Raw genomic sequence first — 135,107 nt, 5'->3', positions numbered from 1 at the left:
TATGAATTATGAATGTGGAGCTCAGACAACGACCTCATTCTATGAAAAATAACAACAACAACAACAACAACAACAACAACAACAAAAAGAGAATGATTTGCAACAGATGATCTGCCCGCGTGTTTTTGGTAAGAAACTTCCTTTGTGAAAGAGTCAGGATTCTCGTAATGTCATCAGTAGTTGCACCCATCAATCAAGGGAAATCGTGAATCAGAAGAACTGAATCCAGATAAAAAATATATGCTGGAAACTTGTTGGATTTGCAAACCCTCAGAGAATGCCACGCCTTTAGCACATTTATTTACTACAAATATGTTTCACCGCATATATTGAATTCAGTAATTTTATCTATTCAGAACCTGCCGTTTATGATAAGTTACATGCCCAACTGGAACTCTTTCTTTATCTTCATCAATGAATATACCAGCTTAGCAAGAATCAAAAATTGGAAGAGAGGGGAGAACATTTTAGGCAAAATTTATGAGCAATATATTGTAAACTTTACCCTTTAATCTCGATTGTCTCATTGCTCATCATATGAAAGTGTCATCAAAATATATTGTTCTGTTTCATACTTACTCTTAAGTTTAGGAAAAAAAGAGAAGGAAAAGTGATTACTATGGGAAGTTGCCGAGCCAATCACTTGAACTCTTCGTCATCGCTCATCCAATCATCAAGTGCAGGTGCATTCATCCTTGCCGACGTTTGCTTTGCTTGTTTCACAATCTGGGCTGCCTCCTTCCTCACTCTCTCTTGCTCTTTCAATGCCTTCTTCAGCTTTTGCCGCTGCTGCTTTAGTTCAGAGAGAACCTTATCACTGTCGCCCCAATCACCAATATCCAAATCCAGCCCAAAGACTCCACCTTTCTTCGCTTTACTATTCTTCTGCGTCTTCTTCGGCGAGAATCCAAAGCAGCAAGCTTGCCGTGGTGGCGAAGGAGAATCTCTTCGCGAACAATGCGACTTAGAAGGTGATGGGGAAAACCCAGACCCTAATTTTCGTTCCAAACCCTTAAAGGCGTCTCTTTTTTCTTGCGAGAACCTCCCAGCCTCACCACTCTCTTGGCTCGGGATTGGGACTTCTGGTTTGTTCGCATCAATTGGTGACTTTGGTATGCTCTCGCTCGGATCCACAGTTCTGGGTACGTTCTCCTTCTCATGATCGAGGCGTTTCGGAGTGGGCTGGGAGTGGGGTTTGGCGACTGGAAAAGATTTGAGCTTTCGGAACCGGGCATCGAGGTCAGCAGGTAGAAGAGAGGAGTCGGAGAGGTGGGAGGTGTTAAGAGATGCGATGTGCTCGAGAGCGCAGAGATCGGTGGCTTCGGAGATTATGGCGTCGACGGCAGAGTCGTCGCTTTCCGGCGAGGAGAGGTAGGAAAAAGGCGAAGCCATGTGGGATACGTTGAGAGAGTCGGGACTCGGGATTGGAGCGGAATGTGTGATAAACGGCTAGTTTTGTTTGTTTGTGGGACGGATTCTCTGCAGACCCCTAGTGTAGGAATTTTGTGTAGCCGTTCTTACAGCTAATTATCTGCTGCCAAGTATACGATGTAATCGGAGATAGCAGATGATCTACTCTTGAGTTCTGATTAATATGTGTGAATGTGTATCCTTTCCCCTTAAAAAAATAAAAAAATAAAAAATATTATATATGTGTCTCCTTTATGTCATGCCTATGCAGATAATTAGCCGTTCTTACAGCTAATTATCTGCTGCCAAGTATACGATGTAATCGGAGATAGCAGATGATCTACTCTTGAGTTCTGATTAATATGTGTGAATGTGTATCCTTTCCCCTTAAAAAAATAAAAAAATAAAAAATATTATATATGTGTCTCCTTTATGTCATGCCTATGCAGATAATTAGCCGTTCTTACAGCTAATTATCTGCTGCCAAGTATACGATGTAATCGGAGATAGCAGATGATCTACTCTTGAGTTCTGATTAATATGTGTGAATGTGTATCCTTTCCCCTTAAAAAAATAAAAAATAAAAAATACTCTTGAGTTCAGCATAGGCATGACTAGACATGATCAAATGGCCCAGCCCGCCCGTGCCCGGCCCGGACCTGGTTTAGGCTCGGCCCGGCCCGAGCCCGAACTACCTATGGGCGGCACGGGCCAGCTCTTTGCCCGCCCAACCTGGCCCGAAAGCTCGCCCGTTTGGCCCGCAACTAAGCTCGCCCGTCTGTACTTTGCCCTTCTGCTATAGTAATTTACCACTGCTACAGTAAAAATATTTTGGTATTATACCGTTTTGCATTATTTTAAGCACACATTTAAAAAATTTTAATTTTTTTTAAATTTTTTTAAATGGAGGAATATAAATATATATTTTTTAAAATAAGCTAATAGTTAAAAAAATTCTAAAAATAGCTAAAATATGGGTTGGGCCGAGTGATTGGTGGGTCGGGCCGGCTCGGCCCGACCGGTTAGCCCGATCTCTCACGGGCCAACGGGCGGTAACGGGCTAGACTATTCTAGCCCGGCCCAAACCCGGCCCGGCCCGAGTGATTGGTGGGTCGGGCCATAAACAAATACTTAAGCCCGGTTGGCCCGAAAAGCCCGGCCCGAACTCGGCCCGGCCCGCTCGATGATCATGTCTACCTATGCAGTGAAAGATAAATGATGACAGGAAGAATGCTAAGCCAAATTCACTTGAGAAATAAAAATAATTTTTTAAAAAAATAAGTCTCTTTATTTATTATGGCTTAATAATTAAACAATTAACTTAACTCTTTTTTGGTATACTAATATATCATTTTCTCTTCTTATTTCATACAAATTTTAAAAATTAATTTAATAATAATCTAAAATTATAATTTTAATCCTAGATTAGATAATATCTAATTACTACTACTACTTTAATCTAATTAAGGGTATTTTCGTTATTTGATTTAAAATATTATCGATTCTCAATACAAATTTACTATTCTTTATTACTTTAATATTAATTTTATGTCACATTAAATATAATTATTTACTTCTTATATTATTAAGTATTCAACTAAATAATAAAATATATAATACTGGTGTTAGAAATTAGAACATTTTTTATAGAAGTGACCTTATTCTTGCTTGTTTTAAGTTCATAGACCTTCTGAATTGATTTAGAGATCCCAAACCTGATTCGGTAATTCAATATTTTTTTTATCTTTTTTTTAATATCTAACCAAGTTCGCTCTTCAAAAAATAAAGACTAAACATAAGACTAACTAATCAAATTTGGGGCTTAACCTCAAACCAAATAAGGCTAAGTGAATGATAGTAGGACTCTTATCCGGGAGGTTTAGGACGTATGTCCTAGTGACTTGGCATTCTTATCCGAGGTTTGGGAGATACTTATGGGCCTTCAACCGGCGAAGAAGACTTATTGAAAATGGAATAGTCAAAATTCTACGAGACAAGGCAGCTTGTATTTGGAGGAATGGAATGTTATAGACAAGTGCATATATGCTTAAAAGGCCGAGGGATTTTCAAAATTTGCGTGTTTAGAGAGTACAATTGCCTAGCCAATTGCTGGGCAACTAATTGGGGTCGAAAAGTGCTCATTTTTGTTGTCCTTCGATCGATTAATTGGGGGCAAATTTTTGTACTTCTCTTGAGACGAAGAGTTGTTATAGTAAGCTAGACACACTTACCCACTCGAAGTAGGGTAGGATATCAAAAATTAAGCCCCCATCCACTCTAAGAGTAATTATATTTTTTTTACTTCTAGAATAATAGTTGAATACTAGAATAACTTTATTCTAAGAATATAAATACTATTTATATAATTTATCTTTGATATCTATTTAACCTATGTAAAATCAAATAATATTTATGGTAACTTCCAAAAAAATAAAACATATATATTTTTTTCTATCTTTTCCTTTATTTTATATTAGATCAAAAGTAATTATTATACCCTTATTTTAAAATACAATTGAATATATGAATAGTTATATCTAGAATAAAGAACTTATTTTAGGAATAATAAAGAAAAAAAAAACCTATTATAGAATTGATCTTATTTTTAAAATAAACGAGGCCAAAATTTTATTAGTACGACTTTATCTCCTATGTGATCTAAACTAATATGAGAAATTCACTTGCCGTTAATAGAGCCATCAAATTACCATAACCTTCGTATTATATTAAGTATCATGTTGTTTGATCAACTATAGATTTCTTACCAATATTTTTAAGATGATTGAATTATTTCATTCGATAATCATGTACTAAAAGAGAGGTTTTTTAATTTTTAAAAAAAAAAGAGATAAGAGAAAGATATGACAAGGAGAAAATGCATTTTAGTGTAAGTTTGGAGGATGTGATATCATATGATCAGTAAATTCAATGAAAGAAGAAGGGCAATTCGAACATTTAATATCCATTATGAAAATTTCTACTATTAATTTTGGATATTTAATTTGTAATTACCCTTATTTTTATATTTACTTCCGTATTGGATTCGGATCTTACTCGCTCACCACCCGTTTCCGGTCTCGCAGCAAAGGATTTATCCTTCCCTCGTCGTCATCTCCCAATGCCCATAGCCCCGAGCTATTAGGGCTAGGGTTTCGAAGAAGAGTAGAAGCAGCAGCAGAAGACGGGATGGAGAAGCAAGGAAATGTTTATCCGGATTGCATCAACGCCTCTAATCCCTACCACGACTGCGTCGACTACTGCTTGAAAAAGATCGCCGAAGCAAAACAAAAATTAGGTTTCTCCCCATTCTCTTTCACTTCTTTCGATTTATTTGAGGGTTATACCAGGATCCTTGGTTTTTACTGGAGGGGAAAAAAAAAGAATTAGTCTTTGGTGCCTGATTGCATCCTACTGTTCGTACTTCATCAAAATTGTAGCGGAGAGCGAGGAGTTATCGAGGAAGGATCCACCGGAGGAGAGGACTGTGCATCCCGATTGCATCAACGCGTCCAATCCCTATCACGAGTGCAGCGAATTCTGCTTCAAAAGGATTGCGGATGCAAAGCATCAGATCCAGAAGGATATTTCAGGTTTCTTGCCGTTATTCTCTCTTCTTATTTATTTTTTTACTTATGAATCTTGTTTTTTTTTTAGTTTTCTCTTTGTAGCCGGGAGTTTATTTTCTACGTGCTTGCTAATTGCGATCACCGAGGTTGCGCAAATTCCTTTCTCTTCATGCATATAACACCTTCTTTTGTGTATTAAAAAAAGGCCGATTCGTTGGAAAAGTAGATTTGTCTTATGACAGACAGATCAGCAACAACTTATTTTGCAATTTGGGCATCCAATTTGTCTCGAGTTGTTTCCTTCTATCCGTAGAGTCAAGAGATTAAGCTAAGTGATACTGATAATTTGATCAAACATGAATCAATCTTCTAGGTGCACTCATTGTTTGGTTCCTCCATTTCCTAGAGTGAGAACAGGTGCTGGAACCACAATGGACCATAAAGAGATAGTTTAACACTAGATTGTAAATGGCTTGAAATATCTCCCATTAGGAACTGATCTGCCTCAATTTTGGCCAGAAAGAAGTTGCCTTTAAGCCTACCATCTTTCATTATTCTTCTTTGCTAGATATCATAAATAATTCAATCTTCCTGTTGTATCAATATTGTCCTCTTTGATTTTTTTGGACTTTGGTACATTTGATTTATTCTTGCTTTTCCATATCAGTCACATTGATTGTTTAGGGAATGTATTTGAGCCTTTTTTATGAATAGTTCTTGTGACTAAGTAGAAAGCTTTTTGATGGAACTTATACCCGCCTCATTTTTTAGGGAGAGGTTTCTTGAAACTCACCATCAATTTTCCCTTATTGATTTTCTGTGACCCTGAAGCTGATAAGAACTTCACATAATGTTGGCACAGTTAGGGGTGTAAACGAGCTGCCCAATTAGTAATTTTAAGTTTTATCAATTCAAGCTATTTTTGAGCCTAAGCAAGTTTGAATTGATTTAAGCTTGAATTAAACTTGAAAGAAAATCTAATTCAATTATAAAGGTAATTGTGTTAGAAAACTATAAGTAACCAAAATATAAATTACAAGCAACAAAGATAATTATATCAGAAAATTACAAGCAACCAAGAATATATATATATATATATATATATATATATATATATTTCGAGCCTTATATTGTGAAATATATATATATTCTTGATTATTTTGACAACCCTAGGCATATATTGTGAAATTTATAAAAAATTTCTTGTAAGATAGTTTTTCATCATACATAGTAATGCTTCCGATGATACAAATCATCTCAGGTGAGCAAAATGCCGATGGTTCTTCTTCTTTTCATGACTCTGATCATGTTGAACTCCCTCCTGAAGAAAGACAATGTCAAGCAGAAGAAGATGATAGTGCTAATGGACAGCATGTGCAGGACGATGCTGAAGCTGGCTATCCTCATCTAAATGAAAAGCAGAAAAAGCTATTTGAGCTGAGGCTTAAATTGGTTATTTCCCCACTCTCCACATGCATTCTCACTTTGAGTTAGTATATGTATGCTTTGGATATATAGTTCACTGACTTCACTCACTTCTATTTATGTGCAGAATGAAGCAAGAAAAGCCAATCAAATGGCTATGGTTGCAGAAAAAAAGAAGATGGAGGGTCCATCTGAATCAAGGGGCATTTCAAAACAGAAATGGCTAGAAGAACGGAAGAAGAAAATTGGTAAACTTCTTGATTCAAATGGTTTGGATATGTCAAAGGCCTATATGCTTGATACGCAAGAGTCGGCTGAAGTAAAGTATAAAAAGTGGGAAAAGGATCCTGCACCATATGGCTGGGATGGTAAGCACAAAAAGTTTTATTCTTCACTAATTTTAACTGCATTCACATGCAGAGCACACCAAGGTTTATTAGCTGTTAAATAGTATTGGTTCTATTGCTTCATTAGACTTTTCATTAGTGCGAAGTTTATGTTTATTCTAGAATTACTGAAATTCAATGTTCTAAAAAGCGATTTATGTGCTTGCATAGGTGGCTGCATATTCGTTTGTGGTATCTGTGCCACCCCATGTATGGTAACCCGCATTGGACACATAATGGACTTATTGGAGCCTTTGTGTGTCCATATATATTAACTACAACTATTTCTAAATGTACGTAACAAGTCATTGTGAAGTGTCTATGTTCCATATTTCTCTTCACTGTCTTTTACTTTTTCCGATTTTCAACTTGATTTATATATATTTGTCAATTTAGGTACTATTACATATCAAGGCATCGGCATTTGTATCCATATCTTGCATATGTGCTATGTAGTCCCTTGACTGCATGCACATTCTGGTCGCGTTTTAGAACATTGCTGAAAATTTTTGAGTGCTGTCTGATTAAATATATTATCTGATGTTTCCTATCTGATAAAAATGACTAGTAATAGATCATTGCTACTCTTTTGGACATTCAATTTGCTGAGCATAATATGCTCACTGTAATGAAGTGAGGAAGAATATAAATAAGAATTCAGGATTTTTTTGGATATCTATGTTCTAGCAAGACCTCAGTGAGGTAACATCTTAATATGATGGTGCGAGAGATGCCACTGTGGTTCTTAGTCAGGTAAAGCATGCAACCATAAAGGCAATGGTGCTACTTATCAACACTTAACAGTTGTCTGTTAGTTTTTTATGATAGGAGTTTTTTTTTCATCTGTCTTCTTTTCTTTCCTTTTCTTTTGGATTGGCCATTTTGTGCACATCTTTAGATGCAATTGAAATGGGAGCATGTACTGGTTGGAAATCTGATTAAATGTGAAGTAGCCAATTCCCCCTTTGCGAACCAGGTTGTAAGTAATTATACCTAAGGAATTAGATATCGATCATTGAATTACTTAATGTTTTTCCTTTTGCCAGTAGTGATTAGTTTGTTGTGCTACATGATTTTGAATGATGGCAGGTGCAGAATCTTTCCCAATGAACCTAATGATCTTTTAGATTTGATTCACAGCAAGCCAGGGAAACTCAACCTGACTTGAGATAATTTTAACTGGCTGTTTTTTTACCAGGGTTAGCAGATATTTCTGTCTAGTTGCATTCTCTTCTTCTGGATAATTTAGTCAGAAGTTGGTCAACCTGGTGAAAAGTTGGATCAGATTAAAAGAAAAAACTATGCTCCAAAGAGGGCTTTGGTTAAGTGTTGGTGAACTTAAAATTGTAACGTGAACTTTGAATAGACAAGAATAAATATAGCATTTCCTTTTTATTTTTTGCCGTATTTGAAATCACACCTTGCCTAAGTTCTTTTTGGTCTAGTAAGCTGGACTAAGCATTTGCTCTGATATTCAATCTATATTTAGGGATGTACTATGCAATTGCCTAAATTAATCTCTTTCATATGTTTTGCACTACAGTTATATCTGACCACTTTGTTTTTCTCTTTGGCAGTTTTCAATCAGAAAACACTTTATAATGCCTATAAAAAGCGTACTAAGAACATGGAGATTGACATGGAGGCATACAATAAAGCAAAGGAAGCTGATCCGGAGTTCTATCGTGATGCTTCTAGCCTTCAGTATGGGAAGGTACACATCTTCATACAGTTAAACTTGATCAACTTTTTGTTGGATCTTTAGAAATATAGGACAGAAATTTACACTACCATCTGTTGCTATGTAGGTATCAAAGGTCCCTGAGGAAAATATTGACAGAATGGTAAAGGAGCTTAAAGATAGGGAAGCAAATCGGAAATCGTTTAGCAGGAGGCGCAAGTTCCATGAGGAGAAGGACATCGATTCTATCAATGACAGGAATGAACACTTCAACAAGAAGATTGAGAGGGCCTTTGGCAAGTACACTCTGGAGATCAAGAACAATTTGGAAAGAGGAACTGCTTTACCTGATTAGTTCAGTACTCGGCAACTTTTGTGCTATTTGCTTTGTCTTACACCCTGTTGATCTTGCCAAGATGTTCAACAGGCGTCTGTTATCAGATTATCTCATGTAGGTTTATTTCCATGTATAGCACCTGTGTAGCCTATAACCATGGAGTTGTCTACCTCACTTCCTAATGAATCATACTATGTTGTTGCAACTCCTTTTTATCATTTCCATAGCAGCTGTGTTCAAGCTATGATGTTTGTTGAGCCTTATACTCGATTATAGGAAAGAGTATCTCTTCGTTTGAAGCCGTGACCTATTCTTTCCTCTTGGAAAAACGTGCAACATAACCTGTGGAGTGCAATTAATAAAAGAACCAAAGGAAACATTTTACTCTACGTGTCTCTAATCTTACATGCATTAAAAATAAATTTAAATAATAAAGATATAATAAATATATTAAATATGTGTGTTTTTATCATACTTTTGCTATTTAAAATTTAATTAATAATATCTTCTATAATATTTTATGGGTGATTTGCAGAAAAAAGTTTTAGTTTTTTAATTGGCAAAAATATGCTACTCTATTATTGAATTGTAAATTTTTTTATTTTTTTACTTAGACTAATTTATTTTTTTCTAATATAAGTTAACTATTTTATCTTGATGCGCATATTGTTAAAAACTAAAACGTACATTTATATAAGTGATGCTATTTTTTAAATCTCGATTATACATATTGTTAAAAATTATAGTATATATTTTGCACATGCGATGCATATATATTACATAGATGATGCGTGATATTTTTTTAAAAAAAATCTTAATACGTGTATTATTAAAAATTTAGAGTATATATTTTGCATAAGTAATGTGTATAAATTATATATGTGATACACGACGTTATTTTTACAACACAATAATTTTTTTAAGATCTGTTAAGACTAAATCAATAAAAAAAGACTCGAATTGTAATTTGATAATAGATAAGCTTTGACTATTAGAAAATTAAATGGTTTTTTTTCTGAAAATTGACATATATTTAGATAAATTAAAGAAAATAATTATTAATTATTCTAATATTATGATTAAAATTTTTTTAGAGGGGTAAGTATGGCAATAAGAAGCTTTAGAGGGGGGTATAAACGTCAAAAGAGAAACTCCTAAATCGCATTTATTCTAGCCTTACACGGAACGATTGTCCCACGGCAGACGACAAGAGGTAAAAAGTCGAGCGTGCGAACGAGCTCTCCTCCTGCGCCAGAAGCTAGCTATAGATTAGGGTTTCGCGTCTCGCTCGATTTGCCTGCCTCAATGATCCTGTCTTAATCCCTCCTAATACCCTCGCCTTCTATTCGCTTCCTTTGAGCTCCATTCCTACTCGATTTCCTCTTCTCCCTTTACCCTTTACCCTTCACCCCTCCGTCGCGATTTCTAGGGGTTCTTTCTTTCATTCTCAGATCAATTTGCGCCTTCCACTATGTACCTCTCTCCTTCTCCTATGCTCGCTTCTGTCGTTGGTAACCTCCGCGTCTTCGGCCCTGGATTGAATCCCTTCGCTCCCTTCGGCATGGGCAACTACACGGCCTCCCGCTAATTTGATTTCTCTGGGGGGTTTTTTTTTTTTCTTTGTTTTGGCGGAAGTTTGAGGTACTATGTAAAGATTACATCTTTTTCTTTACAGTTCGTGTGATCCTTTCTTTTGGCCGGTTTTCTATTTGGGAATTGTTGTTTTCGTGATCTTTATTCTTGATCTGGTGAGATATGCCGGAAGACCAGGAGGGTCAGCCGCAGCGCTATGTTCTTAACAGGCGATCGTTCAGGCGCCGGTCCAGCGATAGGGACGACAGAGGCTGGACCCTGCTTCACATTGGTGCTCGCAAGGGAGACCTCAAGGAGGTTGGTGTTCCTGCCTCTTGAAGTTCTAAAATTGTCTGCTTGACAGTGCTCTTTTAATTGGCTATTCAGTTTGATTCATGCATGCCATACTGCAACATGATGACCTCAAGGGTATCCCTGATGTTACAAGCATGTTTTGAGCGTAATTTCCCTAAGGTGAAAGATATAGGTTTTATGGAGCATAAGGTAATTAATGATTAGTTGAATATATGGGAGAGCTTACATCGTAAATAGCTAATTCTTTGTGTATTAGTTAATGAGGAAATATATTATGACAGTTGGTCTTAAATGTGGAAAGAGGAGTGTTATGTTAGGTAGCTTGGCATGCTCTTAGGCACCTGCCGAGACAATAGGCGCTATGCAGTTCCCTGTCCTCCTGTCTACTGCTAAGTTTAGTATATCATAGTTTCTGACAAGATTATTTATCCAACGCATTCCATTGAGGATATTATGAGGTTTAAAGTGTTTATGGTTCCAAAGTGTAAAAACTTTTAACCCCTATAGAGCTTTATCAGTTTGCCCAGCATTTAGTATTTGCTCGATGATGGATTTATCTTTTCAGGTGAAGAGACTTTTGGATGAAGGCATGGATGTTAATATGCCTGCCTGGGGACCAAAATCACATGGTGTTACCCCGCTCCATCTGGCTGCACAAGGTGGGCACCTCAAAATTATGGATGAACTTCTTGAGCGTGGTGCGAACATTGATGCTAGAACAAAAGGAGCATGTGGCTGTAAGTACTGCTTTCTAAAGTAGTTTGGGCGTTTACAATTGCCTTTTCCTGTGAAATGTTTCTTTTTAACCTTCAAATATAATCAACTCATTGGTACGTTCTGATAATCCAGGGACTCCTCTCCACACTGCAGCTAAGGAAAGAAACAGGGAAGCTATCAAGTTCCTTGTTGAGAATGGTGCATTCTTGCCCCCTGACATAAATGACAGTAGGTTCAATCCACCTCTCCATTACTGTGCAGGCCTGGAGTGGGCATATGAGATTAAGCACCTACTACAAGAAAGTCAATCTACCGGTGAAACTTCCTGCAGCTCTGAGAGCTAAGTGAGGATCAATGAGAGTTTCTGAAGGCATCCCTCTTACTAGTGTGAATGGCATCTGAGAAGACTGATGTATTATTGTACCTACAAATACTACACATCTTAAAACTCTGTGAAATTATGCTACTTGTTCCTAACTTTTAAATGGATATCATGCACGAGTATTCTATGACAGATTATACTTCCGCAATTTTGATAGAGCAACTCCTTAATTTGTTATTTCTGTACTTTTGAAGTACCTCTTTACCTTTGAAGATTAAACATGAATGTTTAAAGTGAAGGTATTATTTGAATGCGTAAATTTGTTTGCACCTTAAGCTGCTATTGCGGGTGAGCAATAGGTTTGGTTCATCCCTGTTTCTTTCCATCCATCTCTTTAAGTCATATGGGGCCCATGTTAGTAGCATAAAATTCTTGTATCATTATTGTAGCTTAAATTTTTCTGTCTGTTTTGATTGGAATTACCATGTAGGAAGCACTTAACGAATGCATGGGAAATGGGTTCTACTGGTAAGTTCTTTCTGGGTTTCAAAAAGGTTTTACCTATCATAGTTATGGCGATTCATTATGATTTATCCAAGGGGGAAAGAATTAGATCACGTAAAAGAGATTTTATTGACGGCAATGTGTGGCTTGGGTTCTTTTCTTTATTAGATGAGATTTGTGACTTTCTTCGCGATCTTTATGACAAAATGAGTCCAATGTTCTTGTTATCTAAAAAATGTGAATGTCATAGTATTGGCATGCAGATCTCATAGGATTGCTGATCAACTTACATCCTCGAGTCAGAGTGTGCCAGATGTTTCAAGCCATTATTAGATTCTATATCTCGTATCAAAATAAATAAAATACAAATTTAAGCCTTCTGAGGAATTGAGACATTTGTTAAAGCTGAGACTTTAACAGCTTATCAGTTTTGAATTGAAATGGACTCTCTTCTCCTCGTCAACATGCTGCGTGGAAATATAAAGCCCTCAAGGATGATAAGGACTATTATGAAGACATCACTCTTCTATTAAAAAGATACTAAGCATACAAAATTACTCGTGTTTTTTGCGAGGTCACCTAGGTAGGAACTTTTCCACCTAAGCTTTTATAATTCTGTGCCTCAGATCTTAACGAGGCTTTTTGTAATCGTGGAAGCTAAGCACCGCTGCTGCTATAAATTGTGATAAGAAAGACTGCATCCAAGCGGCAGGCATCAGGGTAAGAAGACATCTGGAGGACGAAAACCAAATGCATCAGGGTATAGCAAAGAAGACTCCATCCAAAAGTGATGCTCTGATTAACTTCTTAATTAAGTAGACAACAGCCTCTTGCCACTTAACCAATCATAAGTGTGCTTTATATCCTTTTAGCAAGCAAATAATTTGGTTTGGATGAAACGATAGTAGTGTAAATTGATGATGAATGAACTCAATCGAACTTGTGGGTATGGTCTCAATAAGTACAAATAGATATCTTCGCCAACAAAGAGGAAAATTTTACACAGCAGAGAGAGACAGAGAAGTGGAAGAGTGGAGATTTCGCAAACTATTAAGTGTTACATAGAAAAGTTACAGCACAGAAATCATTTAAAGAAGAAAAAGAAAAAAGAAAAAAACTAGCAATAATGATCCAGCAAAGCTAGTCAATAGATGAGATAGTGAAACACTTATTGAAGAAAATACGTGGATACAAAGATAGATATCCTTACACTGCAGTGAGCACCAGTTGAATGATGCATCTCCTGATGAAAGGCTCAACATCCTGCAATCGGAGTTTCATGCAGATCAGTAGGACAAAACAAGGTTCTCTCAAATGAAACATGTTTCGAACATAAATCAACTTCATGAGCAATATCCGACATATAAGCAGAAAAGTATTAAAAGTACTTCAGTCTATAGTCTCAAAGTATCTCAATATATTACTCACACTTACCCTCTTTTTTTTTCTGTCGAACCAAACTGCAAAGCATTTTGGAAACTTATTCTTTACACCAATTAACATCAATTAAAAAAGAGCTCTGTTAAAACTCAAATTCACTAATGTAACAACTCAACTAGCTATAATCAATCTAACAATCCACAACTAAGTGCGCGCGCATGTGCACTCTGAGATGATACAAAGTTGTTCTGTTGTGTCAAGGATATGAATAAACATATAAAAATAATAAAAAATCATAGTATATTAGCATGCAGGGGAATGTGCACTCTGAGATGATACAAAGTTGTTCTGTTGTGTCAAGGATATGAATAAACATATAAAAATAATAAAAAATCATAGTATATTAGCATGCAGGGGATATGATTATTTGCCTCTTGTTGCATATACTTTGGCTTCTACATAGGTCAAAAAGGTTACATCCTCTAAACAAAATAACAAGTCATATCAATCAAACTCCAAGTTGTGCAATATGATCCTTCAATGGAAACGAGTATCAATTAAACCTCCCTTCAGTGCTAACTTTTTTAAGAGCATATGCATTTTTCTAAGAACATCTCTTACAAAGTTACCCGACATGGGATCCACAAGATATTTTAAAAAATCAGCAGAAATAAGAATCTGCTAAATACATGCAGCAGACAGCCTTGATAGTTACCTTTATGTAACTTACTGTTCTTTTTGGCATGCCACTTCTCTATAGTGTTGAACCAATTCCATTGGAAACATAGAGCAACGAAGCGCATTAAACCAGCACTAAACACCTCAACAAATGCCATGAGGTAGGATCTCTGAGGAGACAGTCCACAAGTCGCTATAGACAACATGGTTCCCTCAAAGTTACAAGGTATAAAAAAGGATCCATGTTTAATTCCATTAAGAGCAATTTTAGCAACATCGTCAGCCTTCATTCCACCAGAAGATTCTGCTATTAAATTGGTAAGCTCAGGTCTTTTCTTCTTCTCTGCATTAATAAGTACGAAACTATCATGAATCTCCATGAATTACACACACAGGCACACACACGCGAACATATATATATATATATATATATATATTACAAATAGCTAGGTAAAGGCCTTGCAGCTCTTGCTTGGAATAATGTTTGTAGAAGCATCAAATTAAAGAAACTAAAAACCTTGTCTGTTTCTAAATGTGACTTCAAGCACACTATGCTGCTGACTACTCTTACTATGTAAAACATAAGCCAGAAAAACAATTCTGAGTAAGAGGGTAACTAAGCCTTTAAGCAAAGACAGTTATTTCTTTGCTTCTGGATTAATTTGGAAAATCTTACGCTTATTCTTATTTCTATAGTGTCAAGTCCAAGTAACTAGACTTTTATTACATCAGCCTTCCAACTTTTTAACCCATTTCTTGTTTTTCAGCTCTAAAACAACTTGTCACTACCTGATGTCAAATGTTATTAACTTTACAAACAAACTCAGAGCAGCACTTTCTTTTCTTTCTCCTCCTTTTCTCCACTCATATTCTTATTTTTACTTTGATTAAACATAACGAGAGTTAACCAAAATTTGATGCATCATAACAATATCCAAAGAAATGTTGATATGCCCTTTATTGCTGACAAAGTAACAACTATTCCACAGTTATGAGCTTATGCTGCTACCAAAGAGTTACTGATCACAACAATGGTTATTTTTGCAAAGCTGAGAATGCTTCAGCCATATTTTCAAATAAAAGCAAGATGCAAATGATTTTTACTAAAAGCCCATTATCAATGAAAACCATAGAAGCAAAAGGAACAATTTCAGACCTTCAGCAAAACCTGGTGTTTCTGTATCAGCAGGAAATATCAAAGACAAATGAATATTGTCGGCAATCACTTCATGCTGCAAGGCCTCTGCCAGACCACGCAGTGCAAATTTGCTAGCTGAGTAAGCTGTGTAACCATAGACACCTACCTACAATATAAAAGACATTGTTGCAAATCAGGGTCCCTGTAATATGTAGCAAATTACACAACATAGTGTGCTTTTCCGTTTTCACATATACTTGGAATGATGTGTTAAAAGAAGCCATTAATATTCTTAAGGTCACAAACACCATAACAGAATTTATGGCATCAACGCACATATTTTGAAGAAAACCAACTTTCGAAATCTAAGAGATTGAAACTTTTTATCTACCTAGAGCTGCATCACATCTGATCGTATAAGAGGAAAACCCCCAAACCACATGTATTCACAATATGAAACAGAAATGTAAAAGATTTGAACAATTTTACCGACCTACACTCCCAAAGACCTTCCACGAAGTGATGGAATATAGCAGAGCACATCAGTTCAAAACCCGACTTTGAAATTGCAAAAAATTGCAACTTTTTCACAGATTCGAAAGGAAAATTACCAAATGCTTGGTAGTAGTGAAACCAATAAACTGCACAAACCAACTCCTCCGAAACGTAAAGATCCAAAATTTCCATCTAACCCGTATTCCCAATCACAATTTAAAAGATAATCTATATCCACATTCAGATCGGCAGATTCTTCAAAGCCGAGGTTTAAGAAAAGAAAAAAAAAAATAAAGAGCGGATATTTGCTATACCTGGCCGGCCTGGGAAGACATTATTGCGATCGAGGCGGGCATTCCGGTCTCCCTCGTCCTCCTCTTCATGCCGGGGAGCGCAGCCTTGATGAGGTGGAAGGTCCCCATGAGGTTAACATCCACCATAAACTTTATCTCCTCCAAGTCCTGGGTTTCCAGCTCCTGGGGCACGAACACCCCCTGGTTGCAAACGAGGACGTCCACGGGTCCGGCGCTCGCGAGGGCATCGGCGACGGCGGCAGGGTCCCTGACGTCCGCGGAGAGGGCAACGGCCTCGACACCGGTAGCGAGGCGGATGGCGTCGACGGCGCCTGCGAGCCGCCCTGCGTCACGGGCGAGGATGGAGACGCGTGCGCCCTCTGCAGCGGCGGTAGTTGCGAGGGCGAGGCCGATGCCACTCGAACCTCCCGTGACGAGCACGTGACGGCCCTTGAGGGGGATACGGACGGGGCGCGGGCGGACGAGGAAGGCGAGGAGGAGGAGGAGGACAACGGGAGGAATAGCGAGGAATAAGAGGAAGAATAACTGGGAAGCCATGGAGAATAGATGCAGATCTACTCGGTATAAAAAAGGCTATATGGAGAATAGGAGATGCTCATTATAAACCATAAACCTCTTGGGTCGGATAAAAAAGGACGACAAAGAGAGGGAATGACGCAAGCCAGTCCAATTGAAATAAGCACGAATTTCAAAGTCCGCCGTCAAGTTCGGACGATTCAACTGCGCGTTTGTGGCCAGGACTATGGCTAGATGGCAATTTTATTGCAAAATTACAACCTATAATGATTATATTTAAATTAAAAATGTTATTATTTTTGTATTATATTTAATTAAATGTAGATTAAATTTAAAAATACTGATTAAAGATAAACTTGTAGCACATTAAATAAGTCTTTTAGTATATTAAAAATAATACTGATCAAATTTCAAATAGTGACTATCTGGGTACACTCGGTGGATGGAGATTTAGAAGGCCGACCATATCTATGAGATGAGTTTGCTGCCGCTATCCCTACTCATGTTTGTTAGACATATGACACCTATCGAGCATAGGTGAAATTAGCATGGAGGGATTGGCATTGCCCCAACTCCCATCAGCTGTGGTGGATCTTCCACCACCCTCACCCTAGCACACTACCGCCTTCAAGGCTGTGATTGACTCTGCCCTCACCCACATTGCCCCTGGCCAATCCTATTGGAGCCGCACCGTCCTCCTCGGTCGTCATAGGTGGAAGCTCTTACTCATTGCAAATAGATCTACCGACTATGGCCCTCGAGATCTGGGCAATTGCCGATGCTACCGACAATGAGGTCAGGGAAGGGGGAAGAAGGGAATGTGGAAGAAGTCTACGATGGTGAGTGACTATTAAAGTTAAGGAAAATTAAATTATATTAATATCTATTTTTATTCTAATTTAATTAAAGAGTCAAATGAAATTAAAGTTCTTTACAAAGGCATCTAGATCACTTCGGAGTTAATTAAAATTTCTTAAAAATTTAGGGGAGACATTGTAACATAAAAAATTTTAAAAGATCCCTTAAAAATTGGGTATAGTTCATGGTGTGTAAATGTAATTAACCCTAAACATAATTGTAAGAGTAGGATACACAATAATTATTCTATTTTTTTTCTCATGTTTCCTTTTGTAAAGGAAAGTTTATTCGCCAGTAATACATTAATAAGATTCAAGACAAGAGGCTGAGTTGTACAACCATGATAGGGTTTTCACTTTTCAGATATCTCTTTCTCGAGAGCAAAGATAAAATATAATAAATATTGACAGGCCAGGCCACTTGCAGGTGGTTCAACTCTTCCATAAGCATTTAACTTATGGGGTTCTCCCACCCACTAAGTAGGCTTGCATATTAATGGAGTCTAAAGATGCATCTCCTTGGGTTACAAAATTAAAGCCAAGATGCTTTAAAGATACAAGCAGCTAAAACAGCGAGTTAGTGCATGAGCAACTACAGGCAGCACACCTTTCAAAAAGTTCCAGCATACATATAAAACAGACAAGTAACAGCTAAATGCAAATATCCTACAGCATACAAATTTTACCTTTCTATCATAATTACCTGAGACAATTTTGTAAAATGGACTTATTACATTCTCTCTCTCTAAAATAAAGGACTAATTGCTGCTCAAACCATCCAATTTTTGAGCTCTTACAGCTTGTTCTCAAGCTTTGCCATTACCAGAAGAGTTCTTTGTCCTAGACCCCTCCGTTGAGTCTCCCTTCCGCACCAAGTACATTCTCTCGTCTTCTCTGTGGCACAGGCTAAAACCCTTCTATATCTCTGGTAATCATTCAACAATCTGCCTATTTACAACAAAAGAAAATGGCCTGCCTGCATGGAATAACATAAAAATTTATGAAGCAGACTAGCAATTAGCAGTAAACTTATGGCTTGCAGGATATATTGGAGCCTAGGCAATTTGACTTTTGAGAGAGATATTAGTACAGTCCTATAAAATCATTCCAAATATCGCAAGTACCAAGTTGAAGAAGAAAACCCAAGCTTCTCAACAAGTAACAGCATTCTAAAATCAGAATATTAATATCAATTTCCTAGATAATCACATGATTCTAACATATTAGTTAAATTCTTGCTAAGCTATGCGATTACTTCGGCCAATTTGACTATTCTTATCCTCAAAAGAAAGCAATATCATTGAAATGTCTCCACATAATGTGCATTCTAAGGCAGTAGTTGCAAAAGAGATAGGATCCTTCTTATAGAAAACAGCAAGCAGATAGAAAATAAAGTTACAATGTTATTGGCACTTTATTTAGAAAGTATTCCAACCAAGCCCCACTTTATATGATTGCTAGTCAGCATGACAAACTGTACTTTGCAAAGAAAAATTACAGACAGCATCTGTTTCAATATAGTGAGGAACAATTTAGTCTGAAGATACACAATTTGTTCCTAGTAAGGACTGATGATAGATTCTATAAGCTCCTGAAGTGGGGCAAGTTCTTTCTTGTCAATCAAGCCAAATTCCTGCATCAGAAATACATGAGAAACATCAGACATATGAAAATTTTCTCGATTGGGGCATGATAGCAAGTTTTCCTGTGTGTGTCAAGGCTGGTTTCCTTGAAAATCGCAGCTATAAGGTTTCACCAAAAAGACAATCAAGAGAGAAACTGAAATGATCTCAGATAGCAAGTTGGACTACTCAAAACTGAATTAATGCCACTATCAGAGGATCTACACATGAGAAAATCTCAAGCAGGGACGATCTAATTTATCTGATCTCTATGGAATAGACCACCCACAAAATCCTACAACAAAGCTAGGCACAATCATATCATATTGAAGAGCAAGTAAGATGAATGTCAGACTTCTCCACAAACAGCGCAAACCATTGATTAAATTCTGGAGATCAGCATTATTATAACACTAGTCAGCATCTTCTAAGCATCAAGATCTTCAGCTATTATCTGTATATGCCAAAAGCAAAAGCTGCAAGTATCCAATTAGAAGCTCCAATCAGATAATAGTAAAATTAGAGCCACTCAGTTCGACATGGATGAGGAACCAATGATAATGAGTCTAAAAGGTCATGATTGATGAACTAAGCTTAGGTAGGCAGCTCCAATGGCAGATGCAAAAGAATCCTCACCTCCTTTTCCTATACTCACTAATGGACATTCCGGTCATCCCCTTTTCAGCCACCTCTTTGGTCCCTCTCATGTTTGTGGCTTTCTGCTTGCTCACAGACTAAATTAATTTATTACTGGACCATCATTGCAGTTGCATTTGTAATTGACACATGATTTGTGTTCTGGGAAATTGAAAGGGAAACCCACCTAGATACCCTCATGGATTGCCGTGCACGGTTGGCGCGTTCAACACAGGTCGATATATATCCTGCCAATAAATTATCAACGCCAACACAGGGAGAGTATCCCCACTATTTCATGGTCATTCATCGATGTCTCTCATTCTAATTGAGCATAAGTATAATACAAAGAAATATAATTGCATTTCTTTCATCCCTTTTGATATCTTTTACATTCTTGTGCTTAATCTATATAATTTTAATTTTAATTTTAAAGGTCAAAGGGAATTTCGGTTTTCCCCTAGTTATTTGTCGCAACAAAGAGGATCCGAAAAAATCTAGACAAATCATGAGACTAAAATCTAATTGCATATGCTACACTATTTTATAGTGTTGAAGGACTCTAATGTAGCCCCTAAAACAAATTTTAAAGTCCTAGAAACGTTTAGACATATCAAGACTACATACATTAACAACACGCTGACTCGGCATAACGCGTGGTAATGACATGTATCATGCTGAGCCAAGGTCGGCATAACGTGTGCCAACAACATGTATTGTGCCTAGCCAAGGTCGGAACACCATGTGCCATTGGCAGGTAATCCTTTGGTACCCTATTTAGGTATTTGTCTGGAGGAAATGATTCGGTGAGCTGGGAACATTAGACTTATCAATTTGTTTGGTCAACTACTTATAGCTATGTAGTCCATGCCAGATTTATAATATTTGAGCCAGCAATCAATGTATTTGAAGCGGCTCATTTCATACCAGAGAAACACATGTATGAACAAAGATTAACTTGACTTTCAGACCTATCTACTCTAGGTATTCTCGAGTCTTGGCAAATGGTTTTGACTTTTGATTTCTGACTGATTGTTCCATTGTGTTATGAGAGTTTCTTTCTTTCTTTTTATTTGTCTTTTATCGTCTTTAATCTCTACTATTTTTATTGTCGTCTTGTAATATCTAAACTTCTGTTATTTAGTTTTTTCTCATATTTTCTATTAAAAAAGGGGAAGATATGAAAAGCACCCTGCCTTTTGCTTTTATTATTGTTCACACACTACATATGGATATCTATCATTTGATCATTGCATTTGCTTTTAAATTTTTGATGCCTTAAAAATACCTTGAATTAATTTTAGGTTTAATTATGGTTTGCTCCCTTAAACTTTTACTCAGTATTACTTTGCACCCTCAATTATGAAAGTGTACAATTTGCCCCTTGAATTATTTAAAATATTACGATATTCACCCTAACAAAAAGGAGTGTGATATTTTAAGATTATTATAAGGGGAAATTTATACACTTCCATAGTTTAAGGAGGAAGGAGAACCAATGTTTTCAAATTTGGCATCAAAATCAGGATTGGCCATTAGAAAAAATGATACGTATCAGTCGTATCAACTGTATTAGTCATATCGGCCGCCCGTATTAGCTCTAATTATTTTTAATTATGTATGAATCTAAATATTATTTAAAAATGTAGGAAAATTTCTAAAATTTAGAAAATAAAAAAAGAATATTAAGAAGACAAAAAATTAGTCATATATAAAGCATAAAAACTAAAGAAAAAACTCACTCAAAAACTATGATGCATTCTAATTTGAATTTTTATATTCGTAAATTACTATTGTTGAACAATAGTGAAGAGACACTGTTGTTTTATAGTGAAAAAAAGAAGTTAAAGAGTGGTGAGAAAGAGAAAAGAAAAATGAAAAAAGAAATACTCATCTGAATTCACCGAATTAGCCACCAGATAAGCTCGGTGAAGTATACAGAGTGAGAGGAGAGTGTGTGAGATATAGAGGGTAAAAAAACTAAAAATTGAAAACTTAAAAGAGAGGCAACTGAGGACCGAGACGGATTGATTGATCTGTCTGATACAGCCAAAACTGGTCGAACCCAAACTTAAACCAGTCATTAGACTGATTTCGGTTCCAGATCAGGATTGGCCAATTTTGGGATCCCTGAGGATAATCAGTCCTTATAAAAACCGCTCAAAACAGAAATCAAATACTGGGTAGTGATAGCGCATACAATATTAGCTTATGTTAACATCAAAGTAAGACTGATGTGTATCATTTACTTCCTCTCCAAAGATGACTTTGAGTTGCTTGTCAATCAATGAAAGATGAACATTCTCCAATCAATTTAACTAAACGCAAACATTCATCTTATGCATGTCAATTTGATCAATATTTTAGTATTTGCTGATTTGAAAGAGTTCTAAAAAGTAACTTAATCTAGGAAAATTGGTGCGAAAGAGCTTACATATGTAAATAGAATGAAATGCTTGAAGCAGGTGTTAAGATGTGCCTCTTCCTTGAGACTGACAATCTTCTGGAAATGTGAATGATATATGTGGGCATAAACACGGAACAATCGTTTGAATATTGTCTTGACGACTTCTTTAAAATTAGGAGGAAATGGTGTACCTGATAAAAATCAGACATTACTGGAGTTAATGTACTTCTAAAATAGGTAAGTATTCATCAGATCTATAGATGCCGAAGATTACCAAGCTTTTGAGGAAATATGGATTCATCATCAAGCTGAACTTCAATCCAGTCCATTAGATACTCTACATATTTTGGTGCAGAAACTTCTATGGGCTTCTTTATTTGTACACCATCAGCCCACCTATACTCATACCTGCATGAGTCATGTTCTGTTTAGTAATCACATATTTGACTTCAACCAAAAAGTTTTAAGAAACTGAAAGGAAATTGAAACTTAACTAGAAGTTAACACTTATTCTGACTGTAGTGGACTATACAATTCAAATGTTCAAATTTCTCATCGCAGAAAATTGCATAACTAGCAAAAGAAAAAGACAGAAGGAACTAAAGGGACCTTTTAATTCTTATGTGCAAAGATAATGAAGTGACAGCTGTGGTTGGGTTGTAAGCACAAATGCCTAGTCAGCTAATAAAATCTAACACAATGGTTGCTAGAACTGCAAACCTTAATCCACTAACAAAGCTTACAAACACCATGGGCATAGAGCAATTATGGTGGAACAGTTTTCCTTTCAAAGCCAGCAAACACCATGAGTATCTGTCACTTACAAACAAGTAATGTTTCAGTGGACAGTTAACTACAAATAACAGAAGAACACCAACTAACAAAGGCTTGTGTTGTACTTGTGGTTTCATATCAAAGAAGTCCTAAGTTCTAACTGAGAAATTGTGAGTACAAGGGGTAGTCTATCGTTAAGAGGCTTAATACAACAAACTAGCAATATTAAAGGTCAACAATGTACAATTTGATTGGCTTATTTTGGAATAAGTTTGTATTAGACCAGCATGAAGATGAAAGATGTGGGGGTAAAAGGAAGGGACAAAGAGGATAATCAGTGAAAGAATATAGGCCCTTAACTTATTGAGCTATGCAAGCTTAACTCTAAAGGCAAAGAAACCTCCCTTCAATGTACAGTTACTAGATAACATATGTACATTGGAACACATTATTCTACCTTGGAAAATATCAGTGTTGTAATATAATAAAACTTGTATTATCAGCAATTCAATAGCAGCAGGAAGAATGACAGACACAAAAAAATATTCTCATCTAATGGAGAACTAAAGGGTTAAGCAGTCACCCATGCACATCAAATTGCCTGATTCTAGTTCAAAATTTCAACATATAGTCGAACAAATCCTATTTTGGGATATTGAACTGCTTACTTATTGTATTGACACCCACTCCTCCTACAGCTTCTCATCTAATGGAGAACTAAAGGGTTAAGCAGTCACCCATGCACATCAAATTGCCTGATTCTAGTTCAAAAACTTCAACATATAGTCGAACAAATCTTATTTTGGGATATTGAACTGCTTACTTATTGTATTGACACCCACTCCTCCTACAGCTTCAGAAAATAAAGGTCTACCATAATAAGGGTTTACAGATGTCAGGCACATAAAAGCTTTCAAATATGAAAGTTGCTTCAAAGAGGTCATATAAATCATACTAAGGTAAAAATACCCGGTCCCATAGCAGACAAGACAATAGCAAATTTCTTGACATGCTTGAGTTTTTAACAAAGTAACGATGACTCCATGAAGAGAGATAATGTTATGTATCTTAATGAAACTGTTTCATGACTTAAATAAATTAACCTTGCATTGGAAGTGTTCTGCTAAGGAAAGTACTTCATAAATATGCTAATAAGTAATAATTATGTTTTTGTTAAGCAAATTAATGTTAAGAGATGATACAGAAACTTTTGCAGATATCCACAATTGCAGCATATAAATGTGATCAGGCATACTTTGATCCTGCAGTCATTGTAGGACAATTCTCAGGTGTGCAGAATTCTGTCAGCGTACCATACAGCAGATTAACCTGGTTGAAGAAATCTACAGCTGAAAGCAAAGAACATAAGAATTTAGCCCCGGACCCAGGTTAAGAACTTGGACAAGAAAAAGAACATAGGGCTAACTCCAATGCAAGTAGAGTAACTGAAATAGATCTGCTGACAAAGTGAAGGGCATGTAGCATGTGGTGAGGGACATCAATTTCAAGAAAAGAAAGAGTATTACTATTGACAGCAAGCCACTCATTAAGATCCTCTCCAGGAGGAAGTCTTACTGCTTCCCAAAGGTTTCCACTACCCAGAGTGGCATCGATATGTTTCCGGAGCTGCGCACCCTATAGTTTAGAAAGACAGTTTCACATAAGCACTATAGAGAGAAAAGCAAATAAGAACTTCCTCTTTTCTTTCTTTGTTTTTCATTTCTTTTCTTTTCTTTTTTTGTTTTGTGGGGTTGTTGTCTAATATTTTGTACATTAAGAGTAAATACAATGTTAGCAATAACAGACTAAATAACAGAGAGAAGTTTCCAGCTTTGAATATGATATGTCACAAGAGCCACAAAAGTTGTGAACTTCTTTACTTACATATTCTTCAAATTCTAAAGATACTGGAAAGCAATGACAAGAAAAAATGAGCTAGCTTTTCCAAAAATAAAATTACTGTACATAATCATGGTGATGCTTATCTTGTGGTTATGTACACCTACTTTATAAGTCTATATGCTTATGAGTTAAGGAACCTACCTTGCTACCGGATGGAGCACTCTTTTTTGGTCGGAACGTCCTTTGATTCCTGAGATAAAAGTTTATAAAAGCGTAAGAAAGGAAGAAACAAAAATCTAAGTAATATGATAGGAAAATCAAGTTGAATCATGGACAATTCGTCGGTACAGCTTTCTTAGCAATAGAAAACAATCAACAAGATTTAGTAAATAAGATTGTCACATTTGTAAACCAGTTGTATCCCAGTTGTTAGTCAAGCACAAATTTCTGCTATAACAAACTATTATTTAAATTACATAAATGATCATAAGATTACCCAAGAAAATATGCTTTTGGAAGATTAAGTATCCTGAATCAATATGTATCTATGTAGACAATTGCACGATTGTTGCAAACTTGCACCTTACAATAAGCAAACTGAGGTAAATGACTTTTAATAATGAGAGCATATATCATTTACTGAGAATCTACTTACATAATACTCTGGCCAATTAGCGATAATGCGCGTGAAACAAAAATACAGATGGTGACTTGTCATAAATGAATAAAATGATAGGAGCATAAATGCCATGTCTATGGAATACAAGAAATGCTGAAGTTATCCCATTCTTATTTTGCCAAAAATAAGTTGCAAACAGTGGCTCTAATTGAATTTATTCCCCATTAGGCATCCATTCTTAGTTTCCAACTGTATCATCTCTAATCTTAAGTCAATTATTTTTTTATATATATTTACTATTTATGGTGTTTAAGGTTATATTTCGCTTATTGTCATTTGTAAGGTCTATATATATGCTAGATTTTCACTCAATCGAAGTTAATGAAGAAATGAAAATAATTTAGATTTATCTCTAATGTGAGTTTTGTGTGTGAAACCCTAGTTGAAAATGAAGGTATAAAACCCCGTTCATTTTCTCTTTCTTTCACCATCATCGTTCCTAGAATCCTAATGATTCCATTGTTTCACATTGTTTTGGTATCAGAGCAATAGTTTTTTGAAATACAAATCTTCTCCAAACCACCTTTGCTTTCTCTATCGCCCATTAATTTACTCATGCTATTCATCTTCCCCAACTTGTATCACCAAGCATACCCGCCTTCCAGATTGTATGCCGCTCTACACTTGTCCTTTGTTCGACACTTGCATCACAAATGTTGGATCATCACAAACTCTAATGCATTTGCATGAGGAGATCATCATTATGGAGAAATGAGATCTAGTTATCATTATGAAATTTCGAAGCAAGATCTAGCCAAACATAGAGTGTTTGTATCATCCAATAGCCCATCATCACCTAAATTAACCTTCTCTGCCATATTTAAGCAAAAAGAAAAGAAAATCAAATTTCAAAGATTGAAAATTTCAAAAATTTTAATTTCGAATTTCGTGTATTTCAAAATTTTGGTTGAAATTTTAAAATTTTGAATTTTGTGAATTTCGAAATTTTGAATTTTTGAATTTCAAATTCTAATGGCTTATCCTTTCCTTGAGGTTTTAACGAATCTTTTTTTCCTAACCCTCCCAACAAATCATGATTATCCAAAAACTATCTAAGCCTATCCCAAAGTTCGAATTTTAAATTTGTCACTCAAAATATCAAAATTTCTTTTCTTTTCTTTCTTACCATATCTACCAAAATTTTAAATTTTAACTTCTTCCCAAAATACCAAAATTCTCTCAACTTTTCCAACTTATTAAACTCAAACTAACCTGAACTCAAACCAACATAAATCCAAACCAATTCAGGTCACCAACTCAATCCTCAAATCTATTAGCACCTAATCCAACCCGACCCATTAGCCTTAACCCCACCTGTTAGCCTTAAGTCATTTTCAACATCAGCATATCTAAACCTACCTTAACTCCAACCTAATCCCTTCATCAGACTCTCCATAACCAGCAACTTTTCTATTAATGTTGTTGTCGCCAGTAGTGCTCTCCAATACTGTCAAAGCCAGTGTCGCTCTCCACCACAGCCAACACCCTTCTCTGAACTTCACTACCGACCATCGCCTGCTTGTAGCTGCTAACCCGCATCCACCACTGCCGCTTCCTCATTGACTTCTTCTTTCGTCCCCATGTTCGGTGTCATTTCTAAAACTAAAGACAAGTCTTGACATCAGAAAAATTTGGGTGTGAAACCCTAGCTTGAGAGTGAAGATTTGAAACCTATCCCTAAGTATGATGATACTTGGTTTGACTGAAGTGACTTAGAAGGGTAAGAGCCCAACAGGCTAAAGCAGTACGAGGAAAATCTCAATTCATTGCTCGAAGTCATTAAGGATGTCTTATCATCAGAAAAACTTGGGTGCAAAATCTTTGTTTGAGAGTGGATGTGTGAAACATATTCCTGAATCTAATAATATTTGACTTGAACGAAGCAACTTGGAGTGTCAGGAAACTATGGAACTGGAGCAATATGAATGCTACAGAGGACACACTCAACATAGTCGAATTCTCTCCCACTCAATGAGAATGCTGCGGAGAATAATGATATATTACACGGACATATGTATCAATGTAGTTCCTTCTTTAGAAAATTAGTCTTAACTCTTAAGTCAATTATTTCTATTATATATTTGTTATTTATGGTGTTTAGAGTTATATTTGCTTATTGTCATTTATAAAGTCTATATATAAGCTAATTTTTTGCTCAATCGAAGTTAATGAAGAAATACAGTTTTTTGAGATTTATCTCCAATATGAATTTTGGATGTGAAACTATAACACCCCAAAATTAAAAAAAAAAAGGAAAAAGGGGCCCCAGCACCCTGCCACCCTGTCCTCTTCTCTTGCTGTGCACGCAGCATCCCCAGCCTCCCTTATTTCTTCTCCACCCCGCCACCTCTCTCTCTCTCTCTTCTCTCTCTCGGGTTGCCGACGCCGAAGACGAAGCCCCGAAGCCAACCGCGCGACCCCTCAGTAAATCTCCTTTTCTTTTGGTTGTTTCCTTCCTTTCGCCATGCCTTACCCCCTCTCGGCCGCGTGGCTGCGCCGCCGGTGCCGTCGACTGTTAAATTCATAATTGTAATATTTGTTATGCCCAAATTATTAAATATTAATATTTTATTTTAACTAATTAATGTATTTTAGTTATATGTAAACCTTTGATCAATTGAATCTCATTTAATCACTAAAAATGGTAAAATTTGGGCTCAAACCAGAATTAGGTTTAGTCACTACTAACCAACTGAATCTACCTCCCATCTTTCAAGCCATGCTTAAGTCAAACCATGATCTACTAATCACTTTCTTCCTTATCTAAATCAGAATGAGTCAAAATTCCTTCTTTTTTTTTATCAAGCAACAGATTTTCAGCAATCAAATCTCTATTAAATTACAGAAATTTAGCAAGAAATTTTCACCTAATGCATGCAGATTTTCATCTCCAATTTAGGCAAAATTTCAGCAATAATTGCAGCAGTAAACAAATTTCAAATTTCTATTTAAGCAGCAATTCCAGCCAAGCAAATTACCTACCTAATACAGCAGATTTTTAACATATTTCATGCAGAGACTTTTACCAGATTTCATGCACATATTTAGCAAATTTCAAACACAACCACAGCAGATTTCCAGCCGATTTGGAGCAGATTTTCATGCTCCAAGAAGTCTATAAATAGAGAGGTTGAGAGCTAGAGAAATATATCTTTTCTTGTGTATTTTCTATTAAGTTTTTCTTTTGAGGAGTTGTAGTTTAAAATTCACCATTCAAACTTGCAATTGTTTCAATTCAATTGGCAACAATAGAGCACATTCGAAGAAATTTCAATCTTTGTAAGTTAGCAAAATTTATATTCTGATTTTCTTTTAGCATAATCTCTTGTTTTTGGATTTAGATTTTGTTTTTGAAGAAGTATTCTGCAACTCTCTAGTGCTAAATCTCATGTTTATTTTTATTCAAGTGTGTTATTAACTACTAAAATGAATTTCTAATTTTCTTAAGATTGAGGATGAAGCTTGTTGAGAACATATTTCTTTTATTTTAAATCTCTTATGTGTTCTTAATTGCTAAATAGATTCTTCTTTCTTCTACTTTAAATTTGTTGTTTAGAATTTAGATATTAATTGTTTTTCTTAAAAAGGATACATCTAATGATTTAAAATTCTTACTCCATATTTTCTAAAAATGAAGGAAGAACGTAATTTTTATGAAAATTAAATTGTTCATTCAATGATAATCTTTCGATCCACTAGTGATTGATTTCTTGGTGAATCGAAGAAAAAGAAGAGATTTATATTATCTAATAGAAATGTATTATCTACAAGTGGATTTCAAGACCTTATTTCTCATACTTAATTAAAAGAAATTTGCAAGAAGGTTTTCTTTCTCTATAAATCTCCTAAACCTATTTTCCAACTAGGTTAAAATTATTTTTAAGATTTTTAAACACTTCAAGTTTTCAAACAAGTCCTCGTGGGATCGATACCTTGCTTGCCGATCTACTCCACAGATTCGTGCACTTGCAAGTGTTACTTAATTTGTCACAACATCGACCTTGATGGTGGCCACGCCTCTCTCTCTCCTTGTTTTCCTCCTATTTTTTTCCTCCCCTTCCCTCCGGCGAGCCACCCACCCCGGGTGAGGGCCGCAGGCCGCCGACATCAAGGGCGGGCTGCCGGCGGCATGGGCCACCGGCAGCACCGGTCCCTTCTCTCTTCCCCCTCTGTCTCCTTCCCTTGGAAGGAGATGGTGTGGGAAGGTGGGGTTAAACAAACCCCCACCTATCCCCTTAGTGGGTTGCACTGAACCGCAGCCCACCAATCCAACCCTTTGGGGGCTGCGGTTGGACTGCAGCCCCAGCTAGCCTTGGTGGGCTGTGGTTGGAACCCCAGCCCACCTCAAGCAACCTTGTGGGCTACAGCCCACCAAGGCCTCCCTTGCCCTATTGGGTTAGGTTTGAGCCCAACCCAACACCCCAGCCTAGCCCATTTGGGGCCTTTTGGACCCTATAGCCCCATTTCTCTATTTCACCTGATTAATTAACCTAACCACTCCCCTAATTTATTATCGGATAACATAGAACTCACCTAGGGGACCCTTGACTCATGTATACACCTAAACATAAACTCTCTAATAACGAAATCTATTTTATTAATTTGCTAATCTTACTTACTTGCGTGAATTAATAAAATTGACGAGAGGATTTTGGGATTCCGGAGGAGTCGGCTAGCTGAAGAACTGAGGAGATTTAGAGTACTGTGGAGAACCCCCAGGTGAATAGAGTTTATACAAGTCTAGAGTAATGTAGTTATAATTATTATACCTTCCATGACACTGTAGGAATGTTAGTATTAGTACATGCATCTAGTGTACTATAATGTATCTTGACATGTGCAGTTATTGATAGTTTACTCATCATAATATTATGAGAATGTTAGCATATGCATTAGTGTAACGATGCTCTATATGTATCTTGTATGATAAACTATTGCATAAATATCTGTTGTGAATATAGAATATAACGATCATGATGACTATGACATGCCATATACACTCACAGACACTGCACAACTTCCACCTATCATTAGTAGTCGGGTTCTGACTATGCCCCTACTCACTCAGCCCAGGGTTAAGAGTAGAGTGTATCTTATATGATTATACTATTAGCGGCCTACACCTAAGATCGAGAGCCTGTGTGGCATTCAGGTAATTATACTGCATAGTCAGAACTAAATTATGATGATAGAAAATATAATTGTGAGGCGAAGATATATCTCTAGATTCTCCCGTTGAAGGTGGTGATGATTTAGAGAGAGTGAAATATGGGCTCACGAGCGGGGTCCTTAATCTGATAGCCATAGACAACCGGTCACATGCAGTGCCGCCATGCATGTATGGGTGACATTACCGCTAGATGTGTATATATTTCCCATCGATGTATGAGATGATGGATGGTTATGTGATGGATGATTTTTTTGAGAATATCTACTCTGTGTAGTGAATGGCTTGGTTAGAATAAAACATGATTAATGCCTTGGTGAGCATGGAATGACTAAACTACTCTTTTATTGTTATGCATAACATGTGAACACTATAATTGAGGTTTGTATGAATAAAAGATTGTATCAAGCTTTATATCTATGTGGACTTATCCTGATATGATTAGGAGTTGGCATGTTCCAGGATAGTGACGTGTAGTCTTTATTGATTGCATTGGTTTAATAACTCATGGTAAGTCATTTAAACAAACGTATTTGTTATTGCTAGCAACTATAAGCATGCATTAGATATGCACCTGTGATTTCATTATTATAGATTGTATGAATTCTACATTTCAGTTATCTATTAGTTGTATTGAGCCCCTGCGAGGACGTTATGATTGACATTGTATTTTGGATGTGTATCTTGAAGGCTTGTTGTGGCCTGTGAAACTTGTATCTGGACTCTTATGGTTGAGTTTATTTATGGTATGAACTTATGCTGCTATGTGCCTTGTGAAATCCTATTACTGACAGGTCATGTGATGCACCGCATGGGGGGATTTACCCACACGGTTTACAATTGTATTTGGAGGTGTGGGTGTTTCAGAAACCCTAGTTGAGAATGAAAGTGTTAAACTCCATTTATTTTTTCTTTCACCATTATCTTTCCTAGAATCCTAACGATCTTGTTGTTTCACATCAATTGACAATTCTTGTAAGATGTTCGGTGTAGATAAGCAAAGACTTGATTCAAATAATGAAAGCCTCACAGATACTCAAGCCACCACTTACAAATTAAAGAAGGCAAATTTGAAGCCTATTGGCAAACTAAAGAGCTTGAAAAAAGAGATTGATGAGAGAAAGGAGTAACATGCAAAGTTGACCAATAAAGTGGAGCAATTCAAAGAAAAGAACTTAAAGCTCCAAGAGGAATTGGATAACACTCTATCAAACTCAAACTAATTAATTTTTAAAAATGCATCATTACTTGATAAAATTAAATTTTTGAAAGCTAATGTGCATAACCAGATCACTCATAGAGAATTTACTAGAAAAGGTCAAGTGCCTTGAATCTTATCTACATGATGTTAAGACTGCACTTCATAGATTCAATGTAGTTATGCAGGTTCAAAATCTTGAGTCAACTCCTTGGATCTCTAAGAAAAGGATGGGAGAAGAAGGCTTAGGATATGATGGTAAAGGTTTAAACAACTCTTCTCTAAAAGTATCGTGTAGACTGATCATCGGAAACAATATATTGTGGGTTCGAGCGAGTAATATCTTACATATATGACCATAGGGATCGGTGGGCAATCTATAAGTTCATCTTGCAACTACTACAATTATTTAGTAATTAATTCAATCTTGGAAAGGATATGTGGAGTTTTTATCCTAGGTTTAAAAAAATTTCAATATTAAAAATTAGTGTATTTGCAATTGCCTCTTTTAACGCTTTATAATTCGCATTTTATTATTACTATAGTGTTGGAACAATTCTGGTGAACAATACCCATGAATAGTGTCTGAACAATACTCGTGAACAGTGACAGTGACTAGAAATCATGAACAGTAACGAATAGTGTGTTCGATGTATATTATTTATTCTTCCGCTGTAATTTATGATAGAACAATCTCCTAGGGATTTATATATTTTTTTAAGCATGTTAACACAGCTGGACATGCCTATAGGGCTTGTGAGATCAATAAGAGAGGAGATTATAATATAAATATAAGAGAACGGAAGATGATCCTTAAGAGAACAGGAACTAACAAAAGGCTCTTTTTACAAACAGTTGTCTAGTTGCTCAAACAAATCCCAAGTGGAAAAGACATTACAATAATCAGTTGCAAATCTTCCCTTATTGACTTTGAAAAGATCTCTCCAAGGAGCCCGAGTTTAAAGAAGAAGAAAAAAAAATCGATATTTGAGTGATACGCATTGCTGAATCTTTCATTTTCTATCCAAGTTGAAAAGCAGATTTCAGTAATTTAGATCTCCGGTCTATGGGTAATCACATTTATATTTTCAAACTTATGATTGAGAATAGTAATGTCCTCGTATTTGTCCTTATCAAGCAACATAGGGCAACTTGAGCATATCTTTGTGACGAGAAAACTCTTGACTTTTGATGCCAAATTAGCAACAGAACTTGAATCCTTTAGTAAAGTCAAAGTACTAAAATCTTGAAATGGCAAATGTCGTTTCCGTTCACATTTTTCTCTCAAATCCACAGATATCAAGATCCATCTCTCATATATCTCTATCAGAATCCTAGTAATGCATCAAGCCAATCAATAAAATCAACCACTCATTACCGCTCGGATCATTGCACGGAATTAACCAAGCAGAACAATATTCTATAATACTGACGAGACGCATCCCAAACTGAGATTTCTAGTGTCGAACTACTCTTGACAGATCGAGTGACACCCAGTGAACAACACATTGTTAATGTTATAAACCCTAGCTGTGCTCGAAACTTGAACGGATCAAACTATCTCGATAGATTCTTCGCTCCTCACAAGATTCTTAAGCTAACATTATAATGTTTTGAGCTCGCAGATAGATCCAGGAGCAACGAAACGAATGAGATGAGGAGAAGTAGAGAGGTACCTCCCGAGACCAAAGAGGCTCATGGCCGATCGCAAGAAGCGAGATCGCGAGCAGGATCTTCTCTCGGTGCTCGCTCTCACTCTCCCTCTTCTCTCTTCTCTCTTCTCTACACCCGATCGATACTGCCGCATAAAACGCTACGGGGGCCCACGAGACCTCGAAGGTAGTAACTATGGTGCATGTGCATAAATTTATTTGTGCGGTAACATATTGGCCGTTGGATTGGCAAGATCAACGGTTAAACTATAGTCCCGCATAAAATAATATATACGAATTGGGATTAATGATCAGTATCTTGTGGTGGTCCCTCTGAGAATATCAATGAGAACTTAAACAAATAAATTAAAATATATATATATATATATATATATATAAATAAGAGCTACAAAATTTGAGAATACGTAATACATTAATGAAATATATGAATAATAAATATTTTATAGTAGAATATGGGTTAAATAATGGAAGATTAAAAGAGAAAATAAATTTTATAACTAAATCCGATTAGGAGATCTAAAAATACAGAAATCGGGTCGGATCCGGCAGCATCCGACCCGTTTTCACCCCCTACGATTACAAGTTTCTCTTCCCGAGACGCTTTCGCTCCCCCTCTTATTTTTATATATTTCTCTCCCCTCGTCCTCGCCATTATTAGCAGCTGCATCGATCCCCTCACCACCCCTCTCAAACTATCTTTCTCTAACAAACAAATCCACACCTTCCTTTGTCACTAAGCTTCCCCTCGTTTCTCCACCGACTCATCGCTTCTCTCTCTCTCTCTCTCTCTCTCTCTCTCTCTCTCTCTCTCCTTTCCTCGTCGGTTCCTCTCCTCCACCCTGCTCCGGAATGGCGAAGCTCCGTAGCTCTCGCGCACCGGAGGTGGACGCCACCGCTTTCCGTCGTGCCTGAGATCTTTTGTTCTCTTTTTCTCCTCGTTCGTCGTCCGTCTTCTTGCTTTCTTATTCGATCCTTCTCCTTCTTCTACCTCTTCTCCTCGAGGAGGAGATGAGCAGCTCGGTTGTGGGAGAGTGGCGCCGACCGTTCACGGCGGCGCAGTGGGCGGAGCTGGAGCAGCAAGCGCTTGTTTTTAAGTATCTCATGGCGGGGATTCCTGTTCCAGCCGATCTACTCGTCGCGATCCGGAGCAGCTTCGATGCCGTCCAAGCTCGATACTACCATCATCCCTCTCGTAAGTTTACTTTTGAGAAATTAATGAGACGAAAATTGATTTTTTTTTTCCCCCGAGAGTGTTTAGTTTTGGGTGCGTTTTGCTGTAATTTGGTGCGGTTCTTTGCCAGTATTAATGAAATTTCTGTTTCATGTGGAGGTCGAAAGGTGCTAGATTTCGATCTTCGCCCTTTCTTCTTCTTGCTCCTCTTTGATAGCTATATTTTATTGATAGGCGAACATTTTTAGTGGCGTTGTGAAAAGGGGATCTTCTTGGTTCCCTTACCCTATTTCATTTTGTTTGGGGTCTTCTGCTATTATAGGTTGTCGTTCTTTGCCGTTTTAAGTGGTTTTCATTTTCCTGCTGATTTTAATTGTGATATGAAGCTGGAAAGTTGTAACATTTTTGTTGCTTAGGTTGATTTGTGGTCCTCCCCAGTCCCCACCCATCTTTGGTTTCTTAATGTGATTGAAGTATTTTCTCTTAGAACCGTTCTGCTCATTGATCGATGGAATGATAAGGGTTTACTCTGACTCTGATGCATGAGACGAGTTTGTCGATTCTCATTACTAATGAGCATTTCTCACATGTTTCTTGTCCAATCTGGTTTACAGATTGAAGATGTTTTCATTATATATTTTTCTTAATCTCATGCTTGTAATTATCAGAGTCTCCTCGTTGAGTTATTCCTTTTCACTATGATAATTTTCCTCTTAGTAAATCTTGAAGGCCTTCTTTCATTTTATTTCTTGACAATGCCTGTGGACTTCCAAAATGGTTAGCCTCAGTTCCTTCCATCTTTTTGGTCTCAAATTTACGTCTCGGCAATATCAGTGCATGTTAACTATCAAAAAATTTAGTCTCATTCCCGTTCAAAATTTAGAGCGGATATGCACTCTATTTAGAGTTATTATTATAGAGTTCATTTCCATCTTCATTGCTTTATTTGCTTTTGTATTGCAAGTTTTGCTTATGTATAAATTGATGTTTGTTTGTCCTACCAGTGGCTTACTATTCCTATTATGGTAAGAAAATGGATCCGGAGCCAGGGCGTTGCCGTCGAACTGATGGGAAGAAGTGGCGGTGCTCCAAGGATGCTCACCCCGGATCAAGATACTGCGAGCGCCACATGCGCCGTGGCCGAAACCGTTCAAGAAAGCCTGTGGAATCACAAAACCTCTCTCAGTCACAGTCACCCTCGTCAACTGTGACAGCTCTCAGTCCATCTGGGAGCGGCACAAGTGGGAGTGATAGCAGAAGCTTCCCGACCATGTTCCTGCCCACTACTGCAGCTGGTAACAGTTCCCAGGATCTCTGTCTCGGCATGGTCGGGTCATCTCAGCTGCACATCAACCCTGGTTCCTATAGCAATAAGTATTTTCTTCTTATCCACTAGGATCTGCTCTGATGATTTTTCCTCTCCTAAGCTCTTCCTTTTCTGAATATATAGAGCAGTTCAAAGGTTATTCACTCTCATAGAATGTTGCTTGCAGCTTCATGCTATTGCCTATTCTTGCAAGTTCCTCTGAAACTTTGCTATGCTGAAATTTCTGTTTGGGAAGTTTGGGATATATCTGATATCTCAGTTATAGAGTTAAAATGAACAGCATTTTCATTTTATATTTTTATGCTTATCTACTTCTTGCTTTACATGGTCTAGTGCTATCTTAGATTTAAGTGCATTTGAAGGATTTACATTAGAAGGACAAGTGAAACCATCTTTTAATAACTGCAGGCAGTGGTGTTAGACTTTTGGGCTACATTGAAGACCTACATGTGAACTACATGAAGAAACTTATATGATTTACACTACTAATTGAGTCTTATGCTATCTTAGTTGAAATGGTAACATAATATATTGCGATTGTTTTTCTCTCTATTTTCTTCTTTTTGGCAAGACTATAGAGTCTGACTTACAGAAATGATTGGGAACTCTTCTCTTATACCACATTTCTGTTTGAGAAACAAAACTTAATTTTTCCAATTTGTACAGGAGATGAAGTTCTAAATCTTCTTTGCATGTTTTAAGACTTAGACACTAAGTGAAAAGGGGAAAGAAAAGTTATAGATAACTTGTATCTTGATTTTTTATTCTTGTGAATTGTATTATAACACTTGAAGTCCATTTGGTTTAGGAGTAAATTAGAGGGAGTAGGACGAGGTATTCTAACTAATGATGCTGAAAAATTGAGCTCTTTTGGTATGAAATAGAATAGGAAATTAGAGGTACATTCAGGGAAGCACCATAACAAAATGATAGAGGTAGAAATCACTTTCTAACTTTCTATTGAATTAGTAGTCCCATTGGCTGCTATTTTAATTGAAAGACTTTGCAGTACACCTGTTTTAGCAAGTGAAGCCTTTGGAGGAATTGGAAACTGATGGGCCCTAATTTGTTTTCTTAAGACATAATAAAATGTTCCTTAGTGTAAAGCAAGTTGCTGGAGTCTTTCTGCTAGACGGTGAAGGTTTTCAATCTTAAATAACATATTCCTTGATTTGGTGGCATTGTGCCTTTCTTTTGCTATGTGATAATTAAATTCTTCTAGTTTCTAGATTTGGTCATCTGACTTATATTCTCTATCGTCGGCTAATTTTTGCTTCTACTACTTTCACTTATTAGTGACTAAAATTGCTTATGTACATTTGAGTCTGCTGACAAGGTTTTGCAACTTCTGCATCCTAGTAGCATTGATGCTTGCTCGTTGCCTATAGGATTACCTGTTAGGATATTAAAATGGTAAGTTTTGCTACAGCAGTGTTTCCGTGCATAAAATGGGGTGACCGTGTACTAAGTATAGTTTTGGACTTCTGAAACATGATTGCATAGAAAATGGAGAGTGGAATGGGAGTGTATGGCCAACAACAGGAGATAAAATTGATGGAAAACACTCTTGAGGTTTGGAACAGATAACGATGGGGAACGAAGGCAGCTATTAATCTAATTGTCCATCTACTTTCTCCCAAATAGATCCAAGAGGCATCCTAATGCAAGAGGCTCCCATCTACATAAGGAGGTTGGTTCCAAAACTTATATCTTTGATGCTCTGGATGCAAGGGGCTAGTCTCACTATCATACCAAGTGATGCCTTTGCTTTCTTTCAAAACGGATGTAGGCTATATAATATTTATTTCTCTGGTTGCAACCAATTGTTCCCTAATGGTGGAATCTGGTTAAGCTTTATCAGAATAATCAAGCTGCTCTAGTTTGGCACAACATTAGGCTCAATCAAGCTCATCTCAGTATAAAGTATACATATACTACAAAGTTTGAATTAGGTTGCATATTTGGCCTGATACAATTCAAGACTGACATAATTCGAGCTTAAACTAAACCTTGTTCAGGTCAATTCAAGCGTGATAAAATGTTTGTGCTTGATTTGTATTCGTCTGGACTACTATTATCAGTTTTATCGCATGCGGCTTAATCAGGAAAGATTTGGAACCAAGCTTGATCATCAGTCCTAAGCTCGAAACTAATTTCAAGCGAAGCTTAATTGGAACTAAGCTCGACCTACACTCCCTAAATCATAGGATATTCATGAAGAAATAAGGCATTTCTACCATAGAGTGCACAGCCAGCTCTTCCTCTTCGTTTTTCACGCAGAATCCTATTCCCATGTTGTGCTGTTAAAAGTGAGATTTGAAATCAGAAACTAGAAACACAAATGAACTTTGTGAAGCTGGTCTTTTTTGCAAAATTTTGTACTTTGTTACATTGTGATGATGCCTTGTCTAGTCGCTTGATACTTGTTACAACTTACAACTTGAAGAAAAGTCTGTATTTCCTTATAAATCTTAGATGAATTGCCATGATGCTTATCTGTATTCGATGAGAAGTGGGTGAAGTATAACTTTTCTAGGAACCTAATAAATGAACTCAGTAAATGAAGTGCATCATATGATATGCAGCATCTTCACTCTAATGCTATAAGCGTAGCAAGCTACATATTCTTATCAGGGAATGGACAGTATGCTGGAGGAAATGCAGTTTGTTTATTGTAGTTTTCTGGATAATTTGTTATAATTTGCTTTAACCATGAACTTTTCTGCTCCAAAATACTGGCTTCTGTGTATATCAACTTATTTGTCCTAACATTCAGGTTTGGAATTAACACTGAGGTGGATGAGCGTAATTTCTTCTCAGAAGCTTCTAGAAGTGCAAGGGGCCTTGGCATGGATTCATCGACGGACAGCCAGTGGCATCTGATACCTTCGCATCCATCCTCTCTACCATTAATGAAAACTAGAGACTCTTCTTCTTTACAGAGCACTTACCCGCACCTTCAGCCAATGCAATATCTTGCACAGGCAACTATCAACTCAGTTTCAGAACTGCAGCACCAACACTCTTTCTCCAGCAGTGATTTTGCATCGGCAGAGCAAGCAAAGCATGAAAACCCATCTCCTATGTCTTTCTTTGATGAGTGGCCTTCGACGAGGGATTCATGGTTGGATATGGAGGAAGAGAGATCTAAAAGGACATCTTTCTCAACAACCCAGCTGTCGATTTCCACGCCGATGTCCTCTGACTTCTCTACCACATCCAAATGATCTCCCCTTGTCAGAGCGCTGCATTCGGAAGTTCTTCAACATCCAATGTTTCAGTTTAAGATGTGGTCAAGTTGCTTATTATCAAGGTCTTTTGCTTGTTCTTCAGTCTTAAGTTTGTTATCTGAATCCTGTTGATGTAGAATTGTTAACTATTTTGGCGTCTTCTTTCTTATTTCCTTGTTCTAAAACCTTTCTGGAATTACATGCTAGAAGCTTTGAAGTTAGCTGCCTGGAGAAATAAAAATTGCCACTTTAATATTGCCAGAACATGTGGAATACTGGATTTTTTTTTTATTCTTTTAGCTATACATCACCAGCCAATGCTGTGATTCTGGACCAGTATTATTAGTCTGATTAAAATATATTTGCCATCTTTTTTCTTAATTAAAAGGAAGCTTCATTAAACAGCCAGAGGCTCAAAATAACATCCTTGGAACACCGGATTTGGCTCATCCTAAGTGTGCTAAATAGAATCCCTTTGAGTTTCTACTATGGATTTGATAAGTGATGAAAATTTATTTGCCTTCTTAGAGGTGTTTAGAGGCTTTTTCATTTTTATTTTGTGGCTAGACATCTTTATGTTGACGTGGAAATGCTTGTTTTTTCCTATCAGAAATGATTTGACATTCTCAACATGGAAAAGTTCAAGATAAACTTTCTACAGAGGATTGCATGCGTTATGAAATGCAGACATTATACGGGTTATTTCTAAATGTATATATTTCAATACATTTTTTTTTTATAAATAAAATGTATATAATTCATATAAGAGATACGTAAAATGATCTATTTTTATTGTTTACAAAAAAAAAAAAATATATATATATATGGCAAATGCCCATTTATACGTGGAAAAGAAAGCGGTTAAACCATAGGATCCGAACCCGTTAGTGCGGTTATGCTTGATTAAAATTAAAGGATCCGAACCCTTTTGGAGGACCCGAATCCGAACGTAAATATTTCCCGTTCCCGCGACTTTCTCGCGCCTATTTTTTACCGCCTTTCATGGCGCCAAACCTTCCCGCCAATCCCTAATCCCTACCAAGTAAAAGTATAAAACCAGCCCACCTCTCCTTCTTCCTCTACCCCATCTTTGTTTCTTTGCTCTCCAGACCTCTTACGAGACAACAATGGTGGTCGCCTTGGGCCCTGGTCGGTTCTACGGGAGCAGCCTCCCTCGTCCCCGTTTCTACCCGGACGTGAAGCTCTCCGATTCCCGAGTCGACCCGCCGGTTTCCGTCTCCGATCCATTCCTCTCGTGGGCTCACGAGGCGCACTGGTCCATGGGCGGCCTCAGCTTCAAGCGCCACCGACTCCAGGGCCGCATCGAGGGCTCCATCAAGAAGCTCCGGGCCCACCAAGAGCAACGCACCAAAACCTCCCCCAAATCCGCCGTCATCAACAAGAAGCGGCCCCAAGATCTATCCTCTCTCGACGATGCGTCTTCCGAGGAGGACGAAGTAGAAGTAGGAGAGAAAGAGAAGGAGGTTACCGTTGCATCTTTTCGGAAGAGGGCGAGGAAGCTCGGAGACGAGTTCGATCGGATCGCGGCGAAGCAGGGAGAGGAGAAGAGGAGAGCGGTAGTGGATCGGAACGGGGCTCGAACTCGGAGTCGGAAGTTCGTTGTAGACGAAGCTACGATCGAGGAGGACGACGAGAAGAGGAAGAAGAAGAAGAAGAAGCAGAAAGCGGTGGTAGCTGGGGGACCGCGGAGGACTTCGCCGAGGAAGAAGAATGTAGTTTGATATCACAACCCCTCGGTTTTGACTACATCTTGTTTGTTTTAATGTCTCTGACATGATTGTAGATCTTTGGCTTACAGAGTAGAATCTTATAACTGTTTAGCATTTCTTGGCTTTCAATCTTCTGTTAGTAATTTGTGGGTCAATGGTATATATATTAAAGGGAGTTTTTGACCAAACTAGGAAGTTTTTTTATTTAGTCTAATTTTTTATAGCCTTAATAAAAGTATTAAACTAATTCGTGATTTTTAAAATGCTAATTAATTTAGTGTTTTTAAAAATGTTAATTAATTTAGCATTTATATTGTGGGATAATTTCTATTCTTACTCTTCAGTTAGTTTTAGGATTAAATAAAAATGTTGAAGCGATTAGTATTTTTTTAGAGATAAAATGTTAATTTTTTAGTACTTTTATTAGGGCTATAATAAATTAGAGGAATGATTTATTTTAGTAAAAATAAATTAAAATAAAACTATTTTGGTCAAAAACTGTATTCAAGACGCCCAAGTTCTAATCTCTAGTATAAGAAAACACAATATTATGTTGTTAAGATCCAAAGTGGTATTTCATTGTATTTATTTTCTATAATCAAAAGCTCTTATCTTTTCTCTTTTAAATAAGTTTTAAAATAGATTTTTGAAACTTTAACCTTCTTTGTAATAATAATAAGAAGTCTTTAATTCATATTAGATTTCTACTCAATAGAAGTTCTGTTTTAATTTTCAGTAATCGGCTTTTCCAGAGATTTATTTGTAATTAAATCCCTGAAGAGTGTTGTGATGCAGGGAGTATCTTGTTATCTGTTTGATGGATTCTGGCACATTACTGTTCTAAATATTGGAGTATTAGACTAATATTTGAGAACTCCCTTGAATGTGCTCAGGATGCAAAGCTCACTCCTGAGCTCTTTGAGCTCAAGCACCTGAAAAAGTCTCTTTCAACAATTGCTTCTCTGCCCATCAACCTACAATAATTCCATACAGCAACTGGGAGAAGATGTCATCTCAAAGCCTGGAAATACTAGGATTCAGATCAAATGCCAATCTCAGTCAGCTTACCATTCTCCAATCACTAGTACTAGTGGAAAATATGCTTGTGTTCTCAGGGAATCGGTTGGATACAGACTTCTTTGTTTTTTAAACAAGTTTAAGAGAGATAGAAGGTTTCATCAAAAGGGAAAATAAAAGAACAAAGAAATAGAAAGGAATTTGGATGTAATAAATAACCTATATCAACCATCTGAAAAGACTAAAAACTTTCATGCTATTGATTTGCTAGTTGGGTTTTGCTCTTTTTTCCCCCCTTTTCTGAAAGCTTCTACCATAACCTGGACATCGTTGTTCTTGTGCTGTCACTAATTTCGTAGTAAATATGATGGTAAAAGTTCAATGACAGAAAAGACTGAAAAATGCACCAACCTAACCTGTAAAATGAATAGTGACATTGATAGAGGAGAAAAGTCTAGAACAAAATTGTTTATAAAGAGTTAGTTCTTTTAACATAATGGTTTTTCTGAGTGAATAGGAATTCTCTTCAAGATTTATATCCATGAATTGTAGTATATGAGTGCTCATAGGAACTTTATCAGAGGTTTAGATAATCTACTTTGATTCTTATTTACTCATATACTTTGGGAGTTTGGTGTAGATGGATGCTTTACTATTAGATTACTTATTCATAAAACAAGATTATGAAGACAGAGAGTAGAGATCAACAGAACATCTCTTGCATTCCATTAGACGATTGAGAATAACAAAACTCCAACATAAATTGCTATGAACTCACTACATTTTAGCATGTCAGCAGAGAGCAATCTCACATCTTAATTTAAATGTAAACACAGGATTGCCTTGAATCCATCAGTGTATCACCTATGGTGGTGCCGCTGGTGATCATATCTGTCTCTCTGGTGATCATATCTGTCTTTCTGGTGATCATATCTGTCTCTCTGGTGATCATATCTGTCTCTCTGGTGATCATATCTGTCTCTCTGGTGATCATATCTGTCTCTCTGGTGATCATATCTGTCTCTCTGGTGATCGTATCTGTCTCTCCAGTGATCGTATCTGTCTCTCCCATGGGGCGTTGAAATGTCTGTGCTTGCACCATATGCACTTGTATGGTTCCAGTGCTCGTGGCTCGGACTGTCATTCTGAGGCGACCGCCGAGCAGACTGGTATGGATATGGGCTGTGGGGACTGCGAGGGCTGTGCGCTGCAGAACTATCGTAAGGCAAGGGACTTCTCCATCCCCTATCCGGGAGAGATCTCCCAAGGCTCGGGCTCCTCATGTGAGGATTGTAGTCATAAGGGTTGTATCGCGGAGAGTAGACAGGCATGGAGTGCCCATGCTTTGCACCAGGAGGGCAATCTTCATGCTGCTCCTCGGAACGCAACTGATCATGGTGTCTCTTCCTGTGTGAATCTGGTGAAAGTAGCCGAAGGTGTGAACGGCTCCAATAAGAACTTGGGCCTGACCTTGTCGATTGACTCTCCCAACGCTTGTGATCGGCATTCTCAGGGATTGGTGCATTTATCCCAGGGAACTCCACTGTCATTCTTCTCTCTGGTGGCTCTGGCTCATCTCTTTCTGGAAGCTCACCGTCCTCGTAATCTTCCTTTACCTCCTCATCAGCATATATTGTGATTCCAGAAGGCTCGTCTTTGTCTTCTACAACATCTGAAAAGGAGTAGCCACGAAACTTTAAGAGGAAGAAATAAATTGAAATCAAAACGGAACTGTCAAAGTTGACCTGAAATAATTTGTTATGGTGAGGGAATTATTCCACACAATTTCCTACCTGATCATATTATTCTTGACATTTGGCCTAACATTGTTGGTATGTTTTATCAGTTATATGAACCTAGTTCCAATTTTATCTGAAATGTACTTCAAGTTTTACATTCCATCTTTATGCTACCAACAGTAATAAGAAAAATATTGCTCTTCATATTACTAGTTCATCACACATTTGTTGGAAAATGAGTAAGAATAGTCCAAAGCAGCATCCAGAAATAGAAAAAACATGCTAAAGCAAAGGTTATCGTACCAAGATATCCAGGTGGGTATCCTATTTCTTGCATTCGATGAAACCAAGGGGGTGGATCATACTCCTGCATCAGAATGTCAGACAAATTTAGATGTAAAAGGGGAGGATGCAGAAATTATTACTTAAAAATCACAACAGACTCAATTTGGATGCTGATTTAGAGGGTTGGATTGCTTACTTACATTGGAGCCATATTAATACTGGTGCTAATCTTAGAAAATACTGTATAAAAGAGCATGTATTCTCTACCTTGTGGCATTATCACAATCCCTTGCCCATAAATTGACCAGAAGTAACAAAACGTAGTTAACCAACAAGAAAAAGAAACTCCTCTATATTCAAGAAGAATAAAGTCATAAGCAGTTAACCAATAATGAAAGAAAAACTCAATACTAAATAGTTCCTTTCATCCTCCTCCTCAACTAAGTTAAGTGAAAAATTGTTAAACTCAGAAAGCAGTAGTTCTCAAGAGAAGACTTATAGAATTACAGTGATGCTTCTGGCGCAGCTTACTATTGCTATTTTTTTTGCAAATCCTTGTTCCCCTATATATAGAAGTCAACATGATTGATGGATCTGTACCAGAGACATTACTTAAAACAAATTGAAATTCAAATAACTCTGTAGAAAATTTGTTTAGCTCATTAATCTTATTTAAGCATCACAAAACAATAAATCAGATGACTAAGCTATATGGTTGACTACATGAATCCTGCTCCATCAAATAAGAGCCCCCTCGAGCTCAATCAACCAACATGTTCAGTACAAACTTTCTTTTATATGAAAGTGTATGCAACATTGATTCATGTAGCGTGCAAACATATGAGCAGCCAAATTCAACTAGCACACATGCAATTGAGCTGCTGGTTAGGTAAATACTAAATAATTTCATAAGGCTTATGATTGTTAGTGCTTACTGATTATCTAGTTATGAGGTTAAGAAAACCAACTTCCAAACCTTTTTTTTTAATACTTCCATTTGAAAGGTCAAGTTGCTTACCCCAATCCCCAAACATTCTCTTGTTTCAGGCCCAAGAAATCCTGCTTTCAAATCATCAAACTTCCCAGGTGCTTTCTGATAATACCGGATTTGTCCTCGATTACCAGCCGATTGGTTTCGTTTTGACTTATGTTGCTTGCGAGCATTGTTGATTGCAACATTATCACGAGGTTTTGTGCACTCCTTCAAAGAGTGACTATATGAACCACAATTGAAACAACGAGAATCTTCCTTCTCTATCCTGGTATTAAAAGGAACACAAAGAAAATGATTTTTTTTGGTTGCGTGTTGGGGGGGGATGGATGGGAATGATGATAATGCCAAAGAATGAAAACAACATAAAGAATGCAAATTATAATCACCATTAAAGGAGTAAAGCAAATTATAGAACAAATGAAGATGTTTATTATTAAAATGTTCAAGAAAAAGGCAGAACATAGGGATGATATGCAAGCTGAAATATCATTAAACCATTGCTTTAGAAGATATTAGATACAGATTAGTTGCATCCTAGAGATCAAAATGCAAATAAAGGTTGACCGGTATATCCTCTGGTAGAAAAAATGCAATAGCTCTGAGAGATCATATACAACAATAATTATTATGGAGAAAGATTATAACATGATAAAGAAAGCATCATTCAATTTCAAACAAGACAGAATATCATAATTCATACGCAAAAAGATTTAGTGCAGGAGAAGTTACAAACTTACAATAATTACACAAGTAAAATCAAGCAAATTATCTTAAAACACATGATACATGCACAGACACAAGCACATGTAAATGCATACACACAAAGACACACACCCCAAGAAATGCCAATGCACCCTCACACGATAAATATACATTCATAAAAACATCTCATACTTAAGTTTGTACACAAACATGGAAACAGTCTTTAAACATGTGTGTGTGCATGCATTGTTCTGTTTTAAGAAAAGCAAAGCTTATACCTTTCAGGATTAGCTGAACCATCAAGTGATGTCAAATGCAATGAATACTCCCTATCATAAAGAGGAACTGAGTCATTGTTCTTAAGATCCTCTTTTCTTGCCTGGTTGTCTAGCCAAAATGACTATACAAAGAGAGGACAATAGATTGAAACTGTAAGTCCCAATACAGAAATCTCTATAATAACATACATGCATATATATATATATATAATAGATTAATAAATTTCCATGGAATCAATCTAGAAAAATTCTACTAGAGAAATCAACAGAAACACTTGCACATTTCATATGGAAGTGTCACATATAAGGATTCACCATTGAACAAATTCAAGTAGTATTTTGGCTTAAAGATATCAAGAAAAATATAGAGCTGATTATGTCTCATTAAACACAGCATAATAAAGAGATAAAATGTCATTATGTTCTGATACTTGAATTATTAGATCCAAATGCTGTCAATCCTTCTGCAAAAGAGTGTTCCACAACAAAGGTATCAACTTAAACTGTTACATAAGCTTGAAAGAGTCAATGGCAGGGATTTAAAGCCAGTAATCCACTAAAAGATGCCCAATGTTACAGTAGAAAAGAAAAGACAATGTAGGTAACAATCTCATACTGCTTATCATAAAGATGATCAATCAAAACAAAGATGCTATATATTATAAAATCTCATACCACGGAGGAAGATTTATCAGAGCCAACATGTAGTGCTGGAAAAGATGTCTCTTCACCACACTCCAAGGCCTCCTGAGCAGACACCTGCTGCACAACCACATAAGACTTCATTTATCAATGAAGGTACAGTATAATTCATTACTGCTACTAATTAAAATACACAAAGAAGATGACCCATTTTTTCTCTTTGTAGATCTTTCCAACTCTTAATCCCATTACTATTGTTGCTAAACCGTTGTTTGAAGTCAAAATAATTTAACCAAAGAGATATGATTCAACTCTTCCAAGCAAGTATATTTCTGGAATATAGGCTACAGAGTTGGTACCCTTTTAAATCCAAACACCGAAATAAATGTGACTAAGCTTGTCTAATATGACTAGGAGTAACAATTGATATAATCGTGATATTATGCTCAAACACCATTTCAGAAAACATGCCAGTTTACCACTTCTTTAAGAATCACCACAAGATGTAGGTAGTTGCATATATGTTAGATGGGTGCACATATGCGTTTCTCGTCATTGTATACGTAGTTTTACGAATTTATATGAACTAAATAGGAAAACATTACTAAGTGGGCTTATAAGGAATATGTAGAAGATAGATAGATATACATGTAGGCAAGGATGGTGTGTTGGTGGCATGACAAATAAATGGAGAGAGAGAGAGAGAAGAAAGGAAAGTAATCACATATCTACAGGCCTTCACCACCACAGTCCACCTCTATCACCATAGCTGCCGCCACTTTTTTGCAAACCTTCACCTTTGTTGTTATTAGGGTTTCAAATGAGAGTGTATGGAGAAGAGAAGATGATGATCATTTATATGATAGCTTATTAAATCCTAACTTAAATGATAGCAGATCATAAGTTTATGACTTATGAAATAGGTCCTATTTTAATTGATAATGGATCCTCACTTATCATGATGGATACTCTAAATTCTAAGTTTTCCTCTCATCTTCTTCACATAGCAACAATCACAAAAACACTAGAACAATGGCGCTTGTTCCTCTTCCCCTACTTCTTCACAAGTCTATTGAAGGCTTCAATGATGATTCCTCTCCACCAGCTTCTGCACGTGTTCACGAAAGGCATATGCAAGTGTTTCCCCCAAACTAGAATACTTTACAGGCCTTTTGAGGATGCCATCGACACTCCACATGCCACATTCCGACCTAGTGTCGGCACGGTAAATGTCAATCACAAAGCTATCCATGCATGTAGGTAAACTAAAAGTATTTGAGTACACTGAGAGATTTAGTAACACCAAAGCGGAAAAAAAAGCTTTAATCTCTCCGTAGACCAAGGATTGTCGTGAGCTATGCCAATATCTTGTCGATACTGACATGCCCCAATGTGTGAGCAACACATTGTCAGCCTACTAGCACACCCCTAATATATCTTTTAGAATTTATACATGTTTTTTGTTTTACTATTTGCATTAAAGCCTACATTTTACATATTAAATTTAATTATTTTGACATTTGGGGCAAAATTTTAGGAAAAATCAAATTAATTTTTTTATTCCTATACTTTTAAGAGTATTTTTCATAGGTCTAGTAAGCTCTTACAAATGATAGATTTGCTAGATCTATCATTTATACACCTAAAATTAGTTTTTAAAGTGTCAAACAAAGAAAATATTTAAGAGAATGAAAGAAATTTCCTTCTGATGTGATTTTTTTGTTTAAAAAAAAATTCTTAGATCCCTCCTAGATCTCCTCTATTTTTCCTTTCTCCTCTCTTTCTTTTTCTCTAGCTCCTACTTTCTATATGGGTAAGTGACTACAACCCATTTAACATATCTTAGTGCGTTTCGGGCGGCACCTAATACGAGCATGACACGGATCAACACGTAAGCGTGCCAATCAACACGACTCAGCATAGGGTGTGCCGACGGCACAGCCCTATGTCAGGTGCCGGAAACCTCATCAGCATGGCAAACCTTGATGCAAACTCTATAGGGGTTTGTTGGACTTTGCTCTATCTAGTGTAGTCAAGGAACCGTAAAAGGATAAGTGGCTAGCCAGCTGGTAGCTCGGATAATGATCTCGGTCCGCATCGGCGTGACACGGACCTCCACGCCGGAGTAACCGTCCTCAGCGAGTTCCCTCGTGAGAACCTCGCTGAGCTCCGCGAAGAACACTCTGTCATTCACGAACTAAATCAGGAAAAGGGAAAAAGAAAATTAAGATCAAATAATTCATCAAAATTAGGAATCAAGACCCCGATCGAGGATCTAGTTATCATTTGAACGGAACAAATAGGAAGTAAAAGAGGGAAGTGGTTAGGGTTTTCTGTGGACTTGCCTTCTTCTTCTTGCTCATCTGGGCTGCCATGGCTTGAGAATAAGAGAGAAGGAAGAGAGGAGAACGGAGATGGAGGAAACCCTAATCTGAGAGGAGAATGCGACGGGAAGAGGAAGACGGCGGCGGCAGTGTGGAGACTGGAGAGTTGAGGGCGAGGGAGATTTATATAGAAGAGGCGCGGTGAGGAAGAGGCGTAAGTGCGTTAATCGTTAGGGTATCAGGACATTTCGGTCTTTTTCCCATCCACTAACACTAGAGGGGACCTCTCTCACGTGTAGTGCACGTGCGAAATATTTGAGATCATATCTAATCCATCCAAAAAATTTGTCTAATAACGATCATTTTTAGCAAAAAAACCTATTATAGTAGCAACTCCAACCTTGCTCCAAAACACTTAATTTAGAGCCCTCCAACTGGTTTTCAAACTAAATTGGAGTCTCATCTCCAAATAACTATTAGACTTTTTAAATTTTCAATTTTATCCTGTAAAATTTTAATCCAAATTTTTAAATTTCATATGCATCTTTTATTAAATAATCTATTTTACTAATTATTTTTAAAATTAGTCTAACATTAAATTATTTTTAAGTTATTTTTTAATTATATAATAAATATTTTTTCTTATAAGAAAAAATACATCAAACATTAATAATTAGAAAATTATAAGAAAATGTTATAGCAACGAGTTATGCAATTAGAACGACGAGCTATGCAAATTAATATTGATCGTGATCATATGGATAGAGAAATTTGTTGATTGATTAAATAAGATTGAATATCCAGATGAACATACTTTCTTTCAAAACAATTAATAGAATAAACAATAGTCATTTTCAAGTCCAAGATTTGTGTAAAATCCGTAACAAACTTAAAGGCCTAAAGCATTATATAGGACAAATTAGCATGTAAATGTTACTAAGGAGAGTATGAACAATCCGGAATGTAGTGGTGAAGTTGAAGATGACCAATATGTGCAGGATATGCGAAGCTGAAGATATCTTAAATTCAACAGCTTTTCTCCTATCCATATCGGTATCTTTCTTGAGAAGTTGTTGTTTCCGAGTTCTAGAAGACGTAAATAATTGCAATGTTGCAACTCCGAGGGAAGCTCTCCGTAAAGGTTGTTACTATTGAAGTCTAAAGAGTAGAGCCAAGTTAGCGAACCCATGGATGGTGGAATTTCTCCTGTGATATTATTGTTAGACAAGTCCATCAGTCATAAACTTGAACCATGCAGCCAGCACCATGGGAGTTCTCCTGGCAAATGATTTGCTGATAAATCTATGACCTCTAGATTTGTTCCTTCACATATGGAAGATGGTATGTTGCCACTGATCGAATTATTTGAGAGCGACAAATAATTTATTGATGTCGACAACAACTTTGGTAGAGGTCCAGATATAAAATTATTGGAGAGATCCAAAAACTCGAGTCCATCTGGTAACGAGGGTAATGGACCTTCCAAATTGTTAGATTTCAAATATGCTAGCAATTTGCCTGTAATGTTATTGTAAGAGAGATCTAGCATGTCTATAAGTAAACTCCATAACCAATGTGGCAAAGTGCTTGTGATGCTTGTGTTGTATAGATCTACTTCATAAATTTGTCTCTACCATCTGAGCCATGCTGGAAATTAATGTTCCACTCGACAGGAGCCTAAAGCAAGGGTGGTAAGTTAAAATGGAGGAATCCAATTATGGCCCACTGATATTATTAGGGAATTGACGGATAAATACAAGTCGTTCAATTTTGTCAAGTTGGCAAAGTGAGCTTCAGATATGACACCATATAAAGAATTAGAAGAAAGATCCAAGAAATTAAGATTCTGAAGACTGCCAATCCCAAGAGGTACTGGCCCAACAAGGGTATTATTTCTGAGGTCAAGATATTTTAGATTCGTCATCTGCTTTAGCCAGTTTGATAAATTTCCTTGAAAATTGTTACTCGACAAAATGATCTCCTCCATATCTTTCCATTTGCAACTCAACATCCCACCGACTCTTGGATATCTCCACCGATGCTAAGATAACTCAAGTCTATAACTCTCAAATTACATAATTTTCCAAGCGGTTTAGGTAAAGGACCCTCCAAATCATTGCCTCCTAAATATAGGTAAGTGAGAGAAGTCAAGTTACCTAGAGTATTAGGAATCTTCCTGTGAAGTTGACAGGATTGAAGATTGAGATATGAGAGGTTGGTAAGATTCCACAACCAACTTGGTAAAGTACCCTCCAAATTATTGTATCCTAAGTCTAGGTAAGTGAGGGAAGGAAAGTTACCTAAAGCATTAGGAATCTTCCCGTGAAATTGACAGTCTTTAAGATTGAGATATGAGATGTTGGTAAGATTCTACAACCAATATGGTAAGGTAGTATTGAACTGCCAATTGTGTGAAAGATGGAGTTGTGATGTGGCGGTGGAGAGGAGAAAGGAGGTGAGAAGTAGACTTGGAATATAATACCATGGGAGGAGAGGAGGAGGGAGATCAATATCTTCTATGAGAAGCCCGAAGATCGCCAGCGCTGAGAGAGGAAGGCACGCGTCGTCGACAGAGGAATACTGGACAGGCGCGGCGACAGGGCATATTATCGAGAGGGGAATTCTCCTGTTTGCTTTGAGATATAACTATTCTGTACTCTTTCTTACTATTAAAAGACAAAAGTATATTCTAATATTTACTTCTAAATTAGAATAGTGATGTAATATAAAGTTTAAAATAAAATACAAATAAGAAGTAAATATTGGACTAAAATACTGATGAGACTTATACTGCATATAAATTTAAGAGCCAACAACACTTAGGCCCTACACTTATAAACTATCACTCTATCACCTCCCCTCTTTATGTACGGTAGGGGGTTAGCAATTTCAAGTCTTATCAATTCAAGCCATTTTTGAGCCTGAGCAAACTTGAATTGATTTTGGCTTGAATTAAGCTACTTACAACAATGTAGATCACTTTATCTTTTCATGTCATAAAAACTCAGTAATTTAAAATACTTCCTTCTGTGACTTACTTAATTTTAAACAAAGATTAATAAGAAATTTATTTATAATGGAAATAGATCCTCTTCTTCTCTTGGCTCATCATGCTCTTCGTCTTCGATTCTATGCTTGGAATTTTTGTGGGTTTCAAAATGTACTGATTGAACACTTATTACAGATGCACAAAAATAAATAAATATAATTTTTATTTGATATATATAATGTTCGGTGTATTTTAATATTTGGTGTTTACACTAGAAGATAATTTTGTGTTATTATCCAAATAATTTTAGGATACTCTAATTTTAAATAATAAATAAAAAAAATTTACTATATAATTTAAGAAAAATAAAAATAAAAAATGTATAAAACAAATTATTAATCTCATTTTAAATGTCTCAGCATGATCTTTTCAATTATACTAAAAGCATTACACTTCATTATTAAAAGCATCAAAATTATATTATACAAAATAAGCATAAATTAATATTTAATAATAAAAATAATAATTCTTTAATAGTCTAGTAAGTAATCTCTATAGTTAGATTGATCTTTCGACAAATCTTGGACTTGAAAATGACTATTGTTTATTCTATTAATTGTTTTGAAAGAAAGTATGTTCATCTGGATATTCAATCTTATTTAATCAATCAACAAATTTCTCTATCCATATGATCACGATCAATATTAATTTGCATAGCTCGTCGTTCTAATTGCATAACTCGTTGCTATAACATTTTCTTATAATTTTCTAATTATTAATGTTTGATGTATTTTTTCTTATAAGAAAAAATATTTATTATATAATTAAAAAATAACTTAAAAATAATTTAATGTTAGACTAATTTTAAAAATAATTAGTAAAATAGATTATTTAATAAAAGATGCATATGAAATTTAAAAATTTGGATTAAAATTTTACAGGATAAAATTGAAAATTTAAAAAGTCTAATAGTTATTTGGAGATGAGACTCCAATTTAGTTTGAAAACCAGTTGGAGGGCTCTAAATTAAGTGTTTTGGAGCAAGGTTGGAGTTGCTACTATAATAGGTTTTTTTGCTAAAAATGATCGTTATTAGACAAATTTTTGGATGGATTAGATATGATCTCAAATATTTCGCACGTGCACTACACGTGAGAGAGGTCCCCCTCTAGTGTTAGTGGATGGGAAAAAGACCGAAATGTCCTGATACCCTAACGATTAACGCACTTACGCCTCTTCCTCACCGCGCCTCTTCTATATAAATCTCCCTCGCCCTCAACTCTCCAGTCTCCACACTGCCGCCGCCGTCTTCCTCTTCCCGTCGCATTCTCCTCTCAGATTAGGGTTTCCTCCATCTCCGTTCTCCTCTCTTCCTTCTCTCTTATTCTCAAGCCATGGCAGCCCAGATGAGCAAGAAGAAGAAGGCAAGTCCACAGAAAACCCTAACCACTTCCCTCTTTTACTTCCTATTTGTTCCGTTCAAATGATAACTAGATCCTCGATCGGGGTCTTGATTCCTAATTTTGATGAATTATTTGATCTTAATTTTCTTTTTCCCTTTTCCTGATTTAGTTCGTGAATGACGGAGTGTTCTTCGCGGAGCTCAATGAGGTTCTCACGAGGGAACTCGCTGAGGACGGTTACTCCGGCGTGGAGGTCCGTGTCACGCCGATGCGGACCGAGATCATTATCCGAGCCACCAGAACCCAGAACGTCCTCGGTAGGAGGAACCTTCTTCATTGTTTCGTGATGAATAAAAACTATAAGTAATACGTATAGAATTACTACGTAGGCCTTGAAATGTCTGTTATTTGATATTTTAAGGTGAGAAGGGTAGAAGGATAAGGGAGCTAACCTCTGTGGTGCAGAAAAGATTCAACTTTCCGGAGAATGGAGTTGAGCTTTATGCCGAGAAGGTTATTAACAGAGGTTTGTGTGCTATTGCCCAGGCCGAGTCCCTCCGTTACAAGCTCCTTGGAGGTCTCGCAGTCCGAAGGTGAACTTTCTCGTGCTAGTTACTATAGTGCTTTTAATTCAGCTTTAGGTGATTCGCTATTTGCGCAGCTCATTGATAGCTGCATTTTCGCAAAATACCCCTAGAGATGGAAAATTTGAACATGTCTCATTACCAATTTATTTGATGTAAAACAGTAAATTTTTCTGCTTGCCTACTCATTAGGCATAACATCCTAATTGCCTTAATTATTTTCATTATATTTGTTTGTGTGCATAACTAACTATGTGCAGTCACCACTCAATTTGTTCTCTGCATGTGTGGGTGAATGGAGAATTCACACTTAGTTTACTTAGTATTGAGGTAACGGTACAAAGTATAAACTCTCTCAATTTGTTCTCTGCGTGTGTGGATGAATGGAGAATTCACACCTAGTTTACTTTAACGATTGAGGTAACGGTACAAAGTCTAAACTAGTATATGTAATCTATAAGGTCTAAAAATTCTAGATTGCAAAATCATAAGTTTTTTGCATTCTATTGGATATGTGAGAGTACTAACGCTGTGCATCATTCCAAAAGAATTACCTTTCACTTTAGAAGACTATGCCACACCAATATGATTATGATCTCAATCCTTGAATTCCAAGAAAGGTGTAAGTCTACTTTACACCCTATGTGCACTTTCTAGTGCTCCAGTTTCTGCATAACAATACATGGTTTTGGTTAGTTCTTGCTTGCATGGGAAGTTAGATCTTGTTTAGGATATGCTGTTTTACCTCAAGGTTTATGCTCCTTTTTAAACCTATATGTACTATACTTCTAATCTTCATACAAATTTATACATAATACACATTCAGGCCTATATTGCACCTGAAAATAAGTAAAAGTCCTACTTGCCCATTAGTGGGACTTTTTCAGCAATGGTGCATAAAGGCAAAGCTATTTTTCAGCAGCGGCCAGACAACCGTAGAGATAGATCCACAGATGAATGGTTTCAATTCCATTTGTCTACTAATTCTATCTCACATTTATGATTTGTTCACTGTAGGACAATTTTCTATCTCGCACTCAGGACTATATTGCACTTGAAAATAAGTAAAAGTCCCACTCACTCATTAGTGGGATCTTTTAGCAATGGTGCATAAAGGCAAAGCTGTTTTTCAGCAGCGGCCAGACAACCGTAGAGATAGATCCACAGATGAATGGTTTCAATTCCATTTGTCTACTAATTCTATCTCACATTTGTGATTTGTTCACCGTATGGAAATTTTCTATCTCACATTCAGGACTATATTGCACTTGAAAATATGTAAAAGTCGCACTCACTCATTAGTGGGATTTTTTAGCAATGGTGCATAAAGGAAAAGCTGTTTTTCAGCAGCGGCCAGACAACCGTAGAGATAGATCCACAGGTGAATGGTTTCAATTCCATTTGTCTACTAATTCTATCTCACATTTGTGATTTGCTCACTGTAGGATAATTTTCTATCTCACATTTGTGATTTTGTTCATCATAGGGTAATTTTTTGTGCATCTTATAATAATTGATTCTTGGAATGTTAAACCTTCCAATGATCTTTACTTTACCTAGCTTTTATAGTTGCAATACTAGGTTTTATTTGTGTCAGTTCATTGTTTTTAGTGTGCTGGAAGACCCAGACTATCTGCTAGTTTTTTATTTTTGTTGATGCTGGAAAGCCAAATTAGTATGGGTGGGCTTAGTAAGGAAGTTTGACAGGCTTTCGCTGCTTCTCCTAGGTGGCAAAAGAGATCTTTCAATACAACATCAATTGATTCATATGGTCATATGCGTCATTCATATTTCAGACTATGCATAAATCAGTTTTGTACTTTGTGAGCTATCACTCAGAGTTGGTACATTTATCTATGCTTGCAAATTATCTTCCTATGAATATAGTAATCTGAAAATCTGTCGATTCTATTATCCTGTTATCTATATGGGGAATTTGATGCATAGTTTATAAGGCTAAACAGGTTTGGTTTTTTCCTTCAACCAGGAAAGTAGATGTAGATTTTATTTGATGGTTTAAGATTTTTATTTTATGATGTTGATTCTTTACTTCAAGCAGTTGTGGATTTCTTTTACACCCTCTGTGTACCATTAAAATGTTCCTTGTACTACACTTTTTTAGTTAATGTAGTTAGTATGCATGACATGCATTGACCTGCACTGCACCTGCAAATACATACTTTCTCACATGCTCATTATAGTTGTGAGAGTTTTAGCATTGGTGCTTAAATGAAAAGCTGTTTTTCAGCAGCGGCCAGACAACCGTAGCGATGGATCCACAGGTGAATGGTTAAATATCATTTGTCTACTGATTCCACCTCACAATTCTTTAGTGGACTTGGATTTGTTACATCATATTAATGCATATGCTTGAAATGTCAACAGCACAATCATTTTTCTCTTGGGTACATTATCTTTTGAACTTTTACGTCGTGGGATTATTTTTCTTTTCCCTCTTTGGAATTAAGAGAGGGGATTGGAAATTCAAATTAGATATGCATTTTATTGGTCCGCTCGTACTTCTAGGTATTATAGAAAGAATTAATTTTTGGGTCTGAAATGCACATCTTAGAAGATCTCTCATTGAACATATTGCAATCTATTTACATTGTAAACTTTATTTATGTTGCAGAGCTTGTTATGGTGTACTCCGCTTTGTCATGGAAAGTGGCGCTAAAGGTTGTGAGGTGAGATACTCTTTATGTCTCTAAAAAATCCAAAGCATGAAAGTTATTGGTGCTAATATGTACTGCAAATTGTGATGCTCAATCCATAACAGAACATGTATCCATAAAAACCCTTGTGATGACTTCGACTAGCTACTAAGCAAGTAAGGTGCTTTCAGGTTATTGTGAGTGGCAAGCTCAGGGCACAACGTGCCAAGTCAATGAAGTTCAAAGACGGTTACATGATTTCCTCTGGTCAACCAGTTAATGAGTATATTGATTCTGCTGTCAGGCATGTACTTCTTAGACAGGTCAGCATCTTGGATAATTAAAGTTGTAATGCTTCTGCTGCATGTCATTATCTTTTTTAGACAAATTAGATGTGACTACCATTTTAGCTTTAAGCCTACATGCTATTATGGGAGTCCATTTCATGGGAATCACTTGTTTTATTCGGATCTAGGAATCAAAAGTGTGACCGAGCTTTTTTATTTTTCCTCAAACGGAAGGACTAAGGAATTCATTGAGAAGCCTATAAAATTTGAGCATTGGGCATTACAGAATTGTTTGTTTATCAGAATCTTAGTGCATTAGCCGAGCTCCTCAACCACTGTTGGAAGACCTTTCAAAGGAATCTAGGAATTGTTGAACTTTCTTAGGTTCATAAGGTTATATCATAGAGTAGTTGGGCATATATGTATGTTCAGCATTTCTCTTTTGCGTCTTCCTTTCTTCCTCCTGTCCGTTGGTTCAACTGCAGTTAAACTGGACTTCAACTTTGGGTGATTATTGCACCATTCTTATAACATCAGCATGCTCGTGCAGGGAGTTCTTGGTATTAAGGTGAAGATCATGCTGGCCTGGGATCCCAAAGGAAAGCAAGGTCCTACCACTCCATTGCCAGATCTTGTTACGATACACGCTGCCAAGGACGAAGATGAATATCTCACGCCACCTTCTACAGCCGTGGAAGTTTGAGCCCGTGTCATCAACCAAAATCTTGGAAAATTGAGTAGGGAATAGCACGGGACTCAAATCTTTTTGGAGTTCCATAATTTTTTAGGTCAACCTTTGGTTCTTACTACTCTGTTCTGCCTGTAACCCTACAGTAGGGCTGTCAAAATAACCAAGCGGGTTTGATCCCTGCTTGATAAGGCTTTGAATCAGGCTCGAAGTTCAGATTCAGACAAGTCTAAATTAATAGATACATATAAAAAGAATCATATAGTAAATAAGGTTTAATTATGTTACATATTTAACTTGATTTTATTTTGTAAAGTGATATTACTCTCTTGGGTCAAACGTAAATGCGACATCTGTTGTACTCTATGCTTCATGTTTTTATGCAATTTCTTCATGAAATCTATTTTAAGTACATCCCAGATAACAAAAAAGGAAGCATGCGAACAACAAAGGAGTAACGAGCAACACGCAGTCTCCCAGGTATTCCCTTTACTTAGAACAAAACCTCCCCTCTTATATAACTCGAATTCCCAGAGAAAGCCAGTACGAAAATAAAATAAAAACATTGATACCTATTTAGTTATATTTAACTGCGCCATGAACTATGCATCTTACAGATAGCAATGAAGAAATATGCAATTTACGAACCAACAGCTAAAACTGGATGATTTCAGAGAAATGAGAGAACTTGACCTTAAAAAAGGGAGATCCAACATGCACATAAAACCAAAACAGAGCATGCCAGAATGAATAAAGCGTGAACAGTCATAGCATAAGCAGAATTACACAATTGCACAAAGGTCCACTGCCTCACAGCAGAATGAAAATTATATGGGAAACAAATCATATGCTGACCTGAAATCAAGGAGCATTTACTATCCTCTACTAAGACAGCATTTTATTAAGATGATTACCTTCAGAAGAATTGGAGCCTCGTACAGAATATAAATATTTTAGAACAGGTACTCAATGTACTCAAAAGGACTAAAAAGAATCAACTTATGCCATTTGTATTCTAAGGATTACAAGAAAATCAACAATTACAGGCATTGTGTAACAGATGGAAATACAAAAATATGGAAGCTGTTGATAGCCATTGTCAACATTGCTGCAGCCAAGCAGCTGCTGCTACCCTTACATAGGGATAAAGTTATTGCACAAGAATGAAAGCTGGAACAAAATGATGACCTCATGTAGATTCAACAGAAAATAATTTAGCTTGAAAACCATTAAAAGCTAGTTTTTTTTTCCTCCCCAATCTTAAGTTTGAACAGTTATAAATATTGCATACAGAGGAGGATAACTTGCTTATCAGCAAGAGAGGATGCAGCACATTGTTCTTGTGCTGGATATTATAATCAATCTCCAAATATCAGCTTTGTTTCTCCAAATAAAGCAAGAATATATATATATATATATATATATATATATAAAATGATGCAGGAACTATGATGTCAACAGATGAAGCTACATGCGGAGATGAAAATATCTTCATTTTTATTTGCCTTTGTTCCTTGGAAAGAATTAAATGATGACCATAACAATATAATCTATTGAGGTCATTTTCTCTGTTTTCTTCATGCATATTAGCCTATTAGGGTACAACAATTCTTATGTTAAATTTCTATACTTGATTATAAATGTTGATTTATCACTGATGACTAATTGAAGATGCCTACTTATTTATTTATTATAGCAAGAAGCAGTTCCAATTTGTCAAACGACTACAGTTAAAACAATAAACATGCACACAGCACACATATCAACATCTCATACTACTGGAAGATTTGTTATCCACTATACCTGCATCATGTTGTTTAATAGGGAACTACAACTTGTTTCGATATCACATATCTGTCTCCCTGTATTCAGGCAGTATAGCCACACAACCATACTAAAACCCCAAAGAATGCAAGGTAGAAGGGACCCCTAGATCTAAGTAATTCTGGACTTGGACTACCATTGAGAACCAAGAAAACTTGAACATAACATTCCAAACTTTCCTAAAAATCTTAAGGGCTAAAGAATCATCATTTCAGATTTCTTCAAACTAACAGGCATAAGTGATACACACAAATGCAAAGCAGAAAAAGTATGGGAAACATTTGATCATAAAAATATCTTAAGATCTTATAGGTTAAAGCATCAGGACATCAACTTTTCAAACTAACAGGTAGGAACAAGGGCAACAAAAGAAAATGTGTATATCATGCAAACAAAAGGCCATTGTCATACCTACCACCAAGGCCAAAGAAAGATAAAAGAATAAAGGCATCTGTGATCTGACATTTGAAAAAGAAAAGAGTACATATGAATGTGATACAGAAAGCTGGCTAAGTGATGACAAATGATTCAGAAGCAAACTTCCCTTCTAGAGAACTTGGGTTCTAATGTATTTGCTCTAGGTACATTTCATGCTTGAAAACCCAAATCCAAAATGCTGGAATAAAGTTTCGCTTTTCCTTTCTAATGTTTAAATCTATACTTTATAGTCTACCAACCTTTTGAGGTAATGTAGAAGTCACTTTGAACATCTTCAGGGGTACCCTATAAAACAAATAATATTTAGATTAGTCATTTGGCTTCACCTTAATTGTACAGGAAAGGTGATACTTCGGATGGAAAATCATAATTGTAATCCACAATCCTGGGCAAGTCAGAGAACTTGCTTAGCCACTTGCATAATTTCATTGACAAAAGATAGCAATTGAGGTGTAGCACAACAGCTCAAAATAAACTAAAATCTAGACTATTGAAGAGCAAAATGTAGAAAGATATATAATAGAGTTCCTCCATACCTTCCTGAGATATTCATGATTCAAAATTTTCCAACTAGTATAATTGGTATGCTCTTATCCAGCCAGATTTCACATGCTATGAGAGCAGAACTAGAAAGTGAGACTTTCTGTTTCCACCCTATTATGGAGTTCATCAATGTAATTCTTAACTGACAGCATTGTTATAGATTGAAAGTTAAGATACACCACAGCATGGAAATCTAGATTTACAGTGCGAGATAGAGATGCTAAGGGAGCAGTACATTGAAAAGCAGATACCAAGATCGACTCAATGCATTTCAAGGAGAAGATACATAACAACGAAGAGACTCTGTACCGACCTCTCAGGAAAGATATAATTCCTTAAGAAATTTTTGCTGCAAAGATGAAGAAACAGGAGAACACAGAATAAATGTGTGGAAAAGGATATGCCCAGGTACATATGAATCCTTAAAGGTTGAAATAGAGATCATTACAGTAATCATAGCATCATTCCCCTTGGAGCCACATGCTATGTTTTCAGCTAATATTGATTCATCCAGACAACAAATAAGCACTTTCTTATTGAACTGAAATGAGTCAAGCGATTAGAGGATCAACTGTTTCAGTGTCTCTAAAATCTGGAAGATTTGAGCTTATTGAGAACTTCAACCACCGGGTCTTTTCCACATGCCTCAGACAAGGTTGCAGTATAAATCCAAAAAGCATTGCACTGAAGCTGACAAGCATTACTTTAAAAGAAGCAAAGGCCAGGACAACACAAATAAGAATAGTAGGCGGTATAACCATCAAGATGGCACCAACAGTCCCTATAGGAATCCTGTAAGGCCGAGGACCAGATGGGTGTTTTATCCTCAACATTATAAAAGCAAGAAATTCTAAAATCATTCCGAAACAATATAGAAAATTCTCTGCAGCAACAATCTCTTGAAAGCTCATCCAGGACAGCAGAACAACACCAGATGCAGAGAACAAGATGCCCACAAGTGGGGTACCATAGCGAGACCTCTTGCTAAAAAATTCTGGTAGCATCCCACGTTCTGCCATCCCTAGAAGCTGATAGGAATCACTGCTCATTTCAGCAACAAACATGCCCATGTTAGATAATGCTGAAGCCCCTTGCACCCACCATCTCAACCAAACCCCACCAATAACTTTTGCCAAGTCTGAGAAATAGCCATCAGACCACAACTCCCTGTCAAGAGGAACAGCTCCTGTACCGGTCAGGAGGGGATACAAGTACCCAGAAACAACCAAGATTAGTGCATAGAATAATGACTTTGGCAGAGTTCTCTTTGGGTTATCAACCTCTCCAGCCAAAGTACTGATCGAGTCCCAATAATTGAGATTCCAAAAAAGTGTATTCAGGTACAAGTTCCAATCTACATTCTGCAAGTCAACTGCTAACCATCTGGAAGGTTCAATTCTAGGAATGGCTATCAACCCCATGCAAATGAAAGGAAGGATTGAGAATACCCCAAGGAAAACAGCTACCCATCCAACTATAGTCAAGCCTCTATAATTCATATAAGTTAATGCTACCGTCAGTATTAACACTGCCAAAATCCTCGGCATGCCTCCCCCTAAAGCTGGAATACCAGACTTCAAATAGTCTAGAAAAAGAACCGGGTAGAGAGCATTATCAATGACCCCGCTAAGCCATTTCATCCAACCTTGCTGAAAACCCCAGAAAGGGCCCAAAGCAGAAGCAACCCAGACAACATAGCCTCCGTTCTCCGGAAACATCGTGCCCATTTCAGCAGTGATCAAAGCTTCTGGTATGCTCCAAATAATTGGGAACACTAGAAAACCAAGGATAGCTAGGAGAGGCCCAGCAGCCTTAACGCTGTCCTCTATCCCAAAAGGGCCGCCGGAGACCTCATAGAAGATCAGGAATACAAGGGGTATGACTGAAACCTTCCGAAAATTGTGCTCCCTATAAGCTCCTTCGTCAACGTCCTGGTGCTCAACACTATCATAATCCCCCATAGGAACACAGAATGCTTTACTGCTTGCTATGTTCCTAAATTTCTGCATGAAGAGACCCACAATTACCCTTCTTTCTTCAAGGACAAAAACGGTAGACACTGTCAAATAAAAGGGGTTATGAATAATTATACTTAAAAATTCGTCAGACCATGAGTTTTCATTCCCTCCCATATTATTTCTAAAAGTCTTCTCATTACAGAGTTACTATTAGCGTTAGGGGACCATGAAATGATGCAATCGGAGCACCAAATGACGGAGATTTTTCCACCATATCTTCAGAAAGAAGAAAATTTTGTTCATCACCCCAAGCAAAAGACGGTTCCTTTTCTCATGGGCGATGTAAAACATCACATTCAAGAGAAAGATTTAAAAAAAATATATTCCAATCAATACCGCCGAGAAAGAAACAAACTTAAAACAGACAGATCACAAAATAATTTTACGATACCCATCTAATGAATCCTTCCAATCGAGCGCAAACGCAATTAACAGTACTCACCATCTATTTGTAGAGCCTCCTCGGGCTTTAGCTCTCCATCAATCGCTCTCTCTCTCTCTCTCTCTCTCAGGGTAGAAGTAGAATGGCTTCCGGAGTACAGAATATAACAGAGAGAAGGAGATGTTCCATCATCGCCTCATCGGGTCGTTTTTCTGGGTCACTTTTCAGGTCCCGATACCAAATAGGCCTCAATTTCAAAACGTGTGAGACAAAGGCCACGTGTACGTTGGGAACGCCTTGGCGTTGGAAATATCGAGAAGGAAACGTTAAATCTAGACGTTTCCCCTTCGTCTTTTCGTTCCCAGTTGTCGGTGGGTCTGTAGTCCCGACCTCATCTTCTCCTACTAGGTTAATAATCCGTAGGTATAATTATGTTAACACTCCCTCCACTGTCAACCATAAACTAACTAACTATACCTCTAATTAATACATCATAATATTTTTAATTTTAAATAAAATAAATTAAAATATTAAATATCTTACTCTATTTTCTCTCCTATTCTCTCCCGTGGCCTCCCATCCCACACCAGTAGTGCGGCCTCCCCTCCCACGCGGCGTGACAGCGAGCTCGCCATGCCTCCTCATTAGACATGATCAAATGGCCTAGCCCGCCCATGCTCGGCCCGATCCGGCCCGGTTTGGACCGGGCTAAGCTCGGCCCGGACCCAGTTAGGCCCTGACTCGGCCCGAGCTCGAACTACCCATGGGCGGCCCGGGCCAGCCCTTTGCCCGCCCGACCCGGCCCGAAAGCCCGCCCGACCCAGCCCGAAAGCCCGCCCGTTTAGCCCGCAACTAAGCCCGCTCGTCTGCTACAGTGCTTTGCTCGTTTGCTACAGTATTTTACTATTGCTACAGTAAAAAATATTTTAGTATTATACCATTTTGCATTATTTTAAGCAGACTTTTAAATTTTTTTAATTTTTTTAAATAGAGGAATATAAATATTTTTTAAAAAAACTAATAGTTAAAAAAATTCTAAAAATAGCTGAAATATGGGTTGGGCCGAGTGATTTGTGGGTTGGGCTAGCCCGGCCCGGCCCGCTCGGTTATCATGTCTACTCCTCGTCCCACGCGCAACACAGCAAGAAGAAGAAGAAGAAGGGAGGTCTACCTAAAACAGGCCCTGTGTCATGACGTAAGCCAAGAAGGAGCAGTGGCAATGGTGGTAGAAACTGAAGAGACACGTCTGGCGATCGTCGAGATAGGTGACAGGCGTGTGGACAACCTTGAGGTGGCCATGGAAATGTGCCCTAGTGAAGGCAGACCAGGGGCCGCCAAGCGGGGGCGGCAGGCCTAGAAGCGCCCTCACATCCATCATCAAGATATGTTTAAGGCTTGAACTTGGAACTGTCGAGGTGCTCTGAAAAAAGATGCACTAGACAGATGTAGAGACTTGAATAGAGAACATAACCTGGATATGTTGATTCTGTTAGAGACCCATATCAGCTGGGGGGGAGCAAAGAAAGTCGCCAGAGCCTTGGGGCGATGTTGGAGTTGGTTTGCCAGTCCGGCGCTGGGGGCCTCAGGTGGCCTTATGGTGCTCTGGAAGACGGACTTAGGCTGGGTTGATGCAGTGGCGGTATCCCGCTATGCGATTCACCTGGTGATTACTGGTCGGAAGGTGGGAACCTGGATGTGGACAGCTGTGTACGCAAGTAATAACCAACGTGCGCAAACAGAATTATGGGAGGAGTTGGCCTCTCTAAGGTGCCTGGAGGTGCCATGGATCATTGGAGGAGACTTCAACGCATATACATCGGTGCAGGAGAAGAAGAAGAGAGGAGAAGTAGAACTGGGCCCGAAGTGTAAGGCCTTCAAAGCATTTGTCAAGAACACCGGGCTGTGTGACCTAGGATATGTCGGGAGTCCGTTCACTTGGTGTAATAACCAGGCTGGAGACAACCGTATCTGGGTTAGGCTTGACCGGATGATGGCTAATGCTAGATGGGTGGGGGAGAACCCACACTGCACGGTGTTCCACCTCGACAGATCGGCTTCTGACCATGCTCCACTGCTCACAACTGTGCAGATCAACCACGTGAGATCACCGCGTCCGTTCCGGTTCGAGCTGCTGTGGTTTGAGTATGAAGGATGCGGAGAAATTATAGAGCGTGTTTGGAGGCAGGGGGATGGTACCAACCCTATGCTTGCCTTCATGCAAAAGATCTCCCACTGTCATGGAGAGCTTAAGAGGTGGGCCAAACAAGGTGTGGGTAACCTGGACCAACGACTCAAGTGTACCATGGAGAAGATTCTGGAGATGGAGAGCAAAGATGCTGCAAGACCGTTAAGTGCAACGGAGATGGCTGGGTTGAGATGCTTATACAACCTGAAGGCGGCCATCATCAGGCAACTAAATCTGAAATGGCTACAGAGATCGAGGCTGCGCTGGGTTGAAGAAGGCGATAGAAATACCAAGTTCTTTCAGATTTCGGCGACAATCAGGCGCCACCGCAACCGGATCCCCGGCATATGGGATACAAACGACATCTGGATACATGAGCCGGAGGATGTCAGCAGGATGTTCGCAGAGTTTTATCAGTCCTTGTGGGGTAGGGAGGCAGCCACCTCTCAGTCAGACGAGGACTGGCCGGCGCTGCCGCAGCTGGCCAGGGAGGATGCTCAGAAGCTGGAGGCTACTGTGACCCAGGAAGAGATCAAGGCTGCACTGTGGAGCATGCCCCACGGGAAAGCGCCGGGGCCAGATGGCATGCAAGCCGAAGTGTACATCCAGTTCTGGGATATCATGGGTGCAAGCCTGATCCGGGCTGTGAATCATTTCTTCACGCACTCCTCTCTTCCGAGTGCATGGGGGCAAACCTATATCACTCTTATCCCTAAGAAAGACCACCCCACCCGGGTGCAAGATTACAGACCGATATCGCTATGTAATGTGGCGTATAAGGTCATTGCGCGAATCCTTGTGGGTCGGCTCAAGCCGGTGTTGCCATCCCTGGTTGGACCAGAACAGGCGGCGTTTGTAGCAGGGAGGAGCATAGTGGATAACACTCTGGTGGCGCAGGAGGTGGCGCACTCCATGACAGCCGACAAGAGCTCCCCTCCGGTGATGATGGCGAAGCTCGATATGGAAAAAGCTTATGATAGGGTGAGCTGGGAAGCCGTCGTTGGAACTCTGAAGAGGATGGGTTTCCCGGAAGCCTGGCTGAAGTGGATATGGGCCTGTATTGCCTCGCCGATGTACGCCATCATGATAAATGGGCGGCCGTCGGAGTGGATCAGACCTCACAGAGGGCTACGGCAAGGTGACCCACTTTCCCCGTACCTCTTCATCCTCGTGTCTCAGCTGCTATCTGGTCTACTCAACAGCAAGGTGGCGTCGGGAGAGCTGCTAGCCTTCAAGGTAGGGGAGGTGCAAATATCCCACTTACTGTATGCCGACGATCTCCTGATCACCGCGCAGGCGTCGCGGACCAATGCGACCTGCTTCATGGAATGCCTTCGCCGGTACGAGGACCTGTCAAACCAGAAAGTGAACCTCCAGAAATCTGCGCTCTACCTTCCGAACTGGTTACCCAGGGTGCAGCAGGATGAGATCAGCGACAGGCTTGGCCTGCCAATTGCGGGCCTTCCCTTCGTCTACCTTGGGGTCATCATATCAGGCTGTCGAGTGAAGATCAAGGAGCACCAAGCTTTGGTAGAGCGGGTTAGAGGGAAACTGGCGAACTGGAAAAGAGGCGTGCTGTCTACGGCGGGACGGTGCACTCTCATCAGCTCCACGCTCCTAGCAATCCCGGCCTACTGGCTTGGAAGCACTTGGATCCCGGACGCGGTGCTAGAGCAGATCAACAAAATTGCTAGATCTTTCCTCTGGGATAAGGCCTCTGGCCCGGGGTTGCACCTGATCAGCTGGGAGACGGTTTGCAGTCCGAAAGCTGTCGGCGGGCTGGCAATCAGAGATCTCAAGAAAGCACGAACCGCACACATAGGGAAGCTGGCATTACAGGTTCTGAATAAGGAGAGCGTACCATGGGTAAGCCTCCTTATTGCTAAGTATGGCCTTCTCGATCCTTGGTCCCGCATGGAAGGGAGGAAGGTATCGTGGCTTTGGAGAGCTGTCTGCGGGGTTGCTAGCAGCATGAAGCTCGGTCTTAGGAAACTGATAGGCAGTGGTAGCACGACCAGCGCGGTGGCAGAGCCTTGGCTATCTCCAATCCCATGGTGTAGACAGCCGAGAATTATGAATGGAGGCCTTTTGGATGAGCAGGTCACAATACGGGACTTGCTTTGGGCCAAAGATGGCTGTGGCAACGAGATAGTCGATGTGGTGGGAACGGGCGGCATTCGACATTCTCGTCGTATCAAGCCGGGGTCCGTCATCTCCAGACCATTGGATTTGGTGGCCGCACCCGCAAGGCACGCCAACGGTGAAGTCCATCTATACCTTCCTACGACACAGCAGGGGGGATATCTGGGACGAGATGGAAGCAAACTATGGAAACCTGCAGTGGCGCCGAGAGTTCGCTCCTTCGTGTGGAAACTTGCATGGAGGAGACGCCCCACCAAAGCCCGGGCTCGGTCATTTAGGCCCGAGACACGGGGGCGTGTGCTCTGTGTGAGGTGCATGAGGAAACCATAGACCATTTGTTCTTCTCATGCGAGATCTGCCTCGAGTCTTTGGGATGAACTGCAGGCCTGTACGGGGGGGCTGGTGGCAACGGTAGAGGAGAACTGGCTGACTACGACCTGGAGTGTAAGCCAAGCGGAAGATGGGAAAGTGAAGGCTTTCATCGCTTCATTGTTGTGGTTCATATGGAAACAAAGGAATGCGGCTACCTTCGGAGGTGGGAGAGAAAGACCTAGGATAATCGCGGGAAGGGCGATGTTAATGGCCAAAGAATATGCTAGGGAGGAGAAGGTAGCGAAGGCGGTCATGAGTAGGATGAAGGCCAAATGGCAAGCGCCGGGCCTACCAAGCTAAAGCTTAATACGAGATGGGTCGTTCGAGGCCGACGGTTATCAAGGGGGTGTTGGCATGGTCCTCAGGGATGAGACTGGCAAGGTTCTGCAGCTGGCATGGGAGCAGTGTCCGAATGTGAATGCTTTATATGCGGAAGCGTGGGCGGTCGGGTCGACCTCCTGGTCGGTGGGCAAGGTGAGTCGGTTAGCATTGGAAGTCGACTCACGGGAGCTCGTTGGAGTCCCGCGGAGAGAAAAAGCTCCTCCGTGGTGCATCGAAATATCATGGAAGAATGCCATGGCCTACTTAGTGAGTGTAGGGAGTGGAATGTCAGTAGCATTTTTAGAGAGGCTAATAGGGTGGCCGACGGGGCGCGAGGCGGGGGAAGGTGGCGGGGGCCCGGGTGGGGCGGACCCGAGCCAGCTCCTCCTCCTGATCTTTGTACCATCTTGAGCTCGGATAATCCGGGTTAGCCTGCTAACCCGGATCCGGCCTGCTGAATGAATATTATATTATTTCAACAAAAAAAAAGAGTGGAGAAAGAAGATTAAATATAATAATTAAAAAATTAATTTTTTATTATAATATTTTTTAATTTAATTTAATTTAATTAATGGGTTGCGTAAATATTACCAAGGCATTTAGGTTATTTTAAATTAATTATGTCTGATATAAGCTAAGTCGCCTAATTTTTTTGACAGTATTTTAATCGAAAGGTGACATTGAAATTTTTAGGGTGTTTAGGGGTGATATTGTAATTTAAAAAAGGTTTAGGAGTTCCTATAAAAATCGATTATATTTTAGGGGTGTTCACGTAATTAACCCTAATCCTTATCGTCTTCTTCTAGCTGATGTGTGGTACTAGGGGTTTCTCTCCCTCTCTCCACTTCAGTCCAGTTTCCACTACCTTCTCCCCTTCTTCCTCTCCATCGCAACGTCGAAGGAGATCTTCCATGGCAGCACGTTCTCCTTCCTCGTCGATTTCATCAGCGTTCTCTCCAAACTGTTCGCATTTCAGGTCTGGTCGCCAGGCTGCCTACGCCACGCCTCCGGCGTTTGGTTCCACGCCCTACGGTATGAGTAGATTCCAAACTTTTCCTTCTTCATCTACGAGAACTTGTTAAATTTTCTCTTCAACTTTTCTTTTTTCGATCATAACTTATTCAACGCTGTTGGAACGGTGAAATTCAATTGATTTCATTTGGAAAATGTAATTCCACAATATAATCCTAAGACATCCAATTACTAGAACAATTTGCTCTTATGAAGGATTGCAACTTTTTGTATCCTTCCGTAGCAATTAAGTTACCTTAAACTCTAGAGTCCTGAATTTATTCTTCAGGAGCTGTCACTCCAAAGTAATTCTCTTGCTAGATACGTACTTAAATTTCGCATCCTCCTAATAGGATTGAACTTTTCAAGTGCGACGCCAGTCCGCCACACTTTCCATTACATGAGTAGCAAGTTCCATTCATCCCATTCTGCTGTTCTGAATTCCTCTTTTTTTTTCTTTTTTCTTTTGATAGAAGCAGTGTACTCTTAGTAATATATTACGTCTTCCGATTTTCCATCATCAGTGCCTACAAATATTATAGTCAAAGAAGCTACACGTCCTTTAGGAGCTCGTGTAACCTGACACAGTTGTTGTTTTATGAAGCTCTCAATATTGCTGGCACTCACTTTCTAAGAGACCTCCCCAAACGAAGGTTCCTGAGGACAATCCAAAAAGTTAGTACTGCTGCAGTACCTTCAGTAGAGGAAATTAAAGAGTAAGGCTTCTTTTTTGCATCTGTACCTTATAAATGTTTGCGATTGATCAACATAGTTATGCAAATATAAGTGCTGTTATGTTCTTGTTAACTTTCATTTGTAACATGAGTTCTTCAATCAATAACAATCCTCATTCTGTGCCCAAGCTTTTTTATGTCTTCCACATTTTGCATGTTTTGTTCTATGACTAAGGCTTCTCAATCTTTTCTTTCTGTTAACCAAGAGCATATGAGGATATAATGAAAAATAAAGTTGCACATTCTGTGCGCCTTTTATATGGATATAGTATGGGATCCAAAGAGCATATGAGGGCATATTGAAAAAAAAAAAAAAAAAGAAGTTTGCATATTCTGTATGCCTTTCATATGGATATACTATGGGATCCAAAGTTTTTTGCATTGTGGGATAGCATGTTGTGCTCGTCATTTAGATATGTGTGTAGCTAACTGTTTGTACTCACACTGTTGATGAACATATTTGACGGACAGCCCAGTTAACTCATATGTGGTAATGGTGCAATGTATAACACTCTAAGTTTTGTCTACAAGAGAAAATTTTGACCCTTTCTTTTGCAAGTAGAATGCATTGAAGCTATTGATTCATATTATTTTAGGATAATGTCATAAAATTGATTTTTTATTGCCTCTAATAAGTTGTTCAAGGCTATGTGATTAGTATCTTCCTCTGAAGAGAAAGATAATTACTTCTTGAGGTTCACCTCTGGATTCTTTGTTACTAATTGTTTCAGGTTCTCTCTTCCTACTTGGGCTGATTTTGAACTAGGTGTTGCTCCTGTTTTCTGGAAAACAATGAACGGTCTTCCTCCTACTTCTGTAAGTCAGAAAACCAATCGTTTTAGGATATCTATAGCTATTCATCAATAAAGAATATGTCTATAGGTACTATAGTGTTGCTTATGATCCATCTAAATTTTGACAGGGAGAAAACTTAACAATTTTCTATAATCCTGCTGCAAACAGTTTGGCCTTAAATGATGAGTATGGTGTTGCATTCAATGGTATTTGCATCATTAGAAATTGATACTTCTAGACATACTATGGTTAAGTTCAAAGAAATTTCAAATGAAGATCCTAAAATTCCAGGTGGATTTAATCAGCCGATTATGTGTGGTGGTGAACCAAGAGTTATGACATGGAAAAGTAGAGGGAAAGCTGATCCCCCCATATTTACTATAAAGATACGTGTCCCAAAGCATGGTCTGTATTCATACTTCTGTTAGTTCCTTTGTAAGATGCTGCTATGTGACTGATGACTTCTTTGTCAAATTATTGCAGCTGTTAACCTTATTTTTTCATTCACCAATGGAGTTGAATGGGATGGTTCATACAAATTGCAATTCGAAGTTCCGAAGAATTGGAGAAACAAACCAATGAGCTTCTTTAATGAGGTAACTTCTCGAGTTATTAGTCCCGTATAATAACAAGTTTTTTGAGTAACTATCGTTATCCCGTGTCCAGTAGAGCACGGTTTCTTTTGACTAGATGCTCTCGAGTTATCTCATGTACCTCCTTTTCTTTTGAAATAATGGAAGTGAAGAAGTTGATGTAGACAAAGTAGTAGAAGTTTAGGCTCTCTAAACATGCTTCACATACTGTCTTCACTTAATCTTAAGCAGCTCTATTACCATCTTGCCATGAACAGTATGTTTGAGAATTGCTTGATCCTTGACTTGAACAACTTCTCCAGAAAGATTTGACATAGATCTAACCTGGCTTCATCAGATTTATATATGCGCTGAAATTAGCTAAATACCTTCCAGCCAGGTCTGTAATTCGTCCATCCAAACTCATTCTGATCCCATTGCAGCCTTGCTTTTCCTTTATCAAGTCCATCATCTGACACTGATGAGATTTAATAAAGCCGCAGGCAAATTAGGCAACATGGAAACTTGGCACGCTTGTTTTCCAAGAATATTATATGCTGCAAAGCTTTCCAAATCTATAACAAATTAGTTTAGTTTATTAAATTTTGGGGGCATATCTAAGAATTTGGTAATTTTAGGTAATACCACCAGCTATTGACTGTAAATCTGTAACTATGAAATTGAGAAATTCTTCTCAGAGATAGATGATATTGTCATGGTTCAGAATGTGCTTGTGTACTTTAGCATCATAAGAACCCACAAATGATATTGCCACAATCAATTCTTGTTGAGCTTTTACTTTGTTTTCCTTGTACTAGTAGTTGGTATTAAGATGTTCAATAAACCTTGCATTTAGGGTCTGGCAGAGGAATTGAGCGCAGAAGGTGCCTGTGACAGAGCAATCTTTCCGGATTCAAATAATGTAATTGCCAGTTGTGCAATCGGGAGCTTATACTCTGAGGGAGTAAGTTGCTATCTGTCTTCATTTCATCCTATTAAGAAACTGAAGAGAGCATGGTGTATTGGCCATTACATCTGCTCTCTCATAAGTTCTGAACTTTGACCATTTCCTCTCTCTTTTTTTTTTTCTTTTTTTTTTGGTCGAAAAAGGGTGACCGCTGCAAGCTGAACCTTTTGCCTGGATGCATGGATCCAAGTTCACCACTGTTCAATCCTTTAGCAGATGTTGATGATGGCTCTTGTCTGTTGGACTCTGATTCGGAAGAGGAATGAGATCCATCACAGTTTGATGGCTAAAACAGATAAAGCTATGTATATAATTCATATAGATAGGCAGCCATACCAGATTGTGCATTTTGTGAAGGAAGAGAATTATGTGCAGGAAAAGAAGAGTAGATCTGAAGATATTTGGTTAGTTATGTGAAGGAAACTCTGAACAGAGAGGAGGAAATTGCAGCACAACCTTAATGTTCACTTATGATCTGTGTTCATTGGTCGAGCAGATCTCTATGGCTATCCTCAAAGCAATTATTTTGTCTAAAATATCTTGTATTGGCAATTGATAAATGTATGATAAAAATACCATTTAAAATCTGACTAATGAGGTGTATACATAACTATATATATATATATATGGATGGTTATAGCTTGACTCTAACAACTGTTGTCAATTTTCATATAGATCCCCTCATTATTTTTTGTGATTCATTAACCCTTTAATTATAGAAGATCTTAGAAATGCCCATTTGATAATTATCTATTATATATTTTTTTTTGTTAATAAATAATGTGGGAGTATCATGTGAATTAATGTTAGTCTTGCAGGAATTATTTTATCCTTATTTCAAGAAAATAATTCAATTATTCGAGTTTGCTATCAATAAAAACAATAAATTTAAAATAAAAATGATCATTTATTTATTTACTTACGAAGCAAGCTTTTTTATTTTTTTATTTTTTTTACCTTCCCCTACTACTCATAGTCATAGATCGTATTCGTGGATCAAGATGGGAGGCGCATGATAGTACGAGTAATTGCTGCGTGCTATAATACGCCAGAGCGGTTGGGTGGTTACGTATCCTAGGAGGTACCTAAATGGGCCGGCCCTTTCTTAATCCCAATTTGGGCTCACTCACGTGCATCGCACTTGCAAACAAATGGGCCCCCGTATCTTCGTCATGACTCGCGAGAGCGAGTCGTGGCCCTCCATCGCCTTTCCAGAAGATCTAGGCCGTCCATGCTAGGGCTTCCGTCTCCGCCCACTCTCTTTTATTCCCGCTTCGTGAGGGCTCCCTTCTAAAACCCTCGAGAGCTCGAGCGTCTCCGTCCCTGTGATACTACTGCGGCGCAGTTAGGGTTCGCGGTAAAGATCTCCTCCCCTTCCACTTGGATCCTTCGTTTCCTTGATCCTCTTTGTACATCTATTCTTGCCTAATTTGGGCTTCTTTAGTGTTGAATCTACCCACTTTACCTCTTTTCGATGTTGCCGATGGCTTAGAGATTATGGATATGACGCTTTGATTTGATCGCAGATTTGTTCGCTTCTTTTGTTGTAATGATCTTTTAAAATGTCAAACTTCCTTTCCCTTTGTAATAACTTACTTCTTCAGTTGATCTAAGAGGATTTAGTACTATCGGGGTTTGTTTGTTGAGTTTGTATGTGGGCAGTGATTCATCTGGTTTGATGGAGTGCTTTTGTTCCATATTCACAAGGAGCAATTTACCAGTACGTTGATTCATGCGGTGGCGTGATGTACTTCCAATGTATCGCTGTCTTCAGTTACCTTATAAGACCGTGTCAAGAAAGAAATGCACTTGATTATGCCAAAGTTCAGAGCTTAAATCACGTCGTCTTTTTGGCTATGTAGCTGTTGAATTTTTATTGAAGGCATTAGGAAATTGAGTAATCAAAGCATGACAAGGAAGTGGGCGAATTTAGCCATATAAGATCTGGCTAGCATTGGTCGCTATTTTAGCATGATTTGTTTCAACTTAGAAGCATTGAGCTCTGCTATGAACAAGCACTTGATATATTTGTAGTAATATTTAACAGACTTACGTAGATAAATTTTCATAGGCATGTCTCTGATTGCATAATTTGGAAGGTTTGAATATTTGGCGTGATATATTTAGACTGTTATTTAGATGTAAACTGGTCATGTGAACTAGTCATTTCTTTCAAGAGTCTTATTAGCTCTAACACCATATAACAATGACGCCAAGGGTAATGATGAGGGCTATGCCATTGTTAGTTGATCTGAATTCGTAAGCCTAATTTTAAAACATTTTCTGTTTGATGCATTGCCAGAGAATCATTCTGCAATTAGTTGTTTTTTTGTCTAACTCTGAAAGTATCTTGTTGAGTATATAAATTTTTCAGTCCTTTATGTTAATTTTGAACTCATAGAAGAAAAAGAAGAATAAAGAATCTATATAGCATTATCTATTATCTACTTTTTTTGTTTTTTCCTATGTAGGTATAGAGTGAGTTCCTTTGATATTCTCTATTCTGACTGCATTTATTTATAATTGTTCAGGAATTGAGCAATGGTGAAGCATAACAATGTTGTGCCAAATGGGCACTTTAAGAAGCATTGGCAGAATTATGTCAGGACTTGGTTTAACCAACCAGCACGCAAAACTAGAAGAAGGATTGGTACAGTCATTTGATTCTTTGCTTACCCTCTCTCTTCTTATTCATGTGTGTGTGCAAAACAATCTATATGCTATATCTATGATTGCATTATTTCCTCATGCAACCACACAAAAGTTTCCAATGAGATATGGATACTGCATTTATTTTGTAATGCGGTCAATGCACTTGTATATGTCTTCATATGCTTTACTCTTTGCCACCTTGCACATGATCTAGGTTCATTCTTTTGTTGCATAGTGGGTACATGAGCTTAAGAAAATGCTGACATTACATAAGTTAATTCAAATTTTGAGCTTGCAGATGCAAGTTTTTGATGGTGTCATGTATGCCTTAAGCCGCTAAAGTTCTCTGATATTTGCACTTATATGCCTTCGGGTAATTCATGAGTTTTAATTCATATTACTCGAAATAGCCTCACCCATGTCCATACATGTCTGATCCTCTCCAAACATCACTGCAAAGACCCATTTACTTCATAAACTTGTCCTTTTATTTCTCATCTTTCTTCTCCTGACCCAGTTTTGGTGCCAATATAGGAGATTCTTCCACCACCAATATGCTTCCTTCTCAGTCTTCACCTTGCCACATGACTTTCCATCCCATTTCTGTCAGCCGCTGTTCCATAATTTAATCATCCTTCGTGTTCTACCCTTAACCATCCTTCAATTATTCATGTTCGCTCAAGCTGCTATTAGAGGTCTAACGTGAGGGAATAGAGTGTAAGTTGCTGAGATAGGATGGGGAAGAAGGGAAGATGGAGGTTGAACATGAGGCAACTTTTGGTACTTAAAACTGTAAAAAACTGAAAGTTAATCTCTATAGTTCAGACTAAAAATTCCAGATATTTCAATGCCATGCCTGATTGTCTTGAATAATCCTTACGGATGTAAAATTGGAACTGTTGACTTCTCTTGGATATGGAAGGCTTATATATGAATATATGCTTGTAGGTATAAGCAGATATCCTTATGTGTTCTAATGCTGATCTTGTTGTCTGTCTTTTGCTATGTGGGTGTTAGTTGTTGGTGTTTGATTTCAAGCGTGAATTTGAATTGTAAGCTTCTCTTATGTTTTTTTGTTCTTTTCTCTTTCATTCAGCTCGACAAAAGAAAGCTGTGAAAATTTTTCCACGTCCAACTGCTGGTCCTCTCCGCCCTGTTGTTCAGTGTCAAACTCTCAAGTACAATATGAAATCTAGAGCAGGGAGGGGTTTTACTCTTGAGGAACTGAAGGTAACTCTGTTAATTTTCTTTGATATGTTATCAGGGTTGTTTTTTCTTAACTACATATATTTATTATTGGATGCCATACTTTTATTGATGTTTAGAATTGTGTCATTCCATAGGTTCATGAATTATTTTGAAATGTATAAACACCCTCGAATAACCTAAAAAGCTATCTACTTTTAACATCTAATTGAGATGCCAATTTCTCAGATGATGGTAAATGGGATGAATGAGTAATCCTCACTAGCTGGTCAAATTTCTATTTACATTTCTATGAGCAAGAATTTTTTGCAGCTCCAGTGTTTTATTTGTCCAAGAGCTTTTGTCCTTTTGTAGATCCTATTTGTTTGAATTTCTACTTAAAATGCTTGTCACTGATGACACAAAATTAGGATGTATTTTTCTCGAACTTTGCTAGACTCAATTCTACAGACATTTTTGCTAATTTTCTTTTACTTGCTGGTTTTGTATTATATAATTGCAGGTGGCACTTATTTCAAACTTTGTTAACCTTAAGTTAAGACATTTTTGCTAATTTTGCTTTTACCTACTTTTTATTATTCCATAATTGCAGGCAGCAGGTATTTCAAAGAAGGTTGCCCCTACCATAGGTATTGCAGTGGATCATCGCAGGAAGAATCGATCCCTTGAGGGTCTCCAAGCTAATGTCCAGAGGCTGAAGACATACAAAGCCAAACTTGTTATCTTCCCAAGACGTGCTCGCAAGTTTAAGGCATGGCTACAAATTCTTTCTGATTAAGTTGTATACAGTAAGCTTTTTACATATCTGACAACAAATTCCGTTCTCAGGCTGGTGATTCTGCTCCGGAGGAACTTGCCACTGCCACTCAGGTCCAAGGCCAGTACATGCCCATTGTCCCCGAAAAGGCATCAGTTGAGCTTGTGAAGGTCACAGATGAGATGAAGGCGTTTAAGGCTTATGGTAAGCTTCGAGTTGAGAGGATGAACAAACGCCAGGTTGGTGCAAGGTTGAAGAAGGCCCAGGAGGCAGAAAAGGAAGACAAGAAGTGATAGGATCTAAACCATTCGGTGCTGTTATATTTATTACTTAGAAACTACCATCCAGGACTTGGCATTTTATTTTGGCATCCGAAATAGAGACTAGTAGGAAATTTTGATGCATCTGATTTGGCCCTCGCCTGCTCAATTATTCTGCGACGGAAAATACTATTTGATTGCAATTTGTTCGAATTTGTTGGTTCCTTTTCTCGATTCAACTCTTACGGAATTTACTGCTTGTAGATGCAGTTGCTTACGAAGTTATGCTGGTTCACTTAGAAATGATTGATTGATTCTCCTTTCCGACATTAATAATGCGATGCATTTATTATTATTATTATTATTGATGCTCCACTCTGTCATAAAGAATCAAATGTTTCTTTTGACCTGGAATCCTAGATAGCGCTGTCGGCATTAGATTTCATTGAAGTACTGTAACATATCTTTGCTTTATTTAAAATTCCGATGGTCATCGAAGTAGCCTCTTCTTGTTTGCAACTGGTTGTACATCTGTGGTGAATTCTATTAATTAGTTCGAGTTCCTCACAGCAATCTTCTTAGTTCACTTTAGCTTTTATTTTATTTTTCCCACAACGTTGCTGCTCCATGGAAATCCACATCCCTTACTCTTTGATTGCCATAAAGTTAGTCAGATTTGGAGCAGATATCTTCTATTGGTGGCCTATTCCTTGCGGAATATTCTTAAGCTGGTGGAGTATAAATTGTTTTCATAAAAAGTATGGAATAAGAGGAAGAATATAATATTTTTCATATATAAAAATAATGAAATAAGAGGAAGAAGAACACTATGATCTCTTTCTAAAATAAAACAATAAAATTAACAATACTGTGAGATATAATCGACCTCTAGAAGAAGGAAAAAAAAAACATTATGAAAATATCTCTAAAATAATTTAAAAAATACATTAAACCTTTTTTCTTTTTATTATCCATCCTCCTTTTTTTTATATATATTTTAATAACTAAATACCTTTTCATTTATAGTTATGATTATACCCTGTATGGTAATGAGCATACTACTAAACCTTTGAATTACTCTTACTCCGAGAACAAAATAAGTGGCTTCTGACTAATAATCACCCAACTCAAATAATTATTTTCTTTTCTCCAAATTAACTACTCACTTATCTCATATTAAAAAGAGACAGGGGAGAGAGATCTGATACAAGATAGTCAAAAGATGCTCTTTTTGTAGGCCACTTGTCAGATCTCCAAGTGGACATGCAAGTGACAATGACTGTTCTCTGTTACCCAAACTGATTGAAATGGGCTCCATTGTTGTTCACTAAGAGCCTAATGACTTATTAGATCTCAAGATTACGGGGAAAGAAGAATCTAAGCAGTGAGCAAAGTCTAATTCGAGAATTAATTTTATATGAAATAGACTAATTCACCATCCATATATTTATAATTACAATACTATAATAAGAGCATCTACATGGAAGTAAAAATTTATTAGTGTCCTATTCATTATCTTATCACAAGGATAATTAAGATAAAATCCATACTATATTGAGTAATTATTTTATTAACCTATTAAGCCACTCTCATTCAAATGCTATTATTAAAATGGATCCCTTTTACAACTTAAAATGAGAATTTAATTAAGCTGCTAATTCCGTAATTTATTTGGATTTCGATAGACTTTGGAAGTCAAAATTAACACGCGAAGAGGTTTGACTCTCAGCAAATATAATAGTTCTTAGAAAAAGAGTTGTAATCCATTTCGTTATGTAGTCAAATCAATCAAGTAACTAATTCGACTACGTGTCGGACTTTTATAGGTTTTTATTTGCTCTTTCCTGTTCTCTCTAGATCACACGATTGCTTGACAAAAAATAATCGCCGAGAGAGAGGTTCTAATGGACCTTCCGATTTGAATTATTCCCACCATTCCAACGGTGGATCTTGGTCCCGCATAGAGTCGTTTGTACAAACGCTCGTACGATAATGACGCCTCCCGTCTATATAAACGCAAGCTTATATCTTCTCCGTCTACATAGCCTTTTTAGAAGCAGAGGAAGAGAAGAAAACTAAGCAAAGAGATGGGTTTGAAGGTTTATCTTCTCCTCAGAATCTCTAATTACTTCTACGATCCGCTTCTCCTTTTCGTTGTTTTTATTCGAATCGTTCGTCTTGCTTGTGATTTTTTTGTTGTTTTCGGGCAAATTTTAGCGGGAGAGTTGGCGAGATGATCAGATCGGTGTGGTTTTTTGGCGAAAAGTTTAGTTCTTTTGGTTGGATTTGCTTAGATCGGAGTAGTTTGGGAGCGAAATGTTGTCCTCTGTGTGTATCCTGATGATCTGATCCGAATCTTTCCTGTGTTTGCATGTTTTTGATGTGGTAGATCAAACGCCCACCCTTTTGATGTAAATTAAAAGAGAAAGACTAGGAACTCTTGCAGATCTTGTCATATAAATTGAGTTTCTTTTATATTATTTTTTAGTGCATTTGATTTAGATTATTTTGGCCCTTTTTTTTTAAAGTTTACTTGCTTTGCTTTTGAAAGTCGCGTACTTTATCGTCTAAATTAGTTATCAGAGGAAGGTTGTGATATGTTGGCCATTTTTCTACCACACTTTGGTGTACTGGTTTTAGTAGATAACTGATAGTAGAGTCACTTGGATCTTGGTCTAAAGAAAACAAAACGACTATGTGGTCCCAAAATAGCTCCAAGATTGCTCTTTCATGCAGGTACCATTCATTAATTTAGGATAAATTAGAAGTAGTAAATTGGATTTACAAACATCTTTTAAGAATCTTGTCTATTTTCTTCCATAGTCCATACATGATTGTTTCCATTCAAATTGACATCCTAGAGTTAGAGTCGCATGTGAGAAAGACTGTTAGAGAAAGATAAAGTATGAGCGACGTCATGGAAGGATAGCGAGATTGTTCCTTTACATTGCCCATTTTTATTAGGAAGTTTCATTTGAAAGATTTTATATGCTTTAAATTTATTTTACATTCAGATGTTGCATGAGGGTTCCTGAAATTTACGGATCATCTTAGCGAATGTATCAGGCTTAGATTCTTGTAAAGTGGCTCAAAATGTACACTAGGTAGTGTTCCGTGATGTTGGACAGTAGTAGTGACTGTAATGGAAAGGAAAATATGTGATGCAAATCCATCATTTGGTTCACTCTTTTGCAATCTGGAATGGTCCTAATATGATCTTTCTTTATTTGACATGGAAGAGTTTTTAACTATTTATCTGCTTAACCTAGAAACACAACCACCATGCCTTTAGTGCGAACAGCTAAAAGTGTAATAGAAAATTACTGTTTCATGAAAGCTAGACATGAATAGATTATCACCTCATCATACACTTTAGGTCATGGTTCAAAGATTCGGATTCGATCAATGTTCTCCTCATGAAAGTATATAACAATTTGAGGTTTTGTTTCTGGTCTGTAAACTGCTTCCTTTTTGGTAGATCTTTCTACTCTACCAACTGGGGCCTACTTAGTTCTACTGTAAGCCTGGCTTTGGCTAAGTTGTTTTGGTTGGAATCTGATGTAACATCTAGATGACTGATGTCAGATGGGTTGTTAATCTTCCTTGGACCCTTCTTGACTGAGGTTGTGCCCTATAGTCATTCTATATTGGATTGGAAGGGGGGCTTGTGCAGTGATGGTAGGCATTTTTGTGCTTGGTTCTTGTTGATTAGTTATGGGGTTATAAATTGGAACATCTTTTCTCCAAGACATCTGATGTACTATATGGTTTTTGGCATATAACTAAAACTTGGGATTAACGTGCAACAGTGTAACATTTTGTTTATCGGATAGAAAATATTAATTCTGAGATTTTTATTTATTTATTTATTTATTTCTGCATTTGCAAATGATTATGCAATAATGATTGATCAATCCTTTTCTAACACTTCTTGCAGGAAGAGTTTGAAGAATATGCTGAGAAAGCCAAAACCCTACCTGAAAGTACTAGCAATGAGAACAAGTTGATCCTCTATGGACTTTTCAAGCAAGCAACTGTTGGACCAGTGAATACCAGTATGTATTGCACTTTCATTGATTTGGAAAATCACTTTATAATGTCTTACAGGTTTTGTGAATTCAAAAACATCTACACTTCTCATTTTCATATCAAGTTATTCTTTTATTGTGTCTGCCAGGACTCGAGACTATTCTTTGCAGTCTTCTCTGATTTCACTATTCAATGTGATAGGCAGTGCAACATATCTCTGATTCTATTCTATTATTCTTCCATATTGTGTTTCCTCCACCCTCATTTTAAAGATTTATAATAGTACTTCACCTTTTCTTTCTCCAAAGTTTTTCTTAGGCATCAGAATGTGATGATCACATAGTATTATCGCTAACTTATATTTTATTTTACTCCGCATATGGAATAGCTTGTCGTTCATTGGCTAAACATTTTTAGATTTTTGTTGTTGGAGGCGACTAGAATAGTCAGTGATGGTTTGGCATTCAGTTGTTATTTCTCTGATAGGATAATTTCTATTCTTAGACCATTAAATTGTATATCTTGTGCTTATCCTGGACCATCATTCAATCCTTGCTGTGCTACTATGCAGCATCTACTAACAATGTTATCATCTGGTTGCAAGAAAGAAGTTCCTTAGTTTAAAATTTTGCCTAACTCCTATTCTTTTCGCAGGCCGGCCTGGCATGTTCAACCTGAAGGACAGAGCTAAATGGGATGCTTGGAAGGCTGTTGAAGGTGCGAGCCAATTCTTATTTCTTGGGTTTCCTAATCTCTATCCAAATTTTAATATTTCGTTTACACCCAGGCATCATACATGATCTTCTTTTATTAAACTTTATAACATTTACAGGGAAATCAGAGGAGGAAGCCATGAATGACTACATCACCAAGGTGAAGCAGTTGCAGGAAGAGGCTGCTGCTTGAATCAGAGCTTTTAACAGCTTGTTCAAGTAATGGATTTAATATGTTCTGTGGCATCAAACGGATCAGTATTTATTTTATGGACTATGAACTATGTCATGGTTGTCTAATGTCTATGCTATCTATTTAATGTCACTCAGTGAATGACTTCTATCTTAGTCATCAAATCTCTTATGCTTGGAATTGAACTTTTAATAGGAGCTAAAGGAAGGAAGAGAGAGGGAGCCAAAAATAGAGAAAAGAAAAAGAAAAAAAATACACCTTTTTTTATATTTTTAATATGCTAAATATGCCTCTATTATATTATTTATTTGATCTTTTGAGATTCTATTAATGAATTTAAAAAGGAATGATTAAATATAATAGCTCTCTCTAGATCTTTGTTTTAATGCCAAGAATAAATCTACCACCTGATGCAACTAAACAGCTAGGCTATGTTTGCTTTGAGTTTAAGAACACTTTCTGAATTCGTTTAGGAACTCCTAAATTAGTTCAGTAACTAAATATTTTTTAATCTTTTTATTTTAAAATTAAAATTAAGAAATAAAATTAAGTTTTTTTCTTTCTTTCTTTTCTCAATCCTTATATGTTTGTCTTGCTTGATGCAAAAGAAACCAAGACCAAATAGCATTTTAACTAAATCATTCACTATTTTCAGCAAATAAGCACACAATACCAATTTAAATGGTATTTATATATACATATATATATATATATATATATAAATAGACGTCAACTTGTTCAAATTAAAGCACAACAGAGTTCATATGATGAGAGGTACTAAGATTCCAATGTTGAGCACTCAAATCTCTATATTTATAATCTGGCACATCTCTGCACTTCATTAAATGATAGGCAACACTCTTAAAGGATCGAATTAGGAATAAACGAAAAAGAATTAAAACCTCAATAATTCGAAACATAAGGCGAGTAGTAGCTTTTTGACTTTTTAAAAACAAATATTTTAAAAATTTTAACACGATTTTAAAAATAGAAGTTGACTTTTAACTACTGCTTACTGGTTAGTGGTTAAGTCTGTGGACTCTCCTTCTCTTCCAAAGAAAGAAGAAAGAGAGACCCAAAGCTGGGCCAGTCTTTGATTTGGCACGGGCCGGGCCACGTAATTGCGTCCACGTTGTAGTTAGTGAGCCACGGCGTACCGTCTTTTCCTACTCCATAGGTTTACACCCGATCCCTCACCACTCCCCGTTTCTCTCGTACTCCCTCTCCGCTATGCTTCTCCCTCTCCCTCTCTCCGCCGCTCCCGCTCCCCAGAAGAGAAGGAAACTCCTCAATCCAATTCGATCTCTCTTCTCCCAAATCCTTCCTCCGCTTAACCCTAACCCCTAATTCTCCCAAACTTTGAGATCCCAAGCTCCTCAATGGCCGTGAAGATCTAAGTCTCGAGGTTAGGAAAAACCCCTCTTGACCTCTCATACTAGCTTCATCCATGTCGGCCGCCTGTCTGCTTCTCCTCCTCCTCCTCTCCTTCTCCATGCCCTTCTTCGTCTCCTCCGTCGAATCCGATCCCCCTTCACCTTCACCTTCACCTTCACCTTCACCTTCACCTTCACCTTCACCTTCACCCTCACCTTCCCTCCTCGATCGTCAAGAATCCCAGCTCCGCCGCATGGAAACGCTGGTCGAATCCCTCTCCAAAACCGTATCCGCCCTCGAGACCTCCCTCTCCGCCTGCTCCTCCTTCCCCAGATCCGCCCCCGCCCAACACTTGCCAGTTCCCGATCCAATCTCCTCCGGCGACTCCTCCGGCTTGCCGGCCGGCATCGCCGTGACCAAGCACAAGACCTCCTGGTCGGAGCGGTTCCAGTTCGCCGCGGCCGCACGGCTCTCCTCCTCTGCCTCCGCCGCCGCTGCTGCCGTGCTTCCGTATGAAGACCTCGACGGTTTGAGCAAGTATTTCGCGGTGGGCGACTCCCGTGGCCGCGTGTATATCTTCTCCGCCGCCGGAGACGTCGTCCTCGAGCTCCCCGCCCTTTTCGACTCCCCTGTCACCGCCGTGATGTCCTACCTCTCCTCCCGCAGCAACGAGAGCTTCCTCTTCGCAGGCCACGCCGATGGCTCCATCGCCGCCCACCGCCTCTCGGAATCCGCCGCCAGCAACGACGACTGGCTCACCCTATCCCTCGCTGGTTCCCGGTCCTTCGTCCGCGGCGTCGACTCGTCCCCCATAGCGCTCCTCGAGGTCCACGTTGTAGGTCGCAACCGCTACATCCTCGCCTCGGATGGCGGTGGCAGGATCAGGGTGTTCACTGAGAATGGCACGCTCTATGGCACTGCCATTGTTTCCTCTGGCCCGCCCCTCGCTTTCATGAAGCAGCGGCTCCTCTTCTTGACAGAAGCCGGCGCCGCATCTCTTGACCTCCGCACGATGACCGTGAGGGAGACGGAGTGCGAGGGGCTCAATGGGTCCATTCCGAAAGCTTACACCTTTGATTCGTCGGAGCGGTCAAAAGCATATGGGTTCACTGCTGGAGGCGATTTGGTCCATGTTATCCTGCTTGGGGACATTGCCAATCTCAAGTGCCGTGTGAGGGCTGTGAGGAAAGGCGAGATCGATCGACCTGTTTCAATCCAAACCATGAAAGGGTATCTTTTGGTGGCCAGCCATGACAAGGTCTTTGTATACAACATCTCCTCGCACTATTACGGCAGGGTCGGAGTGCCACGACCGCTTTTCTCGGCAACCCTCAAAGAGATCAAGTCTTCTTTTGCGAATCCAGAAGTTGCTGCTGCTGATGGTTCCTTGATTGGGAAGCCTCTGATAGCCGCTGACCGTGAAAAACTTGTAGTTCTGGGGTTTGGCGATGGTTATATAGCGATATACCGATCAAATTTTCCAGTGTTCAAAGTGGAGAGCAGTGCCGTGGTTTGGAGCGGTCCTGCTCTACTGTTTCTTTTGTTTCTAATTGGGATATGGCAGTTCTATGTGAAGAAGAAGGACTCATTGGGGTGGATGCCTGAGGAGTCTTTTAATGCATCGGTAGCTGCTGCACCCGGGAGTCTTCTGAATCATGCAGCTAATGACAGAGCTTATGCAGATGGCTCGAGGACAGGTGATATGGGACTGAGAGGAAGTGCATTAAGAGTTCCTCCGAGGAGGTATGTTTCGCCACATCGCTATGGTGCAACATCAGGGATGCCATTTAGGCCTAGTTCTGCAGATCCTAGTTTTAGAGGATCTGCAGAGTTAAAATATAGAGGGCAGAATATAGAGCCCACGGGTTTTCCAAAAAGAAGAGAGCCAATGTTTCCAAGTGCCCAGTCTGTTGAAGACCATGTTGATTGAGAAAGGTCTCTTGGGCTGTAGAATTTTGTGCCTCTAAAGATTTGGCCTCTTTCGGGGTTTCCATGATCCTGATATGTGTTATTGCAGACACAGAAGTGTTGTAAGAATATCAGGGTGCGGCAAGGGACGCATAAGTAGGAGACATTAGCTTAGTTCATGCAATCTGTACCGCGCAATGGTTAAATTGGAACTCTACTTTCTGCAACATCTATTAACTATAATTATCATATTATAGCTTGTTGGTCCTGCAATAATCAAATCTGGTTATCTTTGTTGTCTATTTATGCAAGTTACTATTTTTCTTTATTATCAAGTGCAAATGCATTGTACCCTCTCAGAGCCACATTTAATATATAGGTAGACAGATTCCAAGTAAACATCAATGTACTATTTATTCTTTTCTAACTCTCTAGTTGCTCAACTTGGCTGCGGTGACTATTTTTTTATTGGATTCACTGCAATGATATTCCTGCAAGAACTTCTATCTTATTTATAATTGCCTACATTACATAGAGAAGATGCTTTTCAAGAAAGAGCTGCAATGTTTACCACTTGCACTGTAACATTTAGTGGCACTACTTGATTGGTGGAGTTATGCATGTGGTATGTTATTTGCCCCTGAAAACTTTGCCTGATGGTGTTCAGTTAATTTTAGTATCTCTATTTTAACCTTCTATTAGTTTTGGTTACCTAAGAGTTTTTTTTTTTTGATTAAGCCCTACTTTTCTTCACTTAAAGAGAGCAGGAATCAATTTTCTTCAGTGAATCAGCTTATGACTACTGTGTTCCTTTTTGGAGAACCACCCTGGTAAGGAAGGCTAAAACTGAATACTTGTGCTGCATTAGAAATTTTATGAGTAGGGTCACCCTGGTACAGAAAGGATCACAAATTGCATTCCAAGTTTCCACTCTCCTTCATGCTTACTTTGTTTTTTTAATGAGACTTCAGATATGCAGAAGTGGGTTGTTACTTGCATGCTTGAGATTTTCTTTTGACATAGGGAGTATCTCTAGTTGGAGAGGTACCTTATTTTAATCTTTATGAATTTTGAGAAACTCATGTACAGTAGGTCTCTTCATACTAATTGTTCTAGTCAGCAAATATACATTCATATCTTCAATCACCTTTCATCTATATGTTTGAAGCTAATAAATGCATTCTGAATCATGAAGGCAAAGAAAAATGACTTTCATTATATTATTGATAGCATGGAGTTGAGAAGCTACTTGATGTTGCTAACCTGCATTTGCACCTATATTTCTTGTTCCTGTTAAATTTCTTCATATGTTAATGTACTAAGACTTGCAACTAACTGTAGAGAATTATTATCTCTGTGTAAGTTGAAGATCTTTTTGTCATATTTCAGTAGATGATATGCATCCAACTCAAAAGCTGAGTTTTTCTTATATTTGAGTCCTGAATTGGAATGTCCAACTGACTAGGAACTGACTTACATGAAAAGTTGTACTCTGTTAGATGATAAACTGACAATCTTTTTCCTATCCCTACATCATAATATATGTTTATTGTATAGATGGTGCCATGTTGTAAGTAATTATTTCCATATTCGTATTTTTTATCATTCCTATCCGACATTATTTTATGATATATCAAGGTTGAAATAAGTCTGTTTTCAAATTCGTTGGAATTCCAACTCCTTTAACTATTATGTTATGATAGATTCATCGTGACATTTTATGTTATATAGGAATGATCTATTGCAGCATTTGGATTAAAGCTCGTAAGTTATCAAATTTCCTCTCTATATCCTCTCCAAGTACTTTTGTAGTAGGAGACTCAGTTATTTTGTAGTAGGATATATCAATTTGTCTTGGTTCCATTTGAAGATTATTTGTTATCTTTTGGTCTAAAAGTCTATGCATAATACAGACTACTCTTAATATCCTCATTCCTTATTCTGTATTTGGCTTGAGAATAGTTGGAATAGCCAGGTTTATGTCACAGCAAACATTGATAACTTTTTTCAAGGATACTAAGACTAGTTATCTGTAAATTTATCTGAGCTACTTTTATACCTGAACCAAACTGAGAACTGCTTATTGATTTATTATTATTATTATTATTATTATTATTATTATTAGTTTATTACCTAACCACCTTTTTTGCTCGGTAGAATACAGACAGTTCTCTGGCATTTTGTACACTGAACTATTTCATCATCCTTCTTTTCCTTCACCTTCACCCTGCAATCTTGCTATCAGATTCATGTGAGATTGATAAAGATCTTTATGGAATAGTGATGAATGGTAGATGGATGTATGAAGACTTAGTCTAAACTTGCTGCTGATTAAGAGAAAGTGCGATGCGAAGGAATGTATTGGATTCCACCTAGCCAGGTGTTCTGTTTTCTATGCCAGTTTTGCCACAATTCTATGTATAATTTTAGACGTATAATTCTTGAATTATGATTAGGTGTACGGATAACCTAATAAATAATATGTACAGTGTTATGTTGATCGGCTACCGATTCAATCAGTCAACTCTTTTTATGTTCTTTTATCAAGTCGGCAACTTAGTCAACTCCTTTTGCCTGAACAAGATGGTCAACCTTATCAGGAAGAAATTTTCTTATTCCATTCTTCCCAGATGCAAGCTTTATGTGTGATGTAATGTAATTGTCCAGCCTTTTTAGATCTGATGCTCCATCAAAAGCCTTTCTCTGTTCCTCGATTTCTATTTGAAACTTATGTATTTTAAACTTAATCACTTAAACTCCTCCTCCGTCTAGATCAAATTGTAATTGCGTTTTATGAGGTAATTAAATCTTTTCAAACCTCATTACCAGTTAGCTAATAATTACAACTTTGCATGGATTATATGAGTGTTGGAGTGCTTAAGTTTTGAAATTGAGGTTTAGGGATTGTAACTTACCCGAATAAATATCAAGTTGGAGCTACTGAATTGAAGTAATGGAAATTTTCCTTTTTAGCATCCATCCACTTGAATGGTCTTAAGCCTATTCCAAGGTTCTCTTTGCTCACCTTATGGAAAAGCCCAAATAAATTAAATACAGGGTTCAAACTGCAAAGCCTTTCAGATGAGGGTGCCCTATGGAAATTTCCAATGATATAAGTCTGCTATCATCTGTCAATGCTCTGTATCACTGTATGGTTAACAATATTGTATGATAGAAGAAAGTATAAGATTTCATGGGAATAGCTCTCTGACATTGTTTACAAAAAAGAAAGCATAGCAACTAGTAATTATGGGAAAATTAATATTCCTTGAAATAAGAATGACTTCCCATGATTCCTAAGTCTAAGTATGACCATTTCTTCACTGCATACAAATCCACCTGCCTTTAACCAGAGCCACTATATAGTCTACAATGGCCTCAAGACTCATAGTGGCATCCACCTTAGTTATTCCTTCAGCATCATCAATCTGAAGCAAATCCAACTGAGACTGCAGTAGGCTGGCAGGCATGAAATGTTTACCTTCCATTGATCTTCTCATCATCCTACCAGCTATTACATCCACTGCTGCTTCCAAGCAGACAAATTTCACCCTGCAGTTGGTGTACACCGCAGGTTTGTAATCAGAATCTGCTGCTCTGAGAATCTCTCTGTACTTCTTCTGAAGTGCTGAGCAACTGAGGGTTACATTGTCGCCATGGATTATTTTCTCATGGATAGCATCACGAAGTGCTTCGAGCCATGGAATACGGTCGATATCCGAAAGTGGAATACCTTTGCTCATCTTCACTGTGTCATCAAAAAGTTTGATGGTTAGAATTGTTCTCCTATAGGTAGGTGATATTAGTCTCCATAGATCACTCAATTTGCTACGCAAAAAATCATGCAGACAGAAAAGAAAAGCTTAACAAGTAATGATATGATTGTAGAGGTCTATAAAGCCTCAAATAATTATAGCTAGATATGTTTCATTGGTGAATATTAATATCCAAATAGGGTTGTCAAATGCTAGCTGTACTAGTTCCTATAGATCATACATTAACATGCTCTGCTGGATATCACATTCTTGAGGGGGGGCTTTTACAATTTGATTTTTTTAATTTGTAATAATATATTTTAATCCATATGTAAATTATGTGCACTCTATTATAACAAAATGTGTATTGATATATAAACTTAGTTTTATATACTAAATTGAAAAACTAAATGAAAGTAAATTGCAAAAGCCCCCCTTCTTGAGTATTTAAATGGAAACTGATATGTAGGAAGTCATAAATGAAAGTTTGATGCTTACTTTCTACTTCATTTACAAGAAGTGCATATTTACTCAAACCACATGCAGCTAGAAGCACATACCAGCTACTTTCCACAAGTAATTAATCATTTTTATTCTACAAAATTGGCCTGTAAAAGGATATATTGATTAGTATTTTTCCCTCATCATTCTCTTCTAACTACAATCTTGATGCACTCAAATGATCTTAGTAGAAGTACCATAAAAAGAGATTATGACCAATAGAACAATGAATGTGGTATCTTCTGATACACATTGTCCTTTTCTAACTTCTGAGCCCCAACTTCCAATGAAACCTCACTGTGAATCTTATGTGGATTTGCAGCAAGTTCTGTTGTAAGTACCTTTATTTTCTGGTGGGTGGATGTCATCTGCTTCAATGAAGGTAAATCCTAATGTATTTGCAAGCGATTCAGCAACCGTCCTGTAAATGCCATTAGCTTCTTGAGTACCATATTTCAACCATGAGAATGATGACTCTCAATGATAATTAGAAAATAAAAATTGCTTATATCAAAAGAAGGCCATTTTTTTATATATAAAAAAAAGGCGGGCTTCATCCAGTTATATTTTTGAATAATATGAAACAGAGGAGGAAAATAAGGCCAACTTGAACTCCATCTCAATACATTAAATCCATGAATTTGATAGATATGTTTTCCTTTGGTTGTGAAATTTTCTCTAGATCTTTTAAAATTCAGGTAAACCAAGTGTTTGTTCTCCAGATTTTTTCTAGTACAATTTTCTATTCTTTTTCAAAAGGAACACCTATGTCACCAACTACTGTAAAAGTCTAAGATGTTAAAGAAACGATGGTTTTATTCGTTTATGTTCCAAAACTGACAATGCCTGAGTCTTTTTCCGTAGTTCTTCATTGTTGCTTGACTCCAAATGTGACGAACTAACTGTATCTATAATCATGTTGCAGTTCTCCCAGCTATACCATTAATGTAATCTGGATTGGAAACAGGATCGCATTTAGATAACTCGAATAAAATTGACAAGGTATAGTAGGCTTGAAACTTCTTAAAATTCATTTGGAGTACAAACATTGTACAAACTACTGAACCTGGATGTGTCTGCTTTTATCTAACATTTGTGAATGGCTTCAAATATCTTCTCTTTCAGAGAATTGGCCTTGAGATTGATAATTGGAGTAAAGAATGGTGATGGGGTGCAGGTGAATCATAGCATTCTGCACACTGCAGTACATACTGCATATTAGATAGAGGTGGTAAGAGAACTGCATCACTATTCAGAAACTGTATTGCTGTTGAGGAAAGAGAGATATAACCTTGGAGAGTTGAAAGGATAGTTAACCCTCAACCTATGTTTGTTCAAAAATAACAACTCTGAGTGTGTGTGTGTGTGTAATATATATTGCATTTATTAAGTCAACTCGCCTTCTATTGAGATAGCAGAGACAATCAGACTTAACTAGAATTCAATAACATTTCAAGGAACTGAAAAATGTTTAATTTAGCATGTGAAGGTAGCAAATCTAACGATGAGGAGGAAAAGAAATGTTCTCCTTGCTCCTATGGATCATAGTGTGCAAACAAAAGAGGGTCATGGAGAAATAATCGAATTACTTATCACTAAACTCATTTGAAAAGCATCAAAGAGATGCAGTCTTTCATTAATTCAAAAGGAAGAGAAAAAAAAAGATCGTTGGGCATGAGCAAGTGGATATTAGGCAATGGATGTGGATAGTTCTCTAATCACAGAAATCCAAAATTAAAATTTTCTCAAAAAAGTATCCAATGGCTTCTATACATAGAATCTGGCCATGAGGGGGAAAAAGAAAGAGAGAAATGTGTTTATTCACCTAAAATCCAAACCTAATCAAAGCACCTCCTTTCCTTACTACCAAGGCAACATTGCTGGAAGTTATTCAACCTTAAAGGAGCCAAAAAGATTTAAACCTCACCATGACAATTGTAATCCAAAGAAGAAGTAGCAGCTATCATGATAAAATTGGGGGGAAATTAGGGTTTTACTCAAGAAGAGGTACTACCTTGATCATGCAAACTAAATTTATTATAAATTATTCGAGTAGAAATTAAATTTAGGATAAGTAAAACTTCTCTTACGATTTGCCCGCGCCACTGACTCCCATGATCACAATCGCTAATCCTGAAATCCCAATTCAGAGAGAGATTAGACCGAAAACAGAGGATAGAATTATCGAGTGTAGTATTAAAATTGGAGTAGAAAGTGAAGAGCCCAAGTGATAGAATTAACAAAGGAAAATAAAATGCTAAAGATGGATCGAGATGAGAATGAATTAGACCTGGGAGATGCGAAGAGGCCATGGAAGCGGCGGGGGGAACAGAGCTTATCAGTGTAGTTTAATCCTAGAATTAGAATAAGTTTTAGCTCTTATTATCACCGTTTGGTTGAGATGATGAGATGGTTCCTCTTTGTTATTCTAAAGAAAGGATCTTTATTTTAAAAATAATTATTCTTATATTCACATATATATTTTGAAATAAGGAGAAGAAAATTATAATTTTTTTTATTTTGTATAAAATTATTATAAATATTTTTTGATTTGATATTAAGTAGGTTAGTGTGTAGCCTAAGATATAATTTTTTTATTAATAATATTTATATTTTAAAATAAGATCATTAGGATGTTTAGATATTATTATGAAATAAAGATTTGCATTTCATAATAACAAAAAAAAAAAAAAAATTGTTCACGAAGTGAATGTGAGTTTAAGGCTTTAGAAGGTATGAATGAAATATCTGTCAACTTTGGATTGAAGTTGAAATAGACTCTTGGCTTCTCGTTGACCCAATGGGAACATCGAAGCAATTTTAGATAATATTCTTTTCGTTTTCTAAAAAAATTAGTCCTGTGATAAAATTACACATACTTAGAGTGAGGCTAATAATAGACCCCCTTGATTAACTAGTTATTCTTAGAGGAAATTAGAGTTATTGGTGTACTTGTGTTAGGAGTTTCCTCTTCACTCTTTCAACTCTTTTTTTCTCTTATCTCAGTGATGATTTTATAACCGTGGGAGTTAAATTATCTTGATTTTATTTGCTTCCTTTAGAGAGAGAAAAAAAAAACAAGGAATAGCTTTTTGTTACAGGTGTAAACGTGCCGAGCCTGAGCGAGCCGGCTTTGGCTCTCGCTCGGTTCGAAATTACTTTCGAGCCTCATAATTTTGCTCAGGCTCGGCTCAGCTCAACTCGAGCTCGAGCCCGAGCTCGGTGGCGACGTGGGCGGTGGCGACTTACCGAAGGAGTCGGAGACGGATGGAGGCAAGGAGATGGTGAATGAAGGAGGAGGAGGAAGCCGACAGAGTGGACGAGGAGAGGTCAATAGAGGAGGAGGAGGCGACGAAGAGGAGGACGTGGCGCCGTAGTGGTGGCTTGCCATAGAGGCCAACGGAGAGGAAGGAGGTGGCAGCGGATGAGGTGAGGCTATGAGTGGTGATCGATTAGATGAGTGAGGATGAGAGTGAGGGTGAAGGTGAGGGTGGGGTGAGTAAGGGGATTGAGGGTGATGGCCTAATGGGTGAGGATGGGAAAGGTGTCATGATGGGGGAGGGTGAAATGATGGGTGAAGGTGGGATAGATGAGAGTGATGAATATGTTATGTGTCAAGATGGGTTAGTGAGGGACACGTGGCAATATGAGGGACACGTGGCAATATGAGGGACACGTGGCAATATTATTTTATGCCACGTATCCTTACTTATAGCTAGTCAAGCTATCGAGTCTATCCGAGCCTGAGCAAGTCGGGCCGGCTCCGGCTCAAGCTCGACATTAATTTTGAGCCTGTTATAATGGCTCAGGCTCGGCTCAGCTCTGATCGAGCCGGACTCGAGCTTCACCCGAGCTGCTCGTCAAATCTGACAATCCTACTTTTTGTGGGTGTATAAATTGGACAATTAGATTGATTCATTCAAGCAAAATGGTCCATAATTATTCAAATCCAAGCATCATGCAAAGTCAACTCGCCACCTCCTGTGTGCTACAACGATCAGCCTAGCAAATAGAAAAGGTTAGCATATTTATTTTTTTCATATTTAGTGGAATAGGTGATTGCTGCGGTGAAAGTGATTTTGAAGCAACAAACTATCAATCACTTAATTCTTCTAAATAGTTTCACATATTCCTCAAAATAGCACTGGATTCTATATTTTTAGACATTCACAAATTCCCCATAAGATATCAAACATAGTTTTCTTACTTTCACTGACAATAAACCTCCAGATAATACAACTGTGCTTCAAAGTTGCGTAAGCAATGCTTATTCACTATCATTTGCACCATCTGATCCAAATAATGCTCTACATATACAAAAGATTGAGTAATGTAATAACTAACAAACAGAGATCCTAATTATGAATTGTGCTTCCAAGTTCTTGATAAGATATGATGGTAATAACAGAACTAATTTAATCCAAGTGTGAATCTTGCAAATAGTTTGTTCTGTCAAACATCATGAACCAATATTATCATACAAAAATGATTTCTCTATCTATCACATAATATCAAAACAACACATGTTCAGTGAGGAGTTAAACTCTATCGGCTACAATTATAACTTTCATATTCGGAGTTCCAGCTCCTAAGCTGCAAGATAAAAGAAAAACAAAAGAAGTTGAGCATGACAATATATATGATTTACAAGGATAATGACGATACCTTCTCAACAACATCGTTCCTAACTGTAGAGTCCTGCCTTGTCTTCGCGAGTTCAATGTGATTCTTCATCACTTTATTTCTTTCTTGAACCTGCATTCAAAATGATGACCAGTAAAAACCAAATGCCGCATATGAACTTTTGAACTGGAACAACTTTATCACTAAGAGATATATGCTTCAGTCGTATGCCAAGTTGCATGTCTGGGAGTGTAAAACAGGGTCAACTGTAAAACAGCAAAAGTATACCACCTTTAAATTCCACGAAGGTAAAACAGCAGAAACTAAATAATCAACGCAAATAAGTATTCAAATGGATAAAGAGTCGGTGTTAGCTTTAACCACTAAAAGGCAAGACACTTGGCTACCTTGGCAAGTACAACCATAAATGATCAGAAATAGAGTTATAAGAAATTCTTATAAAATGAGCCAACAGTCTGCAACTGCATAGTCTATAAGAAATTGGAGATGTAAAAATGCCACTCAGTTTGATAAAAACTGAGATTAAGCAAGAGAATTGCCTCAGGGCCATTTCCATCAAAGACGGGACAACAAAGTTCAATTAATACCGTCGAAGAAATTTATGCTTATTACGTAATGTTAGCAAAATTACATACATGAAAAGATATATTATATATAGAAACAAATTAGAGGAGAGTTCATATCAAAATTGGTTAATGTGGTTGTACTAAACAAGTATTATCACATCTCCGGTACTGAAGATTGAAAGTCTGCTTGGACTCCAGTACATATAAGGATGACTAATGCTCCCTAGGTGCATACTAGTTTTTAGTAATGGTGGATTCTATATTTTAAAATTAACCACACTAAGGTGATACTACGAGAACATGTGTGTGTGTATGTGAGAGAGAGAGAGAGAGAGAGAGAGAGAGAGAGAGAGAGAGAGAGATCCAGAGCTGACATATAAGAGTACCCAATGCAGAGGGGTGTGTAAAACTAAATTGTCAATATTCTCAAGTGAGATCTCTGAATCTTTAAACAGCACCTGCGATATCATTTGTAAAAGGAAACATAAACAAATATTTCCAACTTCAACATTTGATGGTATTTGTCATAGAAGCTCGCTGTTATCATGGTTCAAGCAACTTAGATTACTGTTATCAGCTTTATGGTAACTAAAAGCAATAGCTCTCTTCCATAATCTAGATGACTTTCAGTAACAAACTGCAAATCATTAGTGAGCTATGTTTTCGAGTGTTTGCAAGCCGTAATATGCATACCAGTAGAATTCAAGAATCCATTCCAACATTGTCTACAATTGTAATGCTCCTACATAGTTGCCAAAAGTTGGAATCTCTTAATGATTCCTACTTCGGAGAGCAAAATAACATTTGTCTAATAAGGAAGAAGACATTATGTTAAAACTTACCCTTTCAAGCAAACTTGTCAAGTACTGGATTTCATCCTTCTTAGCTCTTGATATCTGCTCTTGGGTCTCTACAATACTGGTCCTGCTTTTCAGCCATCCAATTATCAAAAACCTGGTTTTGAGCTACTAAGCATATATTTTTTAATACGCAGATAATTAGGACTCCTAAGTAGTAATATATCAAAACAAATGCATAAATGAAAGAGATTCGACATATAGAACAACTCACAAATGTACCAAGTGCCCTTTTGACTAAGCAAAGATGAACATGCACTCATGCATACGCACTGACAATTGCATAGCCACAAATAAAAAATGCCTAGGTACACAGGTAGTCTAATATATAACTCCAAAATCACATGATTGGAATAAATATATAATTGGGCAATATCCATGAGAATAGGGAGTAAAAATTACTGTCTTGACATCAGGCAAATTATTAAGTATTCTATTCTCTCGATGAAAATAAAATGTGCTTACTTATCTGTAGATAATACGTCAAGATTTTGCTCCTCAATAAGTTGATCAATAGTTCCAAGAGCAGTACAAACCTGTAAAAGAATTTGTTTGTATAATCTACTAAATTGTTTGCTGATAAGCAAGTACAGCTAAAAATCTTTAAAATTACTTGGATATCTAGTTACATATAGTCAACTTTTTTTTGTGAGAAGAATATATAGTCTACTTAAAAGATCATTCCTAATAGCATTATTACACAGCAATTGATTATGGTGGTGATCCGCTAGAATTTATTTGCTTGCACAAATGGTACAAAAGCTGAAGTTCCAAAGGCTATAAGTTGAAGACAAGACCTAAGAAGAAAGCAACAGTACAGTATCGAACAACGGCTACTCAAATGACTAACACCTTTCTCAAACATACAATGATTGTTTTGGAGATTGGTCTTGCTGATTGCTAGGAAATCAAGAGGATAGATGCTCCTTAATTGTGTGTACAAGGATGAGAATGCTGTTCAGCATAAAATGAGGACTATGAGAAACTTTTGCACAGAATAACATAGAATGATTGCCAATGCCTCAAATCCTGTAAATGTTATATGTTATATGTAGCACCATAAAGACTAACAAACATGTGCTCTTTTTTATGAAATACAAACATGTGCGGTGAACTGCAATTTTGTGATTCAATACTTTAAAACAGAAGGCACAGGATAACCTCTGTTTCTCGACAGAGAGTGTCAAATTGCTCCTGCAATATGAAATGGAAGAAGTTTTAAGAATTGGCCAGAGATCATAGTTCAATACTGTCAACAGAAAGCTGATTACAGATTTACGCAATCTTAGGTTAATGAAAAGACGTCACATATATGGAACTCTAAATTAAATTTGTTTCATGTTTTGCAACAAATTTGCTAACAGAAATCCAAAAAGCCCATGCAGCCATGTCAGCTAAAAATACCTCAGACAAAAAGAAGCTTTAGGGAACATATCTATAGTAGGAAATGCCACATATACCACTGGCTATCTTAACATTGAATGAGAACCAAAAATTCCCTCTTTTTTCAGGACAATACCAAATCCGTTGGAAGGAGAACCAAATACATAATCAGATCTGAGTAACAGAGATATAAATTTTGATAACTCATAAAGTTGGACATAAGCTGGATAAACATGCAGAAGATACAGAAATGACCATTTTAAATTTTAATCAATGCAAGACCTGTTCTCTAGTGAACAATGATTTAGCAATTCAAGGAGCATATTGCTGTAGAAGATTATTAGTTTTAGTTGTAAAAAGTTATCTGCACTCATATTGAATAACAGATCATATAACCAACAGAAGATTGTAATGGAAAATAAAGATATGTTGATCTCTTTCTACGATACTAAGGAGGCATTTAGAATATGGTCGGCAGTGACTCATACCTCTATATTCCCATGCAAAGATTTGATTACCTGAAAAATAAGATGAAAAGAGAATGTGAATTTGTCTTAGAGGCATTGTTATTACTTGCAAACACACAAATCCATGTCTATAGAAGAGCATATGCACAATAAGACCATTAAAATTTTAAAGCATATCCACAACACATGCCAGTTCTTCATCAACATTAACAAATTTACTAGGCCTTTTCACATATCATCTACTCAATGTATAAATTCATGAAATAATCATATTCTGGTTCAGAAAGTGAGGTTCAAAAGTCAACCCAGTATCCAACTATCTAAGGCCTTAGCTATAGTTTCTAAAAGAAAACAATAGAAGTGGCATACCATGACTTCAAAGGACTTTGTCAAGAAACTATAAGAAAAACTTACATGAACAAACATGCAGTACAGGCTTTCTTTCTCAGCATCTGTAAATGCTGAAAATGCATTGTGAACATCCTACACATTCAAAAAGAAAATCTAATAAGTTATGCATAGATTTCAAGAGAGTGAACCTATAAATGAAGGATCATTTGATCAACTCTGTTACTGAAAATAAAATATGACATATGCTAAGAAAATACTAATGCATTCAGACCACCAAGTATCACATGCATTCACTCCCAACTCTCCCAATTTAGTTCGTAAGGATTCACTGCTGACTGGTGTAAATATCTTTTTTGAGTTAATGAATGGAGAAAAGATCAACGTGTGCAATATTGTGCAGTACCATAAAAGATACAACTTTGGAAGTAATTAGGGACAATAAAATAGTAAGGTCTATGACCACAAGTATAAATCACGGCCCAAAAATTTGCGCTTCCTCGAGGAACTAAATCACGTTCGGCATCATCCATGTGTAACGCTTTGTACAAAAAAAAATACACCATTAAGATAGCAGAAGCATATCATCACCTCCTTGGAGAAGGCGGTGAGCAAAGAACGGATCCCGAGCTTAAAAGACTTCTTCAAATTCAAATATCGCGAACTTGTGATGGATGAATCAGCATCCATGGATTAGCCAACAGCGCCGCCACCGGAACTTCCATAGATATAGAAAAAAAACAAAAAATGAAAGTAGAGAAATTAGTTGAATTTAACAAAGAAATTGGATCCGATCTAGGGTTTTGGGGTTCTCTGCTTTGGATTAGAAGGGGAAAGGTAGCCAAAATGGGAAAAAAGAGAGCAAGGAAAGGCACCTCTTCTTCACCCAATTGTTCGTCTCAAGGTTTCCGCAGATGAATCGAGGAGGGAACTCTCGATCGAGTTCTCTTTTCAAACACACCTCCGGACTTATACTAATTTTATTTCTTTTCACAATTGCTGCGAAAACTTTTGAATATCATTTTTTTTCTTTAATATTTTTGAAATATTATAATTTTTATTCAAATATCCTAATCCCCATCAAGGAATTGGGGCTTTCTACAACTTAATTACATTTCTTTTTTCTATTGCCATTATTGTGCCACAAATATTAAAATTTTAAACTACCATATTTACCTCTCATTTATTTATTCACTTTCTCTTTCTAATCTCCATCGTTGCTACCAACATCTCCATCGTATTTTCCAGCCATTCTCCACTATCGCGGCCACTACCAACCATTATTACTCACATAAAACCATCATTCTTAAGACCAAAGAGTCAGGCGGAAAAAAGGGGACTTCACCAACAACACTAATAATTATCACAAGGCAAATACTTCAATGCACCTTTAAAAATTATAATCTTAATCCAACGGCTATAATAGCCGGTTTTTATACCCGGTATCGGTTCCAAAACCACATTACGTAAGAAAAATAGTATATTAGTTAAGAAAATTAATTACGTGTACCTAACTTTCCAATTTTCTTATTATACCCTTGAAGATCTTAACCATTAGATCTTCATCAAAGTGATTGATAAACAATTAACTTTAAGGTACGGAAGAAGTGCTCTAAACGTTTTTTTTTCTTCCGTTAAGATTTCTCTTTTAAATATAATTATGCCTTAATTATAGGAGATATCATTTAATATTAAATAATTTAAATTTGATTATTTGGAGATAAACTTCAATTTAAATATAATTCTCTATTTCTATCTATTAAAATTTAATTTAAATCAATCTTAAACTAATGGGAGATATATGCAAATAATAAAAAATAATCAAAAAGATAAAATGTAATTAAATTTTCATCAAGTTAATTATAAAAGACATCAATACCCTTATTTTGATATATATACATTACTCTCAGTTAATGATATATATGTCTTTTACTTAATAAAATATTAAGATAATATAATTGTTAAAAAATAATGTGCAAGATTATATATCTAAAAATATTACCTGCTAAACCGGTAATATCTTTCATTCCTATTATACCCCTAAAAATCTTAACCGTTAGATCTTCATCAAATTGATTGATAAAAAATTAATTCTATTGCATGGAAGAAACCCTCTTATCACAATTATCACTACCTCTCCGCAATCATCATGATTATTGTTTGGCGGATGTTATGATCGCACTTAGTTTAATCATATAAGGTGATCAAATGTATACAGACTAATTAGAACAATAGGATAGTAGTGGCTTGACAAATAAGACTTCAATAGTCAAAGTTACCACCCCACCACCATAGCAACAATCATGACAACCCCTATCTTGACCACCGCCGCCGCCGCCACATATAGCTCACCACCACTATCTCGACTCATACTAACAACATCAATTACTATTATTACCACCATGACCATCACATTTATTACTAATACCAATCTTACCAAATATTCTATTTTCCTCACCAATGCTACAATTTTATCATCACTTTCACTGCTTTAATAATTTAATCACTACCTTGCGATCATTATTATCACTTCACTATCATTACCCTTATCTTCATAGCTACCACACCCGTACCACTATTTTCACCACCACCATTATTATCTTCATTGCTACCACACCACAACAACTATCTTCGCCACCATCGAACAACTACCACCACTAATCTACCACCTTCTCAAACACCTCATATTTACTATTCATGTTTTTACTATTACACCACCGCTACTGCTCCACCACAAACACCTCACCAACCTTAACACCACATTTACAACTACCACCACTATCAATACCATCACCATTTTTACTACAACTATTACTATTATCACCTTTATAACTACAACCTTAACTATCACTACTATCACTCGCACTACCCAGATCAAAAAGAAGTGTACAATTTGTTATATGTAAAAATAGAAATTATTGAGTATCACACGTAAGAGTTTAGTTCTACGTAGAAATGTGAGAAAAAAATTTTAAAAATTTATATAGATTTTTAGGTCTTCACCTAATAGTTTCAGTTTTTTAGTTGAATTGGATTTTAAAATTTATGATTAAATATATTTTACCACCGTATACTTATGCCCAAAATTACTTTACCCCATGTACTTCAAAAAATTTCAAATCAATCCATGTACTTACAACTAAAGTTAATTTAATCGAGCACTATAGCTATTTTGATCATTCAGCGATATTATCTCAAGAACGTGTATGTCTTATGTCTTGTTTAACAAACACGATAGAAATATTTTGGTCATTTCGGCCGTTAGTTTGTCTAATAAATTTAATTAAGCACCATGGCTATTTTAATTATTTAGCGATATTATCTCAATAAAAATGTATGTCTCGTTTAACAAACACAATAAATGTATTTTAGTTATTTTGGCACCGTTTATTTAAGTATATGGACTAGTTTAAGATTTTTTAAAATAATGGTAGGTAAAATAATTTTGAGCACAAGTAAGTGGGGTGTAAAATTTATGTGAAACTCTTGTTCCCTTGGATTGGTTGCCTGCAATTCTCCATCTCGCCAACAAGCGGTTGAGGGCGTCGCGGCCATACTATGAGATTCCGCTTTCATACAAAAACGGCCCAAGCCATTTTTGGCAGGCCCATCAGAGGCACTTATTTAATCGTTCCCTCTCCTCTCGAAGGAGAGAGGGTTTAGCTAGGGTTTTAAGCGGGGAAAGAAATGGAAACGGGAGAAGAGGAGCGGGAATACGTTTACCTTCCCCTAGTGGATGCCTTGAAAACCGTGGGGTCTAAGGTCAATCTCTTCGCCGTCATCGTCCAGATCGGCAACCCGAAGCGGAGCAGAGGAACCGGTTCGTCTCCTCCTCCTGTCGATCTGTCGTATTCTGTAGATTTTTCGGTTGGCTATGATGATAAAAAGGCCGGTCTCACGTCTGCCCTCAGGAATTTTGTGTTCTTGGGTTGGCGGTAGAATGATGCGACTCGTCGTAAGGTGTTATCTGAGCCGGCTGAGATCCCAGAACAGATAAATTTGTGATCTTGGAGGGTCTTGTTGGTTTAGAAAGTGTTATCTCAATTTTATGTCACCTGCCCAAATTTGGTACTCATTTATCTTGGTTTCAGTTTTTATACCCTGAACCTGTTCAAAATAAGTGATTTGGTTGATGTGGATCAAAGACTAGTAGATGGGTCAGACATAACTGACTAGTAATTGTAAACCGTCTTTACTCTCTAGTATAAACAAGTCGAGCATGGGCACCTAGCTCGGTTATGAAAATGCCAATATCGGTTGCGGTTTTCCACCCAACCTAGCCAGACCCCTCTCTTGGGAAGGGCAGTACATTGGCAGCACCATGCTCTTTTACTGCTTTTGGTTTCGCTACCGGGTTGGATCTCAGTAGAGCCTATGATAGACAGTTGTATAACATATAATACACAGTGAGGTTATCAAACAAGAAGGATTTGAGCATGTAAAGCTTTCTGGGTGGATGTTTCTACTTGTTTATTGAGGGTTATATCATGAATTAAATCCCTGTGTACATACGCAAGTCGCGTAATGCTTTAATTTATGAAGTTCCGTTCTTAATAGAAGTATCTAAGAAGGTGTGAGATTATCCAAAAAATATATGCTTATCTGATTGTATACTCCTAGAATATGGACTAATCGATCCTGGTAGCTATAAAAATGCTTCACTTTATAAATGGTGATGGACCTTTAGTTTACCACTGATATGAATGAGAGAAAATTGTAAAAGATTCAGCCCGTGCTTTCCGCCCATTTTTCTGACCAGGCAACTAGGCTCAAAAACTTGTTTATGTATAAGTACTTGACTTCTAGGTTCTAGAAAATCAGATCGATGATATCTTTACTACTGAGTGCTTCCTTACAGATTTTGTCCTGACACTGAAGATAATAGATCAGTCTTATACAGCTCCTGGGATTCCTGTGAACTTCTTTGCGGAGAATCTGACAAAGCTGCCGTGTGTCAGGTTGATTGGAGATATAATCAGTCTTCATCATGTCGTGGTAGCTGCTAAACCGGAATTGTTATTTTTCCCTCAACCTGATAGATGCTTCTTACTTGTTGGCAGTATGCCTGTGCTTTGTGTCTATTAATTTCCTGAAATCCTATACTGGTATAACTAGATCTGGACTTGTAATTTTCAGTATATTTGATAACTGAGTGCACAGTTCTTTTTTCTGGAAATTATGATCTCTCTTTATCCAAACATGGCACAAGCTCTCTTTTATGTTCGCAATTGATTGTTCTTAGTTTGTTTTATTACTATTGTACCAAGTCCTGTCAAATATAATATGTTCATCAAGGCAAATGTTTATTTTATGTTGTTGATATGACTAGATTTCAAGTCTTACTATCATGGAATTTTTATTTCATAGTTTCATATTACATAATTGAAAGTCATGAATAGTAAAACTACTATCGAAGTCCATGTAAACAGGTAAGCTTATTTATTATTCCAGTCCATGACAAATTCAATTGAAATTTTGACACTAGGTCATAGAGAGGTTGGGTCATTGTCTGCACTTTACCATCGAAGAGTTTTGTGGCATTTAAGTCAATTGAGGCTAAGAAAAGAATGGATAATTGAATGTAGGTGTGTTGGATTAGATGTGCTAGGCAGTTGATCTGCCTGAACAATTTAACTTAGCTTTATGTTAAGTGAATCTGGTTAGATTGACCATATCTAGATTGGCAAGTTATAAGGACATGATTCGCACACTCACGTTATCGGGCTAACCTCTTTCAGGCTTTCAGCACAAGTCGTTTATTTAACATGTATTTTCTGAACTCTGAAGTTGTTTCAATAACAAAAAGTTTTTCCAATAACAACTTTTTGATGTATCTCTTGTGCAGATTAGAATTCACGATGGAGGTTTTTATTGTCTTTATGACAAGAGATTCTCTTCATTTGCACTATTCAGCAGAAAAACTATCACAGATTTGAAGCCTTATCAAATTTCTACAAAGTATGGTGAAAGTGATCGTGATAATGAACATTTGTCACAGCTAAGGACATGGTTAGTTGATCAACCCCCTGATGCAGGTGATGGTACTGTGGAGTTTTTGGCTTCTTTTTCTTGAATTATATATTTCTGATTATCTTCTCTGTAAGGTGGTCTATTATGCCATAGAATTCTCTTTTTTTTCTGCTCTAATATTTGAATTTCGAGTTGCTTTAGTGTAAGTAGAAAGTGCAACCGAGCAAATGCTCTTTATATCTACTAAAAAATTTACTCAATTTTTTGGTAGCAGACCCAAATTTCTCCTTTTTTTCAGTTTGTAAATGTGTTGATCTTGTATATCATGTTATCACTTTAACCCATCTTGTTACTATATGGGTTTGCTGATTTCTAAGGTGAGATATATTGTCCTTAGATACTGAAAATGTATGGCATTATGCCTAAAAAGGGTGTAACTTTAATGGCTTGTTTTAGATATTGTACATTACGACACTTTCTTTCATTATCTATTTCTAAACAACTTTTTCTTTAATTTCTCTAGATGGTTGCGTCGTTTCTAAAGAGTATGAATTGCAACTGAAGAGCATCAGGAGTGGTTGTGTCTGTGATCTAGTATGCAAGGTATATTAATTTATCAAACTGCTAATTGCATATGTTCAGGTTTAGGCAATATGAACATGGTATTTTCTTGTTCTGGTTCTGTTGAAGGTTCTTCATGTCTGTAAAACTTCTAGTGGTGAGTGGATTCTCTTTGTCTGGGATGGAACTGATACTCCTCCTGCAAGTCTAGAAATGGAGTAAGTACTGATATATCTTGATGTTTTTCGCTAGATATCATATACTTGAAATGCATGAGTTACTTCAGGATCATAGATGGGCATTTTGGATTGGCATTAGCCTGAACCTTTGTTATCTTCCCTCATTACATGTGGTCTCGAGCTATCTTCCAACCTCTTTGACCTTTCTTTATTTTATAAGGCTGATAAGTGATAGCCTTGAATTTTGTGCTTGGCATCAATCAAGCTTTTTTTTTTTTGCTTTCTATGAATCTGATATATTATATATAAGACCAAAACCGTTGGGTTTATGAAATTTAATTTTAAAGATGATTAGTAGTTTGTTCTAATTTGGTACAGCATATTGGTTACAGCTTATTATACTTTTCTTGAAAGGAAGTTTTATGGAGATTATGTCTTATGGTCAGTGAAAATTGACTTAAGGCTAACCTACTTTCTTGTACAGAACCTCTTGCAATATGGTTATGTAGTTAAAAGCACTCAATATGTTATTTTAATCTTTCTTAACGAGAGATTAGCAATAAATTCAATTTCTTTCTCTTCTTTTATTTGGAAAACAGCCTTGATGCTGAAGGGAAAACCCCGATGCCTCTACATCTTGAAGAATATTCTTTATCGAGAGGGATTCTGTGTACATTTCCTTCGGTTGGAACAGTATTAGGAATACTCACTAACAATTTCTTCAAAGAGAGAACATATTTGCAAGGTGGCAGAGATTGGGTTAGATTATGCAACATAACCTGTGAGCTACAATATGGAATTTGGAAGGGTGTGTTACAAACTTCCAGTAAAGTTCGTCTTTTGTCTAATGAGGATTGCAGTGTAATGAGTTGTCTAAAGTAATTATTATCTCCTCGCACTTTATGAGTTGATTTTTTTTTTTGTTATAATGCTAAAATTTACCATATACTGTTGATTCATTTAGGGCGTATCACGAACGTATAACATCTCAGGTGGGACGTCAACCTTTCACAAGCTTTCCTTGGCCTTCTCATGCTTTAGGTATGTAGTTATGAGAAAGACTTCTGAGACCTTATGAGAAGATTTGCCTTGAACCATTTGTGATTTTTGAGTCTCATTATTTAAGCATGTTAATTTCATCTATCATCAGTCACATTTTGTGTTTCATTTCATATGTCTGTTCATCAATCTTATGCAGATTGATCCAATAAAGCTTCATTTGTTCAGGAAAATTTAACTGTACAAATGAATCCACTTGTAGCTGGCTTCTTCGTGTATCTGAGAAATCAATAATTTTAATCGTTTTGGTTAAGTTACAGAATCTATATCATTGTAGGATCAAACTTTCTAATTCTTTTTCTTCAGTGAAAAATTAGTGTGTTTATATTCTACTTATGGTTGTTTCTCAAAATTCCAGAGGTGGACAATGCGCACGCAGCATATGCAACCTTGATGGATTCTCTCATCCATAAAGAGGTCTACCTTTACATTTTCTTAAGTTTATTTAGGTCACATTTATTTATATTATAAGTCTGGTTTATTCCTATAAGGAATGATGGAAAACAATATATAAGTGAGATAATGGAAATTAAAGGTCAGAATTTCTAGAGAAATAAGCACATGATTCTTCAATATATGTTTTAGAGAAAACATTCAGATAAAGAAGAAAGATTGGTTGTCAAACTGATGCTTCTTTGTCATATAATCTTGTTTTAGCATTACTTGTCCTTGTGTTGTTAGTGTTTCCTGCAATGCTAAGGTTGGTTATTTTCTTAAGCTAAAATGCCCTGTGGTTCATGACAAGCTTCTCTTTGGTCCAAGCAGTTGATCTCCATGAGAATCTAGAGGTTGAAGTTATCCAATCATGAGGCCTTATTTATGATCTATGACTAGCTTTTACCTGATGTCCACTTCTTACATGATCAAGTACTTCACGCACATCTGGGGAATTTTATATTTTTTTAACTAGTAAGATATAATATACTTGAATAAAGTAATACACAAACTGGAAGGAAGCATAGTTTCTCAATTAAGTCTGGAATTAATTTCTGGCACAACTTTGAAGATGGTAATTAGTTAATTGGATATTTGGATCCATATTGATCAGATTAAGTACTCTCTTCTTATTATAGAATGAGAACATTCTTTTCTAGTAGACTTCAACTCACAACTATGAGCTCGATTTTCATATGTAACTTCTTGCCAAATGTACTTATGATGACAGCTGATTGTCTTGTATTATCTTGCTACAGTAAATATGGCTTAATCTACTGATAGTGGAAATTTAGATTGTCTTGTATTATCTTGCTACAGTAAATATGGCTTAATCTACTGATAGTGGAAATTTAAGACAGCTGATTGTCTTGTATTATCTTGCTACAGTAAATATGGCTTAATCTACTGATAGTGGAAATTTAAGACAGATGGTACAGGAACTGAAAAGTTTGAATATGTAATAGCTGTCAGATATGATTTCAATTGAATGTGAGTACATGACCTAGGTATGACAGGGCTGCAGCCTTTTTATCACAAAACAAACGACCTAGCAATGAGTTTTTTTCCTGAAACATTATATCTCAAGTTAATTTCTGTTTGTGTTACCTAGGGCTGGATACATCCATTCTTAGGTGGTGTTTTGTTGTGGTATAATTCCTGAATCTGCAACTACACTCATTTTTTAAACTTGAATAAGGTAGTTCAAACTGGTTTAGGAAAATAAGGTGTTTGATTTTAAATCGGTTTAGCGGTGTCATGATTACACTTGATGTGACATAAAAATATAATAAATTTATGAGATATTGTCAAGTGATAAAATACCCTTTATAGTGGATAGCTGAGGAGAGGAGAGAGAAAAGAGAGAGGGAGGGAATAATTGAAATAATAGTTGATTGAACTGATATCTTTTCAAGGACAAGATGGCAATTGAATTTTGTTAGTAAATATAATAGATTGGATGGAAGAGGAGATGAGATAGAAGAATGGTTTTATGTAGGTTTTGGAATAAATTACCATTTGGATATTAAGCTAGTTTAATGCTCACTAAACTGATTTAAAGTTATGATGGTTTAAAGTTATGCCTAGACGACATCCAAATAGGTGTTTAAGGTTTCAGAGTTGCCACCACATTAGTACGTCTGATGGAATTAGTTATATTGCTTACATCAGCCATATACATTGGCATTTGGAAGTCTTTTGGAATATTTGTCTAAAGTTTAACACTGCTAGTTAGATTACACTGTTTTTTCTCAATATAAAATTTAAACAGATGGAATTTTTTTATAGTAACATATCAAAATTTAATTTTGTTTGTGTTTTAAAAATTGATTTTCTAGATGGCCTCTAGGCTGTTTGAGAGCAGCTTCCACTGTTTGCTTATTGAAGTTATGTTAGTCTATTTTAGACTCTCAATAAAGGCGTCTGATTTAGTTCCCATCCAGAGTCAAATTGTTTCAAATAAAATCCTAGGTTTATTATTTAGAAGTTATGAAACCTTGTTTTAAGCTTATTAGGAACTTCGGATGTCATGATGAACGATGGTCGTGCCGACCGGCATATGGTACAAGGGGTGCCGCACGACACCCCTTCTAGCAGCGATCCGCTCGTCGTCGAGCTTCCGTCGCTGCCAACCTCACCGTGGTTGTTGCCTGTCGTGCCGGAGAGCTCCGTCAATGAAGGCGTTGTTGCATCCCACGTGGGGATGCCCTAGCCCCAGCCCCAGGAGGAAGAAGACCTTGGGACCCCCTTCATCTCCAGCAACGAACGGTGGGCGACAACGGTGGTGAGTGGCAACGACGAGGTCGAAGAGTGAAGCGCCATTAGTCTCCTTCCTCTTCTTCTCTCCTTCTCTTGTGGCATGGCCGGCAAGTGCCACATGCTGGCCGCTGGTCGACACGAGCCGTGCCATGGCACAGCCATTCATGATCATGATTAGGGGTGGCAGTGATGAATTTCGCATGGCACTAAGTTGGTATGTTGTGGTTGAAACTTAGAGATTCATGGCTTCGTAAACTATATAACATAGCACATGATGGAGAAGTTGTAGCTCGAAATGGAGCTTCATCTAGATTCGTATTGAAGGAGCTTTTTGAAAGTTTTTGTGCCTCATTGTTCCATGGACTCTTTCCTATTGTCCGACTATTTTGGGAGAACACGGTTATGTTATGGGGCTGGAAAAAATTAGTATATCGGAGCTGGAAAAAATTAATATATCGGGAATATTGCTTGCATAAAGAAAGTGAAATTTATCCCATTGGAGCTCCATGTCTCTGTTAGGACATTTATTTCTCTCTTGATGGCATATGTACATGTGCTCGTTGTCCATTCTAGTTTTTTCTGCTTAAGAAATGTTTCTAGACCTTTTTTTTGTGTCCACATGTTTATTTCTAGGAATAGTAAATCTGATCTGAAACAATGTGGGACAACTTCAAGATGATGTTGTAATTCACACGATATACAATTTTGTTTGTTATACATCTACTAATCTTTTTCTTGGATATGTTTAAACATATTCATCTACAAACATGTCGACTGTATTTGTAAAACAAGGATGGTTTCCTAGTTCCTGTTTGACATGCAACATAAAAGCAGAAAGGATATTCATCTTGCTTTTCTCTATGGATTAGGTTACTCACATGTTCAAGTGCATAGTCCGCGTGGTGGCAGCATATCCTTGGCGAGCTGCAGACATGGTTTCTCCAAGGAAAGGACACAACCATGTCAGATTGACTCTTGAAGATCCAACAGCAAGAATCCATGCTTATATTTGCAAGGAAGATGGGGTAAATGCTAGAGTTTTATCTCCGACGCTTGCATAAATGGTTCTTCTCGTACCTTTGAATATAATAACATATTGCACATGCTCAATCAAATCTTATCTCTCATCTTCATCTTACTGTATGTCAGGTAAAATTTTTTGGCGGTGATCCAGCATCAGATATTTTAACTAGGAAGATGAACAGGCTACTTGGTATAGCTGAAGTTGGCGACCGGGCAGTGAGAGTGCCCGACTGTGCTAGTAGAAGAGACCCACCATGGGTGTGGTGTTGCTTAAAGTCATATTATGTAGATAAAAACGATCCATGGGGAAGTAGAAAATACAGGATCTTTGGTACCAAGCTACTTGGTTGAAGAATTACATTGCTCATGAAGTCAAATATCAATAACCTTAACTTTGTGCATATTAGATTCTAACTACAGGTCTACAGACAGTGGTGGGACATGCTTGTTAACTTCACATCTGAAGTGAAACAAATAGAATGCTCCGCTTTTTGTATAGCTGAGAAAAGGAAAATGTCTGTGCACATCGTTTGGCTCATAGGTGGGGCATATTTAATATTATTTCGCGAAAAGGTCAGTTTTAGCTCATTCTTTCTTCTCTTTTGGATGTTTTAGCATGCATGTTCATCTGTCTATCAGATCATTGCAGATAATGTAATATGGGAGAGAAGGTTAAACTATTCAGGTCCTGCCTTTGCTAATTGGAGGCAGTGCTGTTTTACGAATGTAATGCTTTTGTTTAGAGAACAATATGCTCTCTTTTTATTTTTATTTTCATGATTACAGCAAAGTGACCCTTGTTTGCGAGCAGCCTTGGTTTTGTTTGGGTCATGCTTGCCAATTTGATTAACAAGTGGTGATTGAACCTGTTGTTCAACCAAATGAATCAAGAGCTCTTTCTAGCATCTCTGAGATGTTAAGAGATGATAGTAAACATACATTTTGTTCTTGTATTTGTCTTTGATTGTGTCAAAATATTTAGCCTCGACAGTTACAGATGGAAGAAAAAATAAAATATCTAATGTTATTCCTCCTTTTAAGGTTAGTAGAACTGTTTGTCCTTTGCAATTTACCCTTCTCCACTTTCTTTTGACCTTAAGATTATTATAATTATTAAACATGTACAGTCGAATTAACTCACTCAATTTTTAGGTAACTTCATATTAGATTAGGCAGTCGTCTTTGAGGCAATACAAAGGAAAGTACAGAGGTTGGTTGAATGATAAAATATCCATGAGTAGGGTGTTCAATGATAATAAGAGCCATTTTGGTTTTCAGTTAAAACTAAAGAGTTTTTTTTGACCAATTCCAATATATATATATATATATATATATATATATAATTTACTAAAATAAATCACTCCTGAAAGTTATTACTAAAAAGAGTCTGATTAACTGTTGCTCTAAAATAATTGCATATCAATTTAGCATTTCATTATAACAGGTAAAACAGTGGCAAATTCGACAGTTTCACTTCATGATGTTTATTCATAGCCACCAGATTTCCTTACCTCCCCTTGTACAAGTTGTTAAGTAGTATAAAAGAAACGATGTACACACTCATTAGTTAGCATTTTTATCGTGGTGTTTCCCAACACCTAAAGACTTGTTTTGTGGCGCGTCAATTGGGGGTGACGGGGGTTGAGTGTACAAAAGAAGCATGAACTTAATAGCGTCTTAGTAAAACACTGAAAAGATCAGCGTTTTACTTAATGAAACGCTAAACAGATCAGCATTTTACTTAATGAAATATTGAACAAATTAACGTCTTTCACAACTTAAAACCAGCTACCCTCTTCTTCCTCCTTTCTCGTTTTATATCTTCTAACTCTAAATCGTGTGTGGCCAAAAAATTCTTCTCCTTTCTCATGCACAAAGGCCTCGTTCTTCTCCGAGACACTGTCAATAAGCATGGTAAATGTACTTATTGGTAGGCTCACCATGCAGGCATAATAGATTCATCTTTGGGTGATTGCAGCGATGAGTTACAGTGATCCATATATGTTGTTTTATAGGAGGATTATACGACAATCAATTTCGTCATTATCAAATAGACCACACATGCGATTTTCACCCTATGGCACAACTATTGAGGCTGTGGTATGTTTAGTAATAATTATAATATTCTGAAAGATTTTAGGTTTGCCAAAAAATTAAAACTACTTAGTATTTGGTATAAGTTCATATTTCATCAGATATTCACCGTTGAGGCTCAGATGCACTTGCTGCATGGAGTAATGGTGATGATAGTAGTGTCAAGCATCAATGAGCACAATTGTTGACATGTGTATTAGTGCGTTGTAGATAGTTGATGAGTCTCAACACTTATATGCTCTTCCTACAGTTCGTCGATCAGTGTAGCTCCTATAGAGCATTAGGCATTATTACCTCTCATGTAGTAGTTCTATTCTCAATATGATTTGATGTGAGTTTACTTGTTCTACATGTGTTTGGTGGATCCTCAAATATATATGGATGTTATGCTATCAACCAAATGTCTTCATTATTGTTTATGTTTGAATATATATTTTTTTACAATTTTTGTGATATTTGATAGACAGTAGAGATGTAAATATTCAGTATTAGAGGTTTAAAAATAGTTTGATTATCCAAGATCTAATTCTATAACTTGAAGCTTCTTGTAAAAGGTTTGTGGAGACTGGTGAGTAGTTAAGTTAATTGTAGTTATTCATGATCGGCAATTTTACTGATTCTTTTATCTATTACTTTCTAGATCATCTCTGCATAGAAAAATCTATATTTTTGTTTAGAGTTGACTGATAATTGTTTAGTGGTCATGAGTTTAGAAGCTTTTTGATGATTATTTTTTTGTTGATGATAAAGAGTGTTAGCTTTCTACAATCTTTTTTTTTCAAAATGTAGGATAATAAGTTGTAAATGTTCTTCAGTATCTAAATGTGGCAGTCTCTCTGTCTTTCTGAAAAACAATGTTTCATCTTAGATCAATTAGAATTAGTGAGAGATTGATGACAAGGCTATTAGACTAATCATCAAATTTAAATACTAACTTTAATTAGGACCTCCAATCAGTGGAAGTTTTGCATCTGAATTTTGTATATAATTTGCTTACGATGCCCTTGTTGTTGGGACAGGTGTAACTGATGTTGGAATGATTGCCCTCGGAGGTTGCATTCTTTCCCTCTAATCTTTGGATGTTTTCACGGTAGAAAACTCACAAATAAGAAATGTTATGAACGATTTAGAATGATACGAACGTAAGAAAAAAATCATGATATTTTTATAGAATAAAGCTCTAAAAGTCATAGATTTAATAGCTTTAGTTTTACATGATTCCGAAGTAGGAGTGAAAATATAAAACTAAAACAGTGGAGAAATGTCAGAATTGAACAAATTAACAATTATTCGATGTTGCGACAGTCGTCGGAGACAAACGGATAGCCAAAGGTAGTGGTGGACGGTAATAAGATAGGATGGCTCGTAAAGGTAATGGTAGCTATGATTTGGAGGTGGAATTAGGGTTCTAAGTTAGATCTAATTTACTTTAACTCTTAGATTATCTTACTCTTATTCCTAGGAAAATAATTTCTCAATGCTTAAATAAATAAACAAAAAAGCTCAGGCCGTCAAAATATAAATGTTGATTATAATAAATCATACTCGGACTAACCCTAAAGACTTATACAACTCGGACTAGTTCGAAAGATTTATACAACTCCAACTAAGACTTACTTTATAGGTTTATATGACTTAATTAAATGTGGCTTAGAGACTTTCATGACTTAATTAGACTTGTCTTAGACTTACCTGACTTAATCGAACTTGTCTTTTGAGAGTTACATGACTTAACTAATCTTGTCTTAATGGCTTATATAAAATAGAAAGCATAAATTAATTAAAAAATACATAGACTCGATTCATCGAGCCAATGTCCTCACGATGCAATCTGACCTGACTCCATTCGCATAAAGAGATTAACAGTTGTAACATTAGACTGTTGCAATTTGAAAAGATTATACCTTTCTGGCTGCAAATCTGTAACTGATAATATATTATGTGCTCTATGCACGAGCATTCTGCAACAAGAAAAAGCTAAAAATGCTTATAAGATAAGCTTTTCACTTTAGGTTGCGGAACACTAACAATGTGCCAAATCGTTTAAGTGGAAAGCGTTTTATAAAAACATTGAAGGTTTCAGCATTTTACTTGAACTAGAAGCTGATGCAATGTAATAAAAGCATACTACCTGCATAAATTTATGGCCTCCTCTGCAAACACTTCAGTAAACAGAGTCACACAACAATGGCATTTCAAAGTTGTACTCTAGTCAAATGCATACAGTAGGAAAAAAGACTTAATTTTAACTGACGACAGTGTCATTGATCCAGTCCTAAAACGTTAACAAAGAGGAAACCATAAATATCACACTACATACAAAAAAAAAAGGTCGATCCAGACGATTGATCTACAAGACCGGAACTGAAAATACAAATCGATATCGACTATGCTGGATATCAGCCAATGGATGCAGGAATTAAAACAAATTTGCCTACTCAAAAGTTTTGAAAACTGGAGCGATCATAATAGATAATCCTTTTTCAAACAGGCAGACATCCAAGTACGATAAAAGAAGCGGTTAGCTAGCTAATTCCAAGTGTTAACAGAGATCTACACAGCTTTTCAATTAGTAACATGCAACGTAAGAACTAGGGCAAAGGGATAGAACAACAAGAAGATTCCAACAACAGAGTGGACATACAGTTAAAAGAAACCTATTGAATCATATTATCTTCCATGCATGAAACGAATCCACATCTACAGACTGAGAATTTAGATCTCTGCTTAAGCATTAGAGATATCGGGTTTATTCATTTGATAGTTGATACGCTCTGAACAGATAAAACCAATAATAAATAAGGAAGAAAAGAAAGACCAAGAAGTTTATAATATTGAACCACTATACTACAGTCACTAGAGAAGCTTCAGAACTATTCCATGCTAACCACCATAGAACTGAGTTATTAATGATCTTTCAACATAGAAAATTGAGTTCTAGTTCTGCCTTCTCCTCCTACGCATATAAAGCTCTCCACCATCTACATCAAATGAAGCAGACCTTCTGCTTCCTCTACTTCTGAGAGACCTAGAATGTCCAGCTCTATTTGGACCTGCCAAGTCCTGAGTACTAGAAGTCTCCCCCTCTATAATAGCGATGGTGCTGGAAGTTGAGGCCTGATCCACGACTGTTGCTGATCTTTGAGGCCTAAGAAACAATGACTCGGTATCATGAGGATTGACGGATGATGAGGATGCTTCCGCTTGCCTATCGCCACTACTAGATGCTGTGACAACTAACCTATTCATGCTTGTCGCATGACCCAAAGAAGGCTGAGGTACATAATCAACTTCATCTTGGAAAAGTAGATGCGCAGAATCAGTTTGAAGACTCAATGCTGCTCTTTCAGCCAACCCAGAAAAACCAGAGTCAGATCCATGCCTTTCCCCCGTTTGCATTCTCCGAGGCCTAAGCCTAGTTAAAACTGTAGGATGTACAGCATCAAACCTTCCTAGCAGCCTGCTAGTCCGCGGTCTTTGAGATTCAGCTCCTCTCTGCAAATGTTCATCCATTATTTGCCTCCATGAGATCACAGTTCCTTCCGTTAATCTTCTCGAAGCAGGTCTCTGCAGCTGCTGCCGCAAGCTCTCTTTCCTATTTGCATGGGGTCGAGGGGGAATTTTGAGACCCGAGTCCCCATCTTCTACCTGTTTCTTCTCAAGTGTGGTTTCGGGGCCTCCCCTGCCATAAATTGGGGTCACATTAACTTCAAGTACCTCTCCCTTGCATACAGGGCAATCTGAATTCTCAGAATGGGCATGGAGCCATATATACAAGCATGACCAACAAAAAAGATGGCCACATGGAGTCACGACAGGTTCCTGAGCCATATCAAAGCAAATATTGCAATCATAATTTGCAGCACTTTCAAAGCTCTCTTCCTTTTTCCTATCGGAACCCATAGCTTCCTTGCCTTCAGCTTGCAATTTATTCTTTCTAGAAGCATCTAAAGATCTTTGTGAGCTCACAATATCATGCATTAACCTTTCAGGACTAGTTACCGGATGTGCAATGGAATCAAGCCTCTCAGTATCATGTGGATCAGATTGACCTGACTGTCTAACTCCCCACCGATGGCTCACTTCAATCAATCTTTGGAAACGAAGTTGTGGGTATTCTTGGAGTGGTTGTTGTGAGGACGACCGGTCATCAGAGGCCACAAGATCAGTTACAGGAATAAGCAAGATCGGTCCAACAGATGCTGGATTGCCATCTTGCTGTGGGATTCTGGATGAAGGAGGACAGACAGGTAAATAAGGCACATGGACATTGCTTCCCTGAGCCACTCCAAAAGAAGCTGGAGAATCATAAGGAATCTCCAGCATTGCTGGTGAAGAAGTAAACATAGCATTAAGTTGCGATACATCTGGTTGACAAACCCATTGCGAGGCATAACCCAGACTTTGATTATCACCATAGGCGACTGTGGGGTCCGTGGACAACTGGTCAGGAATATAGAGAGAATTCGAAGGGGAGTATGGTGCGTGGTAAATTGAAGACCCCAAAGGGGCTGAAATGCTTGCAGGATCATGATTCTCTTCAGCAGATGAGGGCGTCCATGGAAAAGGACTGATCGCAAGATCAGAGACAACGTCCCGGTTTTGAGGCCACAGATAGAGGTTCAGATCCATTCTTCCTCTGCCACGCTCGCCAACCTCATCGGCCATTCCCTCTACGTAGAAAGAAAAGAACCCAACACGATCCTCCTTCAACTCGGCGCATCAAAAGCCTGCCTTCCCACCAACATCAAAGACACACGGCTACGATCAAGAACCCGAAGCCCATCTCGAAAACCCACCAAGGAAATCGGATCTTTCGACGCCGAACCCCCTCAAGGAATTCCGCAGCTCTAACACACGATCAGCTGCCACAAGAAAGATCCGACGTTAGGGTTTTAATCCACTTGGAATGGATCGAAAACCCCAACGATCTACCAACAAGGCAATCGAAATCGAAATCGAAATCGATCGAGAAAATCAAAAGCTACCGATGAAAAGGATCCGAGGAGGAGAAAAAGGAGGAGATCGGCGCGAGAATTGGGTAGAAATCGTACCTGAATCCTTTAAAGGGTTTCGGTTTTCCACCCGCAAAGGCCACGGAGGGAAGTATGAGGGCGAGAGAGAGAGAGAGAGAGAGAGAGAGAGAGAGAGAGAGAGTCTTAATTCTTAAATAGTTTTGGTATTCGGGGTGGCGGACGCGGTCCCAGACTTGGATTGAGTAGATCTGATGATGATGGACGGCTGGGATGGCATTAGAGGAGTTCCTTAATATATCTCCATATAATTTTTAGTTTCGAAGAAGTATCCAATTTACACCCTATATTTTTCTCTTATTATCATTAACACCCTACTAATGGATATTTATAATATTTTTTGGTCCACTAGTTGCAAAGAGAACCAATTCTAACCTCAAAAAGTGGAATAACTTGGGTATTTTATTCTATTTTATTTCATTTTTTTGAACAGGTTGGAATATTTTGTATTCTATCTGTAACTGTTAAGAGTTAAATTTAATTAGATATTTTTGACACAATGAAAAGAAAGAGAACAAAAGGTATGTTAGTGTTATCTTAGCCTTACTTCTTATAGTGTTTCATTTATATTACTTCAACTACTAAAGTACATTCATTACTTTTTAATTTTTCATTAAATACAAAGTTTTGTAAAACTTTTTAATACATTTAAAATAATATTGAAAGGATTCGTTCGAATAACTTTATCTCTAATAAGTATTTTCAAACTCGATCTCTAATTTAGTCAAATATAAAGAAAAGAATAACAATTTCAATTTGGATATAACTACATAAATGAAACTAAACTATGGAGGGTGCAGTAAATTTAAGCATTATCATAAAACATAAAAATATAATTTTTTTCCTATCTTTTAACATCTCATGGATGCAAGCTCTTGATTCACCAAACAAAACCTAAGACTGCTCGCAAACAAAGCTCACTTTGCTGTTATCATGTAATGCAATACACATAAAAACATTACATTCACAAAGCAGCACTGCATCCAATTAACAAAGGCAGGACTTAAATAGTTCAACTCTCCCTCCCATATTACATTCTCTGCAATGATCTGATAGACTGATGAACATGCAATAACATCCCAAAGAGAAGAAAGAACAGGTAAAGTCTGACATCTTTGCAAAATAATATTAATTTGATTTGGCAAATGTACCCCACCTATGAGCTAAAAGATGTGCACATAAAGGCATTTCTCTTTTCTCTGCTTTACAAAAAGCTAAAAATTCTATTTGTTTCTCTTCAGATGTGAATTTAACAAAGTATGTCCCACCACTAATTAGAATCTAATATGTACCTTGTGAAGCCCAAAATAAAAGTTATTGATATTTGACTTCGTGCGTCAGATGAGCAATGTAATTCTTCAACCAAGTAGCTTGGTACAAAAGATAATGTATATTTTACTTCCCCATGGATTGCTTTTATCTACATAATACCACTTTAAGCAACACCATACCCATGATGGGTCTCTTCTATTAGCACGGTAGGATACCAAGTAGCCTGTTCATCTTCCTAGTTAAAATATCCGATCTCTGGATCACCGCCAAAAAATTTACCTGACATGCAATAAGATGAAGATGAGAGACAAAAGATTTGATCAAACATGCGCAACACATCATTATATTCGAAGGTATGAGAAGGACCATTTATCCAAGTGTCAAATATAAAACTCTAGCATTTACCCCATCTTCGCTGCAAATATAAGCATGGATTCTTGCTGTTGGATCTTCAAGAGTCAATCTGACTGGTAGTGTCCTTTCTCTGGAGAGACCATGTCTGCAGCTTGCCAAGGATATGCTGCCACCACCCAGACAATGCACTTGAACATGTGAGTTACCTAATCTATAGAGAAAAGCAAGATAAATATCCTTTCTACTTTTGTGTTGCATGTCAAACAGGAACTAGGAAACCATTCTTGTTTTAGAAATATGGTCAACAAATTTGTGGATGAATATGTTTAAACATCTCTAAGAAAAAGATTAGTAGATGTAGAACAAACAAAATTGTATGCTGTGGACCTCATGTCCTTGTCCAGACTCCAGAGCAATCATAACTATGGAAAGACAATGGTTATGTATCAGGACCATAACCAGCCACAATTCATAAATTGGGTCATGACAATTGTGTTACATCATATTAGCATAAGGCAAATGTAGCGCACGGTTACTTGTAGCAGTCTTGCTTTTCAAACAAATGGAAGTGCTAAGATATTGGAAGAACTAGAAGAAGTCTCAGTTTTCGACTTTTTAACATAAACAAGTAAGTGTGTGTTCATTAAGTCAGAATACACGAAGACCTGGAAGAACATTTCAACTTTCAATAAAACTATTTTGCTGCCTTAAGTGGACTACTTGTGGAAATGCAAATCAACAAATTTTGAACATACCTGTAATAACATTGTATAGTTTCAGTAGTTTAGTAAAGGCAGTTCTTTTTCAAACCATTCTCTTTGCTTAAATAATTGAGTTTCTTCCACCATGAGTAGCTGAAAAATCAAACTGGTAAATTGCATCATTGTCATAAAAATCTTTGATAAGAACAGCATCTTGTAAATGCTAAGGAAGCTTACCTGAAGTAGAGCGGTGGACATTGACTAAATCTGTCTCCAGATGGCTCGCCATGTAGATTTGAATTATCAAAGAGCACTTCAAATTGTATATTACATGTTAAACCATAAAATATTGGTGAATCACAACTTGTGAATCCTTGATGATTTCCCTGCCAACAAATTCCAAACTTTATCTTTCCATTTACTAACTTCTTGACAAGTCAGAGATAAACAATATAGGGTCAGTATGACTTTCTTCTCTGTTTCTATTTACCAGCATCTCTTTGATCAGCTTCTAAACTGTTCTATTAGTCTCAGAAGACTGTATGTCTCAGCGTCAGGCCTTGCTCCTCCCAAGATCATCTTCGACAATAAGTCTGGCTCATAAACTTTTGCCTTCATATAAGATTTTAGAAGCGTATTATATACAAATGCGTACCTACAATACTTTGATTCCTTCAATTCTTCGAACAGCTTCTTTGAGTTTTCCAAGTCACCCATGTTCGCAAATGCTTCGAGCAACATGTGTGTTGTCTCCAACCATGGTTTTGATCTTCTTACCTGAAGGGTGAGAGTTTCATATTTTGCCATATTCATTGTCCTCAAAGCTTCCTCAACCAGACCTGCTTTTAGGCAACCCAATGTGAGGTGACGATAAGTTATAGCATTTGCCTTGCACCCATTTGCTTTAATTTCTTTGTACACATTGGATGCTTTCTCTACGAGCCCATGCCTGCAGTATACAGATATAATGGAATTAAACTGCTTTGTAACTTCTAAATTTCTGCTTGCTTTCATTTCTGCCCATATTTCTTCTGCCCTAGCAATAGAGCCTAACCTTCCAAATGCTTCAATTGCTAGCACTAGACTTTTAGATCTGACATGAGGAAGTTCTTGGACAAATTTCCAAGTCCTCTCTAACTCTTTCTCCTTCCCAAGGTATCCGTACAATATAAGTAGAATATCCAATGTGGACCAGTTATTACCAGTTTTTGATTGTTCAATGGCTTCGATGTATGTCTCAGAAACTGTGTATAGTCTTGCCACAGCATGTGCAATTGCTAAGATGCCGTAAGTAATTTCATTTGGTTCAACATTTGCTCTTTTCATATCATTGAACACCTTCGACAAACCATCAATGTTATGTTCATTGGCTTGTATTTTCAAAAGAATGTTGTAAGTGGATGTGTGAGGAGAGATACCATCAGCCTTCATCTGAGAAAGGATTCGGGGTATCGTTTTCTTGCGGCCCGGAGAAGAATGGAGAATTATCATGCGGTTGTAAACATACGGGGAAATAGGAAATCCCAGTTCCCTCATTTTTCTCATGTACCCGTATGAAAGCTTAATTAAACCTTTATCCAAGCATGCCATGACAAGGTTGTTGTAAAGCAATTCATTCTGATACTCATGAGGAATGCGAAGAAAGAGACTTTCACCATGTGAAATGCCATGAAGCTTAGCTGTGAACTCGAGAAGGTAAGAGTAATCAAGCTCTGTCAGCTTGTAGGGTCTCTCTCTCATCACCCATTCCATAATCTGCTTCAAAGAGAAAAAGGAAATAGGATAGAGTTATTAACGTCTACATATTTCCTTGTTAGAGATATTTCGACAAAATTAGGAGAAACTATAACCATACCGCGAGAAAACAAGAAATACTATAAATATAGTAGGAGAGAGAAACAATCATTGTCTTATTATACTATCTAATAAATATTTCAATATCCAAGTCCTGGGCAACACCAAATTCAGAATAACGTCCTAAATATAAATAACACTAGATAGATTCTAAAAGATGGGAAATCATGGCAACATAGTTAGAAAAAAGTTAAAAACTCTGTCAATAGAGTTCCCTTTAGAATGACATCACGCTCCTCTCCATTACGATTGATTATAGCATAGGCCACGGCTGCAAAATTAGAGGTTTTAGGGTAGATTGATGGGAAAAAAAAGGTTCCTTTTTGAACCGGTTCCTTCAATCAGGCGTCATCAAACAACAAACCCAGAAATCTTTACCATCTAAGAATCGAAAAAGATTATCTTTTTTCTCTCTCTCTCTCTTACCTCGAGGGCTCTCCGGTTCAATTTGCGCTTGCGGAGGCGATTGATGGCGTGGAAGATGTCCCCGCGGTGGACGGGGAATCCATCCCGCATCCAGCTCTGGAAGGCGGAGACAGCCGACTCCCCACGCGGGAGCCGCTCCACCCGAATCGAGAGGGAATCGGAGGAATGGAATTTGTCGTCCACCTCTTGGTCTCGGGGCCGCAAAGGGGGCTCGTCAGGGAGGAGAGAGCTGCAAGAGGTGAGAAAGAAGGTGCGAGGGATGCGGCGGGAAGAGAGTGCGGCGCTTCTTCCTCTGCTCAACAACGACAGCACCAAAGATCGCATTGCTTTGTTGCGTTATTTGAGAGAGAGAGAGAGAGAGAGAGAGAGAGAGAGAGAGAGAGAGAGAGAGAGAGAACTCCTAGTTCTAGGCCCTGTTACTTGCTGAGCCCATCGTGCTACAGTAGACAGTCCGGGCCTCTTTTTAGATATTTACTTTTTTACCCTCCCTACTCTACTCAGTTCGAGGCGGAGACAAAGTTACAGAGAAATTTTAATAAATTTAAAATAATATTAATCGAATTTTAGATAGTAAAAATATATTAAATATATTAAAATTTGATGAATAATATATATTTTTTTCTTATTTTTTGTCGTCTGAAATCTAATCGGTATTGTTATAAATGCTTTAGAATGGATATATTTAATCATCTGCAATTTTATCTCTAATTAAAAATTTTAAATTTGATCTCTAATTTATCAAATTTTTAACAGGAAAAAAAAATAATTTTAATTTAGATATAACTATAAAATAACAAATGAAAGCGTAATGGGTTAAATTGAAGTCAGTAAAATATGAGTGTGGTCCTCCGCAAATATATATTTTTTTCTTATTAATTTAGTGATGTAAAATAAGAGGAGAGAGAGAAGTATACATCGATAAACTAATTTCCCTTATTATATTAGTATAAACATACAACTTTTTTCTCACTCTATACGTGAACTATGCCTAGAATTGTTGAAGCATGCAAACCAGCATAAATTTTATCCTAAACAAATCAAATCCCTCAATCACCCTCCTCACACATTCATTCTTATTCGTGAGATTTAAAGCTCCAATAAAATCAGTATTTTATTATGTTTTAAATAAAAATGATAAAAAAAAAGATTGGTACTGACATCATAAGGTGAACCATTGGGATAAATGAGTTTGTTAAGAGCCTGTAGACGTGTTTTTATTGCATGTAGAAGCAACCTTTAAGCACCTGCACATTTTGTGATAATAATTTGTCCCTATTTTGGAACCATACTAAAACACACAGGCAAATTGATAATAGGACGATAGGGCAGCAGCCACATCCAGGCAAATTGAAACAATATTGGATTGAATGGGTCACAGAACTCAAAAGAGAGAGAGAGAGAGAGAGAGAGACTAAGATAAACTGCCATCAATTCCATAGTTAATATCAACTCGACTTTTGGCTGCCAATAAGTTCCAATCGCCAAGTTGTCTTACCACAGTTAGCAAACAAAGCGTGTATACTGGTGAAACAGTTGGAGGTACATATTGCCTAGGGAAACATTGGAGGTAGATCCTGGTGATTGATAAAGTATAAATTTTAGCTCATAATATCACCCATATCTAGTAATTTTACACTACAAATCTCCTGTCCGAAAGAAAATGGAAACGAAAAAGAAGATCTAAGGGGGGATTGAAGAGATCAACAGCTTTACAAAAGGAAAAGATGCCAGCCTTTGAGCAGATCCAGTAACAGACAGGTAGAAAGGCTGAAAGGAAAAAAAAATTTAAGAAAAAAAATCACCTGTGCAGCAGCTACTGAGGAGATGTTGTGGTCATCATACATATTCTTTGGCTACCTACCTTCTGGATATCTAATTCAACATGGTTAGTGAGACAGCAGAGAGCTACGATGTCTGATTGTTACTCAATGCTGGATTAGAAGTGATCTGCGGATGAGCTCCGCTGTCCTGAGGTGGCGGTGCCCCCCATTTCTGTTCCGCATCTGATGGCTCCACAACATGCACTGCACCGTCACTCATTCCCAGTGCAATCTGGTTCGGCTCAGATGGGTGAGCAGCAACAACAGTAGGATAAATGCTTCCGGCACTGTGGTGACACAGGAATAGGAGAAATTATAATAAGAGTATAGTTCTGCTACTAGATAAATAGGTGTCAGAAGAAAATAATTAAGATCGAAAGAGACTATATTGGGTTAGTTGCTCTTCACCCCCGTAGTTTGGCACAATTGCACGGAATCTCCTTGTATTTTCAACTTAAGTACTTAACTCTTTCCCATGTAGTTTAGACTAAAGTACAGCATTTACTTTTTCTTATTATATTTGACTAATTTAAGTAGAATTTAAAAAGAAAATTTATAGACAAAGTTGTGTAGAATTAGATAAGATTTTCAACATATTTAAAATAATACTAATTAAATTTCATACGACAAAAATACACGTTTATTTAATATATTTGTCATATATTTGTCAACTAAAATCTAATCAGTATTATTTTAAATGTATTTAAAAACTTATCTAATCCTTTATAATTTTGTTTATAACGAGAATCTTTAAAGTCACCTTTTAGATTGGTCAAATATGATGAAAAAGTAACCACTGCATTTTAGTCCGGACATCAGGGACACTAAATATTTAAGTCGAAAATATATAGAGGTTCGTGCAATTGAATCACACCACAGCAACATAAAATGCAATTTCCCCAACTATATGTCTAGTACTAGGACACCTTAGAAACTATCATGTGCTCCCACCAACCTGCAGCTGATGCAGACAAACTACTGTAGAAAGATTTACCGTGGTTTCTTCAATGGCTAAATATTCAGACTCCCATTAGAAATGTCTATTTTAAATTAAGTAAAGACAGACTAAAAGCAACTACCTTTTCCTGCGATTTAATGCAATTCTATGCCCAGGAAAAAGAAGAGTACGCATAATAGATTCATGAATACCTCGAAATAGGAGGGGATATGTAGGCAGAAGGTGCAATTCTGCATCGAAGTCGTAGGCTCTCTGCTTCAAACACTCCAATAGAGCCGTCACAGAATCCAGCATACACCAACATACCATCACATGAATATATTGCGCTGGAAATTGGTGCTGGAAGTGCATCTCTTGGGGACCACTGAATAACACAAGGAATATAGAACATATCATAGATCGTTGCAGGAAAATAATAGAGGTTGGCAATAATTCTGCATGATGGAACAAGAGTAAAAATGTACCATTTGAACACAAGCATATAAGTTTGTGATAGAGTAAACATGGAAAAGCTTAAGCACTAAATATTACACTAAGTTTCAGAATTATCCTTCGAATTGAGTGAAGAAAAATCACCCATCTGCAGATCATGAGATACTAATCTTCACTTGCACAAATTATTAGAATGATTGCACTCCAAAAGACTATCAGAACATCAGAGTAACTTAAAAGGATATTGCTTATAAAACCTGCTGCCTCTGTTGCTATTCAGATATTCAGGAATTGTATTCACTAAGCTCTAGCTAAATCAGAAAACATGTCAACAGCCTCAGTCTAAAGTAAAGCACAAAAAAGCAAATACGATTGGCTAAGCAAGGGAGAGAAGAAACTGCAGTTACGGCAAGACATAATAGCTCCAAAATTAATTGAGTATTTAAGTTACATATAAAAGGAACTGTCACAGGTGAACAAACTAACCAAACGTAGGCATTCAAGCTTGCTGTCATAGATGGCCAGTTGGCTTTCATGGGCAACCAAGAGATGGGCTTGGTCATTGTGAAACTGAACTCTGGTGTCCCCAACTAATGGGGCAGCACGAGTAGCAGGTGCTTGGATAAATCGTGACTTCTTCTTTTCCCATCCATCAATACTCCACATGCACAACTGCATACAAATGCAGAAATGGTCAGCTAAATTGTTACAAAGTTCAAATAGTACACTTTCATGTAGAAGATGGAGGTACAAAGCAAGTAGCTGAAATATAAGAAGCTATTCTTTTGTTTGATGTTGAAGAGCAATATAGAGTAAAAGTGAGACCGTAACATTGAAAGATTATCAACCAATCTATACCCAAATTGCAAAGGAAGAGTCTTATGTTTACTAGAAATCCTGAGCTATAATCTTATCGTATATTATATATATATATATATATATATACCTGAGCATCAGCACCTGAAGACACGAGCACATTTAAGGACTGGGAAAATGCAAGACCAGTGATCTTTTTCTGGTGACCTTTCAGCTTGGTTTTAACCTGCAGCAATAAGAACAGATAAAAGGAATATAAGGAAACAACCAAAGATCCTTTTAAAGGATAATTATCTAGTACTTCAAAATTATTCAGCATTTTCCTACTTGGTATGCTATGATTTAAAATCCACAATCTCTTATAATGTAGTTCATAAGACCTGTCTAACTAAAAAGGCCAAATTATAGGCATATATAGCGGATACAATTCTGTCAAACTGTATGCACATTAAACAGGGAAAGAAGGAAAAAAGAGGAAGCTTAAGATTAAAAAGAAAACTTTAGAAACTAAAGAGGATGTGGAATGTTGACTTATGCATCTGATTCTGCAGTAACAAGCAAGATAGAGAAAAAAAATAAAGCACTAGACATAGACACAGGAACCTTATTGTTCCAAAGTTCACCTCATCAACCCGAACATTGTATATTTGAATGGTTGAATCTTCCATTCCTATAGCAATGATATTGTTGTCTTGAGGGTGGAAAGCAAGAAAGGTAGCTGCAGGTGGGGGCGACATGAAAGTTGTCATCACCTGTAAGATGTTCCATAAATTACTTTCGAAGATATAAAAGGAAGCGACAAAGTCAGCTTTAAATTGTATCAACCAAAATGAACACCGTAGAATAGGAATTATGAACTTTAGGACAGCATCATAAAAAGATGTTAACCTTGAATGTCATCATGTTGAACAAAGAAACCTTTCCACCAGATGCAGACATGACATAGGAGTCATTCTTTGACAAAGCAATACAGGCAGTTGCTTCTTCTGGATTGTTATCAGTTGTTTCATTGGTCATAAGAATCCCATTCGATGGTTGCCAAAGCTGAGGGACAACAGATGCATTTGACTGCAGAACAAAGAAGGCTATCAAAAAACAAGACAAGATGATAATCCATACATGATTACGAACTGCTAACCTTGCCAGAAGGATTTCGTTCAGTCCGCTGCCATTTCCACAACTTATGAACGGCATTTCCTCCAAGAGCCAAAACAGCAAGACCAGAATTTGTATACAATAACCGGACAACCTAATAAAGCAATATCAAGGTTTCTGATATTTGTCAATAAAAATGGAGGAAAAAGGGAGGAAAATATAAAGCACATGATGCTACATGAGTCAGGTCGTAGAGAAGCCTTTTTTTTCAAAAATTAACCATTTAAAGAGGAAACAAAAGGCATGGTTCAGAAAGAGAAATAACAATCATATGACTTTGTTCAGATTTCTCATACTTTTTTCAGTCATCTCAATCTATATCAGTTGTATATGTTTACTTGGTGAATGTGCACAAGAACTTGCATGCATCATCCTCATTTTTGGACATGACTCATTTTTATGACATGTAGGTCATGGAATAAGGAAGGGGTGGAGACCAGATGTGGGCCTATATTTGAGCACACTGATTAATTTATTGCAACACTCCAAATATCAACTCTTCAACCCATAGCAATCATGTCTAGTGAGGGTGTAAGATGAGAGTCTCTGTGGCGGTCGAAATTTGACTGATCCGAAATGCTGTACTGTGTTCAATATATTAAATGAAGTATTAACTACCTATGAGAAGAGGAGAAAAAGAAAGAAAAGAAAACCACTCTCGAGTAATGCAACATTTCGAATTTTATTGTTAGCACTGTATAGTTTATACATTTCACAGCACCTCTAACACCTCATCTAGCATAAGCTAAAACACAAAGCATAGACCTTTACCCTTCTAATATATTGAGTCAATGTAAGGATCACATGTTGTTTTGAGGCATTAATTATAGAACATAATCATCTCAATATGTCCAAAGCCATTGATGTTCCATATTTGCGCCTCTAAAACAAGGCTCGTGACCAAGAGAAATTACTAAGCAAAAAAAAAAAAAACTAAATGATGCTGAAAAATCAAGATCAAAGCAATTTTAAAATAATCTTATCCAGTTGTCTCAACTCTGGTAGTTCAATTGAAGTACCTTGCTTGCAGTTGTCACCGACTCTGGTAAACGCAAGGCTTTGAGATGAGTAGAGTCAGCAATGTCAGCCAATTTCCAGGTTTTGATCTTCTCAGAATCATCTGGTATTCTTGGTTTAACATCTGTCGTCCTGCTGGCCTCCACAGCAGTCTGCAAATGTTGATTGATATTCATATCCAAACAGTCAACCTATTTATATATGCACAACAACGATTGCATAAAACACTCACCAGACCACTCATCGTCACTGCAGGCAAGATGCGATCAGGCCTCTCAGAGGTTACAGATAGAGGATTAGAAGCATTTGGAACAGCACCCAATGCGTTAACAATTGGTGGCTGCATTAAAGAGGAATTACATCTTAGAAAGTTAAGCAAGATGCATTCAATTATGAAGAAAATTTCTAGATAATTTGCATGGTCAGAAATGAAACCCCTACTGCGAGGATGAACTTTCTCTCAAAAGTTGATTACTATGTTTATTGACAAAAATTAAAGAAGATAATATTTGCAACCATTTCTGGATGTTGCAAGTTCTACTTCCTTACTACATGCTTACAGTTCATAAATCATTATGCCTTCCAATTAGATGTGTTAGAAATCCTTGTCTACTGACATTAACGGGATGACTTGGTAAAGCCCCTGATTTATTACACCAACGGTCTTGCAATCTTAAATAGTTATATTTGTTGCAACTCAGCTAATATGTAAGAAGTGGACTAGTGGTGGAAAAATGCACCACTTCCAGCAAAGAAAAATCTTAATAGGTTATATACCAGATGGCTATAATAAGCTTCAGCCTATAGTAGTATTCAACAAATGGAGTACAGGTAAGAGAATGGCCTTGTGTGGCAAATAACAAAATTGCCTGTTAGAGGGTGGGCGTTTGAAGAGTGTGATATCCAATCTCCAGAATTGTCAATATACTATATCAGTATATCGCAATGAGTTTCTTGATATATAATTTATTCTGTAGATAATGTCCCTGAAGAATAGATAATATTAGTTCACCTTGCTGACAATCTGTTGTGAAGAACCTCGGGACCCTTCAAATGCCCTGCTTTCCAAAATCCTTACCAACCGTTGTCCATCAGTATTTGCTAGTATTTTGATTCCATTATCATTTGTTGTAACTGCAAGCAATGAACCCTCTCGGTTGAATCTCAATCGAGGACTTGCCTGCAATAGAGAATCAAGAAGGGTTATAAGATAAACTTTTCAGATCACACATGTTGAATCAGAACAAGCAAAGAGTATGATACTTACGGGCAAACCACCATCAGCATCTGTAGTTGTTAGAACATTGGTGTTATCCATGTCCCAAAACTTAATCATAAATTCATCTCCAGTAGCTAAGAAACGATTCCTAGTTGTGTCAAATTGGACAACGCCTAGCGATCGTTTCCTAAAGCCAGAGTATGTCCTCTTAATAGCCCCTTCAGTTTCATTCCACTCAACTAAATGTGAATCACCATCTTTACTAGTTCCACATGAAAAAAGCCTGCAAGCAAATGGGAGCATAATTGCCAAATGATAGTTGTAATCTGGCATATACCAATTTGTAAGAAGAGTGCTAAGGACAAGAGAGAACCTATAGAAGGAACCTGTTACACTTTTATTATCTTCTATAAAATTCCATCAATTTCTTAAGTGTTAGAAATAGGAGAAGCTAAATGCTTAAGTGGAACAAAAGAAGTCCAATTTTAACAATTCCATCAATTTCTATAAAATTATTAGGTGAAAGAGCCAAATTTCACCTTGTTCCGTCTGCACTGTAAGCCATTGTGGTGCACCAATGTCCAGGAGCATCATAGTCAACTCTAGATCCCAAACAATCATAAAGCCATGCTTTAATTTTCCCATCTATAGCAGTAGAGAAGATAAACTGCACACAGAAATGAAACTAGAGAAATTACAGAAAAGAAAAAAAAAACTATAAAGTTCCAGTGTACTTTGACAATCTTAAGATACATTGAAAAGTCAAACATGATAAAAGATACAGCAACAAGTTCATAATTAAACATAAGAGCAATTAAAAACTTGGGATAGTTGCATTTAAGATACTTTGAACTATCACTCTTTTTCACATAACTCCCTTAAACTTTTTTTAATAACATATAGACCTCTTGAACTATTAAAAATGTTTGAAACACGCATTCCATTAAGTTTTTATTATCTTTTCCATCCATAAATTATCACAAACAAGTCACATGAGCAACTATATAACATATCCACCCTTATGTTTTGGAGAAAGGAAGAGAGAAATTTAACTACAATTTAAAGTAGAGGGGTATTTTAGTCTTTTCATCTTTTCTATTTACGACGTCAGGGGTTGAAACATTTTTTATAGTTCAGGGGTCTATGTGTCGCAAAATAAATTCAGGAGAATGACATAGAAAAATGTGATAGTTTGAGAGGTCTAAACATAATTATCTAGAAAACTTTTTCACAAAATCATAAAGATTAGAAGAAGTCACTATCGGAAAAAGGTAACATAAGGAGAACTCCATATACTCCATTTCACCCAACATGAAAAACAACTTTTAAAAGATTACAATTTAAGGTAGAAAGAAAGGAACCTGAATAGACTCCTTATAGTGAGGGCAGACAGAATACACTGGAGCTTCATGACCTTCAAACATGTACTGCTTCTGTCCTGTCGTAGCATCCCACACCTTCCATTCATTGGGTAATATTGTCAGACCATTTCTTTCAATTATGTTTCTGAAAAAAATCAAGATAACGTCCTGGTTCTAACCTTAATCGTCTTGTCATCGCCACAAGTAATGATTGACAAACTCTTGTTGGGATGAGAAAATGCTATGTCATTAACACCTCCTACATGAGCATCAAGCTATAAAAGTACAACAAGTCAGCAACTCATAATAGCTGTTATATTTTATCTGATGTATTTATCACATACCTCCAACTGTTGTCTCAACTCTCCGTTTGGAATAAAAGCATATGTCTGAACAATATGCTTTGAGAATGCAACACCTACAAAGATGGCAACGTAGAAAACCCCAATTAGCTTATTGCTATAAAGGCCAACGTAAGATGTTGATAGGCTATTGCAAGAGACTTTCCGACAAGGCCAAGAGAGCAATGAGTGCAGATAGAAGTACATAAATAAATTAGAAAAAAAGGCTGGGCAGTGGTAGGCTCTAAAAGTCAAATTGAAGCATGTTTACTGGAGCCAGTAGCATCCTTATCAGACTCACTTTAGATGCATTACAATAAAAATAAAGATAAAAGACATAAAAATAAGAGTGCCAGATGACAGGGTGCTTTCAGCTGTACCTAGTATGGATCCATCAGGACTCCACAAGCAACGATTTACAGATATTGTAGCATCTTTCATCAGTGCTGCCTGGATATTTAATGACAAAACTTAGAACAATTACAGGTATCAAAATACATCATCACCAACATGATCAATATGCACAGGTCATACAGCCTGCTGAAAAGAAATTAACAATAATGTTCAACATGAGAGTAGACCTGTAAAGGCAAAGAACAAGATCCAATATCATAAACTTTGAATGTCTTGTGCACTATCTTTTCTCGAGAACCAACTTCCCATATTGCAATGTCACCAACATTTGTTCCAACTAGAAGCGCCAAAATATGTTATATGAGAAGGAAATAATTATTCTAACTAGAATAAAAAGTAGAACAAATGGACTTAGTGGAGCTTTGGTCCAAAGAGGTACCTAGAAGAATAGTTTGTTGCATAGGATGAAAATCCAAGCTCATAACATTAGAACCTTGATTGAAAGTCCTAACCACTGTTTTTGGAAGATCATCTGGAGAGTAGATATTTGGGGGATGAGTTGCTCCAGAGAAAGACACCTAAAAGTTATATTATCGTAATGAGTCAGTGACATAACCAAAGTTTAAATTGAGAAAAAGCAAAGGAAAACAACTAGTAATGTGTTTCTATTTCTTTTTAACCTCATCAGATTGGCCAGTTCGCATTCTCTTCATCAGATGCTCAGAATCTGCAGTTTGATAATCCAAGCCAGGAGCACTTGTAGGTGTCCTTGGGTGCTTCAAAAATGCAGCTATAAAAGAAGGCATAGCCAGTTAACGGGGCTAATCATGAAAATCACCCTTCCCATGGTGATCTCTGAGAACCACAAACACTTTTACCTGTGTTTGGAGGCTGAATCAGACCAGGGGGTCCTTGTGCCACAGCAGCATGTGGTAAAGATGGATTGGCATTTGTCATCCAACCTGCAATGGTACTTGCAGAGGGGGAGACAACTGGTTGGAATGGCTGCATTAGGAGAAATTGTCACAGTGATTAGCAACATATAATGAGAAAAATCATTCAGATATCAGATTATTTGGTCAGACTTACACCATGGACACCAAGTGGAGGAAATCCCCCAGATTTAGGAATAGGCCCTACAAGGGGACCATTGGTGGGAGGAGGAGCCCGTGAGCCATTTGTAGGAGCAGCACACGAATGATCTGTGAAGAGTGTCTTGATATCTGGGTTGGGTCGTGGATTCTTGCAAAGCTGATGCTGCCAGTTGAGACTACAAAAATAGAATAAGCATTACAATGTCAGCACACGGGAACTAAATGAAGTGAAATAGGTTAATTAATTATTACATAATCACTACAATCATTTGGTCTGAAAATCCCAATTAGTACTACGACGTCATAACAAGAACTAAATGAAGTGAAACAGGTTGACTATAAATGCATAATTATCAGATTTACTTTGAATGCATATTAATCACACTCATTTCTGGCCAATCAAATAGTATAAGATAAATAGAAGTATAAAGCAAAATGTTTAATTAGGTTTTAATGCGAGGATCTCCTATATGCGGTACCAGAGGAGTACAATTAATAACTAGCGAAACAAATAAAAGTGCAAAAATAGTAACCTAATACTACCATAAAAAGAAGGAAAAGATAACCACATGACCAAAAAAAAATTTGCTAGGACACATGGAAAGAAAATTAAGAATATTATAGATAGAATTATATACCTTTGATTAATCAATGTCCGCAGTCTAGATGCTTTGAAAGGAGGAAGCCCTAGCTTGTCGCGAAACAAAGGATTGGCTTCAATGAGCTTCTTAAGCTCAATGAGCATTATACTTCGGGCTGACTTTGTATCCCCATACTTAGAAAGTTGCTCGTTTTGCCTGGAGATATGCAAATGTAGAATTGGATACACTACATCTACCGCAAAGTAACTAGAAGGTCAGAAAAATTACGATAGGATACCTGAAATTCTCCAGGGTAAGCAACTGAGTAATCTCCTTGAAAAGTTCTTCATTGAAAGAAGCAAAGACCTTGAGATCCTTCACAAGTATCTCGACAGCTTTTGCCCTGTCGTGCCTGACATGAAACAGACGTCTGATTCAGAAGAAAAGAAACACGCATAGAAAAACTTAATGTCTAGCATCAAACAGGAGAGGGATTTCTCACTTATCGAGTGCTTCAAGATACTTCTGCTTCCTAATCTCAAAGAAGATCTTCATTGAGTATCGGTTGTCTTCAACCTTTGTGAACCCACCAAGATACCTCTCAACCTCATCCCAGTTCCCAGCCTGTACTTGGTCCTCAAAGTGTTTCATATTGAAGTAAAAGCCTGACTCTTGTTCTAACCTAAAATTCAGAGACAGAAGAAGTGTTACGAAAACAGAGCATCAAAAGCAGAGGCTTTACAAAATACAACGGCTAGTAAAGAAAACACTTACTTGTGGACAGAATCTTTGAACTTCTCCTCATCTAGGAACTGGAGTATAAGAAAAACCAGTTCCCTGCTTAATGAAGACATATTTCCGGGAATCCCTAGTCGCTCCAGCGCAAAGATCTAATTTATAATACAGAGAAGACAAAGAGGAAGACAAGAGAACTCCCAAACCAAAGCAAGCTTTTCTCTTTTAGAACTTTCCCAAGCTACTTCACAAGTTTCCGAAACTTCAAATATCCAGTTGAAATCTTCAGAAGAACTTCTTTACTCCACTTCCCAGGCTTACAACGATCTGTGTCCAACGACACGGTATCCGGTTCGCAAAACACCACAGAAAGCTAAAGCGCCTCAAGTACAGAGCACAGCCCTTTGCGAATCAAAGATTTCCCTTTTAAATTAACGAAGCAGAAGACCGAGCTTCCAGTAAGCAACCAGGTCTCCAAGGAAAAGCTAGCAAGAACACAAAGTCCCAACTCCCAAGCCAAAATCCACCCTGAAAAATGGCAAGACGTGGGGTAAAACCCTACCAGACCGCCATGGAAGCAGAGCAAAGAGCTCGTCTCAGCCGATCTAAGCCAAAGCAAAAGATTTCCTACCAAATCCAGCAAACAACCCCTCGATCTGGAGCTCGAGATCTCAAGAGACCAGCGAAGAGGGAGAAATCAAGAACCGGAAAGGGAATTAAAGCCGAACGAGCGATCGATCAGCTTCTCCTCTCCACTCTTAGGGTTTCGTTAAACCCCCCCTCCTCTCTCTCTCTCTCTCTCTCTCTCTCTCTCTTTCCTTTACCAGCCGCCGTGTTCGCTTCTCTCTCTCTCACTCTCCTTTTTATATCACCCCAAGACTCGCTTCGATCCACTCTTTCTCCCTCATCTCTCTCATCATCCTTTTATAGGGAGCAAACCCTCGCGATGAGGTCGCCCCCTGGATTCCCTTTCTACCCTCCACCTTTTCTCCTAATTTACCATCACACCAACACCACGTCAGGCTGCTGTTTGACCTCCCATCCGTTTCAAGTAGGGGCAAACTCGTAATATTCCCTCAAACCGCAAGTCACGTCGCTGGGCAAAATAGGAAAGCGATAACAGGTGTTGCTTTCGAGGTCCCCAAGAAGGGCAGAATCGTCAATTAATGCCTAATCGGTAAAGCGCATGAACGCGTCTGCAGTTCCCGAGGACCCCCCGCGCAGGGCATTTCGGTCATTTCGTTCTGCGTCGTCCTTAGCTCGCCAGGTCATCCTTCCTCGTACCTATTTACCCTCGCGGTCCGAAACTTTTAAAAGTAAATTTTCGAATTTTAAAGAGCCGATAAACCCACCCCTTATTTTCCCCAACTGCACTCCCCCCACCGACCGGCAATCCTCTCGCACGGTTCAGAGAGATGTGAGAAAATTCAGGAGTGAGAATAGTAGGTAATAGTTTATTAGCATTATTAAAGGGCAGTGGGCAATCACTCGCCCTGTCGCTTTCTTCTTGTATAGTGCGCGGTAAGCTGTCCAGTCTGACGAATAAGCGGCCTCGCGTATCGGGGTTTGATAAGAGCAGTCGCTTATCTAACCAGCGTCTGTCCTACTTCCCATCTCGTATTCGGATACGAATAAATGAGTCGACCAGATGCGGGGCCCAAACAGGCGACTCCCGCCCGCCATCCAACCGGAGTTCGACACGTCCCCTATCAGGTGGAAACCACTGTGTCACGTGGTGCCTGTTTACGGCCAGTAGCGGTGGAGGGGAAAGCGATTGCCTTTCGCCTAGCCTTTTCTTTTCGTTCCTTTGGCCATTTCCAGGGCAGGGCCTCTGATTTGGCTATAATTACGGACGTGTCCTCACCGCTTTGGGGAGGAAAATGTATAAGGCGGTAGGGGTTTCCTTTCAAGGGCAGAATCGTCTAACTAATTCTTCCAGAGTAGGAGGTCGATCATGACCGTTGGTTGTTTAGATCGGACGGTGGGGAGCGGCGGTGGTGCACCTAATGATGTGGGCCCCGGTCACGAGGAATGATACAGAATAAATATACAGTGAGTTTTTGGAGGTAGTCAGAGTCACACTGTGGCTTGGGTACGATGAATCCTTACAATAACGTGCCAAGAAAGACAAATCTTAATACTAACCAACTTTAATAGTGTTAAGTAGGTACCTTCCTAATAACTAACTAAGGAGGATATGAGTTCTAACTCCAATCCCAAATAATATTATGAAAAATTATTTGGTACTTTGGTGGATTCGGTTGATTGTTCGACAGTGTTGTTAGCTTAGAGGAACAGCTTGACAGCGCAACGGCTTAGAACATATCTCGACGGCGTTTAGTTTGGAGTAATTATTCGACAATACATATGGTTTGAAACCTAAACTAGACATCTAAAAGCCGGGTATGACCTAAGTGCCTCTGTATCTATAG

At 37.5% G+C, this 135,107-nt stretch overlaps 21 protein-coding genes and 5 non-coding genes across 57 annotated transcripts in view; 16 read left to right on the top strand and 10 right to left on the bottom strand.

Annotated features, from left to right (window-relative positions):
• The window catches only part of LOC140800699 (maltose excess protein 1-like, chloroplastic), a 5,320-nt gene extending 4,962 nt beyond the window's left edge, over positions 1–358 (top strand). The window contains exon 10 of the transcript XR_012111293.1: positions 1–358. This exon is cut by the window's left edge and continues 168 nt beyond it. The gene's annotated coding sequence lies outside the window, so the exon portion shown is untranslated.
• A 119-nt stretch (positions 359–477) lies between these two features.
• LOC140800700 (uncharacterized) lies at positions 478–1,815 on the bottom strand. The gene has a single exon (XM_073155484.1). The coding sequence runs from the start codon at positions 1,390–1,392 to the stop codon at positions 640–642; it is 753 nt and encodes a 250-aa protein (XP_073011585.1). The 5' UTR covers positions 1,393–1,815; the 3' UTR covers positions 478–639.
• Positions 1,816–4,471: 2,656 nt separating this feature from the next.
• On the top strand, positions 4,472–9,010 carry LOC140800727 (uncharacterized). The gene is made up of 6 exons (XM_073155540.1): positions 4,472–4,705; positions 4,848–5,000; positions 6,238–6,428; positions 6,529–6,769; positions 8,365–8,501; positions 8,596–9,010. The coding sequence occupies exons 1-6, from the start codon at positions 4,597–4,599 to the stop codon at positions 8,821–8,823; spliced, it is 1,059 nt and encodes a 352-aa protein (XP_073011641.1). The 5' UTR covers positions 4,472–4,596; the 3' UTR covers positions 8,824–9,010.
• Positions 9,011–9,990: 980 nt separating this feature from the next.
• LOC140800985 (phytochrome-interacting ankyrin-repeat protein 1-like) lies at positions 9,991–11,939 on the top strand. The gene is made up of 3 exons (XM_073155956.1): positions 9,991–10,695; positions 11,258–11,429; positions 11,542–11,939. Exons 1-3 carry the CDS (start codon positions 10,561–10,563, stop codon positions 11,751–11,753), a joined length of 519 nt encoding a protein of 172 aa, XP_073012057.1. The 5' UTR covers positions 9,991–10,560; the 3' UTR covers positions 11,754–11,939.
• Positions 11,940–12,549: 610 nt separating this feature from the next.
• On the bottom strand, positions 12,550–16,880 carry LOC140801409 (3-dehydrosphinganine reductase TSC10B-like). 4 transcript variants are annotated; one of them, XM_073156515.1, is made up of 5 exons: positions 16,241–16,880; positions 15,450–15,597; positions 14,331–14,636; positions 13,446–13,498; positions 12,550–12,967 (listed from the first exon to the last, which is right to left on the bottom strand). In XM_073156515.1, the coding sequence occupies exons 1-4, from the start codon at positions 16,775–16,777 to the stop codon at positions 13,491–13,493; spliced, it is 999 nt and encodes a 332-aa protein (XP_073012616.1). In that variant the 5' UTR covers positions 16,778–16,880; the 3' UTR covers positions 12,550–12,967; positions 13,446–13,490. The 4 variants fall into 4 exon arrangements, with proteins under 4 accessions (XP_073012616.1, XP_073012618.1, XP_073012615.1 ...); XM_073156517.1 differs by having other exon boundaries at positions 14,346–14,636; XM_073156514.1 differs by lacking the exon at positions 12,550–12,967 and having other exon boundaries at positions 13,260–13,498.
• Positions 16,881–18,198: 1,318 nt separating this feature from the next.
• Positions 18,199–33,746, bottom strand: LOC140801427 (MOB kinase activator-like 1A). 3 transcript variants are annotated; one of them, XM_073156546.1, is made up of 7 exons: positions 33,615–33,746; positions 25,096–25,144; positions 24,579–24,687; positions 24,308–24,401; positions 22,553–22,686; positions 22,306–22,469; positions 18,199–18,589 (listed from the first exon to the last, which is right to left on the bottom strand). In XM_073156546.1, exons 1-7 carry the CDS (start codon positions 33,743–33,745, stop codon positions 18,566–18,568), a joined length of 705 nt encoding a protein of 234 aa, XP_073012647.1. In that variant the 5' UTR covers position 33,746; the 3' UTR covers positions 18,199–18,565. The 3 variants fall into 3 exon arrangements, with proteins under 3 accessions (XP_073012647.1, XP_073012646.1, XP_073012648.1); XM_073156545.1 differs by lacking the exon at positions 18,199–18,589 and adding an exon at positions 18,953–19,246 and having other exon boundaries at positions 33,615–33,745; XM_073156547.1 differs by lacking the exons at positions 18,199–18,589; positions 24,579–24,687 and adding an exon at positions 18,953–19,246 and having other exon boundaries at positions 33,615–33,736.
• A 475-nt stretch (positions 33,747–34,221) lies between these two features.
• On the top strand, positions 34,222–39,603 carry LOC140800566 (growth-regulating factor 5-like). Of its 2 annotated transcripts, none has more exons than XM_073155304.1 (3): positions 34,222–34,803; positions 35,787–36,156; positions 38,886–39,603. In XM_073155304.1, exons 1-3 carry the CDS (start codon positions 34,620–34,622, stop codon positions 39,334–39,336), a joined length of 1,005 nt encoding a protein of 334 aa, XP_073011405.1. In that variant the 5' UTR covers positions 34,222–34,619; the 3' UTR covers positions 39,337–39,603. The 2 variants fall into 2 exon arrangements, 1 of the variants encoding a protein (XP_073011405.1); XR_012111272.1 differs by lacking the exons at positions 34,222–34,803; positions 35,787–36,156 and adding exons at positions 37,382–37,522; positions 37,613–37,799.
• An 803-nt stretch (positions 39,604–40,406) lies between these two features.
• On the top strand, positions 40,407–41,257 carry LOC140801133 (uncharacterized). Its single transcript, XM_073156140.1, has one exon. It carries the CDS (start codon positions 40,467–40,469, stop codon positions 41,079–41,081), a length of 615 nt encoding a protein of 204 aa, XP_073012241.1. The 5' UTR covers positions 40,407–40,466; the 3' UTR covers positions 41,082–41,257.
• A 1,526-nt stretch (positions 41,258–42,783) lies between these two features.
• On the bottom strand, positions 42,784–49,245 carry LOC140800811 (uncharacterized). Of its 7 annotated transcripts, none has more exons than XM_073155682.1 (6): positions 49,072–49,245; positions 46,760–46,843; positions 46,085–46,206; positions 45,129–45,369; positions 44,129–44,192; positions 42,784–43,758 (listed from the first exon to the last, which is right to left on the bottom strand). In XM_073155682.1, exons 1-6 carry the CDS (start codon positions 49,099–49,101, stop codon positions 42,947–42,949), a joined length of 1,353 nt encoding a protein of 450 aa, XP_073011783.1. In that variant the 5' UTR covers positions 49,102–49,245; the 3' UTR covers positions 42,784–42,946. The 7 variants fall into 7 exon arrangements, with proteins under 7 accessions (XP_073011783.1, XP_073011784.1, XP_073011786.1 ...); XM_073155683.1 differs by having other exon boundaries at positions 46,760–48,909; positions 49,072–49,230; XM_073155685.1 differs by lacking the exon at positions 46,085–46,206 and adding an exon at positions 47,451–48,909 and having other exon boundaries at positions 49,072–49,230.
• Positions 49,246–53,252: 4,007 nt separating this feature from the next.
• LOC140800747 (small ribosomal subunit protein uS3x-like) lies at positions 53,253–58,021 on the top strand. 2 transcript variants are annotated; one of them, XM_073155565.1, is made up of 6 exons: positions 53,253–53,463; positions 53,612–53,759; positions 53,864–54,035; positions 56,659–56,713; positions 56,872–57,003; positions 57,518–58,021. In XM_073155565.1, exons 1-6 carry the CDS (start codon positions 53,434–53,436, stop codon positions 57,668–57,670), a joined length of 690 nt encoding a protein of 229 aa, XP_073011666.1. In that variant the 5' UTR covers positions 53,253–53,433; the 3' UTR covers positions 57,671–58,021. The 2 variants fall into 2 exon arrangements, with proteins under 2 accessions (XP_073011666.1, XP_073011667.1); XM_073155566.1 differs by having other exon boundaries at positions 53,332–53,463; positions 53,908–54,035.
• LOC140801527 (small nucleolar RNA snoR143) lies at positions 54,860–55,025 on the top strand. The gene has a single exon (XR_012111475.1). It is a non-coding gene; the product is annotated as a small nucleolar RNA snoR143 (small nucleolar RNA).
• LOC140801524 (small nucleolar RNA snoR143) lies at positions 55,075–55,239 on the top strand. Its single transcript, XR_012111472.1, has one exon. It is a non-coding gene; the product is annotated as a small nucleolar RNA snoR143 (small nucleolar RNA).
• LOC140801525 (small nucleolar RNA snoR143) lies at positions 55,289–55,453 on the top strand. The gene has a single exon (XR_012111473.1). It is a non-coding gene; the product is annotated as a small nucleolar RNA snoR143 (small nucleolar RNA).
• LOC140801528 (small nucleolar RNA snoR143) lies at positions 56,187–56,353 on the top strand. The gene has a single exon (XR_012111476.1). It is a non-coding gene; the product is annotated as a small nucleolar RNA snoR143 (small nucleolar RNA).
• A 2,571-nt stretch (positions 58,022–60,592) lies between the features above and the next one.
• LOC140800745 (probable polyamine transporter At1g31830) lies at positions 60,593–63,073 on the bottom strand. Of its 3 annotated transcripts, none has more exons than XM_073155562.1 (2): positions 62,921–63,056; positions 60,593–62,519 (listed from the first exon to the last, which is right to left on the bottom strand). In XM_073155562.1, exon 2 carries the CDS (start codon positions 62,467–62,469, stop codon positions 61,012–61,014), a length of 1,458 nt encoding a protein of 485 aa, XP_073011663.1. In that variant the 5' UTR covers positions 62,470–62,519; positions 62,921–63,056; the 3' UTR covers positions 60,593–61,011. The 3 variants fall into 3 exon arrangements, with proteins under 3 accessions (XP_073011663.1, XP_073011665.1, XP_073011664.1); XM_073155564.1 differs by having other exon boundaries at positions 60,697–62,463; positions 62,921–63,073; XM_073155563.1 differs by having other exon boundaries at positions 60,697–62,495; positions 62,921–63,068.
• Positions 63,074–68,652: 5,579 nt separating this feature from the next.
• LOC140801432 (protein POST-ILLUMINATION CHLOROPHYLL FLUORESCENCE INCREASE, chloroplastic) lies at positions 68,653–72,613 on the top strand. Its single transcript, XM_073156553.1, has 8 exons — positions 68,653–68,912; positions 69,496–69,607; positions 70,357–70,441; positions 70,548–70,626; positions 70,712–70,825; positions 70,904–71,016; positions 71,849–71,956; positions 72,103–72,613. The coding sequence occupies exons 1-8, from the start codon at positions 68,690–68,692 to the stop codon at positions 72,223–72,225; spliced, it is 957 nt and encodes a 318-aa protein (XP_073012654.1). The 5' UTR covers positions 68,653–68,689; the 3' UTR covers positions 72,226–72,613.
• A 594-nt stretch (positions 72,614–73,207) lies between these two features.
• On the top strand, positions 73,208–77,047 carry LOC140801012 (large ribosomal subunit protein eL13z-like). The gene is made up of 5 exons (XM_073155990.1): positions 73,208–73,316; positions 74,491–74,609; positions 75,708–75,841; positions 76,410–76,568; positions 76,646–77,047. Exons 2-5 carry the CDS (start codon positions 74,501–74,503, stop codon positions 76,865–76,867), a joined length of 624 nt encoding a protein of 207 aa, XP_073012091.1. The 5' UTR covers positions 73,208–73,316; positions 74,491–74,500; the 3' UTR covers positions 76,868–77,047.
• Positions 77,048–78,844: 1,797 nt separating this feature from the next.
• LOC140801329 (acyl-CoA-binding protein) lies at positions 78,845–81,924 on the top strand. The gene is made up of 4 exons (XM_073156383.1): positions 78,845–78,933; positions 80,772–80,889; positions 81,518–81,580; positions 81,696–81,924. Exons 1-4 carry the CDS (start codon positions 78,922–78,924, stop codon positions 81,767–81,769), a joined length of 267 nt encoding a protein of 88 aa, XP_073012484.1. The 5' UTR covers positions 78,845–78,921; the 3' UTR covers positions 81,770–81,924.
• Positions 81,925–82,937: 1,013 nt separating this feature from the next.
• Positions 82,938–85,353, top strand: LOC140801438 (uncharacterized membrane protein At1g75140). Its single transcript, XM_073156558.1, has one exon. It carries the CDS (start codon positions 83,217–83,219, stop codon positions 85,071–85,073), a length of 1,857 nt encoding a protein of 618 aa, XP_073012659.1. The 5' UTR covers positions 82,938–83,216; the 3' UTR covers positions 85,074–85,353.
• Positions 85,354–88,215: 2,862 nt separating this feature from the next.
• LOC140800664 (gluconokinase) lies at positions 88,216–91,701 on the bottom strand. Its single transcript, XM_073155433.1, has 4 exons — positions 91,598–91,701; positions 91,398–91,440; positions 89,649–89,728; positions 88,216–88,799 (listed from the first exon to the last, which is right to left on the bottom strand). Exons 1-4 carry the CDS (start codon positions 91,617–91,619, stop codon positions 88,372–88,374), a joined length of 573 nt encoding a protein of 190 aa, XP_073011534.1. The 5' UTR covers positions 91,620–91,701; the 3' UTR covers positions 88,216–88,371.
• A 1,962-nt stretch (positions 91,702–93,663) lies between these two features.
• LOC140801423 (uncharacterized) lies at positions 93,664–98,571 on the bottom strand. Of its 5 annotated transcripts, none has more exons than XR_012111452.1 (9): positions 98,448–98,560; positions 98,164–98,290; positions 97,639–97,707; positions 97,246–97,275; positions 96,536–96,568; positions 95,840–95,910; positions 95,360–95,441; positions 93,973–94,196; positions 93,664–93,900 (listed from the first exon to the last, which is right to left on the bottom strand). XR_012111452.1 is itself a non-coding variant. In XM_073156539.1 (9 exons), the coding sequence occupies exons 2-9, from the start codon at positions 98,260–98,262 to the stop codon at positions 93,853–93,855; spliced, it is 522 nt and encodes a 173-aa protein (XP_073012640.1). In that variant the 5' UTR covers positions 98,263–98,290; positions 98,448–98,571; the 3' UTR covers positions 93,664–93,852. The 5 variants fall into 5 exon arrangements, 4 of the variants coding, with proteins under 4 accessions (XP_073012640.1, XP_073012641.1, XP_073012642.1 ...); XM_073156539.1 differs by having other exon boundaries at positions 93,973–94,062; positions 98,448–98,571; XM_073156540.1 differs by lacking the exon at positions 96,536–96,568 and having other exon boundaries at positions 93,973–94,062; positions 98,448–98,571.
• Positions 98,572–101,202: 2,631 nt separating this feature from the next.
• On the top strand, positions 101,203–109,808 carry LOC140801414 (protection of telomeres protein 1a-like). Of its 4 annotated transcripts, none has more exons than XM_073156522.1 (10): positions 101,203–101,392; positions 102,473–102,567; positions 103,418–103,607; positions 104,066–104,145; positions 104,233–104,321; positions 104,882–105,160; positions 105,247–105,323; positions 105,700–105,758; positions 108,905–109,060; positions 109,185–109,808. In XM_073156522.1, the coding sequence occupies exons 1-10, from the start codon at positions 101,260–101,262 to the stop codon at positions 109,407–109,409; spliced, it is 1,383 nt and encodes a 460-aa protein (XP_073012623.1). In that variant the 5' UTR covers positions 101,203–101,259; the 3' UTR covers positions 109,410–109,808. The 4 variants fall into 4 exon arrangements, with proteins under 4 accessions (XP_073012623.1, XP_073012622.1, XP_073012624.1 ...); XM_073156521.1 differs by having other exon boundaries at positions 102,431–102,567; XM_073156523.1 differs by having other exon boundaries at positions 102,431–102,567; positions 108,905–109,099; positions 109,185–109,416.
• LOC140801523 (small nucleolar RNA snoR113) lies at positions 101,442–101,548 on the top strand. Its single transcript, XR_012111471.1, has one exon. It is a non-coding gene; the product is annotated as a small nucleolar RNA snoR113 (small nucleolar RNA).
• A 3,990-nt stretch (positions 109,809–113,798) lies between the features above and the next one.
• LOC140801508 (uncharacterized) lies at positions 113,799–116,275 on the bottom strand. Of its 2 annotated transcripts, none has more exons than XM_073156682.1 (2): positions 116,207–116,275; positions 113,799–116,017 (listed from the first exon to the last, which is right to left on the bottom strand). In XM_073156682.1, exon 2 carries the CDS (start codon positions 115,818–115,820, stop codon positions 114,090–114,092), a length of 1,731 nt encoding a protein of 576 aa, XP_073012783.1. In that variant the 5' UTR covers positions 115,821–116,017; positions 116,207–116,275; the 3' UTR covers positions 113,799–114,089. The 2 variants fall into 2 exon arrangements, with proteins under 2 accessions (XP_073012783.1, XP_073012784.1); XM_073156683.1 differs by having other exon boundaries at positions 113,799–116,083; positions 116,207–116,246.
• A 1,010-nt stretch (positions 116,276–117,285) lies between these two features.
• On the bottom strand, positions 117,286–121,147 carry LOC140800779 (pentatricopeptide repeat-containing protein At1g07590, mitochondrial). 8 transcript variants are annotated; one of them, XM_073155628.1, is made up of 7 exons: positions 120,793–121,147; positions 119,168–120,267; positions 119,003–119,091; positions 118,750–118,898; positions 118,567–118,665; positions 117,863–117,977; positions 117,286–117,736 (listed from the first exon to the last, which is right to left on the bottom strand). In XM_073155628.1, exons 1-3 carry the CDS (start codon positions 121,114–121,116, stop codon positions 119,088–119,090), a joined length of 1,428 nt encoding a protein of 475 aa, XP_073011729.1. In that variant the 5' UTR covers positions 121,117–121,147; the 3' UTR covers positions 117,286–117,736; positions 117,863–117,977; positions 118,567–118,665; positions 118,750–118,898; positions 119,003–119,087. The 8 variants fall into 8 exon arrangements, with proteins under 8 accessions (XP_073011729.1, XP_073011726.1, XP_073011724.1 ...); XM_073155625.1 differs by having other exon boundaries at positions 117,863–118,022; positions 119,003–120,267; XM_073155623.1 differs by having other exon boundaries at positions 119,003–120,267.
• Positions 121,148–122,373: 1,226 nt separating this feature from the next.
• LOC140800778 (protein TOPLESS-RELATED PROTEIN 2-like) lies at positions 122,374–133,579 on the bottom strand. Of its 2 annotated transcripts, XM_073155620.1 has the most exons (26): positions 133,307–133,575; positions 132,715–133,203; positions 132,443–132,622; positions 132,239–132,352; positions 131,998–132,156; positions 131,355–131,535; positions 131,144–131,270; positions 130,946–131,055; positions 130,705–130,843; positions 130,493–130,602; positions 130,292–130,361; positions 129,915–129,988; positions 129,750–129,845; positions 129,571–129,666; positions 128,749–128,876; positions 128,258–128,492; positions 128,003–128,170; positions 127,223–127,330; positions 126,993–127,142; positions 125,957–126,067; positions 125,707–125,886; positions 125,442–125,570; positions 124,949–125,044; positions 124,489–124,674; positions 123,762–123,934; positions 122,374–122,899 (listed from the first exon to the last, which is right to left on the bottom strand). In XM_073155620.1, the coding sequence occupies exons 2-26, from the start codon at positions 132,792–132,794 to the stop codon at positions 122,698–122,700; spliced, it is 3,402 nt and encodes a 1,133-aa protein (XP_073011721.1). In that variant the 5' UTR covers positions 132,795–133,203; positions 133,307–133,575; the 3' UTR covers positions 122,374–122,697. The 2 variants fall into 2 exon arrangements, with proteins under 2 accessions (XP_073011721.1, XP_073011720.1); XM_073155619.1 differs by having other exon boundaries at positions 132,715–133,579.
• Positions 133,580–135,107: the final 1,528 nt, after the last annotated feature.

Source organism: Typha latifolia, chromosome 14 (assembly GCF_019914945.1).
Source record: "Typha latifolia isolate L0001 chromosome 14, TyphaL0001v2, whole genome shotgun sequence".
NCBI classification, from domain to species: Eukaryota; Viridiplantae; Streptophyta; class Magnoliopsida; order Poales; family Typhaceae; genus Typha; species Typha latifolia.
The sequence above is the reverse complement of the archived record's forward strand: the minus strand, read 5'-3'. Positions and strand labels throughout refer to the sequence as shown.

Excerpts from the sequence above, each read along its gene's own strand:
- LOC140800700 (XM_073155484.1), bottom strand. The coding sequence starts at position 1,392 with ATGGCTTCGCCTTTTTCCTACCTCTCCTCGCCGGAAAGCGACGACTCT.
- LOC140800727 (XM_073155540.1), top strand. The coding sequence starts at position 4,597 with ATGGAGAAGCAAGGAAATGTTTATCCGGATTGCATCAACGCCTCTAAT. Across the intron at positions 4,706-4,847 it reads CGAAGCAAAACAAAAATTAG|CGGAGAGCGAGGAGTTATCG; the intron begins GTTTCTCCCCAT and ends TCAAAATTGTAG. Across the intron at positions 8,502-8,595 it reads CTAGCCTTCAGTATGGGAAG|GTATCAAAGGTCCCTGAGGA; the intron begins GTACACATCTTC and ends GTTGCTATGTAG.
- LOC140800985 (XM_073155956.1), top strand. The coding sequence starts at position 10,561 with ATGCCGGAAGACCAGGAGGGTCAGCCGCAGCGCTATGTTCTTAACAGG. Across the intron at positions 10,696-11,257 it reads GCAAGGGAGACCTCAAGGAG|GTGAAGAGACTTTTGGATGA; the intron begins GTTGGTGTTCCT and ends TTATCTTTTCAG. Across the intron at positions 11,430-11,541 it reads AACAAAAGGAGCATGTGGCT|GGACTCCTCTCCACACTGCA; the intron begins GTAAGTACTGCT and ends CTGATAATCCAG.
- LOC140801409 (XM_073156515.1), bottom strand. The coding sequence starts at position 16,777 with ATGGCTTCCCAGTTATTCTTCCTCTTATTCCTCGCTATTCCTCCCGTT. Across the intron at positions 15,598-16,240 it reads TGTCTTCCCAGGCCGGCCAG|GTAGGTGTCTATGGTTACAC; the intron begins GTATAGCAAATA and ends TTTATATTGTAG. Across the intron at positions 14,637-15,449 it reads AACACCAGGTTTTGCTGAAG|AGAAGAAGAAAAGACCTGAG; the intron begins GTCTGAAATTGT and ends TTATTAATGCAG.
- LOC140801427 (XM_073156545.1), bottom strand. The coding sequence starts at position 33,745 with ATGCGGCAGTATCGATCGGGTGTAGAGAAGAGAGAAGAGAGAAGAGGG. Across the intron at positions 25,145-33,614 it reads AGCCTCTTTGGTCTCGGGAG|GAATCAAAGGACGTTCCGAC; the intron begins GTACCTCTCTAC and ends CTTTTATCTCAG. Across the intron at positions 19,247-22,305 it reads ATTTCATTCTATTTACATAT|GAATTTGGCTTGATTGACAA; the intron begins GTAAGCTCTTTC and ends TTTCTGATGCAG.
- LOC140800566 (XM_073155304.1), top strand. The coding sequence starts at position 34,620 with ATGAGCAGCTCGGTTGTGGGAGAGTGGCGCCGACCGTTCACGGCGGCG. Across the intron at positions 34,804-35,786 it reads ATACTACCATCATCCCTCTC|TGGCTTACTATTCCTATTAT; the intron begins GTAAGTTTACTT and ends TTGTCCTACCAG. Across the intron at positions 36,157-38,885 it reads CCTGGTTCCTATAGCAATAA|GTTTGGAATTAACACTGAGG; the intron begins GTATTTTCTTCT and ends CCTAACATTCAG.
- LOC140801133 (XM_073156140.1), top strand. The coding sequence starts at position 40,467 with ATGGTGGTCGCCTTGGGCCCTGGTCGGTTCTACGGGAGCAGCCTCCCT.
- LOC140800811 (XM_073155681.1), bottom strand. The coding sequence starts at position 49,101 with ATGGCAGCCCAGATGAGCAAGAAGAAGAAG. Across the intron at positions 46,207-46,759 it reads CTGATAAATCTTCCTCCGTG|TCATTTTGGCTAGACAACCA; the intron begins GTATGAGATTTT and ends CTCTTTGTATAG. Across the intron at positions 45,370-46,084 it reads GGTTCAGCTAATCCTGAAAG|GATAGAGAAGGAAGATTCTC; the intron begins GTATAAGCTTTG and ends TTTTAATACCAG.
- LOC140800747 (XM_073155565.1), top strand. The coding sequence starts at position 53,434 with ATGGCAGCCCAGATGAGCAAGAAGAAGAAG. Across the intron at positions 53,760-53,863 it reads CAGAACCCAGAACGTCCTCG|GTGAGAAGGGTAGAAGGATA; the intron begins GTAGGAGGAACC and ends TGATATTTTAAG. Across the intron at positions 54,036-56,658 it reads GGAGGTCTCGCAGTCCGAAG|AGCTTGTTATGGTGTACTCC; the intron begins GTGAACTTTCTC and ends TTTATGTTGCAG.
- LOC140800745 (XM_073155563.1), bottom strand. The coding sequence starts at position 62,469 with ATGCAGAAATTTAGGAACATAGCAAGCAGTAAAGCATTCTGTGTTCCT.
- LOC140801432 (XM_073156553.1), top strand. The coding sequence starts at position 68,690 with ATGTGTGGTACTAGGGGTTTCTCTCCCTCTCTCCACTTCAGTCCAGTT. Across the intron at positions 69,608-70,356 it reads TCAGTAGAGGAAATTAAAGA|GTTCTCTCTTCCTACTTGGG; the intron begins GTAAGGCTTCTT and ends TAATTGTTTCAG. Across the intron at positions 71,957-72,102 it reads GGAGCTTATACTCTGAGGGA|GGTGACCGCTGCAAGCTGAA; the intron begins GTAAGTTGCTAT and ends TGGTCGAAAAAG.
- LOC140801012 (XM_073155990.1), top strand. The coding sequence starts at position 74,501 with ATGGTGAAGCATAACAATGTTGTGCCAAATGGGCACTTTAAGAAGCAT. Across the intron at positions 74,610-75,707 it reads CAAAACTAGAAGAAGGATTG|CTCGACAAAAGAAAGCTGTG; the intron begins GTACAGTCATTT and ends TCTTTCATTCAG. Across the intron at positions 76,569-76,645 it reads GACGTGCTCGCAAGTTTAAG|GCTGGTGATTCTGCTCCGGA; the intron begins GCATGGCTACAA and ends TTCCGTTCTCAG.
- LOC140801329 (XM_073156383.1), top strand. Across the intron at positions 80,890-81,517 it reads TGTTGGACCAGTGAATACCA|GCCGGCCTGGCATGTTCAAC; the intron begins GTATGTATTGCA and ends TTCTTTTCGCAG. Across the intron at positions 81,581-81,695 it reads TGCTTGGAAGGCTGTTGAAG|GGAAATCAGAGGAGGAAGCC; the intron begins GTGCGAGCCAAT and ends TAACATTTACAG.
- LOC140801438 (XM_073156558.1), top strand. The coding sequence starts at position 83,217 with ATGTCGGCCGCCTGTCTGCTTCTCCTCCTCCTCCTCTCCTTCTCCATG.
- LOC140800664 (XM_073155433.1), bottom strand. The coding sequence starts at position 91,619 with ATGGCCTCTTCGCATCTCCCAG. Across the intron at positions 91,441-91,597 it reads GGCCTCTTCGCATCTCCCAG|GATTAGCGATTGTGATCATG; the intron begins GTCTAATTCATT and ends TTGGGATTTCAG. Across the intron at positions 89,729-91,397 it reads GTCAGTGGCGCGGGCAAATC|GACGGTTGCTGAATCGCTTG; the intron begins GTAAGAGAAGTT and ends TGGCATTTACAG.
- LOC140801423 (XM_073156539.1), bottom strand. The coding sequence starts at position 98,262 with ATGGATGCTGATTCATCCATCACAAGTTCGCGATATTTGAATTTGAAG. Across the intron at positions 97,276-97,638 it reads TGTACTGCATGTTTGTTCAT|GTAATCAAATCTTTGCATGG; the intron begins GTAAGTTTTTCT and ends CTTATTTTTCAG. Across the intron at positions 95,911-96,535 it reads CTCTCTGTCGAGAAACAGAG|GTTTGTACTGCTCTTGGAAC; the intron begins GTTATCCTGTGC and ends ATTCTTTTACAG.
- LOC140801414 (XM_073156521.1), top strand. The coding sequence starts at position 101,260 with ATGGAAACGGGAGAAGAGGAGCGGGAATACGTTTACCTTCCCCTAGTG. Across the intron at positions 102,568-103,417 it reads TCAGTCTTCATCATGTCGTG|ATTAGAATTCACGATGGAGG; the intron begins GTAGCTGCTAAA and ends TCTCTTGTGCAG. Across the intron at positions 105,759-108,904 it reads ATTCTCTCATCCATAAAGAG|GTTACTCACATGTTCAAGTG; the intron begins GTCTACCTTTAC and ends TCTATGGATTAG.
- LOC140801508 (XM_073156682.1), bottom strand. The coding sequence starts at position 115,820 with ATGGCCGATGAGGTTGGCGAGCGTGGCAGAGGAAGAATGGATCTGAAC.
- LOC140800779 (XM_073155624.1), bottom strand. The coding sequence starts at position 121,116 with ATGCGATCTTTGGTGCTGTCGTTGTTGAGCAGAGGAAGAAGCGCCGCA. Across the intron at positions 120,268-120,792 it reads TGAACCGGAGAGCCCTCGAG|ATTATGGAATGGGTGATGAG; the intron begins GTAAGAGAGAGA and ends TCTTTGAAGCAG.
- LOC140800778 (XM_073155619.1), bottom strand. The coding sequence starts at position 132,794 with ATGTCTTCATTAAGCAGGGAACTGGTTTTTCTTATACTCCAGTTCCTA. Across the intron at positions 124,675-124,948 it reads CTTCAGGTGCTGATGCTCAG|TTGTGCATGTGGAGTATTGA; the intron begins GTATATATATAT and ends ATTTGTATGCAG. Across the intron at positions 123,935-124,488 it reads AGCTTGAATGCCTACGTTTG|TGGTCCCCAAGAGATGCACT; the intron begins GTTAGTTTGTTC and ends TGTGTTATTCAG.